This window comes from Sabethes cyaneus, chromosome 3 (assembly GCF_943734655.1).
Source record: "Sabethes cyaneus chromosome 3, idSabCyanKW18_F2, whole genome shotgun sequence".
Classification (NCBI taxonomy): Eukaryota; Metazoa; Arthropoda; class Insecta; order Diptera; family Culicidae; genus Sabethes; species Sabethes cyaneus.
In genome coordinates, this window is record NC_071355.1 from 87,815,726 (window position 1) to 87,931,588 (window position 115,863).

Sequence of the window (115,863 nt, forward strand, 5' to 3'; positions counted from 1 at the left end):
AGTTTCATGTTACTAGATATAGACTAATATATTTGTGACAGCCAGTATAAGTATTGGATAACCTGAATCTAACGTATTAATAACATGAAGTTGCTTATTTGTTGCGTGTTTCAATACTGTAACCGGTGAAGTTTTTTGCAATTTAAACAAGACTAAATAGCAACATGGAAGATGTTGCAAGTGTTGCTTGGGTATCGACACTCATTAAATGGTAACATCCAGTGCTATCATAACGTTTACATGCTGCTCAAATCCGGTAATATTCGACTACAGCTTGGATGGAAAAACCATCAAACGAGTGAGCAGGATGAAGGACTTAGGAGTCAATCTAGACGTAGGATTGACTTTCAACGTTCACGTGAATACGCTGGTTTCCGAGTGTCCTGCACTATTTGCTGTAGTAAGACGATTCACAACAGAACTGGATGACCCGTATACAATCAAATCTATATATATGAGCCTGGTACGATCAAAATTAGAATTCGCAAGTGTGGTGTGGAGGCCAGTGTATGCAACATACATGAACAAATTGGAAACGGTACAGAAAAAATTCGTTAAATTTGCCGTGAGAAATTTGGGATGGAGAGGAAACCTTCCGGAATATAAAGATTTGTGCTGTCTGCTGGATATGGATACTCTGGAAAATAGGTACCAGATTGCGGACGTTAGCTTTTTTCTCAATTTGCAGAGAGGACGATACGACAGCGATTATTTGAAATCCAGGATAACTGCTAACCAGAGTACAGTAGTTCTGAGGATACCAAGGCCATTCACTCTAGACCACCGTCGAGCTAACGCGGAGTCTTTCCACAGGCATGGAAACACGCTTCTATTAAACCAATTCATAAATGCGGCAGTACGAACAACGTTCAAAATTACAGAGGTATCTCAATTCTAAACAGCATCTCAAAAGTTTTTGAGACGATTGTGCACCATTCGTTATACTCAGCTGTCCGCCATGTAATAACTGACTATCAACATGGATTTGTAAGGAACCGATCAACCGTCTCAAACCTGATGAGTTTTGTAACCAATATGTTAAAACGCATAGAGAAACGTCAACAGATAGATGCAATATATTGCGGTTATTTACATAAATTTTCATCCTGTTGCGGCGGTAGTCCGCATCGTCAATCACCGCAACGAGAACAAGGAAAGGTGGCCAAATATTTTTTGGTTTATATGTGCAATTGTTACTGATGCTTTAGCAACTAAAACTACAATAAAAAACTTCTTTTAGCCTCTTACATTCAAGAGTCTGTTTTATATAAATCATAAGGATAAAAATTAGTGTGAACAGTAACAAAATTTAAGAAGTACGGAATGGTGATGCAAATATCTAAACAATAGAAATTGATCTATTTGTATGGACAAAAGCACAACCTTCAATATTTGGCGAGCTCAGCATTGGGCGATAATGTATCGATATAACTGGTATCGACATTTGTGGACGAAATCTCGATAGAGATTTTTTCGAAATATAGTTAATTTCGGCATGCATTTAAATAAATACAACAGCTCTGTAAATGTTAACATGTTATACGAAGTGTTATAAAATAAATGTAAAATGCAGATCGTCACGTGATGCGAGAAATTTTGCTGATTATGCTTTCAACTGAGTATACGTATCGATATGTGAAAAATATCGATATTCAATTAACGAAAATTCGTCAGCTTCGCTCAATACAGAATTATTTTGACAGCTTGCTATGAACTTTCCGAGAATGAAAAGATTTCTTGCAAAGCACAATATGTAGACTTCTCCAAGGCATTCGACAAGGTATCGCATTTATTAGCAATTAAAAAGTTGAAGCGCATTGGCTTACCGGAATGGATAACCAACTGGCTGTTATCTTATTTAATCGGTCGCACTGCTTTCGTGAACATGAATGGAACTAAGTCGTACTGTTTTGATATACCCTCTGGAGTACCACAAGGCAGTATTCTGGGCCCATTGATTTTTGTACTTTTCATTAACGATATCAGTGATGGCCTAGAGTCCGAAAAGTTACTATATGCCGATGATCTTAAAATTTTCCGTACTGTCATCGCGGCACTTTACAACGTGATGTGAATAGCCAAGGGTACGTCGCTGAGAACATTCCGTTCAATTCATTCATAGAAATTTTGTTCAGTCTGTGCATTACTGTGCCGCTGAGGTGCTGATCGTGTGAAACCTGCCAAACTCGCGCCCAGCCAGACTGTTTTGATCGTTTTGACAATAACAAACATTGGCAGGGCTGCCAATTATTAACATTTCAAAATTTAAATGTCAAAAAGGTGGCTCACAGTGTGCCATGAACTGTGAAATGAGTGTACCGCAATTGTAATCAATGAGGTAAGCTGTTCCTTGAATTGAGCCTGCAACAATGTTCTAAGCGACTTACCCTTGTGAATAGCCTTTTACACTGGTGCCTCATAAACAGATTGGAGGTAAATGCATCAAAATGTTCCATCATAACTTTCTCCCGCCTTCGCAACCCTCAACATTTCGAATATCTAATGAACGCACGCGAAATGAAACGTTGTAGCTCTGTCAAAGATCTGGGAGTCATGCTTGACTGCAAGCTAAAGTTCGACGAACACATTAGCATAATATCGTCAAAAGCGCATGCTGTACTCGGCTTCATTCGACGAACCGCTTCGGATTTGAATGATATCGACGCTTTAAAAACGCTTTACTGCACCTTAGTTCAAAGTATTTTAGAATACGCAGCACCGGTGCGGGCACCGTATCACACAGGGAAAATTAATAAAATTGAAAGCGTACAACGTTGTTTTATACGTTTTGCCCCTATACGCCTTCCGGCTTACGAAAATCGTTGTCAGTTGATAAAACTTAGTACGCTTGCCCAAAGAAGACGAACGTCACAGAGATTGCTTGTTAACGATCTGTTAATGGGAATTATCGATAACAGTTATCTCTTAGAAGAAACAAATCTGCACGTGCCTCGTTGAATTCTGCGGAATCGAACGTTTCTCTGGACTCCAGCTCATCGAACCCAATATGGCCAGAAAAATCCTCTACATTATTGCTGTAAATTATTTAACGAGGTAAATCATGTGTTCGATTTTAATGTAAGCAAAACTGGATTTAAAAGTTTGATTGAAAATGTAAATTAGTTTTAAGATACAATTAGTCTGTACTGCCTTGTGCCGAAGCCTGTAGAACAATAAATAGAAATAGAACAAAACCCCCCAAATGCCAAATTTGGTTCCATTTGCTTTAGTAGTTCTCTAGTTATGAGGATATTTGTATTTTATTTGTATGGGAGTTCCCCCCACTATTGAATGCGGAGGGATCATAATTCCCCTCCTAAAGAGGGGAGGAGTTTCAATTCATTATAGAAAAAATTCTTGCCTCCAAAAACACCTACATGCTAAATTTTGTTCCATTTGCTTGATTAGCTCTCGAGTTATGCAGAAATTTGTGTTTCATTTGTATGGGAGCTCCCACTCCTCCGTTTGAGAAAAAATGGAAATCGTAGTCATTCAGTGCATCCTGAAGTGGTCAATACATCATCAATTGGTGCATCGCACGAAATAGCTGGTCCTTCCAACGTTCAAGTGTTGCGTGAGGTGACCGCTCCGGCGCACGTAGAGGCCAGCGTATCGCCTAACGTAACAGGTGAGTCCTATAGAGACCGAAAAGATGTAATGTAGGGTACGGGATCAGTCATCAGACATTAGTTGCTTCGGTTATTGCTTGAACGTTACTGTTTATTACGTTTATACAGGGATACCTCGATATAAGACAACCTCGTTATTAAACAACCTCGATATAAGACAATTCGATATACGACAATTTTTCCCTCGATATAAGACAAATTACTTTGACATAGTTGGTAACGACACCAGAGCTATATAGCTATAAAATTATAATTTTCCATTCCAAAAGCGGCACCATATAGATGTTGAATATTTCAAAATAATCCTAACAATTGTAAAAAACTAATAGCTCAAACAATTATAAATACAGGGATACCTCGATATAAGACAGCCTCGATAGAAGACAATTCGATATAAGACAATTTTTGTCTTATATCGAAACAAATCTCTTTGACATAGCTAGTAACGATACCAGAGCTAATTTTCCATTGTGAAATCGGCGCCATGAAGATGTCCATTATTTCAAAATAACCCCAAAAATAGTAAAAAACTAATAGTTCAAACAATAATAAATAGTTCAAAAATCGTAAACACATAACACAGAGCAAAACTGGCGACTGCTAATGCAATTTTTTTTTGAAAAAACCATGTTTCGATATAAGACAACTTTTTGAAAAAAAAATTGTCTTATATCGAGGTATCCATGTACGTATTTCTCTGTTACTTAATGACTATAATCATAACAGGTCCATCTTGCGATGGAATATGAGATAATTAAAAGCTATTGTAATTATTTTGAAATCCTTAGAGTTGCAGCCACGTAGCCAGGGGGGACTCTGGGGGCCTTGCCCCCCCCGGAATATATTGGCTTACCTTTTTAAAAATAATTTCAATACAGAATAAGAATACACCAAACCACAGAGAACAGACATCCATTCAGGAACAAATTTTTCGGGAATTCTTGGATAAAATTTCAAATTAAAATCACCTAATATGCTAGCGTCACCACCACTATAGTTTTCCAACTAAATGATTCTTTTGATTTGCACACTGACAACCTTTGGCTTCTCTGGCGCTAGTATATATGGACTGTAAGCGTTATGCTAGCGCCACAAGCTAGCTGTTGTGAGTTTAGTGTAGAATTTTATGCGTCTTTAGCGACATCATCACTGTAGTTTCCCAGCTAATTTGATATAAGTTTTATCCAAGTGGGGACCTTTCGCTTGGATGTCTGTTCTCTGTGACCAAACTAAAACTGTAGCATAAGTATATTTTTGATGAGTGCGCCTTTGAATAACAATATAACCGACATCGTTTTCTATCTCTCATAGTCTGTGAAAATTCTCTACTATGTAGCTCTCTGTTACTCGGAACATTCTGCATAGACAAAGGCGACGAAATAAAGACATAGAATGGAGTCTTGGTACCTGGAACTGCAAATCACTAAATTGCGTTGGTGGCGACAAGCTGCTCAATCAGTTAGAGCCCCGAAAGTTTAGCATCGTGGCACTGCAGGAGATCTGTCGCAAAGGCGAGAAGGTGTGGAGGATTCGTGGCGGCAAAGCCCAATTTTTCCAAAGCGGAAGAGTGACTAACGAGCTGGGAACAGGCTCCGTAGTGTTGGGCAAAATGCAGGATCGCGTAATGGACTAGAAAGCGATCTACGAGAGGATGTGTTGAGGATAAAAGATCGTTTCTTTAACTACACCATCATAAACGTAGATTGTCCACACGAAGGTAGATCCGACGACGAGAAGGGAGCGTTCTATGTGCAGCTGGAGGAAACGTACATTACAACAGCTGCTCACGACAGGACATGAAGATCGTCATCGGGGATATGAACGTCCAGGTCGGCAGGGAAGCAATGTATAAGTAGACCGGTGATCGGGCCCTTCTCATTTAAACATTAAACAACCCGCCAGTTGCCGAAAACTATGCGTGCGTACTGGAAAAAGCTCTGCCTTCTTCTGTGGAGCTAGATGCTTCAACCCTCAAAAACGGATGCAGTATGATACACTCGGCCATCAACTAGGCCGCAACCTCAGTGCTAGAAGTGGAAACTTCGAGTGCATAAATAAGTGGTTTGACGGGGAATGCCAACAAGCTATAGAGAGGAAAAAAGAGCTTGGAAAAAATATCTAAGCATATCCACGAGAGAGAATTTGGCCAAGTAACGACGAGCGCGGAATAAGTTGACCATGATCCTGAGGAGGAAAAGGCGCCAGTGGGAGGACAGAGATCGTGAGGAGCTGGAACAACTGTTTCGGGCTTATAGCATGCACCAGTTTTACGAGAAAGTGAACCAAACTCGTGAGGGCTACGCATCTAAACCTGACATGTGTAGGGACGAGAAAGGGGATCTAATCACAAATGAGTGCGAGGTGGTCGACAGGTGGAAGCAGTTTCGATGAGCACCGATATAGCAATAGGAGAAGTAACAGAAGTTGACCTCGAAGTGCCTACAAACGACAACAGCGTGCCGGCTCGCGATCTCGAAGAGATCCGGCGAGAAATTCGTTTGCTAACGAATAGGACTACCGGTCTGATTAGCGCTTTATACATCGTCAGCTTTGTGCGGCGTATACTCCTTGATCAGCGGAGCGTCTTGCGGATGTGAGAGTACCAGAAGCTATGCAGTCTTTAAAAATCCTATAAAACATTCTTCTCAACAGCAAACTAATTAGCCGAAATCATATTGTATGCAAACTTTTGAAAACCATTAGAAAGTTACTCGTGTTACATGAATACTTAGTTAAATAAATAATTTAATTAATTCGAAAAAAAAAAAATTCTGTAATATAAGCATCTTAAACAAATAGTTTTCTGCTTAATAACTTGGCCTCCTTCCAGAGGCGAGTGAACCTCTTAGGTTTAAAACTTCTCTAATACAAAAATGGGTTGTCCCCCCCAAATAAAAATCCTGGCTACATCACTGTAGAGTTGTTTTATATGTTTAAATCAGCAATCTTTCATTATGGTTAAATCTTTGTAGGGATGTTACCATACAGCTTCTATGTTATGTGGTGATCAAAGTCAAATAAGTTTTAGATATATAATTTTCATGCATGTCTCCATTGCCGGAGGGGTAGAATAATTATTCAAATTCACCACCAGAGACAACCAGAGACAATGTGATTCCTGCCCTTCAACCCTTTAAACAAACCAGTATAAATATTCGGACAAGCGACATCAACTCGATGAAATCAGAAATCAGAAAAGATCAGATGTAAGAAAAAGAATGTCATTTAAGATTATACCATACATTACTTTAATTCAGTGTCTAAATAAAAAAAATTAATAATCAGCATTATGTCTGATTTCGACCCAAGTCGACTTCATGCTGTTCAAAAAAAATGGTGAATGTTGTTTTCCTTTTCATCCGGATAAACTGAATCCCACAACTGCGCCCTTTTGCACCGAATTTTTCAGAAATTTGAAGCAAACGAAGTTTCCAATCACATTACTTGGCAGCCATATTTGAAATTTTAAACTGGTCAAAGTTTGACAATGAGATTCCCCTTTTGATGAATGCATATATAGTGTAAATACATTATCTGAACATGTGTGATGTTTACCACGCGCACTGCAGCGACACTGGCATAGATCATTACACGGGAGCTCCTAACCACACTTTTCTGACAGCACTTGGTGGTTTGTTTACATGGTGTTAAATTTTGAATTGAGTTTTCTATCTTTCCGGCAGATGATAAAAATTTATAGTTTTTATTTAAGAGAAAGTGCCGTACATGCATTTTACAAAAACTGATGCAGTAATCCTTCACGAAATTTCAAATCGAAATTGCTGGATGTGACAAAAAACATGTAAACAAACCACCAAGTGGTGTCATTTGACGGAAAAATGACGTCATCGCAAAATGATCTATTCTATATACACCCAATTCTTTTTTTACACGGGGGATGCGTCCCGTGTAAAAAAACCGTGCAAAAATAAACCGTGTTATTTGGAGAAACCGTGTAAAAAAATCGTGTTATTTTTCGAGAAACCGTGCAAAAAAAGTCGTGCAAAAAAAATTCCGCGTACTAGAATCCGTGTAAAAAAAGAATTGGGTGTACAACTGTTGTTGGTGAAATTTTAGAAAAACCGTGTTATTTCGAGAAACCGTGCAAAAAAAATCCGTGTAAAAAAAATCCGTGCAAAAAAAGAATTGGGTGTATATTGATTATTGTACCTGGCAGCAATTTTACAAGTCCTACGCAAATTCGTTTTTTAATAATAATTATCATGTATTTAGTAAATACGTTGAAAATATGCTTGTCAAGCAAGGAGGGGTGCAGTGGGGAGGCAATAACGAAAAACTGATGGTTCAAATTGCTAAATTGCAAACATGTATGGTAAACGCAGAAAATAACCACGCTAATCATTTTCGCGTGGGACTATTAATAGGTGGAAACTCCGCAATATATACTATTGGACCTCAGCAAAAACATAAACGCTAATAGCCCGATAAAAAATCCCCCCTACTTTTCCCCCGATTTAGTCGGCTTGGACCCGATTTGGACCCGACGAATCGGCCGATTGTTGCAACGACGCTTATGGGAGTTTAACAGGGCGATCTACCGATTCGTCGGTATGTTTAATCGATCGACAAAAACCGACTAAATTGGCTGTTTAGTCGGGTGACGAAATAAAGGTGTCTGATGGAACCAAACGAAATAGGTTGATCAATCGGGAGATAAAATTTGTCAATATACCGACGAAATAGGTGGATTAATTGGTGTATGTAGTTAACTTGCCTACCAAAGCCGATCAAATCGGTGGAGGAATCAGATGACGAAATACGTAAATCATACGAAATAGGTGGATTAATCGATGGAGAAAATTTTGTAACCTACGGAACCATACGAAATAGGTCGATTATTTGGGACATAAAATTTATCAATACAGACAAAATAAGTGGATCAATTCGAGCATTATATTGAAGTCTATAAAACCAAACCTAGTTCTAATAAAAATGCTCCTAATAATGCCCTGAAAGTGGCCCTCTTCAACAACTCCTCCTGCCTCAGGAACAGAGATGCCCACTGTGCGGTATCGCTCGACCAGTTTAAAAGCGACTTTCGACTTCTGAGAATTGGCGACCAGCGGCCCAAGACCGAGTTGAACGAAGAAGACTGCTTGAAATAGCACGAGCGACGTCGGCGCGATGACAACCTGTAACGATCAGAAGGTAATTAATTGGAATCGAAAAAAGCTGTTCATTGAAGAAATTTCTCTCTTCTGCGGAACATACACGAACACTTATATTGACTCCTATAGTTTAATTTCACTAACCTGCTCATCCTTCATGAAGCCAATCGATCAATTTCCTCCGCAGAACCAATCCGTTCCCATCGTGACAAAGGAGATGAACTTGTCGCAGGACCTTTTCGATTCCATGCCTCATTGACGGCGACGCAGATCCGGACGGAGTTCCTTTAAGGAAGATATAAACCGAGTCAAGAGCAGCTTGTTACTGGACCTAACCTCTATCTCCGTTGTGTGGCTCCACAATCCGATAGGAAAAAATAGTCGCACGATAATTTTCAGTGCGAAATTCCAACTAAAATAGCGATAATAAGTTACAAATTCAATGCAGCTGTCTTTTTATGTAAAGGATACTTACCTAGCTATTCAAATAAAGAACAAGTGAATTAGAAGTAAACTGGCCTTGTTCAAAAATCAATCAGACTTAGCTGTCAAAACATCATTCTGTACAGAGTAAACCGATCATCATCTGATTTAATCGTTACCCGACGGTAACAGATTAAATATACCAATGCGTCGGGTGACGGAGACAAGCACCCAACGCGATCCGACGAAGTCGGTTGATTAATAGGTTGATTTCTTCGGCATCCTATTTCGTCGATAGATGCGTAAAACAGCATCTGTCAAAATTTTCTATTGGGAGGCAACGTGGATATAGCAGATAGAGATGTCATTGGCTTGGTTTTTAGACAAGCGGCGATCAAAAACTGGCAGCTCTGGTTTTCAAACCTTTTTCTTTGTTTACAGCTTTATTGTTTACGCACTCAGTTTTTGGTTGACAATGAATGACTTGACACTTGACTAAGTAACTTCAAAGTGGAAGGTTGAGAAGGTTAGATTGGATTTTGGATATTTTTATTGGTATTTATTAAAAATAATATTTAAATCGAAACAGTTTTGCACTTCAAAGGGTTTGCTACATCCAAGAAAATGCCGTTTGTTTATTTGGGAGTCCATTTACCGTTTAAATCGTACCGAAAAATTAAATTGGATAATTTTGAAATCGACAGCAAAACAGAACAGCTCCGATTGGAAGCTAGCAAAGCAATTAATGATCTACCAGCTGAGGATTTCGGTTTGTTCCAGATATCTATAATTAAATGTAATTACTGAATAGTTATTTACAGATTTTATTTATTGTGGTGATATACTCAGCGATGGTGATGTGCTCAAAGATAAAGGCGTACAAAATGGGTCAGTGATTCAGTTGATTCAGAAAAAAAGAGAATGTTCTTCAATACCGGAGGTACACAATTTTACCGAAGCGGATGTGCAAGAAGCTCTCGGGATTTGGAAAACAGTGGATTCGTCAAATTTTCAAAAAGTTCGCCATCCAGAATTTATGAAAAATGTACTTGATGCTAATCCTGATATACGGAAAGATTTGTGGGCATTATCAATTTTGAAAGACCCGATACTATTGTCTTCAATGCAGCAACCAGAAACAATTCGTCGTGTTGCGGAAAAACATCATATACTCGTCGAAGCCTCGCGTTCGATTGTACAGCTTCTTAACTCAAAAATGATATCGAAATCTGCAACTTTTTCACCTACAATCGAAAGCGCATTAGATGATGCTCTATCCGATTCATCGTCTAGCGACGACAATACTTCTCCAACTACATCTACTGGCGCTCGTTCAGCACGGCGCATCACTGCTGACCAATTGGCTTCTGCATTGGCTTTCGCTGGGACCTCCTATAATTCGCTTTCAAGTATCTCCCAACGAGACGCTGATAATCGAGAAAGTACGGATCGCACGAATCAACCATCTACATCCGGTAGTAATAACACCTCGAACCGTATAACACCGTCGATGTTTATGAACGCACTATCCGAGGTTATCCAGTCGCAACGGCGAACAAATGAACCAGCAGAACCGATGGATACGTCGCCATCTTCGGTAGTGTCTTCTGGAGTGGTTCCTCCCACAGTAGATAACGACATGGGGTCGCAGACTCAGTCACAGCATTCAACAATGGAAGCTAGTCTCAATCAGTATCGCGCTGAACTGGAGCAAATGAGAGAGATGGGTCTCACTGATACTGAAACGAATATCCAAGCGTTGATCGTTTGCAATGGAAATGTGGAAGCAGCAGTCAATCTTGTCTTCAGTGGAATGACAAATTGAGCTGAACGAGAATACATATATTGAACAAAAAACTAACATTTGTACGACGAGTGAACTATATAGGTGTGCACTAAATAAAACTATTTTAATCCATCTAGTGGTTCAATCTAGTTATTTACCAAGATTTCCCAAGTTTTGTCTTTTTCGTATTGCTAGCTGGCTCCATGTTTTATTTGGCAATACGTTCTGGTGCTTTATTAGTTATCCAGCTCTTTTTTCTAAATGCGCCAATAATCGCAAGCAGTACTCTAATCGGTGCACCGTTACTATGGGATCAGAAAGCTAGACGTCGTTGCGACGTCCACCGATGAGAGAATCGAATTTTGATGCGACCTACAATGGGAGAAAAGGGTTTTCGTCGAACAACTGAAATCCCGAGTCTTGGAGGTGCCGTCTGGCGGAACTGTCAAAGAGCAATGGACCGGCGTCATGAACGTCTTCATCCCGACCAATGACGAAACCCTCGACAAGCCTGCGGGTGGAGGGAGTGGATTTCGTATGAAACTTGGAGTAAGATCGACGAGCGGAGTGAGGTGGAAGTCGGCATTGAGCAAGCGCGAATTAAAGCGGCTAAGCCATCTGGTCGTCTTATGCCGAATTGGAAAGAGGTTGTCAAACGAGCTTGTAGGGGGCAACAGAAATCCTGGATTAACTCTAGAGATGCCAATACCGAGGGGGTATTTCGAAAACCGGTTTTTCGGTATTGATAAATTCAATACCGGTAAAACCGGTAAAAACCGGTAAAAGCCAATACTAGAAAAATAAATTAAAAAATTGTAAAATTTGTAGAAAATGTTTTCATTAATCAATGGTACTCAATTATTTGGAACAGCTAATTGACTAGCTCTCTTAAAAAGTAATAGGTATGGAAAAAGTGTTTATCGTGTCAACTATAAAACGAGACAGGCTTTACTGGGAAACTGCATACAATTTGAGTAATACCAAAATATATGGTCTTGTGGTCCAAATTGACAGCTTATTTTCCTACTAATTTTATTAAAGCCCTGTTCTTGCGGAAACATCTGTGATACGTGGTGCCGGGTAATTGAAATATTTACAGGTTTTTCGAATTATTTTGAGTGACATAGAGCATTAGTGAATTTTGAGACACGCATTTTAAGGCGGAGAATAAATAATTGATCAGGAACTGAACATGGTCGGAAAAAACTGCATTACATAGCTCGTTTCACGCGGCTCGCAGTATGAATGGTTCTTACAAGTCAGTCTACGCTCACAGCGATGCAATCTTTGATAGTGGTTTCAGAAAACAGTCATACTGTCTATCCGTTGAGGATTGCCAACAACGAGTCAATAACCGAACTCCTCTTCCGTGATATGCTATAGCATTTTTTAAAGCAATCCGTAATTTTTCACTGAAGATTTTATGAAGAGCTACAATGTGTATTGCACATTTTTACTGTTGCGCAATATTCTTAATTGTATTCTTAATTCTTAAAGTCACTATCTTTAGATTTAGATAAATATTTTCCGTTTGTTAAAATTATATAATTGAGCTGTTATTTTCAGAACCTCGAATCTTTGAATTGAATTCGCGCTATACGTTAACAATCTGAACGGCAATGGAAGCTTCTTCAGTTATTTTTTCATTAAATTTACCTTGTAAAAAAATACCGAAAATACCGGTTTTTGATCACGTAAAAACCGGTATTTCGGTATTGAAAAATAACACGGTAATACCGGTAAAACCGGTTTCGGTAAAACCGGTAAAGCATCCCTAATTAACTCCCTAGCCAAAGAAGGAGAAATCGCCGCCACTAATGGTGATATCCGTTTGTTGAACGACCTCGCCACCTTACTAGTACTATAGGATAAATATCAAGATGCCGCTAAAGAATAGAGTTGGTCAGTTACTGGCAGACGGTACAGGACAACTTAAACGATGGACTGAGCCTTTTGAACAACTCTTTCGTGTTTCAAATGTCGGAGACCAATAAAACCAGGAGCGCTTGGCGGTAGCACCAATAGTTTGTCGCATTAATCACATCAACTCTGAGGCACCATCACTGGATGAAATTAATTCGAGTGGCAACCAAAAGTATGGAATCCAATAAATCGCCAGGGATAACTTCCATTTCAGTCGAAATGATCAAAGCTGACCCTTCTTTGACAGCCCAGATAAGGCATCAGCTAGTCAGCAATATATGGAATCCCGTTCCGTTAAAAAAGAGCAGCGTCAGCAAGTAAACAAGCAATGCGGTTAGTGTCATACCTTGTTGGGGTGCTTGGAAAGCTCCGAGGCAGCAAAGATATATATTTTTGGATAGAACTAAATGTAAACTCAACTATCTGAATAATTTTAGGTGAAATTAAAGCAAAATTGTAATTGTGTGGTACATACATATTGTACCGGGATGTTGAAACTAAACATACTGTCGATAATTGTAAGCGGTAGGCACCATATAATTGTCCTAGAGCTATCGAAACATCAGCATTCAGTCTAGATTTGAACCCTTTTGAACATCTTTTTAGATAATCTCATTTCTAAATGAGAAATCATTCGATTTCTTATCACAATGACTTAAACCGAGCTCTTGTAAAAAAATGGTCAGCAATTCACAGAGGGATATTTGAAAAATTGTCATTTTATCCCAAACAGATTAACACAGGTCATCAAGATTGTAAATGGTCCTACGAGGTAGTAGTTGAGCGAGAAAGGACATTTGTTTCAACTAATAGTTAACTGTCCGAATACTTTTTTGGCTGCATTTTTGAGGAATTCAAACTGTATGTACCCTATCTTCAAAACGGAAAGCTTTTTCCCGAATTTTTGTTGTGCAAATAAATGTGCTTTAGTTAAACATTGTTTTAAAAAATATGTGTTACCATTCTTTGCAAAAATACTGTGCAAAATTTCTAAAAGAAAATTTTATGCGCTGCTGTCCGAATACTTTTTTGGTTGACTGTATACGACGAGGAACTCTATCGTCGATGTCATCAACGGCCGATAGCAACAGAAATTCTAGAAGGTAGGTGGAAATGGATCGGACACGACATCTGTAGAGACGCGTTCGACTGGAATCCGCAAGGACAACGTAGAAGAGGCAGACCTAGAGGTTCATGGCGACACAGCTTAACCAACGACAGCCTGGTTGTTGGCCATAACTTGTCCTGGCGACAGGCGACAGGCCATGTCGGGTCATTATCGACAGTGAAGATTCATCTTTGATTTTATCGTTTTGTTCTACAGGACCGGCGGACATGAACCAATAAGTAAGTTAGTAATTTTACTTCGTCCCCGTCTACTGTAGTTAATGACGAGAAATTTAAGCTGACTGGTTTTCTAACTGGTTACAAGGCGCCTGCAGTCACGTTACGTCGTTCGTTCGGGTTACGATGTTAGCCGTCATTTTCAACGTTCGTGTTTGGGGTAAACTTGCTACGTGGGACTATCACTTTTTGGGAAGCTGTAAAGTATTCTCACACAAGTCGTTGGCTGTTGTTTCAATGTGTAGGCTGTACTAGTTTGCCGATGATGATCTTGATATCCTAACGCGAGCAACCGACGTAAACATCTTTGCTTTCTCACACTTCACATACAAATGTCTATATTCCTTGAATGGGATAGTTTCGGAAGAAATTTTGCCCTAATATAGAAGTTTCGGTTGATATGATATTTTGTTTTTATTGTAAGATTTAAAATATTGCATAACTAAAATTTGCCATGATACTTCTTACATTATGTACAACAAAAAAGAGTTAAAAGAGGTTGGTTTGAGTGTCCATTGCACATGCATAAATACAATAAAATTCACATTTTCTGCGTTTCGTTTTACTGATTTGATTTTCGATTACGTCAAGAACGTAAAATTTTAGTTACATACAATTATGTAGCGCATGTACGTTTCATATATCGACATTTAAAAGGTAGAATGCGTACTAGTACATTGACAACATTTCGTTTTTTCTACGGAAAAGCAAGAGTTTTTTTTTCTGATATTTACAATCCGAGACTTTAGGTATGTTTTTCCAAACTTTCGATGAGAATATGCTAATTTGAATTTTGTGTACTTGTTTGTTCTGTCTACGACTGAATTTTTTTAACGATGAGTGTTGTTAAGATTCTTTGACTAAGAAATGTGATGGTGTGTCACATCTTGGATGGTGGCAACTGTATTGTCCGGTCGTTACATTCCCGATTCGGCGATGCCTTCGTCATCTGTTGAGATAAAATCCGAAAAGCGTATTAATTGCAAGGAAGAAAGTTTTCAACTCAACACATAGATGAATTATCCAATTCATAATGTTAGCAAACTGCTACACCGGGAAGATAGTTAAAAGAATTATATAGACAACTGAACCACAGTTAGTAGGATTTTATATTGGAAGTAAAATGTTAGATAGTAATATAGGATAATAGATTACCAACCCATTTCTCTAAGCTTTAGGTAAAGCTCATCGCTTACACCACCACCACAGAGATTGCTATCTTCGTCGACGATAACAATGATATCATCGTCCTGCTCATCTTCTTCATCTTCTACAAAATTGTGCTTGTATCGAAAACGTTCACCGCCCGTTTCTGTGCTGAGATTGTTTCTTTCATTTTTGTGCAGTAGCAGCTCCCTCTGCTCGTTGGAATCGTCCTCCTCTTCCTCGTCGGAATCAATTCCAACATCGATTTCCGTTTCATCATCTTTACGATCTTCCGCATCATCGCCGTCAATACGAATGATGTGTGCACTGTTTGCATGACTATCTTCATTGATAGCAATAACAATACTACTTCGACCACTACTCCTGTTATCGCTATCATTTTCTAACTGTCATCTTTCCTCTTTCCAAAGCTTATTTCCAATTGACTGCTGGTCATTGCTACTATTGGTAATACCTTCTGGTTTGCATTCGACAGTTTCTATTAAATGGCCACTGCCAGTTTGGCTCGCATCCTGCTCCTGATCAGTTTTATCATCGACTGTCGGTAGCTGCTCTTTACTATTACTTCTATCGTGTGCTTGTACTTCAACGGCTATCACTTCTGCTTCTTGGCAATGGATTTCATTTGTTTTGGCAATATCAGTCCTGCTATTATTTTGATCTGAATCGACCTGTGCACTGTCGTTCTGTTCGTTGTTGTTATCTGCACTGTTGTCGATCAAGTTCTGGTCGTCATAAACGACACCTTCTTCGTTTCGATCAGCTTCTATTAGTTGCCGATCTTCTGCGACATCTTCTTGTTCACCTGGCTCTGGTGTATTTAATTAGCGAGCAGAACGATAAACGTTTTATGGAAGGCATTTCGTTATTTTTCCCACAGACCAAGTGCAGTTTAGTAAATCGTTTGCAACGGTTTAGTATTACAGTTTATCCAACACCAATGTTTAAAGTTTATATGTGGGTATATTTTCATTGCATTTTTTTCCATATGTGAAGGCATGTGCAAAGAAGCGGTAATTGAAAGAAAAGAAACACGAGTTTTACAATAGAGTGATATTTATTTGTATACTCTCCTGGGTAGTATACATTTAAACATAATTTTATCGGTCATGCTTCGGTAAGTTTTGTCTTAGAATCGCTCAAAATATGACTATCTTCCACTTGGTTTAGTGTGCTTTCATCGAAAACTTAGGAAGAAAAGAAAACAAAACTGCGTTCAGTACATTCACAGTATTGTTCATATGATAGGTACTTGACAAACAGCACAAAGGACACACTGCACGCATATTTTCAGATTATGAGGATATGAGATGTTTATTAGCAGATTATGTACACAATTATTTTGACTGGATGCATTTTTATCCCTGCTGGAAATTTTTGTCTATATTTTTTGGAGTTGCACGGATAATTGTTGAACTTCTTAGTAAAAATCCCGAATTTATCAGAAAATGAGTAAAATCCATTCATTCTATTGGGATAAATAATAGTAAAACTCTTATTATAGATACCGTGAGGTACCCTACTAATACAGTGCACGTGGCATCGCCAATTTAGGTTTCCTAGTGGAACATGCATAATATTTTCAAAAAAGGTTTAGTATACTTTTTTAATTTTCAAACATTTTTGGTTGGAAATTGTTAATCTCATGTCAGGGGCTAAAGTTCCAAAAGTTGGCTGCCCGGAATTGGTACACTCACGGTACATGCATTCGGATTACCATTTGTGTATTGGAAATGCATGCAGCCTCCACCGACGTTCAGTTAATATAGAGTAGGGCGGGGCATTAGGGCGATGTTTGAAGTTGTTATCAATTTTCGTGAGATATAAAGAAGGACAACAACATAATATATTTTATAGTGATGCAGCAACTCAATGTCTTCACGTTAAACTATAAATCATCTGCGGTAATAGTGTTTTGCAAAATAAATTCTTCTTTCTTCTGATCAAGTGCTGATTCGCACTTTTACCCCACTAGCGGGGCAAAAGTGCGAAAACCGCGGGGCAAAAGTTCGAAGCTAAAATCCATGAAATTAGCACAACAGTAGCTAACAAAACCATATTATCTTCAATCTGCGGTATGTTTCGGTAAGGGATATTCTCAATTTGCACCTTTTCTATTTTGCGCTGGTGTATTGCAGCCTCCGTTAGATCGAAACTTTTCAAAACGTTTGTTTTTTGTTTCATCAGTGGAAACACATTGTTTTTCTTCGGCCAACATCTGTAGAGCACACAGTTTTCTGCAGATCTTTCATTTCTAGTATCTGTAATATAGTGCCTAAAGCTGTATATAATTAGCTATACATTTTTGCCTCGTCCATGAATCGTACTTTTGCCCCGTCCGTAAATCGAACTTTTACCCTGCTAGGCGCTTGACGGGGTTAGATTAAATTACGGAAAAGCGGAATATATTTTTTAAATTATTTTCACCGTATTTTCAAAACAAATATTTGAGTGATGTAAAACGTTGCTACAAATTTTCAACAAGTAATATCCTCCTGTTGATATCGTATTTGCCGTATAACAAAAAATTACATCAAAACCGCCCTAAAATAACATTTGCACATAACTCAGCAACTATGCTTCGTAAGCATCCAAAGTTTACGTTAGATTCAAGCTGTCAAAGTAGTCACCCATCCATGCCAATGTAGAAAATTTACTCGGAATCTGCACCGATAAATCACTGAATCGCAATTTTACCCCTCCTTACTCTATATTTTTATTTTCTGAGAAATCCGACATTTAAACGGTGTGCTAAAGCAAATCGTTTTTGAATTGATTTTGGTTGTTTTTTTTTTGTGTTTACTGAATATTAATCCTTTTAATGAGAAAAGGTTTATAATTTAATCAACAGTCAAAAAAAACTAAAAGGGTATAAAGGCTGGTGAAGTACTGTGTTGAACTATGTCTTTGTTAAAAACCAATTAAAATGCCATGTTATTGTTATAAGGAACTACTTTAGATGGAAGACTATTTTCAAATGTTTTACACTTAGTACAAGTCTGTGAAAAGGTACCATGCATCGTCTTCTATTAACATTGGATAAAAAATGTAGTTCATTACTGTTTTCATCGTAGCTACGTAATCAAAGTGTCTGTGAATTTGTCGTCAGCAGCGAAGCACAGTGAACAGGGGGAAATCGAAAGCTGAAGTGCGCAACGATGACAAAAACAGTGGACAAACCTCGTGCTTTTAGTCTTGGCCTTGAAATGCGGTCAGGCATATATCAATTTTTTTTTGAAACGGTGGTTCTACAATTGATGAAGGGACGGTGGGGGAATGTAATGAAGAATTTTTGAATGGAGGGGAAAGAGTGGAAAGGTTACGCCCCTTCCTCACCTTTCCACTGTGTGTTCATGAAAAAAAGTTTGCGGTTATAGAATGTTTCAAACAATAATATTTTTATTGCCATAGGACTACGTCTTACCGCAGGTCGCCAAAAACTGACTTGCACCGCGCGGATAGCACTTGGCGGATTTTGTAAACATAAAAAGGTAGCAATCGGTGGTTGAAAACATTCAGCCAATTTCTAACGAATTTACATTCAATTTTTTCTTATCAAAAAAGGGTCTCGATTTTGGCACGGTTTCGATATTGGCAACATAGGCGACACGCAGTTGTTGCCAAATTCGAAATCCTACTGTACTCGCATCAATCGATACAAAACAAATCTTTGCGTTGAAAAAAAATCCAGAAAATAATAGATATTTCGGGTTATTAACAAGGATTTCAGCTCTTTCAAAATTGATTTAGAATAAAACAGTCGATTTAACTAATTCTTACTTTATGAGATACTAGCTGACCCGACAAACTTCGTAATGCCACAAATTAACCAGTGTTGTACATAAATCATGAATCTCGGATGATCTTTGTCACTATCTCGAGTTTTGCAAGCCCCCCAGTGGGCGGCGCTTCCGACGGCGGGTCACCGGCAACACTCGCGACCGGCTCGTCCTGAATGATCTAGTGTTACTATAGATAGTTTTTGTGGTCTTGTTATTGATTAATGTTTTATGGAAGAGTCTCGAATTTCTCGAGTTGGATTAGTTTTTGAGTTTCGCAAAAATTTCTGTTTTATTTGTATGAGAGTCCATATCCCTCTACCACAGGGGTGAGAGGTCTCTAACTATCATAAAATAAATTCAAGACTCAAAAATCTCCTACATGCTAAATTTGGTTCCATTTGCTTGATTAGTACTCAAATTATAAGGAAATTTGTATTTCATTTGTATGGGAGCCCACCCTCTTAAAAGGGAAAGCGGTCGTAATACACCACAGAAAAAAATTCTGCCATCTAAAACTCTCACATGCCAAATTTGGTTCCATTTGCTTGATTAGTTCTAAAGTTATGAGCAAATTTGTATTTCGTTTGAATGGGAGCCCCCCCCCCTCCTAAAAAGCTAAGAAGTCCTAATTCATAATGGGAAAAATGGTTGCCTCCAAAAACACCCACATGCCAAATATGGTTCCATTTGCTTGATTAGTTCTCGAATTATGAGGAAATTTGTATTTCATTTGTGTAGAAGCCCCCCCTCTTGAAGTGTGGAAGGATCCTAATTCACCGTAGAAAATATTTTTGCCTCCAAAAACCTCCACATGCCGAATTTGGTTCTATTTGCTTGATTAGTTCTCGAGTTATGGGGAAATTTGTATTTCATTTGTATTGGAGCCCCCCCTCCTAATGTGGGAAGAGGTCCTAATTCATCACAGAAAAAATTCTTGCCTCCAAAAACACCTACACGCCAAATTTGGTTCCATTTGCTGGATTAGTTCTCGAGTTATGAGGAAATTTGTATTTCGTTTGTATAGGACCCCCCCTCCTAAAGTGGGGAGGGGTCCCAATTCATCATTGAAAAAAAATTGTCTCCAAAAACACACATGCCAAATTTGGTTCAATTCGCTTGATTAGTTCTCGAGTTATGAGGAAATTTGTATTTCATTTGTACAGGAGCCCCTCCTCTTAAAATGGGGAGGGGTCCTAATTCACCATAGAAAATTTTCTTGCTCTCGAAAACCTTCACATGCCAAATTTGGTTGCATTTGCTTGATTAGTTCTCGAGTTATGAGGAAATTTGTATGGAAGCCCCCCCTCTTAAAGGGGAGAGGAGTTATAATTCCTCTTATAAAGAGGGAAGGGGTCTCAATTCACCATAGAATAAATTCTTGTCACCAAAAAAACACCCACATGCCAAATGTTGTTCTATTTCCTTGATTAGTTCTCGAGTTAGGAGGAAATTTGTATTTCATTTGTACAGGAGCCCCCCCTCTTAGAGTGGGGAGGGGTCCTAATTCACCGTAGAAAATTTTCCTGCCCTCGAAAACCTTCACATGCCAAATTTGGTTCCATTTGCTTGATTAGTTCTCGAGTTATGAGGAAATTTGTATGGAAGCCCCCCCTCTTAAAGGGGAGAGGAGTTACAATTCCCCTTATAAAGAGGGAGGGGTCTCAATTTACCATAGAATAAATTCTTGTCACCGAAAACACCCACATGCCAAATTTGGTTCTATTTGCTTGATTAGTTCTCGAGCTATGAGGAAATTTGTATTTCATTTGTATAGGAGCCCCCCCTCCTAAAGTGGGGAGAGGTTCTTATTCATCATAGAAAAAATTCTTGCCTCCAAAAACACCTACATGCCAAATTTGGTTCCATTTGCTGGATTAGCTCTCGAGTTATAAGGAAATTTGTATTTCGTTTGTATAGGAGCCCCCCCCCCCACTTAAAGTGGGGAGGGGTCCCAATTCATCATAGAAAAAAATTTTGTCTCCAAAAACACACACATGCCAAATTTGGTTCCATTTGCTTGATTAGTTCTCGAGTTATGAGGAAATTGGTATTTCATTTGTACAGGAGCCCCCCCTCTTAAAGTGAGGAGGGGTCCTAATTCAACATAGAAAATTTTCTTGCCCTCGAACACTTTCACATGCCAAATTTGGTTCCATTTGCTTGATTAGTTCTCGAGTTATGAGGAAATTTGTGTGGAAACCCCCCCTCTTAAAGGGGAGAGGAGTTATAATTCCCCTTATAAAGAGGGGAGGGGTCTCAAATTACCCTAGAATAAATTCTTGTCACCGAAAACACCCACATGCCAAATTTGGTTCTATTTGCTTGATTAGTTCTCGAGTTATGCAGAAATTTGTGTTTCATTTGTATGGGAGCCCCCCCTCTTAGTGGGGGGAGGGGTCTCTAACCATCACTAAAACCTTTCCTGGCCCCAAAAACCTCTACATGCAAATTTTCACGCCGATTGGTTCAGTAGTTTTTGATTCTATAAGGAACACAGGACAGACAGACAGACAGACAGACAGACAGACAGACAGACAGACAGACAGACAGAAATCCTTCTTTATAGGTATAGATTTCTTTCGCTTTTCTCGTTATTTCATTCTCTCATCTCTCTCTATATCATTCTCTTACCACTCTCCATATATCTCATTCTCTCACCTGTCTAGTTCATTAGTTGGGTGTTCGCTAGTTGAGCCACGATTCAACTAAAAAGCAGTCGAATGTCTAAATTCTATCGTTTCGAAATTTCTATCAACTGTCAGTCGGTCTAATTAGCGATACCATTTTATTACAATTCTCTCAACTGTGTTACGATGTTTAGTTAGCCGAGACCGTGATAAATCTCTGGCCTGAAATGCACGATATTTTTTTTTAATTTATAATCATAAAAGGTATTGCATAACCAGGTCCTATAACCACATTACGACAACTAGTTCAGTCCTTGATAGTTTTTCATACATTACTGTTTAAGATATTCTTTCGTTTTCAATCAATCCAGCTTTTTCGTCAATTTTAAATCAGAAAATTTGGTTAGTTGCTAAATAAAGGAAAGCACCGCAAATTCGAATAGTGTATCAGCGTTACAGTTTCTGAGATGGTTGGTACAACTGGACCGTCAATCGTCGCAGCGACATTTTCAGAGTTTAATGTGCAATTTCCAAAAAAATCCTTTGAGAAATAATCAAACAATAACTACAAAGGTTAGTCAACACCCGTAATATGATCGAGAAGCCACTAAACCAATCGAAAGCACTGTAATTAGTCTTAGAAACAGCGATTACCAAATGCATTAAATTTACAGTTTATACTAATAATTTGGAAGCCACCGTTATATTAGAAAGGCACTTAATTTCAAATGACCACTTACCTTCGTATCCCTGATTGTCATGGATTTCGCGCTCAGTTCCTTCCTTACCCTCTAATACCACCAGCAAACATTGATGAATGCAAATGTATTGCTGCTCAGTTTGCACCATCCAAACACGCTCTGCCGAAGAGGAATCATATGTCACATCGAAATACGGTAGTGAGTCGGAGGATACTTACCTTTTCGCATTGCCCATACAATGCCAAAGATATCGACAAAATCCGATACCTGTATTTGTTGAAGTATTCTATCGAGTGTAATGAAGGTTCCGGAGCGACCGACTCCAGCACTACAGTGTACTACGATTGGCCGCTGGTCGGGTCCAACACGTTCGCGGAAAGCCCGTACGAAGCGTGCGAGTGTTTGAGGAGGGTTTGGCACACCGAAGTCCGGCCATGTGGTGAAATGGAAGTGACGAATGATGCGCTGCGTGTCACCCTGAAACAAAGCAAAGTAAGAAGGTTATGCCCGGGCTCAAATTGTCGTTAGTTGTCGAGTCAAAAGGAGCTTACTCTAGTCATCATGAACTCTGTGATGACCCAATCGGGATAGTGACTATCATTCAGCAGAGTAACTTTGATATCACCGTAGTACACTGGCACGGTGTCATGCGGCCAATAATGGTCACATTTCTCGCGGCCCTTTTCAAAGGTGCGTGTTAACATAACGATCGCCCGTGAGTTGCTTTCCCAACACATGCGCCAGAAATCGTCTCGTGTTGAGTGCAGGGGCCCTTGTGTAACGATGAACTCTCTAGGAGAGTTATGACCCTACGAAGAAAAAAAAAGAGATATACTCAAGCAAAAGGGTGAGTGGTCAAAAGGGCTTTATTATACCGGAACGTAATTAGCGTTAATGTAGTCAGAACCCTCCTCGTCGTCAACCGGTTGTAATTTAAATCTAGAGTGGTCATATGGTAAAATATTGGTGAAACGGTTCTTAGGTCTATTGCACGGTAAATCGGCAAATGTGCATGGTTGGTCCCGGCCCACATGTTTGAGTTCTTCGAATTCTTCGCTAAATCTGCAACGAACGATAAGAGGTGTATAATAATATAAAACACTTCGATTGCATTCTCTGTCATGCTCGGCTTACCTAAAATCAGAATCGGCTGCCATGAGCCGGTAATGTTCGGCGAAATTCTTCACCAGTACTGGACGGCTTGTTTCCATTGTGCTATCTGGTAGCGACATATTGTCATTTGCTCGTTGCTCGGTGGTTTTCTTGCGCCCCGTATGACGTCGGCGGCGCAAAAACAGCAATGTACCCACCAGCAGAAGGATGATGAAAAGCGGGACAGTTATTGACACGATTAGCGATGTGTTGTCTTGTGCTGAAACAGAAAGTTTTTTTTTGTGATGTATAAAACTACAATGTGGTACTGCTGTATATATGAATAATATTTGTTTGCTTTTCTTGTTCTTCCTTATAAGAGAGTGGACTATTTTTTTGCAAATTGAAAACTTCATAACCTACAATTGGACAGTCAGACTAAACTTTTAATTTAACGAAAACATAAGTACTAATAACCAGTTCAATCTTACCGTCCACTGAAAGTAATCCTAATTTATTTTGGCACAGACATGATACGAATAAAAGTTATTGAAATAGATCACAGTTTAGCTCGATGATGCCGATAGACTTACCTGTTCGAATAGAATAACTGTACGCTGTATCGGTAAACTTGTCAGGCGCTGTAAAAGCTCGAACCTTAACTTTGTATGTTGTGCCGGATTTGAGCGGTCCATTGCAGTATCCCGACTTGCGGGTATCGCAGTTTTCTGTTCCGATCGTAAAATCTTCTACCGAGCTGTTTTTGAAAGGATAATATGGCTCGATAACCTGATAAGGGGGCCACACGCTGTAGGATTGAACATCGTACCAACTAGGCATTTCGAGACCGGATGCATTTTTACTGTCGTCTTCAGCGATGATAATCGTGTAAGTGGTAACTACACCATTTTGATCACTGAAGTAGTGTTTGCGGAATCGAATTTCGATGGTCGAAGCGCTACTACCAACTTCTGTGGGAACGACCTGCGTTTCAGGTTTTGGAGGTGCCAGGATGGGCATTTTCTGTTTCCACATTTGTTCCGGACCGTATCCGATAGCAGTTTTAGCTTGAATACGGAAAATGTATGTTTTTCCTGGTAGTAATGTTTTGATTGTGCCACGCAGTTCGGATGGCTTAAAGTCTTTTGCTTGCGTGTGTTGTGATCCGTCTAATCCGTATGTGATAGTAAATTGTCTAATAATTCCATTCTGTTCATTCGATGGAAGAGACCATTCGAATGTTATTTCGCTGGGTTGAATGTCTACTGGTGCAAACTTATCAACGCGTCCCGGAACAGATTCTTTGGTCTGGAAATTAGCAGAAACTGGAAGACTACTTCGTAATACGTTTGACTCGGTTCCGGAACGGACGACTACCGTAAATGTGTAGTTGCGATGTGGTTTAAGATCGGTGATTGTGATGTGATTATTAACAGTGAGATTCTGCACGTAGTGGGAATCATTCTTGAGGTATTGGATTTCGAATGCATTGTATTCGCCTTTTGGAATATCCCATTTTAAAACTATATCGGTGTCGGTGATGTTACTGGCGTTCAGTTCGGTGATTGGATCTGGGTACATTCGATCTTGTCTTTGAATCGGTTGACTTGCCACTCCACCACTTACCGTCCAAACCGTAATGTTGTAGAGACGTCCCGGTATTAGACCAGTAAACGTTACTTTCCGATCCGTATCGTTGGCAAGCTTTTCCTTGTCAGGAATGTTAACATCACCGAGAGAAAATCGATACAGATCGAATTTCGATGATTGCTGTGGGGTAGGTGTGAAACTCAGCGTAACAGTGTCACGCATCTGCACGTTATTGACGATTAGTACTTCTGATTGTATGAGCGGCATTGTGCGAGTTTGCAATTTGGTGACATCACTCGTTAGACCGTATGATACTGTTTGAATCTTGAAGTTATACATAACACCTGACATTAGGTCTCCTATGAGGATTCGTACGGTAGGTGGTTCTTCGATTAGCTTCTCGTCTTCGTTCAGGCCACTACCTGGATAAGGAAAGACTAGAAATAAAAATGTTTTAAATTGTATATACAGTTTTTTTTTGTTTATAGGTAGTCTCTTACTTGTGTTGATTTCCGATACGTTGTTACTGAACACTTGATCCGGAAACTCCGTAGGCCACCAATGAATGATGTAAGTTTCCACGCGTCCTTCTGGTCGTGGCCATTCGAGGGTAATATTGTTGGAGTCAACCAGTGGAGCAATGTTCGATACAGGATTCGGTCGAACAGTTTGATTGACTTGCTGGGGGTTTGGCGATTCTACACCGTAACTGACGGTGTTTACCTGAATAGTGTACTTTTCACCTGGCGTCATATCTGTTACGTCTGCATCTGTAGTTTTTACCGATGGCAACCTGATCCATTGTTTTTCACTTTCAGTGCGATATCGGATTGAGTACTCAGTAAATTCGGAACGTTCTGGTGCCTTCCAACGTACCAGGACCGAGTTGCTGGTAACCTTTTCGATTGTCATATCACGCGGTGGGTTTGGATCTGCAATCATTTCGATTATGAATGTTTATTTATTGAAAAAAGGGTTTCATTCTTAAGTTCCACTTTAATCGGGAAAACAACGTAGTCTTTTTTCTTGTGTAAATTTTTGCAAGAATAAATGAGCCCTCTAAAATAGCTTTTCAACCAAAGTGCATGAATTTGGCCAAAAACGCGAAATAGGACCAAGTGTTATATACTAAGGGGACATGAACGATTTGAAATGGGGACATGAATTTTTTTTGAAGAAATCATTATTTATATTTATTAATACAGTCTTTTCCGCTTATTTTGATACTAATTTTGTAATGATCCGACCACGACAAGTGGCCGAAAAACGATCATACACATAAGCATTCCAGTGCAGCGTGGAACAACTTCGGCGGAATAAAGCACCGCTCCTGGAAAACCACGATTACTTTATAGGATTCGACGAATTGAGCAATATGTGTGTGTGTGTGTGTGTGTGTGTGTGTGTGTGTGTGTGTGTGTGTGTGTGTGTGTGTGTGTGTGTGTGTGTGTGTGTGTGTGTGTGTGTGTGTGTGTGCGTGTGTGTGTGTGTGTGTGTGTGTGTGTGTGTGTGTGTGTGTGTGTGTGTGTGTGTGTGTGTGTGTGTGTGTGTGTGTGTGTGTGTGTGTGTGTGTGTGTGTGTGTGTGTGTGTGTGTGTGTGTGTCACGTTTCGTTTAAAAGTTATTAGCAAAAATGTGAAAATTACGTGACATGAACCGCTCAACCGATTTTAACAATTTTAGTATCAAATGATAGGTCTTGCTACTGTGTTTTCCTAGGTGTTAATTAGTCAAACGTTTCTCAGAGATGGCCTGGCCGAACTGATTTATGCACTATTAGTTTAGTATCATATATCACTATTGATTTGGGTTTAGATTAGGCTGTCAATTTTAAAGTTACGAACAATCTTGTACAAGTACATTAAAAGCTACAATAATTTGATTTTAGTCAACGTAAATTATGTTACCTATTACAATAATTTTAGAATTAAACAAGGGAGCTGGTCACTGATCGAAAGGTATTTAAAATTCTATTGTAATTTGTAAAAACAGCGAAAACTTCTTTAGAAAACTTAATGATCTATCCGAATCTACAGTAATATTTGAGATTGACGGAAATTTGAGCAATTTATTGAGAAAAAACTATCGCAAGCCTGAAAAAATCTGACAGTAGAACGCAGAATATGCAACTTAGCAGAGATGGTACAGTCAACTTTCGTTCGTTGGGCTATCTTTAACTGGGCTACGTTTTAATCGGGCTCCCGTTAATTGGGCTATAGCCCATCTAAAACGAAGTCAAACGTCATTTCTGACAGCGTATTTTTTCTTCCGAGGGGCTCTTGAATATAGTTCATTCAAGTGTGGAAAATAATTTATATAGAAAATATTAAAATTAATTGAATGGAACACAATTGCATCATATTGTTTGCCGATCCCTTATGAACTTGACTCTCCTATTTTTAGCATCACGGTGAAACAGTTAAAAATGCCAATATATATTAACATTGTAGCATGAAATTCAGTTATTTACTTGTTAAACAGTCTAGAATTAAATTTCAACAATGAAAAGATTAGGTTCCACATTGATTCTGTATCTATACCTATAAAGAAGGATTTCTGTCTGTCTGTCTGTCTGTCTGTCTGTCTGTCTGTCTGTCTGTCTGTCTGTCTGTCTGTCTGTCTGTCTGTCTGTCTGTTTTGTGTTCCTTATAGAATCAAAAACTACTGAACCAATCGGCGTGAAAATTTGCATGTAGAGGTTTTTAGGGCCAGGAAAGGTTTTAGTGATGGTTAGAGACCCCTCCCCCCACTAAGAGGGGGGGCTCCCATACAAATGAAACACAAATTTCTGCATAATTCGAGAACTAATTAAGCAAATAGAACCAAATTTGGCATGTGGGTGTTTTCGGTGACAAGAATTTATTCTAGGGTAATTTGAGACCCCTCCCCTCTTTATAAGGGGAATTATAACTCCTCTCCCCTTTAAGAGGGGGGGTTTCCATACCAATTTCCTCATAACTCGAGAACTAATCAAGCAAATGGAACCAAATTTGGCATGTGAAGGTTTTCGAGGGCAAGAAAATTTTCTATGTTGAATTAGGACCCCTCCTCACTTTAAGAGGGGGGGCTCCTGTACAAATGAAATACCAATTTCCTCATAACTCGAGAACTAATCAAGCAAATGGAACCAAATTTGGCATGTGTGTGTTTTTGAAGACAAAATTTTTTTCTATGATGAATTGAGACCCCTCCCCACTTTAAGAGGGGGGGGGGGGGGCTCCTAAACAAACGAAATACAAATTTCCTTATAACTCGAGAGCTAATCCAGCAAATGGAACCAAATTTGGCATGTAGGTGTTTTTGGAGGCAAGAATGTTTTCTATGATGAATAAGAACCTCTCCCCACTTTAGGAGGGGGGGCTCCTATACAAATGAAATACAAATTTCCTCATAACTCGAGAACTAATCAAGCAAATAGAACCAAATTTGGCATGTGGGTGTTTTCGGTGACAAGAATTTATTCTATGGTAAATTGAGACCCCTCCCTCTTTATAAGAGGAATTGTAACTCCTCTCTCCTTTAAGAGGGGGGGCTGCCATACAAATTTCCTCATAACTCGAGAACTAATCAAGCAAATGGAACCAACTTTGGCATGTGAAGGTTTTCGAGGGCAAGAAAATTTTCTACGGTGAATTAGGACCCCTCCCCACTCTAAGAGGGGGGGCTCCTGTACAAATGAAATACAAATTTCCTCCTAACTCGAGAACTAATCAAGCAAATAGAACAACATTTGGCATGTGGGTGTTTTTTTTGGTGACAAGAATTTATTCTATGGTGAATTGAGACCCCTCCCCTCTTTATAAGAGGAATTATAACTCCTCTCCCCTTTAAGAGGGGGGACTTCCATACAAATTTCCTCATAACTCGAGAACTAATCAAGCAAATGCAACCAAATTTGGCATGTGAAGGTTTTCGAGAGCAAGAAAATTTTCTATGGTGAATTAGGACCCCTCCCCACTTTAAGAGGAGGGGCTCCTGTACAAATGAAATACAAATTTCCTCATAACTCGAGAACTAATCAAGCGAATTGAACCAAATTTGGCATGTGTGTGTTTTTGGAGACAATTTTTTTTTCAATGATGAATTGGGACCCCTCCCCACTTTAGGAGGGGGGGTCCTGTACAAACGAGATACAAATTTCCTCATAACTCGAGAACTAATCCAGCAAATGGAACCAAATTTGGCATGTAGGTGTTTTTGGAGGCAAGAATTTTTTCTGTGATGAATTAGGACCTCTTCCCATATTAGGAGGGGGGGCTCCAATACAAATGAAATACAAATTTCCCCATAACTCGAGAACTAATCAAGCAAATGGAACCAACTTTGGCATGTGAAGGTTTTCGAGGGCAAGAAAATTTTCTACGGTGAATTAGGACCCCTCCCCACTCTAAGAGGGGGGGCTCCTGTACAAATGAAATACAAATTTCCTCCTCACTCGAGAACTAATCAAGCAAATAGAACAACATTTGGCATGTGGGTGTTTTTGGAGGCAACCATTTTTCCCATGATGAATTAGGACTTCTTACCTTTTTAGGAGGGGGGGGGGGCTCCCATTCAAACGAAATACAAATTTGCTCATAACTTTAGAACTAATCAAGTAAATGGAACCAAATTTGGCATGTGAGAGTTTTAGATGGCAGAATTTTTTTTCTGTGGTGTATTACGACCCCTTTCCCTTTTAAGAGGGTGGGCTTCCATACAAATGAAATACAAATTTCCTTATAATTTGAGTACTAATCAAGCAAATGGAACCAAATTTAGCATGTAGGAGATTTTTGAGTCTTGAATTTATTTTATGATAGTTAGAGACCTCTCACCCCTGTGGTAGGGGGATATGGACTCTCATACAAATAAAACAGAAATTTTGGCGAAACTCAAAAACTAATCCAACTCGAGAAATTCGAGACTCTTCCATAAAACATTAATCAATAACAAGACCACAAAAACTATCTATAGTAACACTAGATCATTCAGGACGAGCCGGTCGCGAGTGTTGCCGGTGACCCGCCGTCGGAAGCGCCGCCCACTGGGGGACTTGCAAAACTCGAGAAGTGATAAAGATCATCCGAGATTCATGATTTATGTACAACACAGGTTAATTTGTGGCAATACGAAGTTTGTCGGGTCAGCTAGTTTAATATAAGTGTATATTTTTATAAACCTTTCTGCGACGATTTCGACAAAAACAATCGATATATCCCTCGGTTTTGACATCTCAGCCCAATTAACGAAAGTCTTTCACTAAACGGGCTAAGAGCTTAGTGCAATTAGCGAAAGTTGACTGTAGTTCTAATTACAACGTAAAAACAAACTAAAAAGATAATTTTTTGAGCGAATTTGTCGTATTGTGTCGATAACTTTCAAATTTTTTTTCCAGACTCAGGAATTGTAAACCACTGTCAATATAAGTTATACTTACAAACTGCTTGGAAGTACGAATGCGGCTCGCTGCGCAGTCCATGGCTGACGGCGAAAACTTTAACCTCGTACCCAGCTCCGGGATATAGGTTTGTAAACACTAATCTAGATTCGGTGGTAAGTACTGTTTTTCCATCGTTGGTATCGTTGCGGGTGTATGTAACTTCATACTTTTCCTGACGCGAGTTGACGTCACTCTTCCAGCTGATGTTCAACCCTTCGCGGATCGATTTCAGATCTTCAATTATAGGTGATGATGGTCTTGTGACGACAAATATCACCGTTTCGTTAGATTCCATCTTTTTCGAGATGGCTTGCACAGTAACGGAATAATTACGACCTGGTAGCAGCGATTCCAGCGCAAAGCTTGTTTTGTCCGTGTTCATCGTACTCGCATCTCCATTGTTCGTTTCAAGCTCATGATAGCTAACTCTATATTCATCCTGAGTGCTAGCCTCATCAGGGGCCCATGATATAGTGACAACTCCGGTTTTGCTGTCAGTGAAGGAGTATAGATTCTTCACCGGTAGTGGTCTGAGTGTTACCTCTCCGGATGCTGGCCAGGAGGTTACTTTTCCCGACACAGTTTTAACAACTACTTGATAAGTTTTGCCGGGTTCTAGATTATCTTTGAACTCTAGCCACGCCATACTCTCATTATCATCGCGTGTAACCGATTGCTGGCGCCGAGTTGCGGAAATGGAAACTTGATATTTATCGAATTCACTGATGGTCTTAGGGGCTTCCCACATTACTTTGAAGGAGTTCTCCGTTATTGCCTTTTTGTCGAATGTTACATTCATAGGTCGAAGCGGAACCGTTCGGTATTGTGCGGTTGTAGGCAGTGAGATTTCATCCTCGGACATCGTTTGCACGGATATGTTGTATGCTCGACCGGGCACAAGCCCCTTGAAAGCTGCCTGTGCTGGACCCGGTGGTTCACCTTCCTTCTGAACGTAGAGTACGCTACCGAGCGCATCTGGGGGTTCGATCGATACCTTGTAATGAGTGTAAATCCCGGCAGGATATGGTGGTTGCCACAGCACCAGCAATGTGGTTTCATTACGGAACCATACGATGAACTTTCCCGGAGTATTAGGTTCTGGTAGGAAGATGATAATAACAATCAATGGTAAGAAAAATCATATATCATATTGCAACATCGATTAGGAAGTTTTACTTGTTGAAGATTATACTAGTGTGACTACAAACATATATTAGGACTTCCCAAAAGAACCATCATTATTTAAAAGTGACTTTTTATAATATTGAGCAACTCTATCTACGGTGGAAATATTCGACATTAAATCATCAATAAGTCCTTAGTAATCCTAAAAAATAATTTTCTAATCATGTCTGATTGAACTTTCTGACTTTCATCAAAATTTAGGCCTGTCTACTGTATAATACTTGACATCAATTAACAAGCAACGGTTCTCGAGGGAATATTATTCAATCATGCAAATACTGTCGAGTGTTACCTCGCAGGATTTTTATTTCCAACAGATCCTTATGCCGATAGCGTTCTAACAATCCCAAGTGTGTTAGTTTTGCGGTTAGTTAACATGTGAGTATTGCGAAAGCAGTTATGAGTCAGGAAGAAAAGAAAAAAAAAAACACAGAAATGGCGACTAAGTGATTTTGTTAACCATTGTCCATTTAATTTATGTTGTATACGCATTTATATAGTGTTAATAAATTTGTGCCTATGCTATTCAATTGAAACATCCGCTTGCTGGCTGCTGACTTCCATAAAAGATTTAGTTGACGGCCGCTGGTTCATCTTGTGCGCTGATTGCGCCATCATCTCACGTTCATGTATTTGAAGCGTATGCTGTTATATTTAGCACGAAGGCTTGGTTTGATCTGGTACACTGTATTAGAGCTAAAGTAAAGTTAGTCGAATAAAATCCTTTCACCATGACAAAACTAGGTTAGTTATTGAATTTTAACCTATAGCTTCGAAAAATAAGACTTACTAGTAGTGAAGTTTCGGCTGGTGTACGCAACCGATTCTTTTCCATCGAAAACGGTATAAGCTTGCACCTGATAGGTTGCGCCCGGCGTAAGATCTCGCAGCACATGCTGAAACTGATTGTCCTCGACGGCAATCGTTTGATTGGTGGCAAAATTATCCGACAGTCCAAGGATTTTCAGCTTGAATGCCGAATAGTTGCCCAGTGACGGTGGGCTCCAACTTATGATGGCACTTTTGCCCGAGCGAACCGCCACGGACAGATTCGATGGTGGATCCGGGGCGGTTGTTATCGACACGGTCCACGTGAGCCAATCGTGGTGAGTCGAGTTAGTGTAGTACAACCAAAAGTTGTATCGCGTACCCGGCTGTCCGTTAGAGAATTGTATCTCGTCACCGACGTCTCGCGATGCAATTGTTGCATTTGGCGCTGGGTTACCCACCGGTGGATAGTAATCGAGACGATAGTACGAATCATCTAGGCCGAGATTTCCGGGAATTTCTATCACAAGGTCGGCACCGCTACAAATCTGCAAAAAACGAGAAGATATAAAACAAATATTAGATGAGATTAGCTGTTTGAGGATAATGTTATTAATTTATTTTGATTTGCAAACAATGAATATTTGATATGTAATCATTGCCTATGAAGGTCATCAGTAGTGTTTATTCTCAGGTTTTATATTTTACTCTCATCACACTAGATAGTACCCTATGTGCATATAGTTTGTTAGGCAATCGTTTCTATTAGAGTGAAAGATGGAAAATAGATCAGCGGTGGTCAGTGTTTGTGTGGAAGAAATGAAAGTTCTTCAACGTTCATTTGCAACTCGATATACGATTCATTGATTGGTATATTTTAAAACGGAACTAACTTGATTGATGAAGCGAATTAAATGGTGTCTCAATATAAATTGATCCGAAATTTCCATTAACTGCGTTCAAAGGCGTAACGAGAATATCGGAGTGAAGGAGGCTTGAAAAATTTTCTTTTCAACTAAATGTACGCTACTGACGAAGTCAACTGCGATTTTGCAAGGTAGATAGAAACCCATCATACATTCTTTTGTTATCGTATGTTCTTTCTGTTTGAGATATTTTTTTGGACAAATCTCCAAACCGTCAATCGCAATCAAACGATTATTGTCATAGTTCTATCTTGAATCAGCACAAAAACATGCCATACGGTTCACGAGTTTGACGATGAATTCACATTTTCGTTTAATTTGTTTGTTTATTAGAGACACTTCACACAAGTCAGGTTTTCATTACATTTTTGTAAATGTTGTTTCATAATCGTGTATATACTGAGTAAACGTGTGTATAAAATTTTCAATTCATCGTCATCGCCCTTATAAATATTTATTGAAATTACTACCTAGTACATAGTATACACATATTGTTAATTTAACTGAGTGACAGCTCTGATATCACCCACAACTAAAAATCATCATCCGAGGATTAAAAATTAAAATCTTAAGATCAACTTCAATCAAAATGGGCCCGGTTCGCTTTAAAATTGACTTTCACTAGTATTAGTGAAGCGAGTTTTAATTTATCTTGACGATTATTTTTATTATGTTATTTGTTTCTCCCTCAACTATTGGACAAGGGGCTAGCAGCGTGAATTGAAATGAATGAAAACTGAAAATTTATTACTAATTTTAATTAAACGAGTCAACCGAGGTTTGAAATAATCAGCACCATTTTATTTGATGCGCGTGCTCGTCTAAAAGATTCAGTTGAAAAAAGGAGCAAATTCAGTTGTGTTTGAAACAAATGAGAGAAACACTTTGGGTCCATTTATAGTTTCTACGGTATCGGGTTCGGATTTAAAATGCTCATCATTTGCACCAAATATATTAAACACGTCTTGGCAACAATTCTCATTAAAAAGCATAAGTCTAGTAATCATTTTTAAAAATTTTGCAATAAGAGAAGATACTTGATGCTGTTTTCATTCGCTTTCGCCGTTTCGGAATGATAAATAGCTTCGTTTTGATTTTTATTACTTTGAAGGGAATTTCAGTGTTTTCATTACCACTACAAGGTGTTTATGCCATATCCTTATCCGTTTGATATTTTTATGCTCTCTATATTTCGTTATTATTGATATCCACATGTAGGTATAAAAATGTACTTGTAATTGAGGTGTGAGTTATTTTCGAAATATCATGTGGATAAGTGTACATTCTGATAAGAATGCTGGTCCTAATTGTCCTTCAGTGAGATTAAAAATTTTCATTATTGATACGTCTTGAAATGTGTTTCAAACTAATGTTTTTCACTGAGAAAACGCTACAAGTTTGCTTGTTTGCGGGAAACTAGCAGTCATTAACTTTTCGTCGGAGAGCTCAATTTCAGAAGCAGTTTTTGGGCTCAAAAGCGGAGTTTTCTTTATAGAAATGTATTCACTGTATTCTTCTTGCCAATCTGAACACAGCGAATATATTTTCATGAACAGAATGTTTGTTTCAAACTAAAGAAACTGATTTTGAAATTTGCAGAATCAATGACGACTAGTTTCACCTTAACCCATTATGATCCGGGTATACCTAAATTTGGGCCAAATGAAGTGAAACTGTGTAATCCAACATATTATGGCTCGAATGTGTTGGGAAACTCAAAATCGTCATTTGGAATGGTTTCAAAGCCAAAATATCTCAGGTTTTATATTTCATGCACTCAGTTTCAAACAAACAAATTACAAAGTTGTTTACATATTTCTTATCGAATTTATACTATACTTAACATATAAATACCATTTTACACTGTCCTGTATTCTAACAGCTGGTTGCGAAGTCTGTCGTATAAAAAGAGAAAGTCAAATTTCGATAACGGAATTAGCACCCAGGCTTTGCTTTTACCATTTTACATTTCAGGTAATGTTTCGTCACAAAATGTAGACTTTTTCATGCGTTTTGGAGACAAAGTTTTTTTCGCCAATTTTTCAACTTTTTTCCGCCATTTATCACAAATTTGCACTGTTGAAAATATAGATGAAATGACAAAAACTGACAGATTATCTCACACACACATCAGATTGATGTCTTATCTCTCTTGTAGTGTTATTTTAACAATGCTAACTATTGAAATTCAGCAGTAAACAGGTTTTGAAGACGGAGTATGATATATCATACGGTAGGACATAATGGGACATAAAGTCCTGAGGATTTTTTCAAAAGGATGTATGTACAAACTTAAATAAATCGAATGACTTTATTTTTCTGTGTTTGCCAGAATAACTCTCATTGAACACATATCCGAGAAGTGAACTTTTAACCTTAGATTCGCAGCGCGTAGAAAACTTTCGTGGAGCCACTATGACAGAGAAGGAATATTATAACAAATTGTGTAGACTGATTTCTTCCAGTGTCTAACCATGCAGACAATAGAATGGTCCTATCAGTGGAATTCAAGGTAGGACAGAAGACTTATTTTAACCTATTAGCCGGCAGTCAGAACAATAGTCATGAATTATGTTGAAACGCTATTTATTCAATACAATTTTTCCCAATTGAGTGCGTGTATGGTGCTATATCTCTACCCATTTGCGTTGGAAATAGGAAATCAACTTAGGGACCAACTGCTTCACTTACTTACTAAGGTGTGATTATCTACGTCTTCATTAAAATCGCATAGAATTTGAAATACATAGTTTCGCAATGGTTAATGTTGTTAATTTAATTCTAATCCTTCATGAAGCAAATTACTATTCTCGTTTTTCGTAAATAGTGCGTTAATAGTGTAGTTTTGAAGAGTAGTTTGTATTGTAATTTACAACATTTACATATTATTTGTCTCTGGTAAAGTGCCGAGGTTGGTCGTGGGGGGTAGGTGCCTAGATACGTTACTTGCATGATTTTTGTTGCGAAACGGTAAATTCGCGAAGCAGTAAGGCTTTTAATGTAACGGTTCGTAAACAAATTAGAACGCCTGGTTTTGATGACCGCCTTGATATCGTTATCTTAATTTCATCCTTATCTAACAATACAGATGTAGTATTATCCGCCAAATACAGTGGATTCACGCGGGATTAATTTAAATTTTACTTACAGAGATAGATGTCTAAAGCATAATATTCATATCATCGAATCTCGAATCGAGTTTAGGCCCTAATACGTCGCACGCCCTTTCTAAACGACTATTTATAGATGGTGATCGCGGAAAGCTTTTGTGATGGATGACAAGTAATCGCTGACGCGTGCTTTGTTTCATTGCATCCTATCATCCACCATGATGAACCCTGATCTGTACCTTACTCTACTAACACCAATCCTATCCCGTGATACTTGTGGAGATGCAGTGGTACCCGCGGTCTCTAGCAACAACAAGTACCGGATTAAAATTCCTTTCTTTTACCATGCAGTACAGCCTTTTGGTTGTGGCCGATGTCGTTATTGGTTAATTTTCGAAGTATTGAATCAGTAGAAGTTGCACAATGAAATTGTCATTCTACTCCCAAGTACCATTCAATTGATTCTTTGTGCGATCTTACTGGTCGGTGTTACGTCAAGCCGAACCAAGTGACAAAATTATGATTTCGAGAAAAACGTGTTCAAAGTCGTTTGCTCTGCATGGTTTATTAATCTATTAATCGTCCGAAATCATCTCGTAACTCAGGCTGTTTGCAACATTTGTGTAATCTGATTAAAGTAAAATGTACCTTAGAAAATTCTTAATCATTTGCTGTCATTAACTCATTTTTTTAAATTTTGCGGCTTGGTCCGGTCTGATTTAACACCGGCGACCATCTATTTGTAGAAACCAGAGAAATTACTATGAGCAAACTTCAGTAAAGTTTTATACGTTACTAGCTGACCCGACAAACTTCGTATTGCCACAAATTAACCTGTGTTGTACATAAATCATGAATCTCGGATGATCTTTGTCACTATCTCGAGTTTTGCAAGCCCCCCAGTGGGCGGCGCTTCCGACGGCGGGTCACCGGCAACACTCGCGACCGGCTCGTCCTGAATGATCTAGTGTTACTATAGATAGTTTTTGTGGTCTTGTTATTGATTAATGTTTTATGGAAGAGTCTCGAATTTCTCGAGTTGGATTAGTTTTTGAGTTTCGCAAAAATTTCTGTTTTATTTGTATGAGAGTCCATATCTCCCTACCACAGGGGTGAGAGGTCGGTCTCTAACTATCATAAAATAAATTCAAGACTGAAAAATCTCCTACATGCTAAATTTGGTTCCATTTGCTTGATTAGTACTCAAATTATAAGGAAATTTGTATTTCATTTGTATGGGAGCCCACCCTCTTAAAAGGGAAAGGGGTCGTAATACACCACAGAAAAAAAATTCTGCCATCTAAAACTCTCACATGCCAAATTTGGTTCCATTTGCTTGATTAGTTCTAAAGTTATGAGCAAATTTGTATTTCGTTTGAATGGGAGCCCCCTCCTCCTAAAAAGGTAAGAAGTCCTAATTCATAATGGGAAAAATGGTTGCCTCCAAAAACACCCACATGCCAAATATGGTTCCATTTGCTTGATTAGTTCTCGAATTATGAGGAAATTTGTATGGAAGCCCCCCCCCTCTTAAAGGGGAGAGGAGTTACAATTCCCCTTATAAAGAGGGAGGGGTCTCAATTTAGCATAGAATAAATTCTTGTCACCGAAAACACCCACATGCCAAATTTGGTTCTATTTGCTTGATTAGTTCTCGAGTTATGAGGAAATTTGTATTTCATTTGTATAGGAGCCCCCCCTCCTAAAGTGGGGAGAGGTTCTTATTCATCATAGAAAAAATTCTTGCCTCCAAAAACACCTACATGCCAAATTTGGTTCCATTTGCTGGATTAGCTCTCGAGTTATAAGGAAATTTGTATTTCGTTTGTATAGGAGCCCCCCCACTTAAAGTGGGGAGGGGTCCCAATTCATCATAGAAAAAAATTTTGTCTCCAAAAACACACACATGCCAAATTTGGTTCCATTTGCTTGATTAGTTCTCGAGTTATGAGGAAATTGGTATTTCATTTGTACAGGAGCCCCCCCCCTCTTAAAGTGAGGAGGGGTCCTAATTCAACATAGAAAATTTTCTTGCCCTCGAAAACTTTCACATGCCAAATTTGGTTCCATTTGCTTGATTAGTTCTCGAGTTATGAGGAAATTTGTATGGAAACCCCCCCTCTTAAAGGGGAGAGGAGTTATAATTCCCCTTATAAAGAGGGGAGGGGTCTCAAATTACCCTAGAATAAATTCTTGTCACCGAAAACACCCACATGCCAAATTTGGTTCTAATCAAGCAATAGTTCTCGAGTTATGCAGAAATTTGTGTTTCATTTGTATGGGAGCCCCCCCTCTTAGTGGGGGGAGGGGTCTCTAACCATCACTAAAACCTTTCCTGGCCCCAAAAACCTCTACATGCAAATTTTCACGCCGATTGGTTCAGTAGTTTTTGATTCTATAAGGAACACAGGACAGACAGACAGACAGACAGACAGACAGACAGACAGACAGAAATCCTTCTTTATAGGTATAGATTTGTATTTCATTGGTGTAGAAGCCCCCTCTGTTAAAGTGTGGAAGGGTCCTAATTCACCATAGAAAATGTTTTTGCCTCCAAAAACCTCCACATGCCAAATTTGGTTCTATTTGCTTGATTAGTTCTCGAGTTATGAGGAAATTTGTATTTCATTTGTATAGGAGCCCCCCCTACTAAAGTGAGGAGAGGTCCTAATTCATCATAGAAAAAAATCTTGCCTCCAAAAACACCTACATGCCAAAGTTTGTTCCATTTGCTTGATTAGTTCTCGAGTTATGAGGAAATTTATATTTAGCTTATATAGGAGCTTCCCCCTCCTAAAGTGGGGAGGTGTCCCAATTCATCATAAAAAATATTCTTGTCTTCGAAAACCTTCACATGCCAAATTTGGTTCCATTTGCTTGATTAGTTCTCGAGTTATGAGGAAATTTGTATTTCGCTTGTATAGGAGCCCCCCCTCCTAAAGTAGGGAGGGGTCCCAATTCGTCATAGAAAAAATTTTGGCCTCCAAAAACACACACATGCCAAATTTGGTTCTCTTTGCTTGATTAGTTCTCGAGTTATGAGGAAATTTGTATTTCGTTTGTATAGGAGCCCCCCCTCCTAAAGTGGGGAGGGGTCCCAATTCGTCATAGAAAAAATTTTGGTCTCCAAAAACACACACATGCCAAATTTGGTTCCATTTGCTTGATTAGTTCTCGAGTTATGAGGAAATTTGTATTTCATTTGTACAGGAGCCCCCCCTCTTAAAGTGGGGAGGGGCCTAATTCATCATAGAAAATATTCTTGCCTTCGAAAACCTTCACATGCCAAATTTGGTTCCATTTGCTTGATTAGTTCTCGAGTTATGAGGAAATTTGTATTTCGCTTGTATATGAGCCCCCCCTCCTAAAGTAGGGAGGGGTCCCAATTCATCATAGAAAATATTCTTGCCTTCGAAAACCTTCACATGCCAAATTTGGTTCCATTTGCTTGATTAGTTCTCGAGTTATGAGGAAATTTGTATTTCGCTTGTATAGGAGCCCCCCCTCCTAAAGTGGGGAGGGGTCCCAATTCATCATAGAAAAAATTTTGGTCTCCAAAAACACACACATGCCAAATTTGGTTCCATTTGCTTGATTAGTTCTCGAGTTATGAGGAAATTTGTATGGAAGCCCCCCCTCTTAAAGGGGAGAGGAGTTATAATTCCCCTTATAAAGAGGGGAGGGGTCTCAAATTACCCTAGAATAAATTCTTGTCACCGAAAACACCCACATGCCAAATTTGGTTCTATTTGCTTGATTAGTTCTCGAGTTATGCAGAAATTTGTGTTTCATTTGTATGGGAGCCCCCCCTCTTAGTGGGGGGAGGGGTCTCTAACCATCACTAAAACCTTCCCTGGCCCCAAAAACCTCTACATGCAAATTTTCACGCCGATTGGTTCAGTAGTTTTCGATTCTATAAGGAACAAAATACAGACAGACAGACAGACAGACAGACAGACAGACAGACAGACAGAAATCCTTCTTTATAGGTATAGATAATTTATTAAGCAAAATAATATTATTATTATTATACTATTTGTTTTTTCTCACTTTACGCTATTTTACGCGACACACAGATTAATGTGGTGTAAATTTTTTTCTTCAATTTACAAGGTTTCTTTGCAAAAACCAGCCTAACGTAGTTCTGAGCCAACTACGCGGTCGTGTCTGGAACACAACCTTTCTGATTTTTTAAAATAATCATGATTCAATACAGGACAACTTTTTGAAATGATAAATTGTCTTATATCGAGGTATTCCTGTAGAATTGTTTTTCGATACTGGGATAGGATGGGGCAAGATACCCACTTTATCCCCCCCCTCCCAATGCACCGGAAATAAAGCCCATCTAAAATAATGGGCTATAATAATGAAGCATGCACTACGTAAGTATCCCAAGGAGGCCAAATCTGAGGAAAACATGAAGAAAAAGTGGGTTTCCGTACAGAAGAAGCCACAGCCACATGTTGTACAGAACCTTATGTTATGAGTGGAGATAAGCGTAAGGTGCGAGCATGCGGTTATAGTATTGAAGTTGAATGAAATAAATATGCCAAAAGCTTACATTTTATTCTCATATTATATTGTCTAAAAGTTTGAAATGGATGGGCTCAATAAGTAATTTTCTACAGCGTTTTTTTTTGTGCTGCCCTTTAGCTCATACGCAACGTACCTTTCTCCAGCACCCAAAATAGACCGTTTAAGTCGAAACTGCTGAGCCAATCTCCTCTTCTACAGTCAGGACACCGCCTCTAGTTTCTGATAATAAAGAACAGAAGTTGGCGCTAGTGTTTCATCATGCGCCATGCGTGAGTGTATGCTTGAAACTACCAATGTTTCCCTGTTGAATACAACAGATGTTGTTACTTCGTAGCGCATATTGTACATTTCGGAAGCAGCTCACTTTTGCGCGACAATAAATTTATTCAATGCAGTAACAGTACTCTCTCATGCATCTCAGTTTCTTTTGTGTTTATCGCTAATCGCAATGTAACGTTCGACACCTGAACCAATAAATAGTTGGTAAACATTGTTTTAATTTATCGCGTTCATGTTGCGAAATTTAATTTCTTCGAATTGAAATGTCACAAACATATTCAGCTCCCGGCTCTCGTACGGTATCAAAATCACTTTTCTGGGCTCTCGGACGAATGGTAGTAAAATGCTATAGAGAGGTATAGGAAAAGTTTGTTTTCAAAATTCACAATTAGGCAGAAGTTATGAAAATTAAGTATAACAGAATAACTGTACCACCAATAACATGTGATTATGATTGTTTTTTAGGTGGGTAAGCATAGATAAAAGTGAGAAATCTCGATTTTACTACCGCTAGAAAAGCGCCATCTCTAGAAAAGCAACGGTTCGTGTGGTGTCCTATTCGCGCATATTTGAAATGTTTTCAAAACGTTTGTTTTCGTCAAATCAAAACAATAAGGTTACAGGGTGCACGCCTTGCGCTTATGTGAAAATGAATAGAATTGCTAAATATTCAGATTAAAAAAGAACTTGCCTAATCTTAACAAGGTGTTCTTCAAATTAGCGGGGGCTCACGGTACATGAATACGGATACTTTATTTCTATTACAATGTGTATGAATAATTTTGACCAATTAGGTGGAGGAGTTTATTCAAGATAGATAACGTCTACTGCATGGCTAATAATTTAAAACTCATCAACGAAAGTGAAATTATGTATCACTGGTATCCAGTGAACCAATGATCGACATAACGCAACCATTTTTGCTACTACCTATGCAAATCATTGGAAATCAATAAAAATGGATGCAATATTTTCTCGCTAGAGTGAAAGTGCCCGGGGGAGATTTCGCTGTTTCTCTGTTTTTGTTGCTTTTCGCTCGTGTGGTTATATGTATTTTTTTTGACGGAGGTATCGAAACAAAACAGAAACGAAAATACTCGTATATACTTATAGTAGTAGGTAATACGCATTGTTTCCTTTTCATTCGTCGGTCACCGTAAAGATAAAGATGCAATATCGGGGCTTATCCACTGAGACTTGGTTGAATGGACGTTAGAGTAAAAATGGGCATGGAATGGATGTACAACTGCTGGCGTCAGTGCATGACAACTCGGTCATACTGTGCATTGTTGTGTATTTATCAGAGTACGAAATTTTTAGGACGGTTGTATAAGGTATATGTCGTCTTTTCAGTGCTGATTGACGAACTGCATTGTTGTATGCTGTATGCGATTACAGGTAGGTGGAACATCAGCTTGTTCAAGAAATATAATATATGAGCTAACGAGATGGACACTGCACAATTACGAAACATTAGAGATGGTTGTGCTTAAATTTTACGAGTTTTTGATGAAGATAAGCTGTGGCAATTACACTTGTAGCTTTTATGGTTGGTATGGTTGAATTGATATAGGATCAAAATTGGGTAACACCTGCAAAACGAGGTCAGTTGTTTAATTTATGTTGACATGTTATTTAAAAAGTGTGATTAGTTTTCATTATGGTTGGTTTACTCCAGAAAATGTTCAATAGACGTGAATGTTAATTTATCTTTAGGTAATTGTTGATGACATCTGTTGATTGGAGATAAAAATGTAATACAAATAATATACGTAAATTCATTGTTAGGAGAGAGAACTCAAACATTTTTGTTTGAAGAAAAAAATGAAGAAATTATAACCATAGCTAATGATGATAAAAATGGTTTTCTACGAGAACTCTTCCCGTTTCAAGCAATTTCTAATTAGATATTTAGGTGGTATAAAATCACACAAGAATCAATTCAAGATTTAGTATTTACCACATATTGAAGCAAATTAATGAAGAAGAAATTTAACGTTAAAATTTATAATTGAAAGTTAACATTTTTTACCTTAGCGCAATATGGATCTCATTCAGATGAAGCAAGTAGAGCTGGACTTTTTTTGTTAGATTATAGTCACTTTAACACTTTTAGGACTTACTATCAATACGGAGAATACAAAATATGTATGGGTAAGAGACTCCATGAAAATAAATATCAGCCTTTCACCAAGAATTCGGATTAATGATTTAGTGGATTGCAAGGTGTAGGCAGAACAAACCCTAACACTCAATATTAACCGCCAAAGCCTCCTAACAAAATACAGAATAAAGATAATTTTATTAAAGTGATTAGCACAGTTGTGAAAAATCTTCACAATAGGTAAAAATCGCACAACACATCCGTATATAAAATGGTATAATAACTCTAAAAAGATTGTGAAATAATGTTGCAGCTCCTATTATTTTTCGTCTTCTTCGCACTGAGAATGTTCACTCACTCCGAGACACGATCATTTGTTTGTATTGTGGTTACGTTTTGCACCTATTACCCACTACTCGAGTTGCACTACGGAACCTATGTATCCACCACATATTCTTGAAAAAAAAAAGCGTTCACCATATATCGTAGACATTTACCACAAAGATGATCCACTTCAAATGGATTATATACAAACGGTCAACCATTTCGATTGTCGAATAAATAATAAGGCAGACGTCACAATAACCAATCGCTGCGATGAATCATAAGATTTCAATATGACTTCACAGCTGCTGGAAAGGTTAGGTGAAGCCAAGTGCGTAAGGTAAATGACAATAAAGTGAGTATCGCATGTAGGGTACGGAAGGGTATTTTCAGCAGGTTTTTAAATTCAGCCTATTTGCCTCTTCCTTCGCCAATAAATATACTTTGCCGACATTCAATTTTAATATGGTATAACTTTTCTCTCAAGACTGTAAGTAATCTATTATTTAGAACCAGGTTATAGGCTGAAAAAATAGATGCCATCGCTTAATGGGCTGAAAATACCTTCCCGTACCCTATTTATGTCCCTGGGACAAATATGGTGCAATGCACTTTTTTCAAAAATTCATAACTGTTGAGTCAATCGTCAAAGAACAATATTGATTTAATGAAAATGTTTTTTAGTTTTGAATTGATTCTAGATTATATTTATAACAATATCTTCCTTCTTTCTTTTGTTAGATTATAATCACTTTAACCAGCTTGGATCATTCGTAACTTCTGTGGGGTTGGGATTTGAACCCGGGTCCACGGCGTGAGAGGCGTGAATGCTAACCGCTACGCCGGGACAGACCCCCTATTACAATATAATAAAACATTTAAACTCATAAGAACTCATATTTAGGGTGATTTGAGGAAAAATGATAAAATGATCCCGATATACACCTGTTTTAAAAAATAATAGCAGTGGTGAGTTTACCATTAGAGTTTATAAAAAAATGCTATATTGGAATTTATATATTTAACTAGCTAACCCGGCAAACTTCGTATTGCCACAAACTAAACAGTGCTGTACAAAAAATCGGATCTCGGATGACTTTTGTCACAATCTCGAGTTTTGCAAGTTTCTGAGTTTCTGAGGAACTTTAGATGATTCATTTTGGCAGCTACGTAACTATGAAACTATGATTGGTTTAATATACAAATTGATATTGAATAATTTCAACCCACTCAAATCCCCCACCCCCCCAAGCCAGATAAAATAAAGCGGATGGCATTTAAATATTCGCCGTGATTGTATACCATTTCGCTGAATATCATTTTACGGAAAACCAATTCTCAGCTGATCGTAACACGGAATATAGTGTTTCGCGGAATACCATTTCGCGAAAAACCTTTTGCTGCACAATCTAGGATTGATATTTTTTGAAACGGTGGTTCTACAATTGATGGAGGGACTGTAGGGGAAAGTAATGAAAATTTTTTGGTGTGGAGGGGAAAGAGAGGGAAGGTGAGGGGGGGGGGGTAAATGGTAACTACGCTTAACAAGTAGTCGTTGTGAATCCTACCTTTTGTCCAATGCTGGAAGGTGCATGGGTCTAACCAAGTTATAATCTAAATTTGTGGTTTCAACGACTACTTGTTAAGCGTAGCTACCAATAACCCCCCACCCCCTCACCTTCCCGCTCTTTCCCGTCTACTCCAAAAAAATTTCATTACTGTCCCCTACAGTCCCTCCATCAATTGTTGAACCACCGTTTCAAAAAATGTTAATCCTGGATTGTGCAGCAACCGAAATCCGGAAACCGCAGTGACGACGAAAAGAGTGTCGAGCGCTTTAACCCATTATGTCCTAGCGTATGATATATCATACCCCGTCTTTAAGCCCTGTTTACTGCTGAATTTCAATAGTTAGCATTGTTAATATATCACTACAAGAGTGATAAGACATCAATCTGATGTGTGTGTGAGACAATCTGTCAGTTTTTGTCATTTCATCTGTATTTTCAACAGTGCAAAGCTGTGATAAATGGCGGAAAAAGATGAAAAAATGACGACAAGTACTTTGTCTCCAAAATGCATGAAAAAGTCTACATTTTGTGACGAAACATTACCTGAAAGGTAAAATGGTATTTATGTGTAAAATCATTCACAAAATTCGATAAGAAATATGTAAACAACTTTTTAATTTGTTTGTTTGAAACTGAGCGTTTGAAATATAAAACCTGCGATATTTTGGCCATGAAGTCATTCCAAATGACGATTTTGAGTTTCCCGACACATTCGAGTCATAATATACTGGATTGCACAGTATCACTTCATTTGGTCCAAATTTAGGTATACCCGGGTCATAATGGGTTAAGGTGTAATCTCCACCTCTGACTGAGATATCGCAAACAAGCTGGGAGTGCCATTTTCAAAGGAGCATCGGGGGCCCGTGCTACTACGGATCAAATTTTTACTCTCCAACAAATCCTCCAGAAATGTCGAGAGTACAACGTGTCCACGCATCATATTTTCGTGGATTTCAGGGCAGCATACGATACAGTTGAACGAGAACAGCTACGACAGATAATGCACAAGTACGGTTTTCCGGACAAACTGACGTGGCTGATCAAGGCTACTCTGGAGCGAGTGATGTGCTACGTGCGCGTTTCGGGGATACTCTCGAGTCCTTTCGAATCGCGCAGAGGGTTGCGGCAAGGGGATGGACTGTACTGTATGTTATTCAATATCGCTATTGAAGGTGTGATCCGGCGAGCGGGCATCGAAACAAGAAGAACGATCTTCAACAAGAGTAGCCAACTCCTAGCCTTCGCAGAGGACCTCGACATCAATACTAGAAACCTTGGGACGGCGGAGGCAATCTACGCCACACTAAAAACGGAGGCTAGGAGGATAGGGTTACAAATCAATGTGTCGAAAATCATGGTAGGAAGAGGCTCCAGAGAGTCACGTTTGCCTCCCACGGACAGTGACTTTTGATGGTGATGAACTGGAAGTGGTTGATGAGTTTGTATATTTGGGATCTCTGGTCACCGCCGACAATAATACGAGTAAGAAGATCCAACGATGCATTCAAGCTGGAAATCGAGCCTACCTTTTCCTCCGCAAGATGCTTTGATCTGAGAGCATGCGCCACCGCACAAAGCTGACGATGTACTAACCCAAGTAACAATTCTAAAGCCACTTGGTTTTACTTGAATTTTATAAAGGTTTTATTGCGGTATTAATCATTACCTCTGAGTTTATTGTGGTATTGCGCAATACCAAGAGGATACAAGTCCAAACACACTTATAGCTAGCTAGAAAACCATAATAAAACTTACCATAAGTGTGGCGCAGCAACACAAAATGGCGCACCAATCAAAATTGATCTTATCGCGGTTACTTGTCAAACCGCAATAAATCTATTAGTTTTATAGAGCTATTAAAACGGTAACACCCTAATCAAACAGTTTTTTTGCTGCTATTATGAAAAATACCAAAGTTCAACACCAAAATTATTTTTTTATGCGAAGCCATATTGCCATATTCTAGTATTTTGTTTTAGCTCGCAAACAACAATTCATCAAAGCAAAGTATTTTGCAGAAAGAAGGTTATTATCAATCGGTTTTCCTGTTAGAGGAAGCAACTAAAATGATTTTGCTAGAAATTGAGAATGACTAACTAAATATTTTCAATTTGTTAAAACAACCAGTTTTCGAAAATTGCAAAATTTCAGTGGCGCGCTGATTTTATCGACCTATCATATCAAAATTCACGATGAATTAAATGCGCACATGGTGCAAGCCAACGAAATTACTTAAAATTTAATAAATATTCTATGGGATATTTTATTTTGGTCGCTACAAACCAAATCGTTCAGAATGATCTGTCAGTAAAACTAAAACTTTTCTGCTCACGGATATGTTTTCAAGTTGACAAAGCTAGCGAACTTATCTGGCGAAAAACGAAAAGCAAAAAGCGAAAAGCTTTTTTGAATTATGGCGATGGCTGTCAAGCAGCGAAAGCTTAATCGGTTTTATTGCTGCTTTTAGCAGAGCGTGATACGACTACTTGAGCTTATAACTTAATTCTTACAGCGGTTATGAAAACATTCTGAGGAGTGGGCCACTTGGTCAGAAAGTAGTTTTATAGCGGTCATCAGAAAGTTCTGGTGGAGCTCATAGTTTTATTAGCGGTTTTATGAAATTGGCCATGAAAACCACTATACGAACGTAATAAAACTTGGAATTGTTACTTGGGAAACGCACATCAGAGCGGTAGTCCTCTACGGACTTGTCTCAAGATAGTAACTTTGCTTACGGAGCACATACGTGCACTAGCCGTATTTGAACGAAAGGTATTGCGGACTATTTTTGGCGGAGGACAAACGAAAAGTGGAGAGTGGCGGAGGCGTATGACGAGCTAAACGGCTACGCGAGCTACAGGCACTGCTTGTAGAGATTCTCATCGTACACCTGGCGAAAGTTGGGAGACTACGGTGGGCCGGCCATGTCGCAAGGATGCCGGACGACTGTGCAGTGAAATCCGTTCTCTTCTCTTCTAGAACCCCACCGGCACCAGGAATAGAGGGGCCCAACGTGCTAGATGGTTCGACCAGGTTGAAGCCGACTTGCGTGTGTCGAGACGCGCAACGAATTGGTGACGAGTAGCTCAGGACCGAGTACAATGGAGAGGAATTCTTGATACGGCAAGATCCACCCCGGCTCTCGGCTGCTAAAGTAAGTAAGTAATCGAGCTAAAAAATGAGCCGGGCTGTGACTATAAATTCTGACGTTAAAGAAAACAAGACAGACAAAACGTGATCCCGGAACTGTACTTGATCTGTACTGTACTGTTGTTCTGTACTTTATACTAATTAAATTTCAAAACTTCAAATTACGTAGTCGTGCTAACGTAAGAACTATATTTCATTTCAAAAAGTAAATTTCAAAAAGAAAATTATTTTCATTTTTAAATGGAAAATTTAATCAATTTTATAGACCCAATTTTGATCACAGCATCTTTTAATCGTTAGTCTTTGCGTCTTTCAATCTATGAAAGTTCTTTTGAAGACAAACATTAAAAAAAATCACCATGAAGTCATTAAAAATGTTCATGATTGTGACCATTCGAACCACTGCATTTCGCGACTATGCTAGCCAAAGCCACAGTCACAGGGACCACCGACATTGATTCGGGTTGTGTAAATAAGACAAGAGCTGTTGATCATCATTGAGCTTTTATTTATTCCCTTCAAAATACTCACCATTGGAGCGCCGGTTAGTATGCACCAAAATGCTCCTTACCAGATTTACCTTCACTTAATTATGAAATCTGCTGCACATGCTGAAAGGCAACTTTTTTATCGATATTAATTATCATTAACACAGGAATTGGGTCATGTACCGCGCTAAAATTAACAATTTTACCGACCTTCAAAATGATATTTTAGCTATTTTTAAAACAAATCATTTTTACTACTCTACTATTGTTCAAATTTGTCAAATAATGGGCTAAGGCTTTTATACATATTTCGACCCAAAAAATTTCTAATTCGGCTGTAGGCGAGCACTTTGAGTTGACCTTTAACGTATATGTGTACCAATGACGGCTCGGTTAACGCGATGATATTATCGCCGTATTAGGCATCATCTAATACCAACGAACAGATTCGCTTATTCTGGTATAAGCATAATATGAATACGTTATGCTATTTGCCAAGTACATACGTAGCCCCCTGTGGCGGTATTCATACCTGCATCATGGGTACATAAGCCAGCGTATAATACTAGCACGACCGGTTTTAAATATTGCATCCACTTGCGCCACTATTCGCCAGCGTCCTCCGTAACAGGCAATCAAAAACTACCAACGCGTTATAGTCAGCACAAAAAGTCAAGTGGACGAGATACCGTTGAAGCGAAAACATGTTAGTTCTCATTCCCGCCGGCGCACGATTGTGCCTGAGGGCGGTCCTGTTCGAATATAACCTAGCTTAGGCGGAAACATCTGTGCAGGTCGAGGGTAGACGAATATAAAATGTGTCCGCTAACATAATCTGTTCTAGATTTAGTTTTCCAAACTCCAAACTCGTACGGTCGATAATCCAATTTTGTTCGATGATTTATATCCTTCGATTTTAATTCGCAATATTTTTTCCTAAATCAAGCAGTGTGTTTTACTCCCGCCTCCCCTTAGGAGGAGCACCGGTATTACCTGGAGAAAATAACCGGAAAAATATGACACGAAAGTCATGTGACTAAAGTAGACGTGGGCTTCCCGTTGCATGTTTTTTTATCCATTTGTGAAGTAGAGAATTTCTCGTTTGATGTTTGATGTTATATGATAATTAACTCTGGTGGTACTCATTTAGTGAATTGTTTACACTTAGTTTTGTTATTGATACTACAAAAAATATGTGTCATGATGCTTTTGAAACTCGCTGAGAAACGGTTACAGTGTACTTCGAATAAAGTTGATTTTACATCGATAGTTCAGTACAGTTGGATACAACAATTAGGGGAACGTCGGCGTCATTGGGCCACTTTTTGGCATTTGCCCATAACTTCTGTTTTAAAAGAAATTTCGGCAATATAAATACATCGTTGCAAAGTATTTTTTGAAAAATTTGAAAAAAGCGTAGCACTTTTGCAGGCAAGATTGATCGGATGGAACTGTGCGAGTTCGAATTTCGCGACAGGTGGAACAATTTTGTCAATTTTGGTTTAAATCAGAGAATACCGATTACAATTGCCCAGATTTCCCCGCTCTGTTGTCACTTCACTATACATCGAGAGGCTTCCAAATTATTAAACTTCCAAATTGGTCGCATATGAGTTGCTTCAAATAACCTTAATTTCTTAAAATTTCATTTGACTATTGCGTTTACCAGTGAAAAACTAAGAACGATTCATATAATAGCGGAACACGTTTGTTGAATCAGGGGGGAAAAGTTTGCATTGTCTTGCTTGCAGGTGCTTCTATGCTAACTATAATACGACTCAGCTTATCGCTATATGGTTCGAACGTGCTTACGAACTATTCGAGCGGAAGTGAGCTGATTTAGAATACATATAGCAAACGAAGTGTGAAGGTTACCTCAACAATGTGTGGTTCACTAGATACAGAGCCAAGCGCTAGATACCTGCCTACAGTTTCCATAGTCAATTCGGTTAGGTTCAAGTCCATTGCATGGTTAATTGGCATCAAAAAGGGTAATAATTGCACATTTTTTTCGTTATAATGAGCTGAATTGTGTAAAATAAGGCAAATTATTAACGCGCTGTACCCAACTATGGAAAGTACTCGTTCATTGACCTTTCAACTGTACCGTTACCAGCGCAATATTCAGATAAATGATTTAGATTGTCCAACAGAGTACCGGTTATCGAAGGTTAAATTCTTTATGAAGAAGCGTTCTATTTTAAATTATAATGTTTTGTGATTCTGTGCCAATTGACGTTGAAATAAATTTGCCAAGATAGACTCAGTTTGATCTGGCGGAGTAGCAACGACCATCTCTAGAGCGTAAAAGTAAAGCAAAGCCTAGGTGCTAAGGTGACCAACCTATTTTGGACCCCATCAGTAGCTGTACATGATTTGGACACTTGCAGCAAAATCAAATGGAAGTGTCCAAATTTCGTACAGCTGCTGATGGGGTCCAAAATAGGTTGGTTACCCTACATTCCGTTACCGAAACTTGACTTTCTGTTTTTATACGACAGACTGCGCAGCCAACTGTAAGAGTACAGCACAATTGCGGAGCCAGTGCTACGATCCTATTGATTGTAACAGCCTTTCCCAGCCGAGATTCGAACATACGACGACTGGCTTGGCTTGTTAGACCAGCGTCGTACCCCGGGGCCAACAGGAGGCCGGTCTCTAGAGCGTAAGGAAATAAAACTTTTTCTCTATTTACCGAAAATTTGACTAGATCGGCATAGGAAATATAGATTCGGAAACAAGGCAGTGTTTCCAGGTGGAGCATCTATAGTTTACACCGAAGATGTTAGCTTTAAACTACAAGCGATTAGTGCAAATTGATGAAAAGATTTAAAACGTTGTGCTGTATTAAGCAAGATTTATAAAATTCTTCAAATCCTATTATTAGAACACGGTGTTTGCATCCCGGCCGAGAGAGACTATGTTAGTGTAAATAAGATCAAACAGGCAAAACAAAAAAAGAACTTTGGAAAACTATCGTGGAAGAAAGGACTTGGACAAATACTGCCGAGAACGGGACGCCTCAACAGCAATGTCTTCTGCAATAGAGCCAGAACGGAATTTACTCTAGGAATGCCCGTGGAAGATAATAGTATCCCGGACTAACTGACGCGACAGTTCAAAGCAACTTTGGATCGAATGATGTGTTCCGTATGCTTGTGCTAGCCACTTTTGAGCCTCTTCGAGCGTTGCGTCGAGGGTTCAGCAGACTTCATTCATACTCATAATAGAGTTTCAGGTGCCTATTCTGCGAGGCAAGTGACGTGACAGGTCGAATTTCATTGCATTGCCCTTCGCATTAACTGCCGTGCTATGAGAATCGAGTCAACTTTGGCTTTAGTTTTCAAAAGTTCGCATAATCAACCCTTTTGCATGCATTATGCGACCTTCTGAAAACTAATGCCAGAACTCTCGCGAACGGTTCACCTTGAATATATCGAATAGCAAATACCTACATGAAAAGTAGAGGCCCGAAAGAGACAAACGTGTAATTCCTATGGACGGTAATCGTGGACGGCGCGAACTAGAAGTAGTAAATGAGTTTGTATATTTAGGATCACTGGCTTTTGTGGAAAACAGCATGAGTAGAGCCAAGGGGCATTTATGTAGGAAATCGGGTCTAATCTGCTCTTCGCAAGACGTAGAGTTAACAAGCATACAATGCCGGACGAAATTGATAATATACAAAACTCTTATTAGATACGCAGTTCTTCATGGAAGCTCACAAAGGACATACGCGTAATTACCGTAATCGAGCGGAAGCTTTTGCGGATGATCTTTGGTAAAGTATAAAGTGAAAGCAAAGAATGGTGGAGGTAGGTGAAACATGGGTTACAGGTTCTGCTTGGGGAGAATTCCATCGTACACCTGGCAAAAAACGAAAGCTCTTCAAAAACCACAACGGAACCAGAAACGGAGATGTACGTAATGGCTCGACCAGGTTGATGTCGGCTTGCGAGTTGAATGGGGATAACAATATGCAATAATTACTTCTTATACTCGATACCAGGAAAATAAATAAACCTAGATAGAAGTGATCTCTGCGGGCTACCCCCTCGCAGTGGCCGGCGCTTCCGACGGCGAGTCGCCGGCAACACTCACGGCTTGCGGCCGTCTCGCTCTGAATCATCTAGCATTACAATTGATAGTTTTTGGTAGTCTTATTGACTAATGTTTTATAGAAGAGTCTAAAATTTGTCGAGTTCGATTAGTGTTTGAATTACACAAAAATTACTGTTTTATTTGTATGAGAGTCCTTATCCCCCTACCACAGGGTGAGAGGTCTCAAACCATCATAAAAAAATTCCTGCCGCCAAAACCCCCCATATGCCAAATATGGTTCCATTTGCTTGATTAGTTCTAGAGTTATGAAGAAATTTTTATTTCATTTGTATGGGAGCCACCCTCCCTCTTATAGGGGGGAGGGGTCATAATTCCCGCCCTAAAGAAGGGAGGGGTCTTAATTCCCTATAGAAAAAATTCTTGCTTCCAAAACCCCCTCAAGCCAAATTTGGATCCATTTGATTGATTAGTCCTGGAGTTATGAGGAAATTTGTATTTCATTTGTTCAGGTTGTACAAGCTAGTAAACGGCTGAATAATGCGTACCGTCGGTGCCTTGTGCACGTGTAGGCATAAAATAGACCCTACAGTGGTTCATAGCCTCTTATTCAGCAACTCCTATTCCTACCTCCTCGTGGTACCAGCCGGGATACGAGCAACTTTGGTGGAGATCGGGCAACCAACCCCGGTGGAAGCCAAGGTCGTATGTCGACAGGAAAGGAGGGCTCTTTCGAGCCTCGTTGGCCCTCCGGCAAAACAGGGGGTGGTGTAGCAGGCTTTGCAAGCCGTCACCAGAAAAAATACTAAAACACGAAACGAAGAACTAGGAAATTCTTACTGGAACAATCGGAATAGACCCACGCAACGAAAAAGGACTATGGGTTGGAAACTCGGGAAGCAGCCAGACGTTACCGCAAACTACTCGCATTCACTCGAAGCTGCGCTGCCGGAAGAGGACGACCTGGACGAAGCCCCTCTCGGGGACTGTTGGAACACTATCAAAACAACCATGAGCAGTGTAGCGGAGAGCTCCATCGGGCATGCTGCTTGGAATCAGCGGAACGATTGGTTTGACGATGAATGTAGGAGGGTGATGGATGAGAATGCTGCGCGGGCGGCCAAGATGCGCAGTGCCACACGTCAGAACGTGGAAAGACACAAACAGAAGAAAATACAGCGAAACCAAATCTTTCGGGAGAAAAAGGGCTACCTGAAAGAGCAGGAATATGCAGAGTTGGAGCGGCTGCATCGTTCTCAGGAAACGCGAAAGTTCTACCAGAAACTGAACGGCTCCCGCAAAGGCTTTGTGCCGCGAGCCGAAATGTGTCTGGTATTCTGACGGACGATCGTTAAGCGGCCGATGGGTGGAAGCAGCACTTCGACGAACACCTGGCGTCCAGGCGGAGAACCGTGGCGGCGGGTAAAGCGATTTCGACGGTGCAACAAACGGGGAAGAGGTGCCAGCCCCAACAATAGGCGAAGTTAAGGAGTTAAGTTAAGTTAAGGAGCGCAGCGAGCAGGAGTGTTAGACCAGGGGGAGCGAGATCTGGCGAACAGTACTCGATCTCCGAGTAATTGGAGAGCGGTAGCCATCAACCGAGTTACATGGAGAAACTTTATTCAACACGCTTTGTCTTAGGACGGCAAGCCACCTAAGTAAGTAGTTGTACAGGAGCCCCCTCCTAAAGTGGGAGGGATCCCTCTCTTAGAGGGGGGAGGTTCTCAATTCACCATAGAAAAAATTCTTGTCTCCACCTCTTAAAGAGGCGATGGGTCACAATTCCCCTCCTTTATGTCATTCGTGGCTTCTGCAGAATTGGGATTTGAACCCGTATCCTCAGCGTGAGAGTCGTGAATGCTAACCACTACGCCGGGACTGACCCCATATATATATATATATATATATATATATATATATATATATATATATATATATATATATATATATATATATATATCTATACCTATAAAGAAGGATTTCTGTCTGTCTGTCTGTCTGTCTGTCTGTCTGTCTGTCTGTCCTGTGTTCCTTATAGAATCAAAAACTACTGAACCAATCAGCGTGAAAATTTGCATGTAGAGGTTTTTGGGGCCAGGAAAGGTTTTAGTGATGGTTAGAGACCCCTCCCCCCACTAAGAGGGGGGGCTCCCATACAAATGAAACTCAAATTTCTGCATAACTCGAGAACTAATCAAGCAAATAGAACCAAATTTGGCATATGGGTGTTTTCGGTGACAAGAATTTATTCTAGGGTAATTTGAGACCCCTTCCCTCTTTATAAGGGGAATTATAACTCCTCTCCCCTTTAAGAGGGGGGGTTTCCATACAAATTTCCTCATAACTCGAGAACTAATCAAGCAAATGGAACCAAATTTGGCATGTGAAGGTTTTCGAGGGCAAGAAAATTTTCTATGTTGAATTAGGACCCCTCCTCACTTTAAGAGGGGGGGCTCCTGTACATATGAAATACCAATTTCCTCATAACTCGAGAACTAATCAAGCAAATGGAACCAAATTTGGCATGTGTGTGTTTTTGAAGACAAAATTTTTTTCTATGATGAATTGGGACCCCTCCCCACTTTGAGAGGGGGGGGGCTCCTATACAAACGAAATACAAATTTCCTTATAGCTCGAGAGCTAATCCAGCAAATGGAACCAAATTTGGCATGTAGGTGTTTTTGGAGGCAAGAATGTTTTCTATGATGAATAAGAACCTCTCCCCACTTTAGAAGGGGGGGCTCCTATACAAATGAAATACAAATTTCCTCCTAACTCGAGAACTAATCAAGCAAATAGAACAACATTTGGCATGTGGGTGTTTTTTTTGGTGACAAGAATTTATTCTATGGTGAATTGAGACCCCTCCCCTCTTTATAAGAGGAATTATAACTCCTCTCCCCTTTAAGAGGGGGGACTTCCATACAAATTTCCTCATAACTCGAGAACTAATCAAGCAAATGCAACCAAATTTGGCATGTGAAGGTTTTCGAGAGCAAGAAAATTTTCTATGGTGAATTAGGACCCCTCCCCACTTTAAGAGGAGGGGCTCCTGTACAAATGAAATACAAATTTCCTCATAACTCGAGAACTAATCAAGCGAATTGAACCAAATTTGGCATGTGTGTGTTTTTGGAGACATTTTTTTTTCAATGATGAATTGGGACCCCTCCCCACTTTAGGAGGGGGGGTCCTATACAAACGAAATACAAATTTCCTCATAACTCGAGAACTAATCCAGCAAATGGAACCAAATTTGGCGTGTAGGTGTTTTTGGAGGCAAGAATTTTTTCTGTGATGAATTAGGACCTCTTCCCACATTAGGAGGGGGGGCTCCAATACAAATGAAATACAATTTTCCCCATAACTCGAGAACTAATCAAGCAAATAGAACCAAATTCGGCATGTGGAGGTTTTAGGAGGCAAAAATATTTTCTACGGTGAATTAGGATCCTTCCACACTTCAAGAGGGGGGGCTTCTACACAAATGAAATACAAATTTCCTCATAATTCGAGAACTAATCAAGCAAATGGAACCATATTTGGCATGTGGGTGTTTTTGGAGGCAACCATTTTTCCCATTATGAATTGGGACTTCTTACCTTTTTAGGAGGGGGGGGGCTCCCATTCAAACGAAATACAAATTTGCTCATAACTTTAGAACTAATCAAGCAAATGGAACCAAATTTGGCATGTGAGAGTTTTAGATGGCAGAATTTTTTTTCTGTGGTGTATTACGACCCCTTTCCCTTTTAAGAGGGTGGGCTCCCATACAAATGAAATACAAATTTCCTTATAATTTGAGTACTAATCAAGCAAATGGAACCAAATTTAGCATGTAGGAGATTTTTGAGTCTTGAATTTATTTTATGATAGTTAGAGACCTCTCACCCCTGTGGTAGGGGGATATGGACTCTCATACAAATAAAACAGAAATTTTTGCGAAACTCAAAAACTAATCCAACTCGAGAAATTCGAGACTCTTCCATAAAACATTAATCAATAACAAGACCACAAAAACTATCATTCATTCAGGACGAGCCGGTCGCGAGTGTTGCCGGTGACCCGCCGTCGGAAGCGCCGCCCACTGGGGGGCTTGCAAAACTCGAGAAGTGACAAAGATCATCCGAGATTCATGATTTATGTACAACACAGGTTAATTTGTGGCAATACGAAGTTTGTCGGGTCAGCTAGTATATATATAAAGAAGGATTTCTGTCTGTCTGTCTGTCTGTCTGTCTGTCTGTCTGTCTGTCTGTCTGTCTGTCTGTCTGTCTGTCTGTCTGTCTGTCCTGTGTTCTTTATAGAATCAAAAACTACTGAACCAATCGGCTTGAAAATTTGCATGTAGAGGTTTTTGGGGCCAGGAAAGGTTTTAGTGATGGTTAGAGACCCCTCCCCCCACTAAGAGGGGGGGCTCCCATACAAATGAAACACAAATTTCTGCATAACTCGAGAACTAATCAAGCAAATAGAACCAAATTTGGCATGTGGGTGTTTTCGGTGACAAGAATTTATTCTAGGGTAATTTGAGACCCCTCCCCTCTTTATAAGGGGAATTATAACTCCTCTCCCCTTTAAGAGGGGGGGTTTCCACACAAATTTCCTCATAACTCGAGAACTAATCAAGCAAATGCAATCAAATTTGGCATGTGAAGGTTTTCGAGAGCAAGAAAATTTTCTATGGTGAATTAGGACCCCTCCCCACTTTAAGAAGAGGGGCTCCTGTACAAATGAAATACAAATTTCCTCATAACTCGAGAACTAATCAAGCGAATTGAACCAAATTTGGCATGTGTGTGTTTTTGGAGACAATTTTTTTTCAATGATGAATTGGGACCCCTCCCCACTTTAGGAGGGGGGTCCTATACAAACGAAATACAAATTTCCTTATAATTTGAGTACTAATCAAGCAAATGGAACCAAATTTGGCATGTAGGAGATTTTTGAGTCTTGAATTTATTTTATGATAGTTAGAGACCTCTCACCCCTGTGGTAGGGGGATATGGACTCTCATACAAATAAAACAGAATTTTTTGCGAAACTCAAAAACTAATCCAACTCGAGAAATTCGAGACTCTTCCATAAAACATTAATCAATAACAAGACCACAAAAACTATCTATAGTAACACTAGATCATTCAGGACGAGCCGGTCGCGAGTGTTGCCGGTGACCCGCCGTCGGAAGCGCCGCCCACTGGGGGGCTTGCAAAACTCGAGAAGTGACAAAGATCATCCGAGATTCATGATTTATGTACAACACAGGTTAATTTGTGGCAATACGAAGTTTGTCGGGTCAGCTAGTATATATATATATATATCTACTTGTTTTTATGCATTTGCTTATGATGTGTATTCGAATGCTGCGTTTTGAATTCCGTCTCATTTTTTGTCAAATTATATTTATTCTTTCAATTTTAGTTCTTTTGACTCTTATATTTGTTGTAAACTTTTTGCTTAATACTCATTAATAATTATTTGTTTATTTGTACATTTTGAAATGTATTTTCGTTTAAATCGTGTTTAACATTATAAATTTTTTTTTCACCCGGATAATAGAGTCCGACCTGTATTTTTAAAAAGATTTAAGGTTTTGTTTCCATCTTAGCTCGACATTTCTTAAGTAACTTTGAAAGCAAGAACGACTCAGGCGTTTGTATCTCGTGTTGATCGACAGGTAGTGGTTGCGGAGAAGTAGGATCCTGTACCTCGAAATTTTCGTTAGTGCAGCTTTCCTTTTGGATTTGAGACGACGTAGCCTAGTGTTTAACCAAGCTATCTGGTTCAGAGTGGGAGTAGTTCTTTGGGGAATCAATGTGGAGATCGATAACGTAGTTCAAAATATTAGAGAAGGTCGTGGCGGCAGTGTTTATATGTCAACATCTAAAACCAGGCTTCATTCTCGATTTTTCGCTCAGTAGATGCTCATTTGACTGCAGCGCCTCAACTAAACAGAATTCGAAAAAGTAGTGCAAACGGCAATTGTAGAGCTAATTATTATCTACATCATTGTTGAAGAAAGTATAGTATAGACGTGATAATAAATCAATTGTCTGTGATAATACCCACATGTCAAAATGAAGTGGAACTGGTGTACTGTGTACAAATCTTTTTCATCAACGATAAATATTTTTTATGAATTTTCGCCTCCTGGTCAGGTCACATGTGATACATATATGTATATTTTCCGTTCAAGTTGCTTATAATCACCGATTGTATCAAAACTTAAGCATTCAACGCTCACTCGAATGGCCAAAATAAGCCGGAGCTCATTCAACTCGGTTTGGTCGAGTTCAAGTGTAGATTTTAGACAAACCGCCACTGCCGCCTGCATTGCCTGTTTGTATTTACTACAAGATATGGAAGATGCAACACTAGGTTTGTTTTATTCCATCGTTCGCCGCCGTTCGATTTTGCCTTTCCTTCTTTTTTTTACTGGTAATTATTGGAAACGAAAAACAGCACTCAGACTGTTGAGTTTAATTGGTTGCGTAAATTATGTAATTGTAGGCAGGGCAGCATAAAAACAAATTCAGACTTGAAGTAGAAGCACACCTTTACGTACTCCAGCTGAATTATTTTATCTCGTGCCATTAGAGTGTGGGATGAGTTTTCAAATATGAGAGTCACTATAAATATGCACTGATTTATGCTGGATTGAAAGGTGATGAGCTATGGCCATGGCAGGTGAATTTCCTGCCGGAGCGGCCATTGCATAATATGTTGATTTGTTTTTCTATAAGTTAGGTTCACCTGTACACCTGTATTTACATTTGACAAAAAAAAAATAATGAGATGTACACTTTAATAATTTAAGGTCTCCTATTTTCCCAGGAAACTTTAGGGAAAAATTTACGATTTTCTCGGACATTACTCACTATTTAAAAATTCAGGGGAACCCTAATGAGAAATGCTTGTTTTGCTTTATTATTTAGTATATGATTTAATATTAATCAATATGCCCAGCTTGCGATGGTTTAACATACCTCATTTCAAATGTGTAAATACATATAAATATATACACTCAAGTCTTTTTTTACACGGGGGATACGTGCCGTGTAAAAAAAAACCGTTTAAAAAAAACCGCGTTAATTCAAAAATTGTTGTAAAAAAAACCGTGTTAAATCGAAAATTGTTGTAAAAAAACCGTGTTAATTCAAAAATTGTTGTAAAAAAAACCGTGTTAATTCCAAAATCGTCGTAAAAATGTAAAATCTTGTATCAGTACCATGAAGCATAAAATGTACGAATTCCTTTCGTTGTTTTCTGCCACGAAATAGTTTCGTACAGTCTTAAATGAATTTACGTGTAATTAGATGCGAAGTTTTGTGTTCCTACTATCAAAAAAGTGGTAGTAGGAACACAAAACTGTGTTATTTGTCACAGTTGCATAATGCATAATTCAATTATTGGTAGCAAATAACCAAAATTAATTAAAATTTCTACTCTATATCTGTAAAAAAAACAAGTGAAAAACTCCAACCCGAAAAATCACTTCTGCTCGATTGATAATCGAACTCGGTTGTTTGGGACTCCTGTCGATGCCGCTAACCAAAGAGCCACAAAAAGTACATACCCAAGACGTTATAATTCAGCAAGGATACATTCCCTTCTTTAGAATCGCTGCAGCTTGAGTGCGATGATTACCGTCACATGTTCTTGGGCAAAATGCTTTACGAATGTGCTGTGATCGTAGCGCCAGCGTGCCTCGCTTGATTTCGTGTCAGTATTTTGTGTATGCGACTGATCTGTAAGGAATCTCTATAAGTAAACAACACAAAGCGAAGTAGCGAAACTCCGTATTGCCCGGTATGCCAAAACGATGACGTTCGCTGCACACCTAATAAATCGACACTGGCGTTGAACAAAAGACCTCTGATCTGCAGTTTTATATTAGAGTTTTCTTCTGTTCACTCACGTGTGTAGTTTTTGTGCTGGAAGATTTTGTGGTTGTTTTGCGAAGATTACCGCCTTCTGGAAGTTTAACTTTTGAAAGTTTTCTGACTGAAACCTGGAACTAAAGGACTAGTTGTCTTCTGTGGCTATTGCTGTTCGTCATCGTCGCTCTAGGAGCCCGATCGCTGCCACCGTTGCGAAAAATTGTAATTAACAGGATCTGGTTATTACGGTTAGAATTTTGGACATTGTTACTGTTTTTTGTTGATTAAAATTGATAGTTTTTTGTTGATTGAACACTATTTTTTATTATTAATTATGTGAGTGTGTTTTAGGGGGTCCGTAATATCCATTCCCTCTGACCTACGTTGTTCTGCGCTATTCTATTCTGGGAATGTACGTATTAGACGTAGCAGGTCTTGGTACTTCATATACTGGCTTTTCTTAGAAAATTTCCGAACGATATACAAACATTATAATTTAAAAACCATCGAAACAATACTGTGTAAATTCAGAAGACATAAATATCGCGCTGATTCAAAAAACCGTGTTAATTCAAAAAATCGTTTAAAAAAAACCGTGTTAATTCAAAAAACCGTTTAAAAAAAAACCGCGTTAATTCAAAAAATATCATAAAAAAAACCGTGTTAATTCAAAAATCGTAAAAAAAAAACGTGTAAAAAGAGACTTGAGTGTATAAGTAAAAGTCTATTGTCACTGTTAGCTTCAGTTAGTATTATAGAATGCAAGTGCTAGGGATAAATTAACAACATCGTCTAAATTCTATGTTACTTAACTCTCAGGAGACCGAAACTAGGTTTATTTTATATGAAAACCCAATTTTTGGATCTAAAAAACATCTAAAAAAGTTCAACTTTCTAGGCATATCAATTGCAGAAATACTTGAAACACAACTTAGAGTGTATTATATACTGCAGCTGGGGCATATTGCGCGCATAGATGAGAAACCTAAAATTTCAACGCCGTTTTGAAATCATTCCTAGCATTTCTATTCTACAATATTAGAGGAAGTAGATAGTTGCGATTGATTTTCAGCTCAAACACTAACATATATTCGTACGTTAAACTTGGGAAGCCCGATTGAGATATATCCATTTGCTCTTAAGTGGGGGCATATTATACTACATACATTACCTTATAACTCTTGACGAGTATGAAATAGGGAGAGCTATCTGTTAGCACCGTCAAATATAGGTCTGGCTCTTCCAAGCCCTTACCTAACACCTTCTCGAAGATCTAAGTCAAACGATGGCGATCGATGGCCGTGCCTGGAAATGTTTTACGATAGAAAATCAACTAGGTCCCACTTTATCAAGCTTTACGAGTTGGTGCTAACTGGGCTTGTTCCTCTGCCCCGGCAAGGGGCAGCTCAAACGGTAGGTGTCTCGGAGCGAGTAGCTGAATATGAAATGCTGTATCCCGCAAAGTATACAGAAGATGGCAGATCTATCAGCGGGATGTAAGTATCGCGACACCGATAGGGTAGTATACCGAAACTATCATTTACCACGGACAACGAAATGGCGATACGGAACGGATCAATCGGTATAGGATATGGCAAACAACATGGAAATAATAAATGGATAACGATTGGAAACTTGGTGCCTGGAATGTCCGAATTCCCCATGGACTGGCAGGAACTAGCTTGCTTGCTCGAAAGCTACATCGACTCGGAGTGAAGATTGCTGCTATTCAGGAAGTTCGGAGACTAATTTTCGGATAAAGGGCGGTTTCGTGCAGTAGATCCTATTGCAGACACTTCTTTCAAGTACCACATTTACTACAGTGGCGGTAGAATGGCAAAATGTGGAATCGGTTTCGTAATCTTGAGAAAACAAAAGCAACGAGTTGTCCGGTGGAGGCCCGTTGATGACCATATATATGTGTTGAGAATTCTTCAACTACAGTCTAATCTGATGATGCTAACGACGAGTTCTACGACAGACTCGAGAACACGTATGGAGAGTGCATAAAACATGACCTGAAAATCATCATCGGAGTAAATGTGCAAATCGGAAGGGAGCAATTCTTCCGTCTAGTCATTGAAAGACATAGCCTTCACCTGTCGCCCAATGATAATGGTCAGAGACGCATAACTCTTATCGCGGCCAGAGGAATGGCCATCTGTAGCACCTGCTTTCCACGTCTGAATATTCGGAAATACACTAGGAGGCATCGAAATGGAGATTTTAGCTCTCAGATCAATCGTTTCCTGATTTACGGTAGACACTTTTCGGATATCATCGATGTACGGTCTTTTCCGTAAATATCGACACTGACTACTACCTCGTCATGTGTGTAAGATTCGTTCAAGGTTGTCGTGAGAACGCGTTTCAAGAACCAGTGATTAACGGCGGATGATCAATTTCACCTCGTACTTATTTTTTCACTGTTTTGGTTTAATACGCAAGTTTTTTACGATGTTTATTCTTCAACGACTGCCTTTGCTCACATTATTACTACTTTTAGCACTATCTAGCACAGGAACATATTCTTTGCTTGGGCGGGTTTCATTAATGACCCATTCGACTTGAGTGTAAAAACTATCGAAGCATTACATTGCTAAATTCTGCCTATAAGGTACTCTCCCGCATCTTGTTCTGCAAACTAAGACCATTAGAGGAGTCCTTTGTCGGCGAGTACCAAACTGGTTTTCGTGAGGATCGCTCCACGACGGGTCAGATGATTATCCTGCGTCAGCTACTAGACAAGTTTCGGGACTACAACTTGCAGACTCGTTACGTGTTTGTGGACTTTAAGGCGGCGTACGATTCAGTCATTTGGCTGATGAGGTGTGGCAGATAATGCTAGAACATTGTTTTCTGACGAAACCAGTTACGCTGATTCGTGCGACGATGGATGGGTCAAAATCCTGAGTCAGATTAGCGGGTAAGATCTCAGCTGCTTTCGTGACGTTGGATGGACTGAAGCAAGGGGATGCACTCTCTAGCCTGCTTTTCAACATTGCTTTGGAAAGTGCACTACAAAGAGCAAACGCAGCAAAGAGCAAAGAAAGGAACGGGACTATTATCACGAAATCTTACATGCTACTTGGTTTTGCGGATAACGTCGATACCATTGGAATCAACCGTAAAGCAGTAGAAGAGGCCTTTAGGCTTATAAATGGGAAACAGTGAGATTGGGACTTACCAATAACAGCGCGAAACCGAAGTACGTGGTTGCTCGTGACATGTAACAATGATGTAAGTAAGCAGCAAAGTGAAACGGCGAATTGCAGTTACGAGTCGGGCGTTCTATGGATTCAACCCAGTTCGTTTGAACTGGATCGGCTGATGTAAATATAAATTGTACCGTAGCTATATATTTTTGTGTTCGGTTAACACCAAAAAGCAAACGCTATTTCAAAAATGATCATTGTCGTGACATACTCCTGCTGAAAGTATGTGCATTCAAAAAAAAATGTACAGTTGCTACACTCGAAACTCTGTTTTATTCTATTCTGTTCTATTTGTTATCGGAATAACATGTTTCCAGGTAATCGAGTAGCACGTTCAATTGTAGTTTATTGTCTGCCCCGAAGAATGCTGATCACATGACTACACAGGAATGCAATGAATGATTGCGGATTCTCTATCACACTCCCCTCTGAAATGTAAACCGGCTGAATCAACAATTCGTGTTTTGATCGAGAGAAAAGTAACGATACCCTGACGTGGGAGGGGGAGTCCCCTCCCTTAGGGCTCCCCTGAGGGGGAGATTAGGTATAATATAATATATTTGAACTTCAAAATGTTAATTGGCAATAAATTATAATTTTAATACTGAATACTGAGGAAAAGAAATTTCATAACTAACAGGAAATGTAGGTAATATGAGTAAATATGCGTAAAATTATACTTAAGGTACTTTCAAATCAATTTAAATTGATTCCGAAGTAAGCAAATTTGTTTAGTGTTTAATTGAATTAAATATTAGTAGCCAGTAATGGTAGAGCTAAAGGTGCAAAAAAGAACCATTTCTCACATACTTTAAAATCGATTTCAACTTGAGACTGTCGATCTCTGATAGACCTAGGTCTCAGTGGTGAACTAAAGTGTGGTATTACCGGCCTGCGTTATAACATTGCAGTGATTTTCTAAAGTCTAAACACTATATTTTAACCGCAACGAAATGAACTTTTGTTTGAACAACTTAGAAAAATCTAAAATTTCTTAAAGTGGCCAGAACCAAAAATGATCCCCCAAAACAGTTAATAGTATACATGCGAACCCCCTTCAAGTTTACGTCTGTTTCAGCCTCTCTCACTTGTCCGTCTCGACGGCGATGCATTTGAAGTGTGCCTATTATGCTTACACAACGATATTGTTCCTTCAAAAAACAACAGCGTCGGCAGCGTTTATCACGAAGACGCGTACACACGTTTTCCACTTTCCACCGAGCTTCGTAGATATTTGTACCATCATAATAAAGCAGTCAAGTACTGAAACATGTCTGGCGTTCGTGTTTTCACATACCTACCAGTGCCAGTCAAAAGATGCACCTATACGGTGATTAAACAAAACACATCTTTCATTCTGCACCGCACTCTTCTCCTCGTGCAAGCGCAGAAACAAAACATATAGCCTATACATGCGGAGCTGTAGCAAGGGGGAGTGCAACACAAAATCAAACGTTGTACTTTGTTTCCCAATATTTGGTATTGTACCGGCGCTTGGGATTCCTAAATCATGCCGAACATGGCTTTTCCCACATTACGTCACTCTGACTACACCTTTGTGAAATACACATGTAGGTAGAGCTAAAGTGAACGAGCCGAGCCGTGCTGGGTACAGATTTTTTTCTGAATGAAAAGTGGAGGGAAAGCCTCACCCTTAGTCGGCCTATTGTGCCCTGTACATCATGTAGTGGTGTAGCAGTTTTCCCGTTGCACACAGCCATAGCTCAAATATGTCGATCCAGTATAAATGATCTATGAGGTATACAGTATTTTATTTGGTAGAGCAATGCATAATTAAATGATATTATCGTTGTTTTGCTGTTTTCACTATAGCAGTTGCTTAGAGGATGAAATTTATTGCTTGTCCCCAAGTAGCGGAAAACAATGGAACGCGAAATTTCCAGTGTTGATCTATTTTCACATAATTAAATAGTATCTATGACGGGTTGAGCCTGACCGGTACCAGAAAGTACTGAGTTGAACAAATTGTTACACAGCCATTTGCTGTCGAAGCGTCACTGACGACGGGAAAATGAAAAGCAGAGGAAAATAATGATGAGCTCATATTTGAATCAGCATCGACAATTTGGTGCCTTCAGAGGGAAAATGTTATGGAGCCGTCGTTTGCTGGCATATTGCATTTGTACAAAAGACAGGTTATGCATGGAAACTGACAGACAGCGATGACAGCATTGCACGAAGATGCTGAGAATTCCAAACTGCCCTTGAAACCATTGCTGCTGTACGTTGCCTAATGAATAGAATTTCGAATTACCATTTGCTGAAGTTATGTAAGAATTTTCATATGGTCAGTGTGTCGAATTCGTGCTGAAATTCAGTTATTTCAGTTTACACTCTATTGAAGAAATGAATTACTAAGATTACAGAAATTACTGTCTTAGTTAGTCTTAGTATTTTGCAATTGAAAATTAGGTATGCTTACCTGTATCTGAAAGCCCAATCCTTTGAAATTTTTTAAAAAGGTGATTCTAGATTAGAGCAGTTCCACGTGACATAGGTAAATGACAAAGTTTGAACCTTTATGATTTGGATGAAACTTTACCAAAGTGTTTGATAGGAGGAAACATGCACCATTTTGATTCAAGACTCATTTTTAAACATGGGAGAATTTATTTTCACGTGTATTATATGGTCGGTGTCAAATCAGACCGGACCAAGTCGCCAAATTTTAAAAAATGAGTTAATGATAGCAAACGATCAAGAATTTTCTAAGTCACATTTTACTCTAATCAGTCTACATAAATGTTACAAACAGCCAGAATTATGAGATTACTTCGAACGATTGATAGCTTTACAGAGCAGCAAACTTTGAACGCGTTTTTCTCGAAATCAGAATTTTGTCCTTGGTTCGGTTTGACTTTACGCCGACCATATTTGAAAGATTGCATCTCGAAAACTATCGATTGCTAAAAAAGCAAAACCATGGATATAAACGTTCTTAAGAACTTGGCCCTTCTTTATCGATAGACTTCGCAGCCGGTTATTAGAGTACAGGAAAATTGCACAGCTAGTGCAAAGATCCTATTGACGCTATAGCAGCACCTCCCAGTCGAGTTAGCTCGACTGGCTTGTTAGACCAGCATCGTACCCAGGAGCTAAATAGACGGGCCGATTGCTAAAAAATTATGTTTAAAGAAAAGTTGCAGAAAATTGATTTCTAAAAAAAATATTCTGGAAAAAATATGCACTGAAAAAAATCGTTTGCCAGTCAAATTTTGCTCAGATACTGTTAAATAAATCAAAATTGAGTCAAAGTGATCGCACCATCCCTGCTCTCAACGTTAATGATTTTCATAAAAATACAAATCGTCTTAGTTTTTAATTTTGTAAACGTTTTTAATTTTGTGTTTTTAATATTTCAGCCAAATTGGAAGATTTTTACGAATACAAATGATCTTTTAGAATTAGAGCTGAATTAAATTAACCGTCTAAACCGAATGACACCGCCCAGACACTTAAATTTTCGAAATCATCCGATTACAGGTAGGCACGGCGAAGGTAACTGTGCGCGAAACTGGTCTGTAGTGTAGCTTCTTGTTGAACGGTGCGAAAAATTAAGCAGCCTTTCAGCTAGTGATGGATTCAATTCGGACAAACGATCTACGCTGTGTGCAAAACAATTTCTGCGCTTTGGCTGTGGCTTTCGATTTCTTGTGCAGGTGGATGCTATGTTGAGTGAATAAATATATAGAGTGGGCTCAACAGCAACATCTGAGAACCTCTACCTCTCACTTTCTTTTGGCGTGATGTTTTAATTAAAATTACCGCTTGAATGCCTTGTGCGCAGATTAAAGAGAAACATTATGTTTTGGGGTTGTTTCACTTAAAGGCAACAAATATCTGAATGGTGTTTAGCTTTTAAATATAGCTCAAGTTTAGTCAACTCGGCGTGATAAGATGCATAGTTTTAGTCGTCTAAATATCTAAATTTTTCTTAATAATCCGATGCAACACACCTCAATTATAAAGACTATAATAATACTTTTACTGAATGAATGATTGATTGAATCACAGTGCATAATGAATGAAATTACAGTGTTTATGAAGAGTGTGTAGTTGTCATTATGCAACTTTTTCGGTTCACCAATTATGTTGATTGTTCATGTGCTCTGCTGGGGATTAAGGAGGCAATAAATGCTGATACGATACATTTGCATGTTGTGTTGGTATTATACGAAAACAATCTTTGACGCACTTCGAAAATAAAAAATGATTCGATTATAATTATAACACCACTCGCCCATAGTCTGTCTTTGTCGTCATCATATCTTTTATACAACGTTCTACATTTTGCACTAATATTATCATTTGATAATTTTCATGAAAAATGTATGAAAGTATGATTGAAACTTATTTATTGAACGACATATTTTTGTTAAGTAACAAATCACATTATGTGATTAATCGAAAATCTCGAGGGCTTTGAAGAGAGCAAACAGAACCGTCATTATGACTTTGACATAAATATATAGACTTGGCGTGCAAATGGTCTGTTAAACCAGCTGTTAAACCTTTCAACATAAGACTTAGCCCGTAGCCGTGATGTTTTCAGCTGCATAACATCGCAAAAACTGATATATGTTCATCAGAACCAAAAATAAAAAAAACAGCCCTACATGCTTATTGCGTGAAAGCCGAATACAAGCTTGGTAAAACACGTGTGCAACAAGCTGGTGTATTTATATTTCATATATGTTCTAGGACGCAGCACGAATTGTTGAACCGGATTCATGTCTAGCGTTAGACCTAGCTTGCAGACAGAAAAAACAAAGCTATAATCAGTACACGATTGGTAGCGTAAACGTTCTTTTCAATAAAGTATAAAATTATTTTATATTTCCAGCTTTATTTAGGTATGTGAAAACATACTAAATTTCTCTAGCTCGCTCGGAACTTGAATAATGCATATTTTATTTACTTTCACTGCGGTATAAAAACCAGAAGACCTGATGGCATAAAGATAGGTGATTGATAATAAACTGACAGTAACTGAAACCTGCTTTGCTGCCGTCGGTTATCAGTATTTTGTGCAAAAGTTTACCTTTAAATCGTGACACCGAGCTAAAACTCTATTCCACACGTTTCACTGACTACTAGCGAACGTTATCAGCAGTACGATTCTGCCAACAGAAGCGATAAGGGTTTGCTGTTTAGCGGCTTTATTGGCCCTTTTTATGGATGAGGTTCTACTGAATTATCTAACAGGTGCATCGAATATCAATAAATTAGCTTATTGTCAGTGAGTAGATTTGTGCAAACAAATCAAACGTTCCGTTGGAATTTACTCCTAGGTATCACAATTATGTTAATGTTTATCAACAATCATTTCAACAATTTTACGAACGAGAAGAGAAAATATTTTGTCTTATTGGACCTCATGCTTATACCAAGATGTTTGGACTGCAAACTCATGCATAAAGCTCTGATGTTGACTCTTTTAGTTGGACTAGGCTAATCAAATATCGATAACCAGCATTTGAAAAAACAACTCTTTATGTTAAAATCAATGTTATATTTGGTTATTTCGTACTTTTCTTATGCGGTATGCTGCATTCAAAAGATGTATATTATGGATCTTGATTTGAAATTAATTAGTTAAAATCTATATTACCGTGAGGTGCTCTAATTCCGCGCGGCGCCTATTTCCGCGCACTTAAACTAAAACTGACGGTCTCCTAGTGGACCACATTGTGTTATTGACTTCCCTAGGGGTTCCGGGAGTCCCCCAAATATGTCCGGATATGACCAAACCTAACCCTAGATAACAGATTTGGCTTCCATTGATCTGGTTATTGAATTCTAGTGTGATTCAAGGTGTCGCACGATAAGTTTTTGTTCATGGACAAAACTGGCCACTTGTCCGGGGGTTCCCGGAAGTCCCCGGAACTTGTCTAGATATAACCAACATGGTGACAGGTAGTTGATCTGACTTCGATTGATCTAGTTTTTAATACTGGCGTTGTTTGAGGTTTCCCGTGATTAGTATTTGTTCATGTTCGATACTCGTCTGTGGTCATTTCCAACAGCAATAACTTAATCCAGAACATTTCTGGCTAGTCCCAATCAGTGGCGACTCGTCCGCATGTTCAACCTGTTCATAGGACAGGCAACAAAATTCAACCAGACAAAATTTTTTTTCATCACTAGTTCATGATTTCGTTTGAACCGACGCACATGCAATACGAATAATTCGGTAAATTATTAGTTTAGTTTACGAAGCTGCTGAGCAAACCGTTCAACACGACGTTTGAACGTTGCTTTGATCTCAATGCACAAGCATATAAGTACCAACACATTATTCCTGGTGTTGATTCTGGGTACGAAAGAGATAAAAAGAGAATGTGAAACAGCTTTTACTCGAAGGCGCGGGCGCATTATTGTCTCATTACTCGTTCATCTTTAGCATTGAACAACTTACGCATATTGCTTGTGGTGCGTGTGGTGGTTATTCTTGAATTTGGTTCAATAGGTAAATTGAACGGAAAGTCTTAGGTTCGTAGTTAAAATTCAGAGACGGGTTTGCTGATAAAGTAAACCGCCGTATTCCGTTGTTATTTAAATAATAGGGGTATTCCCGTAGCGCTTGTTATGTTGCGTATACGGAGTATTGCGTATTTATACTGCCGCTACTCTGCCGCTTCCATAGAAACCGGAACTGCTATGCGAATTGCGGCAGCATATACACGAAATACACCGTTTACGCAACATAGCAAGCGCTACGTGCATACACCTAATGTTTGTTTTATGAATAAAATATAGAATTTCGATAATAAAAAAAGCTGCGTATTAATTTGTATTTTTCGCTGGTTGAACAGGTAAGCTAAACCACCACGAGTCGCCACTGGTCCCAATACAGCGTAAAACTCCTAAAACAATCGCCAATGGGCATATAATGCATAAAAAATCAATAACGACTTTGATTTACGTTAATTTTGGAAGTGTCACTGACGATTTTGATTTACTTTACATGAGCAATCTGCCCTTTAAAACTTCAAAAGGGCGTAACTCAAAAATTCGTCGATCGATTTTTTTAAAAATTGGCTCAGAGGTGAGTAGGATGACAATACAACCTGTCATTTGCCGTTTAAATGGCCTATTTTATTTTTTAATAACGGTATTTTGAACACCGTGTGGTCCATTGAGGTTTTATTATTTTTATTTGGTCTTGTAAATGTACTACATACAATAAAAATGATAATAATGTTGATTTTAATTCAAAAATTGAAAAATATAAAAATCTAGCTCGATTATCCGGAAGATTCGATTAACCGGACTAAAATTTTTATTAACATTCCGGATAATCGAGTCCGTCCTGTACGTGTAAAAAAGCGCAAATTACTAAATTCGCGTAAAAACAGCGAAAACAGGGTGTCGGTTTCATCCATATTTTCCTTAAATAGTTTTTTCATAAATAGGCGTTGATTTCGATTACTACTTACAATCTTCCTGCTTTGATGAAAAATCGTCAAAATGAATCAAACGCAAGATAGTGAAATATATTTTCGGATTATTTATTTCGTTACGGAACGAAATTAAGGTGATTATAAGGAGAAAATGTGGTATAAGTTACATAAGAATATTATGCTATTATGTTATATTTAGCCATTTAGACTTTAAAGCAACAAAGTGTCACCTAACTTTGAGTATCTCAAAATAAGCACATTTATTTAGGCATAGCTTTATCAAACATATTCCCAGTTTTACGTGTTCTACTTACTATATGTGGAACATGAGAGGGCTGGCATTGCACTGTAAATCAGCTGTGTATTTCAATCTTCTATGTTCTATTTACGTTTTGCTCTGCTATTCAAATTAAAGCGGTGGAGTACAGAGCATAGTGCTCAGTAAACACATTTCGAACGCAGCAAATATATTTGGGCGATTTAAACTTAGTTGAATCAAGTACCAGACCGGCACGCACGCCCTGAAATAGTAGGACTTGCACCGCATCGAAATCACTAAAAGTTTTTAATCAATAATTTAAAAGAAACCCATGCAATTGGGTGAATAAAAAGTCGAAACTGACACATAAACTAAATTCTCATAAACTAAACTAAACTATTTTGTGCAAGAGCCAATTTGCTTAACAAAAAATCAGAGAGGTTGTGTACAAGACACGACGTGGTGACGCAGGTTGTGTACAAGACAGGTGACGCAGGACTATGTAAGTCTCTTTATGGCGATAGTAGCATATATCCATGCATGTAAAAATACGATTCTTCATGTATACATGCTACATGAAGTATATATAGGGTTTGTTGGGACTGCAGGTTGAGAATATTCAATTATTTTCGAATGAATGTTAATAGCGCCCCAAATCTTACTTTAACATTAAACACTATTTAGTTAGACATATACGTATTTATGTATTTGATTTGAGATATCAAAAAATTGTTATGTTAAAATACTTTTGTTGTGCTGCAGGTTGAGAAATCAAAATTTTTGCAAGTCGATAACTTTTTACAGTGTTTTATTTATTCTCATGATTAAAAGCTATAAAATAAGTATAAGTTGTTTGTAAAATGTATTGTACTTTACTACTGAGTTGACAGTCAAATAAACATTAGCATCACTACGGGTTCCTCCTACCTTGTCTTGTCCATCATTTTCGAAAGAAATTAATCTAAATGTAATGCTTGACTATATGGAAACTGTAAAGAATTGCCAGCAACTAACTGTTGCAAAGCAGCAAATGAAACATTCAAAACTATTCTCGGATAACAGAGTCGCTTATTTTCCTCGCTTTGAGAATTCTGCGTCATGTCACAGGCACAAATGCAAGACAACAGTTTCGAACAAATTCTTGCAGTACCTATATGGATACAATCTGGCAAAAGGAAAGGATGACCGTTCACTTTTCGATGACGTTTCACCTTCAAGACATCAATTTGGACTAATTTCAATCTTAAATGTTAAAGGCGGTTCAAGAAAAGGGGTGGTTTTATATTTTAAGAAAATTGTTTACTTTCAGGACATCACAATCTGTGCTGAAACGATAACATCGGTTGAAGAATAGGGGTGGTTATGCACTCTGAGGTACTTTCCAAGCACAGATATCAAATTGGTATAGATTTAAGCGCCGTAAAGAATCTTCGACCTATTGGGACGAGGAGTTTCTGTCACTTTTTTGCAAAAAACAAGTGCAAACCATGAGGACGTCTTTCCTTCGACCAATCAGAATGCGAGGATTTCTAGTTGGACAATGCTTCATTATTTTCAGGTTTCCAATAGTGTACACTTACGAAATAATAGCGTTCTCCATTTGAGCCAATTCTTAGATGTTCCGATCGATTGGTGCAAAAATATTGAAAATCGATCGGGAAACTGCTAAGCTATTAGCGTTCAAAATCTGACCACTTTTCGAGAGATTTTTTAGAATGACACCCTACCCAGCCAAACCTTGCCGTAAGACGTAGTCCTACATCAAAAGTTTAAAAAACTTTACGAATTTTATTGTAAAACATTTGTACAATCACATATCAGCAACTCGGCTACCTGCTAAGTGATTATTAATGTTATTCTCTATCGTAAAAACGATTGCTTCAAAATGTTGTGCTGCATCTATCGTGATATTTCTATCAGTCAAACGGTATCATATAAGTAGAAAATATAATCAGCTATACTCAAATTAAAATTCAATCGCAGCCACGTTCTGTGAATGTAAATGACGACAGACCAACCGGACTTCGGGCCTTCACTAGTGCATTGTAGTATGTGTAAAAAGTGAACAAAAAAAATCGCACTAAGTATAATGGAACCGAAATACTTTACCTGTATCAAAGTTGAAATCAATGCTAGCGTGAGCGAGATGCATGATATTTTATATCCAAATATGGCAGCAGCAGAATACATGTTTATAAGTTTCTATATATAGATGACTGTATAGATGTGTGTATAAGCGGTGGAATGATTTTTCTCCTTTTTGTTTTCTATACTTCCACTTTCCTTCCCATCTATGACTTCTGTGATCATAAAATACAGATTTCGGAGAATGGTCGTAAAGAATACGGTGCTATACACCTTGTAGCACTTGCATAGCGATATGCTTATGGCAAATAGGGGAAAACTTGTGCTTATACAAATGACACACAAAAAGGGATTCACTATTTACGTCGAAGATTTTAGCTAGCTGCACACAATTTGCTCGCAAATATGATCAAGTTTACCAATTGCATTTAAAATATTTTCACTTTTCTTCATTTTGCTAGTGATTGTAGTGCTCATTGTTTCACTTAACTCTCTTTTCTCACTCACTTCCTTTTTGCACACTGCTGTGCCATCACTATGCTAAGTATACAAGCTACAGCTTGAAATTCGATATTTCATTCATTTTCATGTGTTTCAATTTGCTGCTTATATCCGTCACCCATTTGCATCGTCGCTGTCGCCACGCAGAACCAACTAACTCAAACTATCTATCATCTTTCGCAATCTTCAAAACCCAATGACGATAAAGCTGCGTTGCGGTCGAATATCACAAAATCATTGATAATTACAATCACACGAAACGACCGGACACATGAAGTGCAAATTTCAAATCTTCGAAAACTAACTTTTGCAACTTAAAACGACACGATACAAGTTTTCATTTCGCGGACATTGTTGAAATAAAGAATAACGTTTGTGTGTGCAAAACTCCACCTTGCGCCCACACGGACGAACAGACTTTTCTGCGACCACGGACAGACGGAACGCGGATTAAACTCAGCTCGGTTCTCTTGTTTCTCTCAGACTGGCGCAAATGTTTGACAGAGCTCGAATTAAACGTCAAGTGTAAAAAAACTACACGCTTAAAAAATTCACACACAAGTGAATCAGATTAACGCAGAAATGAGTGAGTTTCAACTCAAAAAGGAGTAAGATCCGACCCACTTTCACAAAAAGTGGAATAGGCGTTTTTGACAAGCTATCGCCCGCTTAGAGGCGCTGCATAAAAAAAGTGATGAAAAGTAAAATCGCTGTCAAACTCCATACATTTTTGAAAAAAACTGAAATAAAATGCAGTTTTTGATTAACCCTTTCAATTGTCAGGATTTTAGATAGCGAAATATTGGTAGAAATTTGTTTATCTACGTTAAGGTAAGTGAAAATATTCGAATTAATTAACTTTATGGCAGAAAAATGTTAATGTTTGATTTTGTACCGCATGAAACAAAAGTACATAGAGTCAGCTGTAAAGTTTACATATCCTGGATAGAGAATCACCAATTATTTTCAGTCTTCAGCGTTTTCGAATGTGTTTTCAAATGCTAACGGATTTATTTTCTTGATTAGCATCATCTGCGCCAAGAACCAAACATATAACCTAACAGCACAGACAAACAGACATAACTCTTGGAAGAAAAATCAACAAAAATTATCGTACCTCACATTTAGCCTGAACACTAGCACCATCTATGATCGACATTCCCAAATATCAAATAGCAATATGGGTGTCCCTCGAAGTAGCAAGTATTTTTTATGGGGAATTCCCCTTCTTTCGTCAAAAAGCGCCACTTTGACCAAAACGGAGACATTCCCAACTAAGCCCAAATTTGAAATGACGGTTTTATCGGTACGATGAATGGAAAACGAGTGTTATGTCTGTTTATCTGTGCTAACAGTTCGTAACCATATAAATACACTTGCGAAGCTCTAATAATCTCCCGAAGCAGAAACAATATATATCAAATGAAAGGTAATGTTTTTTCTTACCTTTATTATCCGTTTTCACCATTCCCACTGTTGGTAATTCAATAAAATATTACATTTAAAGTCGAGTTCCATATAGGTGCCAGCAAGCATTTTGGGAATTGCACTTTTTTTGTAGTTCCAATAATCACAACCAGGTAGCGAACGGTTGCTCTTAGTTTTGCTCGAATTCGCCTATAGGTGAACAAAAGCTTCATTCGACAAGTAGTTGGCGCCGCGGTAAAAATGATGATATTTTTATTTCGAGCTGTCAAAACACATAGAAAACTAAAATCATAAGAAGCGAATAGGCGAATTCGAGCAAAACTAATAGCAACCGTTCGCTACCTGGTTGTGATTATTGGAACTACAAAAAAAGTGCAATTCCCAAAATGCTTGCTGGTACTTATATGGAGCTCAACTTTAAAAGTAATATTTTACCGAATTAACAACAGTGGGAATGATGAAAATGAATAATAAAGGTAAGAAAATGCATTTTCTTTCATTTGATGTATATTGTTTCTGATTCCGGAGATTATTAGAGCTTCGCAAGTGTATTTATGACTACGAACTGATAGGTTATATGTTTGGCTCTTGGCGCAGGTGGTGCTAATCACGAAAATAAATCCGTTAGCATTTGAAAACACATTGGAATGCACTGAAGACTGAAAATAATTGGTGATTCTCTATCCAGGATATGTAAACTTTGCAGCTGACTCTATGTACTTTTGTTTCATGCGGTACAAAATCAAACATTAACATTTTTCGGCCGTAAAGTTAATTAATTCGAATATTTTCACTTACTTTAACGTAGATAAACAAATTTCTTCCAATATTTCGCTATCTAAAATCCTGACAATTGAAAGGGTTAATCAAAAAATGCATTTTATTTCAGCATTTTTCTAAAAAGTGTGGAGTTTGACAGCGATTTTACTTTTCATCACTTTTTTTATGCAGAGCCTCCAAGCGGGCGATAGCATGTCAAAAACGCCTATTTGAATTTTTTTTAAAAATGCGCGCTTTGGAATCAATCAAATGTTATGGTTGGGTTAGAAAATAACATATATACTTACTATAAGTTTTATTTGCCTGCATTTTATTTAAAACCATTTATAATTTTATTACATAATAAATACTAAACAATAAGGACATTGATTCAACATGCCTTGTATGAAATATTGTTATAATTTTGCTTAAAATCATTGAAATTACCTTAAACAATATATAGAACACTTTCATGAATATATCTGGATCTAAATTTTTCGGTCCGGAACCTATAAACATAACCACACACACCTAAACTAAATCCGGATCTCAATTTACTTGTCCTAAGTACACATTTCATTTGCAACCACCAGTGCGCTAGCTGGTAAATAAGATTTCTAACCCGCTGCAGAAAATTCAATGTTCGCAATATTCATTTTGCTGAGATTTAAATGAAAAATGTTTTGATTTGTATATCCGTCCAGCAAAAATTTGTAACTGATCATCATTTTCCTAGTTCGTACAGCCAAATGTAGGAGTCGCATGGGCTTCATTAGTTTTGCGTTTATTCGCCTATAGCCCAAAAATTTGAGTAATTTGGCAATTCTAGATAGAATTAACAAAAGGGCGAATGTCGCAAATGTAAACAAAACGGGTGAGAGAAATTTTTTGCTGGACCAGCATAGCAAAATCAACCCTCACTCGGTTTGTTTACGCTTGCGATATTCGCCCTTTTGTTAATTCTATCTTCAATTTTCTTAGTTTCATGTAGAGTGACTATATATCGACCAACATTTGAAAGGGGCGGATAAGCCAACTGTCAAACAGAACGAGTGAGAGTTATTTTTTGCTGGAGCAGCATAGGAAAATGAACTCTCACTCGTTCTGTTTGACAGTTGGCTTATCCGCCCCTTTCTAATGTTAGTCGACATATACAGAGTGGCGATATGTCATCCCAAAAGTATGGAATGTTTTTTTTCTCTCTCTTTCCTGCAAACGCGTTGGATTGGTCGTCTGCTCGATTGGAATGACACTGACAGATAATAGAGCTTGCTAATCTGCAGTTGTGTTGGTGGTTTGTTTTCCCCAAGTTTGAAAAACGTCATGGAAAACCCAACAGCAGCAGCAACAAATCGCGTGTACGTATACGCGGCACAGTGTGCGTACGGTAGCTGTCAGCAATCTCATCTATCATTCCAATTTTGACATTGTCGCCAGTCTATATATAGTCACACTAGTTTCATGTAAAGTAGCTGATTAAAGAAATATAGAGCTTTCTGACAACTCAAACACCCACACTAGCTAGAGTGACTATATACAGAGTGGCGACATGTCATCCCAAAAGTATGCAATGCTCTAGCATAGCTTATTTTCTTTCTCTTTCCTGCATACGCGTTGGATTGGTCGTCTGTTCGATTGGAATGACACTGACAGATTATTATCATTTCAATTTTGACATTGTCGCCACTCTATATATAGTCACTCTAACACTAGCGAACACGAAATACGCGTGTATACCCAAGTAACCAATAAGCATTACCATAAGCAGTAAATCAATCGCTTATTAGCATATCTGGCGTTTTATACAGCACGCTGTTGTAAACTAGCATGCAAAATTCTGTTTTAAATCTTCTTGTCGGTAATCAGCTGGTAACAAGCATTGTCAGCATTATAAGAGGGTTAGCAGTAAAGTAGCTGTATATTTTGCCAAAGTAGCATTTTAGTAGCAATTAAGGAGACTTAAATGCTTATTTGCTTGCATGAAAATTGCATTGGTAATGCCTATTGGTTACCTGGGTATACATGTTGTTTGCCTCATGTTGGGAAAGAGCTGATGCTGGAGTAACAAACCGAAAAATAGCGATTATTAGTTGTGTTGCTTCGTGTGGTACCCGGCAGAGCACATATTTTGGTCAAATTTATCATCCTGTTTCCAATTCAAGCACACATTTTGAAAATTTGCTGGCATTTAAGCCAGCGGAAGACGAAAATTATCCTGTACCTTGGTGACAAAGGAATGCATCTCTTTTGTTTACTATGGTTGTTTGCCTCATTTTCAAGCACCAACATACACAAAACTGGAAAGCTCTGTTGGAGCTCAGTCCTAAGTCACTCACCACTACCTGTCATAATTGGGTTTTAAAGCCCTATCTCGTTTTTGGCTTGAATCGATGATGTTTGGGTTAAGAAAATATATTCCGTTATTCAATTTTATATTTTTAGCCTGTTGCCGTTAAAAATCTTTTTTTGTTTTCTATTGCGGCGCTTATAATAAATACTCCTGCTGCGGCGGTGGTAACGCGCTCAGGAGATAACCGCGATACAACCGCAAAATTAAAATTTAGGTTTTCTGGTTTGTGGCTCGACAAAGTATCGTTTTGTAGTGTGTTTGTGGTGGAAAATAATCGATTTGGTAAATTTTCAAATACTAAATTACTATAATAAATCATGCGGTTATCTTTTGGTGGTTTGGTTCAGCTGTCAAGATAACCGCAATGTGAGGTTTTTTCTTGCAATCTGCAATATAATAAATTTTAAAATAAAACATTTGGACAACCTTATACAGACAAACTATAGTTGTGCATAATTGTGTTGAGACAACATGCACTATCCACCTTTTCGCGCGCGTATTGGCGGCAGTAAAGACGGAAACTGTGGGAAAGACGGACACTTGTCATATTTCATAAACAATAATTTTTTGAAGCCAACCAATGATGGGAAATGTTTCTATAGACTGAATGAACACTTTTGAATTAAACTACTGATTTTTAGCAGCGCAGCTGTCAAATTTATAAGCAAAACAAAGAAAAAATGCGTAGATACACTAACCGATGTAATTTTGTGTGTGAAGAAAGTAGCTGGTAAATCGTCAGTTTGACCCTTTACTAAATGTCCGTTGGAAATCTGATGAATTTTTGAATATTCAGTAAAAAGTTATTAAAGTTTGAAAAAATGGTTGAACCCGGGGAAAGACGGACATCCGAAGGTAGGGAAAGACGGACATAAAGATTTAGAATTCATTTTGCCTAACAACGAATAAAATTGCAAATACTTACATATTATATATTTAAAAGTATCCAGAAGTCATTTAACAGTTGGAATAGGCCAACTTTTAGAAACGATTAATTCATCACCAATTAAAATATTGAAGAATATAACAGGAAACCATTTTATTTCCTCGCTCAAAGGGGGGATCGGGAAGGGGGGTTTCTCAAGCCAATTCTTTTCCAAATACATGATGAAATATGTTAATTTTTCTTAATACTGATAATTCGTCGATGCGTGACATCTTTTCGTGAGTGTCCGTCTTTCCCATATCAAGTGTCCGTCTTTCCCGCCTATGCACAGAAACTCTGATTTACACATAATGTTATTATTGTCAATTGCAAGGAAAATTGTACCAACCAAAGTGCGATATCGCTCAGAAAAGTGCTATTTTGCATTAAATCGTTTCGGTATCTTCGGCGCACTTTTTCGTTATCTTCCAAGCAATAGGTGCGCCGAAGATACCGAAACGATTTAATGCAAAATAGCACTTTTATGAGCGATATCGCACTTTGGATGGTACAATTTTCCTTGCAATTGACAATAATATCAAAAAAGTATAACTTTTGGAAGAAATTTTCAAGCACACGTTGTAACTATATTAGACAGAGACTTAAAGCACAGACAAACAGACATAACTCTTGGAAGAAAAATCAACAAAAATTATCGTACCTCACATTTAGCCTGAACACTAGCACCATCTATGATCGACATTCCCAAATATCAAATAGCAATATGGGTGTCCCTCGAAGTAGCAAGTATTTTTTATGGGGAATTCCCCTTCTTTCGTCAAAAAGCGCCACTTTGACCAAAACGGAGACATTCCCAACTAAGCCCAAATTTGAAATGACGGTTTTATCGGTACGATGAATGGAAAACGAGTGTTATGTCTGTTTATCTGTGCTTAAAGGTTCAATACAGTTACATTTGAGTACATATTGGGTCTTAACCTTAGGGTGTCTATCTTTACCGCCCTTCCCCTATAGCACAGCCAAACAGGCATAACACTCGTTTTCCTTCGTACCGATTAAACCGTCATTTCAAATTTGTTCTTAGTTGGGAATGTCTCCGTTTTGGTCAAAGTGGCGCTTTTTTACGAAAGAAGGGGAATTCCCCATAAAAAAATACTTGCTACTTCGAGGGTTTTTTTTAGCAAGCATGAGTTTACATCATAAATTAACATCCTAAATTTAGATATTAAAAATCTATAAACATTTGAAGATGTGATTGAACTTTAAAATGTTCATTGATTTTTAATATCCAAAAATAAGATAAACTGCTACGGGCAAGACTCGATTATCTGGGGATTCGATTATCCGGGGACTCGATTATCCGGGTTTTTAAACTCGATTATCCGGATAAAAAAAATATTTTTTTTGATGATTTATTTTAAACCACAGACAAACAGATATAACTCTTGGAAGAAAAATCAACAAAAATTATCGTACTCACATTTAGCCTTAACACTAGCACCATCTATGATCGACATTCCCAAATATCAAATAGCAACATGGGTATCCCTCGAAGTAGCAAGTATTTTTTATGGGGAATTCTCCTTCTTTCGTCAAAAAGCGCCACTTTGACCAAAACGGAGACATTCCCAACTAAGCCCAAATTTGAAATGACGGTTTAATCGGTACGAAGAATGTAAAACGAGTGTTATGTCTGTTTGTCTGTGTTTAAACCTTAATGTTATAGTTTTCATGCTATATAATGATTCTTACTTGATCAATACTTGATTCACCTCCCTAAAGCTACAAAATTCCTTTTTTATATCCCTTTTATCAGCGGACGAAACAAAAATAAATCCTGTGATATTGAAATCAATTTTGTTACTTAAAAATCATCATCATCATCATGATCACCATCATCATCATCGTAATCATTAATTTAAAAAATTGAATTTTCTGACTTTTGGGAAGATAGATCAATAATAAATAAAACATTTATGATATTTAAAAGTCAAAAAACTTGACATACCAAAAAAATTTTGTTCCAAAAACAATGATTCGATTATCCGGGCTGAAAATAAAAATGAACACCCGGATAATCGAGCCCGGGCTGTATTTCATAAATACGCAGTACAGCAGTCATGCATTTGTTTGCATCTTTGGCAACATTGCTGATTTTTGAAAGCTTTTACGGACGTCTAAACTTAATAGTTTAGGCTTTAAAAAGCTTTTGCCTCATAGCTTTTGCTCGGTAAAAATTGAACAGCCTTAGTATGTTTTATAACCACAACAGCTTTCTGTTGGCGCAGGTATGGATGATCCAAACATTCATGAGCGCCAAAAGCCCGCAGCAGTAATTTTGTCTTCTCATGAAAGTTGTACGCAACATTGTATGCTTCATAGAGTGTGTAAAGTAAAGGAGTAGAAGTGAGAAAGTTCCCAAATACTGCTTGGCACGATAAAAGGGCTGTATGCAATTTGGGTGTTAATGTTGTTTGATGTAGGGGAGATAGCTGTAGGTTGAGACCAATTTTGGTTTCGGTCCATACAGGGATGGTTCGATCACTTTGACTCAATTTTGATTCATTTGACATTGCCGTTTCAGCCGTGCAAAATTTGACAAAGTTATGTATGGAACATTTGCAGAACTCGTTATTATCTACAATTTTGCTGAATAAAATGTTGCTGTAACTTTTTTAGTTACGGCGCTACAATGCTAGTACCTCTTTAGTAACTAAATGAACGTTCATTTAGTTACTAATAAGGTACTAGCATTTTAGCACTGTAACTACAAAAGATACATCTATACTTTATTCAGCAAAATTGTAGATAATAACTAGTTCTACAAATGTCCCATACATAACTTTGTCAAATTTTGCACGGCTGAGACGGTACTGTCAAATGAATAAAAATTGAGTCAAAGTGATCGAACCACCCGTGGTCCATAAAACTTCATCAGAATGTTTTAATTATGAGTGTTATACATTATTGGAAAGGTATTTCTACTGTCTATACAGAAAAAAAATGCCAAATACTTGATTTTAGAAAAATAAAGAAATTATGGTCATTTCTGTGAAGGTCCTTAAAATTCGCGAAAAAAATTGTGGCTGCAGGTTGAGACATTTTTCGTTTTTACAATAATGAAAACCAAATTCATTTTATTTGTTCATATGGTATTTTTCGAGCATCAAGCATTAAATTTAGACCATTTTTTTCGAAAATTATGGGCAAGATAAGACAAGACCGACTGGTAGGGACGCCAATGTTTATTTGACCATCAAGTCAGTATAAAGCATTAAAATACACACAACTTATTGCAAACAAGTTTAACTAGCTTAAATAGCAGTTTTCAAATATAAAAAATGGATAAAATGTTGGAAAAAATATTTCGCCTAGCAAAAATTTCAATTTCTTAACCTGCAGCACAGCCAAGCCATTCTAACATAACCATTTTTTATATCATCACATTACATATATATGTAAATAGTCTGTGTTGTTGAAGAGCACTTCAATACGTATCAAATATATAAAAAGTCTTAACCATTTAAAAATAATTGAATTTTCTCAACCTGCAGCTAGTCTCAACCTGCAGCAGTCTACTCTACATATGCATATGCCATATAGTTATAGACATATAAACAATTATATATAGGTTATTCCACGGGAAATTTACAGTAAATTTTTTTTCCACCGAATATTTGTTCTATGATCTCAAAAAAAAATCAACTAGTATTTTTCATTTGTTATTGCTGGAAATCTTCATCATCCTAATCATTACAGGTACGGAATACAAATACGTGGAGAACACAAAAAAGCTGATGATAAATTTAATTGAATTGCAAAGCATGGAGAACGATAACCCGTTAATATTATGAAAAAATCAAATGAACAAAAGATGATAATTTTACAAGATAATTTTATAAGCATTTAAACAAAAAAGAAGCAAGTGAATTGCTTGAACCGTTCTTGAGATATTTATGGTACCGACTGTGAAGACCTGGTTTCGAAGAAAAACGGCGTTGAAGTGATTATTCGCCGTGTAATCACGTGCAATCGTTCCAGACATGCGCGGTACAAATATCTGTAAATTTTTCGAATTCATCTAAACGGTTGCAAACACATATGCTCAAAATAATAATCTTTCGGTATAAACAATAAAAATAATCGATTTTTAGAATTGAAAAAGTACTATGCCCCTTAAAACACGGAGTCAGTATATGATTCACCAAAACTAGACATCTTCGAGTATCCAGTGTTTCCGGTATTGTTGGTGTATGTCTAACAAAAATAAAAAAAAATATAGTATAACAAAGGTAAAAAACAAAACTAACGAAACTACGTCATAATTTCAAATGACAGAAATAGCTATTTTCTTTTGTATAGGGTAGTTGATCCAGTAGTTGTGGTACTACCAATAGTTGCGCTACTATTCATTACTAATGCATATTTTCGTCACCGTAGCATTTTAGATAAAACAATTACATTCATTATATAAAACAGGTTTTTAGAAGTATTGGTAGTTAGACTACACCATTTAAAATTAAAGCATTATTTGCTAAAATCCAATTTTCCAAAATCTAACGCGCAGTTGGAGCGCACAACTATAGGCGCTCATCTACAGTTTTGCTACGATGTTTTTTCACTTAGCAACCTAGCAATGTATATGGAATAACACAATTAAAGGAACATCAAACTTAATTAAGGAAACATTAGCGCAACTGTTGGTACAATATAATTGAATCGGAAAATTCATTTTTTCTTTATAAAGCTTCTCGTACAACGAAAGCAATTGTCTTGCCTTGTGACAAATACCTTGTATTTGATACATTTATATCCCACAAGCATTGATTGAAGCATATACCTCAATAAACGAGCAAAATGAGGGTATATTGTGCTTAGTGGCGCAACTAATGGATCATCTACCCTAGATTTTTATTGTCTAATTTTCATAAAAGCAAATACTGCGAGACACAGTATCACCAAATTTGTTTGTGATACGTATTGATTTTATTTAAACTTACACAATAAGATGAAATGATCACCTGCATCTTAATTGCGATGGTTATTTAATGAGTGCCATAAAATGAGCTCCGGTTGTAAAAAGTAAATAGACCTCCTTTTTCCTGATTATTTAACTTGAACGCACTATTCATTGTGGCCGGCAATGATTTTATTTCTGAAGCTACGAATTGCTGTTAATGCTAATGGTCGCTAAGTTTTTTGCAATCATTTGTCCAACATACATGTCTCTCCCGACTGTTCATTTTGACGAGCATTGATGCCGATTGCAACGCCCGATAGAATAGCGATTTAAAACGCCCAGTAGCATAAATCACTCATGTGTGAATCTGCAGTAGTGACGACATACAAACGCTCAAATTACAAATTGCGTTGTTGGCGGTATGAAATGACAAGTATATGTGAAGCGCAGTGTGTGTGCAAGTTTTATTTTTTGCAATCATTAACCTAAGAAATTGCGCGTGCTGACAAATGTGATCAACGTGAAGTAACAACGTCTGGTAGAAGCAATAAAATGCCAGTTTACAGATTATTATGTTTGGGCGGACACGAGTTGAAGTTTAGCGTGCGATTTCTATAGAAAGCGTTTTTTTGGAAGATGTTTGGAAAATATTTAATCACAGGTTTAATCCATGCTTATTACAAATAAATTTTGTTTTTTTGAGAGCCCTTTGCCTCCCTCCTGTCAAGAGAACTATTTTTTTAAAAAATATGACCGATTCTGCTCTTTGACATTTCGTTACACCATAATCTAATTACATACTATAAATACTGCCAAAATTCTAATCTATTGAGACTGTAGTCTAACTTTTCACAAAAAAAATATTATAAAAATAAGTTACTGAGCGGTATAATTCTGGAATGTATTTTACTAAGATTTCTGGGAACTGGGGAAAATCCTAGAATAAAAAAATGAATATGTCAGCATCGTCAGGGAATAAGTTTTTAACTTGATACTTTATACGCTGTTACCATGATAGATCCGAAAAAGAGAAATGCTCAGCTCCCACAAAAATACGTAGCTAATGATCGATTGAATATCCAAGTTGGACACGAGGTACAACAGTGGCCTAAAAAGCTAATCGTCTTATGTTCGAATCTTGACTGGAAGAGTCTGTAACAATCAACAGGACTACCCCCAATTGTCCTGTATTCTACCAGCTGACTGTGAAGTCTGTCGAATAAAAAACAGAAGTTCACAACCTTAATAGCTTAGCCAATTGTCATTGCTTTAAAATTTTCAATTTGAGAAGCAATGCTGACCCAGCATAGTCCTCATAATTTAACTTAAAGATTTCGCATAATGTTTTTTGACCAGAATACTGTCTATAAGAAAGAGTGTTATACCCAACAAACATTTTAATTTTATAGTAATTTATTAGGCGCTTTTTTAACGGGTATTAACTAATTAAAGCTACTAGTCTAATAAAGTGTTTGTTGGCTCTGCTCTTTACCTACTAAATAGAATTATTATAGTTTTTAAAAATGCTTTCATATTTCCCGTTTAACAGACATATTTTCATTAGAATGAATCAAACTACCAAGTGCCTCAGGAAATCGCCGTAAGCAACGGAGAATTTTCAAATTTTGTTACAAAACAGCTGGTAATGCAGATCAGAGCAGAAATAAATAAATTCCAGTAATGTAAACAAATTCACAGTATTTCTCGCGTAACTTTTCAAAAGGACCTAAGTTATTTATATTTTTTGGGTTGACCAGAAAGTGAAAAACAAAAATTATGCGAGCAATGTACCTGCACAAGCAAATTAGAACGGCCATCGTTCGTACATGACCGTGCGTAATGGCTGGCCTAGTCCGTCGGAGATAAAAGACATTATAAGCAAACCTATGGCTTGAGTAACGACCAGTTTTCGTGAGAACTCAGTTCAATGATTGATATAACTAGCAGCATATTAAAACGCAGAGTTGACCTGAGGTGAAATATTCCAAAAACCTTAGCGTGGCCTTGATCACTTACACTTATGAAAGAGGCAACAATCGAGTGGTTTAACGCAAATTTCAAACGATTTATTTGGTCTACTTTATTTGCGAAAACATCTGAATCAGTGTTAGCTTGGCTGGCCGGGGCTTTAATAATTTGGCATAAAATTGCCGTAAGTGGCTCAAATGAATTGATTTGATTTGCCTCATCAAAACGAGCGATGATCACGGTAGACACTCGTGAGTCGTGTTACGATTAACTCTGCCCAATTTTTAGCACTACTTTCAAGAAATTAAGGTGGTAGGTACTGATAACTCTCACATGAAAACCCATACTTAGTTACATACAAGGTTATGTGTTATTTATAGTTAGCGATCACAATTTTTAGCCAGTGAAGTTTACCTTTCCTCTAATACTTTTACAAAATCTTCTATTCATAGTCTTGATATTTAATAGTCACCTTACTAACAACTAGGACGTTCATTTAAGGTCGGGTTTGATTAAAAAAAAACGAAACCATTAGAAACTTTATAAAGAACTCATCACCGTCTTTATCGCATAAAAATTTTGAAAGCTAATAAAAATTGTTCATGCGTTTTGTTCATTTATGGGTTTTGGAATTCCATCCGCAATTTGCTGCGCCAAGGTTTATCATGTCCCTCCGATAATGAGATAAGGACATGTTTCCAATCCGTTTAGGGTTCGTTTTTAATATATTTTCAATATGAATTTTTCACTGAGTGTCTAATGGGACTGCATGGCGAACAGTTAGGTTTTGTTACCGCGTATGTTGTAGATACTTTTTCGGTGTGTTGCAACGCGAGTGGAAGTGATTGCTAGTGTGCCAAATGAAGAATAGTGATCAATTTCATCGTAGAGAATGAAGAATGCCATATACTCCTATTGAATTGTAATATAGTTTTTGGTTTATGTTTGCCGGTCATCGAGTCAACGAGGGATAAGTATTAGTATTATTTCATACAGGGTTACAAATTAATTCAGCACTAAATGCATCAAGTTACATTCAAACATGTATCCATTTTCATATTTCATATAATTATTTTAAACATACTAACTTAAATGCAAACATTAAATTCTTTCTTAGTGATAACCAGGGGGGATCTATCGGTAAGGAATTGTGAAACTCACATGTGAAGGGGCAGGCAGGTGACCATAATTTTCAATGCCGCTCTTGCTACTTTTTTTCTTACCGATTTGCTGCTCTTACCTGTATATGTAGCTTCCGAAAAGTTTCTTAGTTACATTACGCTAAAAAGCAAATAAATGCATTATCGGAATCAAAACAATACAAACACAAATTGCGCTGCGTGTTTGGGTTTGAGTTTCTGTCAACTGCAGCAGACAAAAATAGAGTTGCGAGTCCCTAGGCTCGAAATTAATCACACAGCGTTTGGTCCATGACAGTACAAACGTCATGGACCAAACACCATCTGCGGTAACGCACACATGTATGAAATTTGACAGCAATAGATCCCCCCTGGTGATAACAGTTATTGAAATCATACTAATTACAAGCTTTTCGATATCAATACATCTGCAGCCCCCTCGCGAAGCAAGTGCTGCACCGCACCGATCCATTACCGTTTATCCCACAGAGAGATTCTTATTAGAACTAATTACCTCTCTCTCCTTCTCTTCTCATATTTGCACTTGCAACTGTAAAATACCTCTCTTTTTCTGATATAGTGTCACGTTTTTTTGGTGAAGCAGATATGGTGTGAAGCGTGGGAGGATATTGTCATTTTTGATTTTATTCGTCATGTTTGCTATCCGCGTGCGCATGTCGTTGAACACCATTGACTGATTTTTGTTTCGTAAATGCGGTTACATGAGCTCACTGTGCTTCCTGGTCGAGCCTTATATTGCGGGACGGTAAATCGGCATTGTGCAGATTTCATAAAAGTGTTTAACCCTTGGTTTGGACTTTCAATTAATTGAAGGTGCGGTGGGTAAGGATGCGTTTTTTTCGCCTTTGGACATTAGCTTGGCTTTGAATCCTTTGAATAGATTCTTTTGATGGTTGTTTGGAACTTGGAAGATCTGTGAATTCTCAGCTGTGAATAGGTTTTTTTTCCTTGTTGGGGACCTTGGACCACTGCGACCAGTTCTTTGATCTATTGTGGTGTGTGAATAGGTTTAGTGCAAATGTGTTTTAAGCAAATTTGGATAATTTGACATTTTCTCAGTCAACTGGAAACTATGTATTGTCTGTTGTTTCGTTTTTTATGTTGTTCAGAGCTCTAGATATATGGAATTTCGCCTGTTTGGGGACGCGATAGGTAACTTTTTCGACACGTACAGAGTGGTCGTGCGGTTCTGAGTACACTTAGGTATCAGGCTTTCACTTTAATCTGTAGACTTCGTAAGCAGTTTTTGCCGCCACACCGCATCAACTATTAGAAGCATATGATTTCCTACAATATATTTCTTATATCGCGTGATAAAGATAATAATAAATACTAGTTTAAAATTGTAAAAAATTGTAATAAGTAGCCAGTTTGATCCATGTTACCGAGAGTTATGAATGAAGCGAAATATTAACTTATTTTACCCCACCACTATCTTTCGCTTAGTAGTATTTATGTTTAAACGTACTATTCGTACTATACTATGAAATACACCATCTACAGGGATGAGACATTGTCGCGGTTATGCACGATTCAGCAACACTCCCTACAGCCGGCTGTCTGGAGTTTAAATTGCTATAAATACTTTTACCTAATATATAACTCTCTGCTTAGACTTAGTAATAGTGTACTCATTCAAAATTTTCATTGGAACAAATATATTCTCAAAACTATAATAAATGAAAAAATTAAATACGATCGAATGAATAATGAATAGATGAAAAACATACCTAAAATTCTACATTTTATAAAAAAAACAAAAAAGCGACGATCGCATCACTTATCAAGGTGAATCCTGATCCAACAAACCCAACCTTACTAGCAAAACTCCTTCCTGTAATCTTTGTAGGGATGCAGAGGTTAACACGGTCCCTAGAACAGCAAAGATTACACTAACATTCCTTCCCCGTTCCCACCTGATTGCAAGGACGTGGCCGGCGCAGTTATTGATCATTACTATGTCGAATCACTGAATTTTGCACTATGAGAATGATCGGTAAATCCCAACCACATTCATTTGATTCGTTGTGCAATTTCACTGGTTCTGGTCAATCACTGAGTGCAACCATTGATATGTGCAATCAGTCTAAGCTAAGCTAAGCTATTTTCAATATGAATTTTTCACTCTTTTCTTACTAAAGTCTTAGGGCTTTTGCTATACACACATGAAAGACGTCTGTTAGGCACACATTGCATGTTTTCCTATTCGATGCAGCAAAAACGCGTTGGATAAAATGATCATTTTTTTCTGAAACTATTTATCCACTCAAAACAATTAATGTTAAAAGCAACCAAGAAATGTACCCCGAAATATATGTTTACATTCAGCAACTAATATTTCAGTGAATTAATGTTAAATCGGTGACTTAAAAATATGGCTTTCGAATGCAGAATGCCGCATAGGCCAAGATCGAAATAGCTGAATTTAGCACACATGTCAGGCTGAGGTGTGTAGTCCTTACGAGTACACAAAATGATTGGTTTGATGTGGAATGCCAACAAGCGGTGGAGGGGAAAAACTGCTTGGAAAAATTATCTAAGTATTGCCACTAGAGAGAACCTGACCAAATACCGACGAGCTAGGAACCAGTTGGCCACGAACCTGAGGAGGAAAATGCGCCAAAAGGAGGACAGAGATCGTGAAGAATTAAAGCAACTATTCCGAGCTAATGACACGCTCAAGTTTTATGAGATGGTGAACCAAACTCGGAAGGGCTACACACCGAAATCTAACATGTGTAGGGACGGGGGAGGGAACCTAATCACAAACGAGCGCGAGGCGATCGACAGATGGAAGCAGTTCTTCGATGAACACCTCAAAGGCCAAGTCGCAGAAGGAGGCGGAACGGAAATTAACCTAGGAGCGCCCATGGAAGATAGTAATGGCAGAGCTTCATAAACATGGCGGAGAAACGCTAGCAAAGGCTCTACACTGGGTTATTTCGCGGATTTGAGAGGAGGAAAAGCTACCGGAGGAATGGATAGAAGGAGTGGTTTGTGGGTGATCGACTAGACTGCTGCAACTATCGCGGTATTACGCTGGTAAACGCCGCCTACAAGATACTCTCCCAGATCCCGTTACGCCGGTTGTCACCGATAGCACAAGGTTTCGTAGGGAATTATCAGGCGGGTTTCATGGGGGCTCGCGCAACTATGGACCAAATTTTTAATATCTGACAGATCTTGCAGAAATGTCGGGAGTACAACGTGCCCACGCATCACATCTTTATTGATTTCAAAGCAGCATATGATACAGTCGCTCGAGACAAGGTATGGCAGATAATGCACGAACACGGTTTTCCGGACAAACTGACGCGACTAATCAGAGCTACATTGGATCGAGTGATGTGTTTCGTACGCATCTCTGGGACACTCTCGAGTCTCTTCGAGACGCGGCGAGAGTTGAGACAAGGTGACGGTTTATCCTGCATGCTGTTCAACATCGCTCTTGAGGGGGTAATACGACGAGCGGGCATCGAAACGAGAGGCACGATTTTTACCAAGGGTAGCCAACTTTTAGACCTTGCAGATGACTTTGGTATCATAGCCAGGAATTTTGCGACGGCGGAGGTAATCTACGCCAGACTGAAAGCGGAGTCTAGGAGAATTGGGCTAAAAATAAATGCGTCAAAGACCAAATACATGAAAAGAAGAGGCTCAAAGGAAACAAACGCGCGTCTCCCACGGACGGTAACCGTTGACGGCGACGAACTAGAAGTGGTAGAGGAGTTCGTGTATTTGGGATCGCTGGTGACCGCGGACAACAACACTAGTAAGAAGATCCAGCGGCGAATCGGGCCTACTTTGCCCTTCGTAAAACGCAACGATCAGGAAGCGTACGCCGACGCACGAAGCTAACAATGTAGAAAACCCTTATTAGACAGGTAGTTCTTTATGGACTTGGCCGTGACGCTGCTCACGGAGCACTTACGCGCCCTTGCCGTGTTCGAGCGGAAACTGCTGCGGACGATATTTGGCGGAGTACAAACTGAAGGCGGAGAGTAGCGGAGGCGTATGAATCACGAGCTACAGGCATTGCTTGAATATTTCATTAGCTGCTTTTGGAAACAATATATTGAACTGTAGTAAATTGTATTTAGGTTTTATAAATCACTAGCTGACCCGACAAACTTCGTATTGCCACAAATTAACCTGTGCTGTACATAAATCATGAATCTCGGATGATCTTTGTCACTTCTCGAGTTTTGCAAGCCCCCCAGTGGGCGGCGCTTCCGACGGCGGGTCACCGGCAACACTCGCGACCGGCTCGTCCTGAATTATCTAGTGTTACTATAGATAGTTTTTGTGGTCTTGTTATTGATTAATGTTTTATGGAAGAGTCTCGAATTTCTCGAGTTGGATTAGTTTTTGAGTTTCGCAAAAATTTCTGTTTTATTTGTATGAGAGTCCATATCCCCCTACCACAGGGGTGAGAGGTCTCTAACTATCATAAAATAAATTCAAGACTCAAAAATCTCCTACATGCTAAATTTGGTTCCATTTGCTTGATTAGTACTCAAATTATAAGGAAATTTGTATTTCATTTGTATGGGAGCCCACCCTCTTAAAAGGGAAAGGGGTCGTAATACACCACAGAAAAAAAATTCTGCCATCTAAAACTCTCACATGCCAAATTTTGTTCCATTTGCTTGATTAGTTCTAAAGTTATGAGCAAATTTGTATTTCGTTTGAATGGGAGCCCCCCCCCCTCCTAAAAAGGTAAGAAGTCCTAATTCATCATGGGAAAAATGGTTGCCTCCAAAAACACCCACATGCCAAATATTCCATTTGCTTGATTAGTTCTCGAGTTATGGGGAAATTTGTATTTCATTTGTATTGGAGCCCCCCCTCCTAATGTGGGAAGAGGTCCTAATTCATCACAGAAAAAATTCTTGCCTCCAAAAACACCTACACGCCAAATTTGGTTCCATTTGCTGGATTAGTTCTCGAGTTATGAGGAAATTTGTATTTCGTTTGTATAGGACCCCCCCTCCTAAAGTGGGGAGGGGTCCCAATTCATCATTGAAAAAAAAATTGTCTCCAAAAACACACACATGCCAAATTTGGTTCAATTCGCTTGATTAGTTCTCGAGTTATGAGGAAATTTGTATTTCATTTGTACAGGAGCCCCTCCTCTTAAAGTGGGGAGGGGTCCTAATTCACCATAGAAAATTTTCTTGCTCTCGAAAACCTTCACATGCCAAATTTGGTTGCATTTGCTTGATTAGTTCTCGAGTTAGGAGGAAATTTGTATTTCATTTGTACAGGAGCCTCCCCTCTTAGAGTGGGGAGGGGTCCTAATTCACCGTAGAAAATTTTCTTGCCCTCGAAAACCTTCACATGCCAAAGTTGGTTCCATTTGCTTGATTAGTTCTCGAGTTATGAGGAAATTTGTATGGAAGCCCCCCCTCTTAAAGGGGAGAGGAGTTACAATTCCCCTTATAAAGAGGGAGGGGTCTCAATTTACCATAGAATAAATTCTTGTCACCGAAAACACCCACATGCCAAATTTGGTTCTATTTGCTTGATTAGTTCTCGAGTTATGAGGAAATTTGTATTTCATTTGTATAGGAGCCCCCCCTCCTAAAGTGGGGAGAGGTTCTTATTCATCATAGAAAACATTCTTGCCTCCAAAAACACCTACATGCCAAATTTGGTTCCATTTGCTGGATTAGCTCTCGAGTTATAAGGAAATTTGTATTTCGTTTGTATAGGAGCCCCCCCCCCCCCCCCTCTTAAAGTGGGGAGGGGTCCTAATTCATCATAGAAAAAAATTTTGTCTTCAAAAACACACACATGCCAAATTTGGTTCCATTTGCTTGATTAGTTCTCGAGTTATGAGGAAATTGGTATTTCATTTGTACAGGAGCCCCCCCTTTTAAAGTGAGGAGGGGTCCTAATTCAACATAGAAAATTTTCTTGCCCTCGAAAACCTTCACATGCCAAATTTGGTTCCATTTGCTTGATTAGTTCTCGAGTTATGAGGAAATTTGTATGGAAACCCCCCCTCTTAAAGGGGATAGGAGTTATAATTCCCCTTATAAAGAGGGGAGGGGTCTCAAATTACCCTAGAATAAATTCTTGTCATCGAAAACACCCACATGCCAAATTTGGTTCTATTTGCTTGATTAGTTCTCGAGTTATGCAGAAATTTGTGTTTCATTTGTATGGGAGCCCCCCCTCTTAGTGGGGGGAGGGGTCTCTAACCATCACTAAAACCTTTCCTGGCCCCAAAAACCTCTACATGCAAATTTTCACGCCGATTGGTTCAGTAGTTTTTGATTCTATAAGGAACACAGGACAGACAGACAGACAGACAGACAGACAGACAGACAGACAGACAGACAGAAATCCTTCTTTATAGGTATAGATAAGTTCTATGTATTATACAAGCTGTTCTTTTCAACCTGTTCGTCTTACCCACAGTTCCCCTATGATGTTGAAGTTTTATCATTTCCCAGGTAACCTATAAGCATTTGCAATGCAATTTAAATACAAGCCAATAAGCATTTAAATTGCTTTCAATGCTACTTAAATGCAAATGTTGAAGTTTTATCATTTCCCAGGTAACCTATAAGCATTTGCAATGCAATTTAAATACAAGCCAATAAGCATTTAAATTGCTTTCAATGCTACTTAAATGCAATTTTGGCAAAATATGCGGCTACTTTACTGCTAGTCCTCTTATAGTGCTGACAATGCTTATTTGCAGCTAGTTACCGACAAGAAGAATTTAAATAGAATTGTGGATGCCAATTTACAACAATTATGCAGTCAAAAGGCTAATAAACAGCAACCCGCAGTTTAAAACGCCAGGGATGCTAATAAACGATTGATTTACTGCTTATACCATGCGGTATCGAAATCCGTACAGCTTCGAAATCCGTACACCTAATACAATTTGCTTGATTATATGTATTTAAAAGTCTAAATGCAAAATATTAATAATAGACCTTGACCCGTGGTTTATTAGCATTAGGTCAATGTCAAAATATAGGTAGTAGGCCATGAAATACAAGTAATAAAAATTAAAACGTTAATGCCTATCAGATTTCCTTCTAAATTGGCTGTGTTGTTAGCAATTTGCTAAGAAAATAACTTCCAATAAAATGAAGTGTAAAGCGTACTTGAAGTAATTTTCCTATTTCAAATCCCGAAAATCAATTTGAACTAAAGCTGCTTATCGTTCTACAGCTTAATTTCATTCATTATGGCATTGAAATAATATTTATTCATCATAATTAGTACTGTACGGATTTTGATTCAGTTTAACTAGTTGAATCTAAATCCGTACACCTGTGCAGTATCCTTAGCGATCCAACTCTATTCTATGTTTTGCCAAACAAAATAGAAATAACTAAAGCTAAATATATGTCGATAAACTGGAAGATGGCAATTACGATAATATATGGTGGATAATCCTTTAATAGAGCATCGAGATAGTTTAAGTTCCGGTCACTACGATAAGAGCTACTATATTGAATTGGTACTCTCGAAATACCGGAGTCTCTTCTGCAATTTTTCAGCTTTCCGTGTAATTTGCAACAAAAACCAAGAAAAAATGTTATATATTGTTTATAAGAGAAGTTAATTTACTCTAGAATGTTAAAAAAGTTTGTTTCTAAGCCTAATATTTCCTGAGGCATAAGGAAAAGAATGTAAGAACATTTAACACAAACGAGGTTTTGTTACAGGTGGAATGGATAGAGGCAATAATTAATCAGTACCAAACCTGATATTTTAACTTTCCGACCGAAAATGAACAATTACCCATAATTTGGCTTAAAAACAAAAAGATTGATTCCTTGTAGTGTTCCTACTGTGCGTGTGAACTACTCTTAGATGAGCAGGACTAAAATACAATGCGTCAATTATCGAGAAAAGTATATTTTATAAAGCAATTAGTCAAATAAAGAAAAACAACTTAGTCACAAACTTTAAACTCATTTCGATCAAGCTTACACGGATTTAGACTCAAAATTATGCGGACTTTGATTTATTTTTAACATGGTGTACGGATTTTGAGTCACAGGTGTACGGATTTTGAATCAGGCATAAAAAAGTGTACGGATTTTGAATCAAGAGCTGCACATTTTGATCTCAATTTTTTATAACTAGGATTAATTTTAGCTTCCTGTTATTCCAAATAACGTTAAAATAAGCATTATACTGTCAAAAGAAAACATGACGAATTGCTTATTACAATATCATAATTTTACATTGACCATTTAAAATTGTCTAGCTCTTAGGTGTACGGATTTCGATACGGCACGGTACTAATGCTTATTGGTTACCTGGGTTGGCAAGCAATCTGCGAGGAGAGCCTTCATAAAACGTCGCTACCTGTTCTGGAGCCGCATAAGGTGGGTTCCCCTTTTAGGTTCTTCTTCGTGCGGTAGTTATAGATAGAAATTTTATAAGCAATTTGTTATTTTCTGCAAACAAAACGAGTATGAGATAACGCAAACCTACTTGATTTATTCATAAACGGTAATTATTTATTTGAGGCAGCGTCATTTCCTATAATAAACACAGAGCTTACGTCCAGTTGTGAAGAGCTATATCGTTTTGTGAACGAAATGGTAGCAGGTATGTGGGAAGATACTTGTTGTCGTGTCACTTATTGTTGTCGTTGATTAAATGGTCACTGTCAAAGCAATCCAATGGTAACTTCGACTATATAACACCATAAGGTGATTTTAGTTTTCCTTTGCTTCGTCCATCTATTGTTCACTCTCAGACGCATTCGAAGACAAAAAGTCTGTCAGCTGACGATTTGTCAAATCGTGGAGGCTGGGAACCGCGGAGGCTCAATTGTGCTTTTGCTAGCAGTACGTTGTCGTAATTATATCTAGTGAACAATGCTCAGATGTTGCAAAATTAATTCATATCAGCCGCATAAAATCTGGCTGAGGTCGAGTAAGCACTATGGTCTTAGTGCCTGGAAGACCAAAAGCTGCGGAAAATGGTTTAGTGATTACGACAGCCGTTTGACCTTGACCGCTTGCATGATACTGGAAGCGGTTCTCGTTGAATATAAATCAGAGCAATAAAGCGCATTGTTTGTTTATGCTTCTTTAAGCTTGTTTGTGGGTACCCGATGGGAAGTGGACTGTGTAGATCATTCAAAATTGAAACATGTGTTTGATCACGTTGTGCTGAAAATCGTTACGTTCTAGGAGATTTCAAATGGTACTTGTGATATTTGGTTCCGAAGTCTTTATTTGTAAAAGCTCTCGTAACGGGCGAACAATATGATGTCTGTTTGATTTTTATACGATAGTTTTGGAAACATTTATTATATGACCGATTGCAGTGAATTGCATTTTCCCGCTTGCTCACGAGTAGACAATGCTGCTGGTAACCGCAGATGTTTTCCGAACCTATGCGAAAATTTATTTCAGTTTTGGTCATCACAGCCATTAACTTCTTCTTTGGTCTTTGATCTCTCAATTACGACTCAAACAACCAACAATGTTCAGGCTTCAGTCAGCGGTTCAACTAAAACCATAAGCATTATTTTGGTCGGTCTCTACCATGATAGGGTTTAATCGGACCGTAGGCAATTTAGTTTACGCTCGCATCCGTCTCTGAAAAGGTCAAAAGTACTTTCATTTTTATGTTTTTCACATCAACCGAGGTTACCTTCATTGCAATACTTCTGAAATATAAAAAAAATATTAATGGTAATAGTGATGATGATGATGATAATAATGATAATAATGACTGTCGTTATAAATTATTGTAATATACAATTCAATTATAATCACAAACCAACTAAGAAAATTATACATTTCCGTATTGTATTGTTGTGTTTATAGCCTCTTTTGTAGATAATGTAGAGTATGTTGCCATATTATTATATTAACGCTGCAAATCTATGTTTGTAAGATTGTTAATATTTTTATTGAGAATATAGTTTTATTATATATGTGATTAGTTCTGGAGTTTAGAAGCTGTGGGAAACTTTTTTATTGGTTGGTAGCATTGATTATATTGGCATACTACTGGTAACCCTATTTACTGTGTAAGGTCGTGTAACCTTAAAAACAAAATTCAAGGCTTAGCCTTATGCGACCATTTTTCGAGGTAAAACAGACTACTGAACTTTTCAGCCCTGTTAGGTAAGCTCTTTGAGAATAAATACACCCTATAGAAGTGTAAATTAAAAATTATAATTTTTTCGCACAATTTCTTTTGAATGTAATAATGTATTGCTTCTTATGTAATTTACTTTATTTTTGACGCGTTCTTTGGAGGAGCAAATAACTTTTAAGGTAAGGCCTTAATTACTTTGAGCGGGATTGCTGGCTGCTAGTTAGCGAGTATGCAGATTGATTATAAACTCGGCCAGTGTCACTCGTTAACTAGCTAACTAGTGAATATGCTAGCTACCCGCTAGTGAACACTAGCGACAATCAACTCGCATTACTAGCGTGCCCCGACAGAAACGAAAGGTAGGGTACCTATCCGTTCAAAAATGTTTTGGCCTGGAAAATCGAGTAATCGTAGGAAAACAGTCGTGGCAAATCTATCTCCGGACTCCGGATGCAATTGAATTTAAAACCAAAGTTGAAATTGGATTATAAATTAGATTTGAATTATACTGGAACCGGACTAGAATTAGAATTTGAATTGGATTTGAAAACGGACTTGACATGACGCATTAAATTAGACTTGAAACTTTTTTTCAAATTTAACCGAGAACTGGGCTTAAAATTGGATTTTAAATTGAACTTGAATTTGGAGCAATTAGGACTGGAAGCTTTATTTAGAATTACAAATTAAATCGGACTTAAAAGAAAATTTCAAGTTGTTATTTGAGTTTTGGACTTGAAATTGGAATTGAATAATTCTAATTATTAGATTTGGAATTTGAATTTGAATTAGATTTCAAATTATAGTTGAAATTGAACATGAAATTGGATTTGAACTTTTGGTCGAAATTGAACGTAAAATTCAAATTGAAATTGGATCTAAATTAGTCTTGAGATTTGACTTGGAATTACATTTGAAATTAGACTTAAAATTGGAATTCAAATTTTAGTAGAAATTAGACTTAAAATAAGAGTTTGATGTACAGTTGCAATTAAATTAGTCTTGAAATTGGTCTCAAATCGGACATGAAATTTGGCTTGAAGTTGAACTTGACAGTGGAGATTAAATGTGGACAGGGACATGAAATTAGTCACGATGTTTTACTTGAAATTAGGATTGACATATTTCGTCTTACTCTCTCACACGTTTGAACTATTTTCTGTTCCTTTTTTCTCTTTTATAGTCCTCATTTTCCACTTTTCCCGTTTTTTCTATTTTTTCAATCGTTTTCTTGGTTTCTGCTCTTACTTTTCTTCTATTTCCTTCTGTATTTTTCTTTTTTTGACTCGTGTTTTCTATTTAAATGTTACTTTTTTTATCCTGTTCCAGTTCTGCTTATTTTCAACGCTGTTGTTTTTCACTCATTTTTTGTAATTTTCTTTCCAGTTTTCCTTTTTCGTTTCGTTTCCCTTTTCTTTTTTCGTTTTAAAGTTTGGTCTACTTCTAACTCTCCTTCTTCTTGTTTTTCGTTTTCGTCTGTTCCGGTTTTCCTCTTTAAGATTTCCCGTCTTTTCTTCTTTTCTGTCATGTTTATTCTGTTCAGGCTCTACCCATGTAACCAATAAGCATTAGTATAAGCAGTAAATCAGTCGTTTATGAGCGTTCCTGGCGTTTTATACTGCGGGTTTTTTTTATAATAATTGATTAGCCTTTTGACTGCATAATTGTTGTAATTGTAATTGTAATTGGCATCCACAATTCTATTTAAATTCTTCTTGTCGGTAACTAGCTGCAAATAAGCATTGTCAGCACTATAAAAGGGCTAGCATATTTTGCTAAAATAGCATTTAAGTAGCATTTAAGGTAACTTGAATGCTTATTGGCTTGCATTTAAATTACATTGGAAATGCTTATTGGTTACCTGGGTATTTTCCCTTTGCTCTCCGATTTTCTCCTTTTATGCTCCATTTTTCATTTTTTTTCCTCCAATTTTATGTTTTCTGACGTGGTTTTCTTTCCTTTTCTGTCTCGTCTGTCTCTGTTGGTCTCGTTTTTCCTCCTTTCCTCTCTCATTTTCTGTTCGCTGTTTCCTCTTTGTCTTCCTTTGTCTTTTCTTTTCTGTTCCGTTTTTCGTAGTCTTTTCCATTTTTACCTAGCACGCGAACGCCTCTTATTGAACCTTGATGTGATGAACTAGCTTATCTGGAACTCCTCTACACCTAAGTGCGTACCAGATGTTTTCGTGGTTGAGTCGGTCAATCTTCTCCTGGATCTCCTTCATGTTCATGTTACTTCATGTCTTCATAGGTCTCCTTTTTAGGAGCTTAGCCAATATGCCCTGCATCCAGCCCACCGCAAAAGTTGCGGTTTTCCATATATTGTTGAAAAAATGATAGGTTTTTTTTTCTAATTCCCGTCGTACTAAGTAAAGCCATTCTAATTTTCATCATTCGTTGGATGGATTTAATGAATACTCCAAAAGTTCTTGTGCTGATTTGACTAAAAAACACTTACCTTCCGATCCGTGAACTTTGAAATCACTGAAAAGCGACTATGAAAGCATATTACTGAAATTACGCAACTAACTTTATTTCTAAAATTCGTCGTACCGTTTTAAAATCCGTCCATTTAAATTTTTCATCGTCCGAACTAAAAATCACAACAATGTTTACGAAGCTAACGCGCATGTATTTGTGTAGGACGGCATGACAAATGTTATTCTGCAAAATTTCTGCAGGTCAGGCAAGTTTCCTGGCTGTAGAATAAAGACAATGTCTTGCGTGAGTTATTTTCATTTATGAATGACGGAAATTAAAACGTTTAGTCGACATTGTCTTCTTGGTCGCACGAAAAAACGTAGGAAATTTGGTTGGTAGGACTTCTTTAATGATAAAAAGCATTTAAATAGATCTCAGCTCACTTTGATTGATCGCGTATGATAGACAAGTAACTAAAATATTAGGGAATAACTAGTTTTGCATTGTGTGTCATAAAAATGCTGATATTTTTAATAATTTGTGTTGGATAGGACGGGAATAGGCAACTAAGACGATGTAGCAACATACCCTATCATATGTCGCTTAAGCTGGAAGCAAAGTTAGCAAAACATCAGTGGCACCATCAGTTGATTGATGCTCAATTGATACTAATTAATGCTCCTAACGGCGAATTTAATGCTCCATTGTTTCATAGGAAAAAACATTGATGTTCTGCTAACTTTGTACTTGCAGCTTAAGGGACATATGCATTAGCTGGGCTGACGAAGATGGGTCAGTTTTGAGCATCAACGGCTGAAATGCAGTCTATACCTGGCGCTTCTCTATGGGCAAAAACGAACCAAAAAAACAGACGCAATTGAGAAACGGCCGAAGTCCCGTTTGGTATGGTCGGTTTGATAACGGGAACCAAAAAAAAAATTAATGTGCTCTAAACCAAAGAGGTAAACCCTATTTGATTCTGCGGACTTTTTTACACAAAATTATTAGGTTTTTATGTTTTGTTTTCTCAAAATCTTGCTTGGTATAGGCGAAAAAATGTAAAAATATGGTAAAATAGGGGAAAATGAGCAAAATTGGGCACTTCTCGATGACAAACAAAGGGGTGGGCACCACGTGATTCTCCGGAAATTTTTACATAAGATCACCTATTTTTTATCAGCCTGTAGGCCGTATCTTTATTGCGTCTGTTTTTTGGTTCGTTTTTGCCCACAGTGCGCTCTGTTGGATTTCATACTTTTGACACTACATTTGACGTTAGAACGCTGCGTAAAAATCTATTGGGTACCATGTTATTGAAGACTATAAATTTCAGTAGCAAACTGTTGATTCAACAGTGCCAGTGGTGGCGACAACGGAAAATTGAATGAACTGTATTATAATTCTGCCTCAACTACACTGTCGTGCCCTACACAATTACCTTATAAAGTATCTTTAGATGCATGCTATATCAAATCATTTTATTTTCATCCAAAATTGATTTCATTAAGCAGTGTAATGTGATAGGCATTCAAATAAAGCGGCATTTTTTCCTACACGCTAGTTGGTTACAATATTTCAACTTGTAAGTTTGTAAAAATATCAGAATCAGTAGTTTGTTATTAAATAATCATTATGATTATCATATCTAAGAGGTTTTACTAATCAACAACAAAATAATGAGTAAATTATATTGGGAGCTTAAAAAGCACTAAGCATTTTAAGCCCAATAAAAAATGTGAGTAGGGTATGTTGCTAATTCGTTGTTATTTCCTATTCTCGTCACAATGCAAAATTAGTTATTCCGCAATATTTTAGTTTGTTGTCTATCATACACGATCTGATCGATCTGAAATCTATTTAAATGCTTTTTTCGTTAAAGAATTCCTAGCAGTCAAATTTCCTACGTTTTTTCGTGCGACGAAGAAGAAAATGTCGACTAATCGTTTCAATTTTCGTCATTCATGAAATCAAAATAACTCACGCAATGCATTGTCGTTATTCTGCAGCCGGAAAAACTTACATGTCCAACCGAAATTTTTGCAGAATAACCTTTGTCATGTCGTCCTACACAAATACGTGTGCGCTAGTTTCGTAAACATTGTTGTGTTTTTTAGTTCGGATGATGAAAAATTTTGATGGACGAATTTTAAAACGGAACGACGAATTTAAGAAATAAAGCCAGTTACTTAATTTCAATAAAACGCTTTAATAATCGTTTTTTAGTGAATTCAAAGCGCATGGATCGGAAGGTAAGTGTGTTTGGGTCAAATCAGGACAAGAACTTTTGGAGTATTCATCAAATCCACCCAAAAACTAATGAAAATCAGAGTGGCTTTAGTTACTACGACGGGAATTAGAATTAAACCCTATAGTTGAAAGACGTTTCCCGGCATTATATTTTGGTTGTAGTAGTAGTTGTTGTTAAACCATGCTTCTTCTTTTATTTCGAGCTACATAATTGCATATATAGTCAATAAAAGTGGCAATATGTAGACACGAATGTAGTATAAACGAAGGGTTTTATCTTCAAGTCCAGCTGACAAATACAATTGATATATCGGTTTCTTTGCCGAAAATACTCGAACGCGACTGGCTGGAAGGTTACACGAATGTGCTAAAATTGTTTAACTTTATGCGAAAATTCCAGCAGTTAGCTATAAAATCCAATCTCTTTTTATAAAAATCATACAATAGATACATCTATTATATATCGATTGGTATGCAAATCATCAAAATCTATTCAGAATTGACTAAACAATTAGCGTTCAAAATCTGCCATGTTTTCGTGTCACTATCATATTTGTTTCCGTAGCTTGTCACCCTATTATAATAAGGAATGCTAGTACCGGATGATCTATGATTCGAATAATGCAATCCGAATAACAAAAGAAAGCACTTACAGCGCAATAGTTGGTGTTGTTTTTAATCAGCTTCTCACAGAGCAACAAAAATCAACGATCTGGAATTTAATGGTTAAAGCCATCGTAATATAGTATGGATGGACCGATCTGGCTTCCACGTTGAGTAGGTACAATGTTGTCGTCGGTTGTTTGCTGCTGTACGGCCTCGATACGTTATGAAATCCGATCTGCGATGGGGAAGCTTGAGCTGCACCGGAGACTGTAATAAGTAAACACGGTGCACAATGAGTGACGTAGCAATGGCCATTGAGTGTGGTCAAGAAAATATTTCATAATTTTGCGCTCCATCGTGTCTTGGGGAAGCTATAGCTTATGTTTATGGATGCCGATTTGAACGGCGACTGAAAGAGAAAAAAAAATGTATGGCACATTGTTAATCTCTGCGTTGCGTTATGTTCCTTTACTACAAAAGAAGATAGCAATAAAATATGTCAAATGATTACTTAAAGAAGAGAAAATGAAACAATAAAAGAAAAAGGAAACGCAAGAAATTTTGTAATGTGGGGTAGTTTATTCTAGCCGTAGTTCTACTAAACTGAATATGCATAATCGACACCGACGACAATTAGAATAATAGGACAAGTAAGATCTCTCCTCCTTAGTCAGCCTAGAAAACTAGACATCTATTTATCTACAGGCTCTAATCTGATCGAGTCAAATATAGGGTAAAGAACTAGTTTTAAGCAGTCTAAGCGGGTCACTGATTGTTTTACCTTATTACAAGCGATGGGTTGACTAAGTGGGGGATATCAGCATACCAATCTTCTTGCTATCTTTAGTTCTTCAAGCTGTTACCATTGGAAGACACTATTGTTGAGCTAAACTTTTGATTTTTCGCTTTAAAAGTTGCAGCGGTGGAACTAATTTTGAACAGACCGAACCCATTTTCACCCGCAAGGTGCTTTTTTAAGCAATCCTGAAATCTGAATTTTTTTACGTCCCCTTAAAAAATCCCTCGAACTTTTCCCCCTATTCAGTAAGTTCGCGTTCCTATCCGCGACCTACTAATCGGCATCTGATGCGTAATCGGCATAGTGTATCGGCATAGATGCGTAAAATGCCATCTGTCTAAATTGTTTATCGGGGCATACACTCACCGCACCGTTCGGCAAACGGTATTCGTCGTCTCTTTTATTCTCTGGTGTTCTTATGGGAAACTGCGAGTTTGACGTCTCACTCGCTGTTCATAAGGATGGTGGGAGAACAAAAGAGGTAAACATATAGCAGTACAAATGACCCGACTCAGAACAGTCTTGCCAAAGCAAATAACATTGAAACACATCGTTGCTTTATTAAATCACTGAGAAAATCTTCGAAAATTATTGAAAAAGCTGTCTTTTGTGTTGTTTTTAATAAAGAAAAATTAATTATGAACATACATTTCTCTTGAAAGTATTGAACCACGTTTTCACCATAGGAGGTTTCAGTTAATTTCAAACTTAAAATTCTTATTTCCAGAACCGAAGCAGTGTCTTGGCAACACGATAGTTCATCAGTTGTGCTGCAGCTGCTGCTACTGGTTAACAGGTTCCGTCAATTCAGAATTTGTTTTCAGTTTTTTTAGAAAATAATAAAACTTTCGGCTAGTGATAAAGCCTTAGATAATAGAAAAAAGAGAGTGAATAATATGGTATGTGACAATTGAGTGCTGGACTTTTAGAGTGGTTAGATGTGGTATATATGGGTAAAAAATAGAACAATCTCACCAGCAGTCCTTCGAATGGAATAGAGTTGCGTCCTTTTAGTTTCCATAAGTGCTTCTAATAATTAATTTATTTTTTTCTTCTGGTATCCAATATCCATGTGCCGTATTAACACTCGTATTAACCAAAGTTTTCACTATATAGCAGGAAACGCTTCATAAGCTAAAACGAAAAAAATAATTAAAATAACTTATACTATGATTACCTATTACCAAGATCGTGTGGCTCCGCCGTCTGACCAAAACCTCGATTATGAGATCAGGCAGCCGGGAACCACCCAGTATCGCACCTCCTAGCTTGGCTACTCAATAGTGCATTACCGGATATGGCCACGTGGAGGCGCTAGGTTGGGACTTGGGATAGCTAGAGCTATATTGGACGCTTCTCATTTGTCTTCCCTATTTCATACACCAAGTTGGATGAACTGGAAAATTTTCGACCAAAAATATATTGGGTGGTGCAATAGCGGGTGTGATTTCAAGCCACAGTCGTTTGGTTGGTACCCGAAGGCTTTTTGCGTTAAGCTACCGCCGTTCCCACTTATACTAGATACAATCCAATATCCAATTTGGAGCACAAAATACGAAGTACAAAATAATTTGACCAGTATTTGTTATTTGTTACTTATTCGTACAATTTATCGGACAATTTGGGTCTAAACGAACACTTAAAAATTACATAATTAGTATTTACATTGCCAAGTGTAAGAATTCGTTGGCGATAAATGTGTGATGGTTCGTCAAAATTAAAATGGCCAGTAAAGCATTTGAATTGCCTAGTCATGCAAGCGACGGGAGAGTTGGCAGTATATTGCGTTGAATAGAAGTTTTCCTGTAGCATCATTCTGGATCGTAAAACTCTCGAAGGCGCGTAGCCGTAGAGTCCGATTAGCGATAGGATGTCCGGTGCATTATATTCGCCAGTTAAAAGTTTGCAGACAAATAAAGATTGCGAAACCTGTCTACGTGGACTTAGTGTGCTTAAACCCAACACACGATAGCGGTCTTCATGTGGTGTTAAATGTTACTGAACCTTCCAAACAAATTTTAGCTGCACGCTTGCTAGTCTGGCGGATCGAATAGACCCGTGCGGGTTTGGCTGGTAAACGGCTGAATAATGCGTACCGTCGGTGCCTTGTGCACGTGTAGGCATAAAATAGACCATACAGTGGTTCATAGCCTCTTATTCAGCAACTCCCATTCCTACCTCCTCGTGGTACCAGCCGGGATACGAGCAACTTTGGTGGAGATCGGGTAACCAACCCCGGTGGAAGCCAAGGTCGTATGCTGACAGGAAAGGAGGACTCTTTCGAGCTTCGTTGGCCCTCCGGCGAAACAGGGGGTGGTGTAGCAGACTTTGCAAGCCGTCACCACGAAAAATACTAAAGCACGGAATGAAGAACAAATAAATTCTTATTGGAACAATCGGAATAGACCCACGCGACGAAAAAGGGCTATGGGTTGGAAACTCGGGACGTGGAACTGCCGATCTCTCAACTTCCAAGGGAGCACTTGAGTGCTCTCCGACGTATTGAAGAGCCGCAAGCTCGACGTCGTAGCGCTGCAGGAGGTGTGCTGGAAGAGCTCAACGGTACGTACTTTCAGAGATGGACATACCATCTACCAGAGCTGCGGCAACAAACACGAGCTGGGTACAGCTTTCATAGTGATGGGCGAGATGCGGAAATGGGTGATTGGGTGGTGGCCAATCAATCCTCGAATGTGCAGGTTGAGAATCAAGGGCCGATTCTTCAATATAAGCATCATCAACGTGCACGGCCCTCACCTCAGAAGTACCGATGACGACAAGGATGAATTCTACGCGCAGTTGGAGAGTGAATACGACCGCTGCCCAAAACATGATATCATGATCGTCATCGGGGATTTCAACGCTCAGGTCGGCCAGGAGGAGGAATACAAACCGGTGATTGGAAGGTTCAGTGCACTCCAGCGAACCAATGAAATGGGCCTAAGACTTATCGACTTTGCCGCCTCCAAGAATATGGCCGTACGTAGTACCTTTTTCCAGCATAAAATCCATCACAAGTACACCTGGAGGTCATCAAATCAGACAGAATCACAGAGCGACCACGTTTTGATCGACTGTCGGCACTTCTCAGATATTATCGACGTCAGATCCTATCGAAGCGCTAACGTTGACTCGGACCACTACCTAGTGATGGTTAAGATGCGCCCAAGACTCTCCGTTGTGAACAACATTCGGTACCGACGCCAGCCTCGGTCAGATCTCGCGCGGCTGAAGCAGCCAGACGTCGCCGCAAACTACGCGCATTCACTCGAAGCTGCGCTGCCGGAAGAGGACGAGCTGGACGAAGCCCCTCTCGAGGACTGTTGGAACACTATCAAAACAGCCATCAGCAGTGTAGCGGAGAGCTCCATCGGGCATGTGGCCTGGAATCAGCGGAACGATTGGTTTGACGATGAATGTAGCAGGGTGATTGATGAGGAGAACGCTGCGCGGGCGGCCAAGTTGCGCAGTGCCACACGTCAGAACGTGGAAAGACACAAACAGAAGAAGATGCAGCGAAACCAAATCTTTCGGGAGAAAAAGCGCAACCTGGAAGAGCAGGAATATGCAGAGTTGGAGCGGCTGCATCGTTCTCAGAAAACGCGGAAGTTCTACCAGAAACTGAACGGATCCCACAAAGGCTTTGTGCCGCGAGCCGAAATGTGTCGGGATAAGTCTGGCAGTATTCTGACGGACGATCGTGAGGTGACCGATAGGTGGAAGCAGCACTTCGCCGAACACCTGAATAGCGCCCAGGCGGAAAACTATGGCGGCGGGGAAAGCGATTTCGACGGTGCAGCAAACGGGGAAGAGGTGCCAACCCCAACGATAGGCGAAATTAAGGAGGCCATCATGCAGCTAAAAAACAACAAGTCAGCTGGAAAAGATGGCATCGGAGCGGAGCTTATTAAAATAGGACCAGAAAAGCTGGTCGTTTGTCTGCACCGACTAATTGTTAGAATTTGGGATACGGAACAGCTACCGGAGGAGTGGAAAGATGGGGTTATCTGCCCGATCTACAAAAAGGGCGACAAGCTGGACTGTGAGAACTATCGAGCGATCACCGTTCTCAATGCCACTTATAAAGTGCTGTCCCAAATCATTTTCCGCCGTCTATCACCAATTGCGAATAGATTTGTGGGAACTTATCAAGCCGGCTTCGTCGAAGGTCGGTCTACAACGGATCAAAATATTTACACTGCGGCAAATCCTCCAAAAGGACCGTGAATACAGAGTTCCCACGCATCATTTATTCGTTGACTTCAAAGCCGCATATGATACCATCGACCGGAAAGAGCTATGGAAAATCATGGACGAGAACAGCTTCCCCAGGAAGCTTATCAAACTGATTAAAACTACGATGGATGGTACCCAAGTAGCACACGTTGTCACAATTGAGTCGCAGCGGCTGATATGCGACAAATTTAAATGTAAAACTTCGGTTACAGTAACCTAAAATATAACAGTTGTGTAACCGAAATAGCGCAACTTATGTAACTAAATATGGTTACATTAACAGTTACTCAATAACCAATATGTAACATGTATAGTTACAAAATGGTTACTATTGAAGTTACACATAAACTGTAAATTGACTTTCAATTGATGGCAAATTAGTTATCTTGAAACTTTTATTGCATAGGGAAAACAATGCAGCAGGTTTATTATTTCAATCTATGGCTGTCAACGTCAAGCAGTAAATTTAACTGTTGAATATAGAAGAGTGTATAAATTTCGCTTGTTATTTCAACACAAATTTTAATGCAGTTTCAAATTTATGGTGAAATGCATGATTCTAGCTTTGAAAAAATTACGCGCTCTTATTTAATCTAGCTTCTCGTTACTTACTTCTTTGAAAAATTGATTTTTTGTAAAACAAATATGTACAAATATAAAAATTTTAATTTTAATTTTCTGATTTTTAAATTTATTTTTAGCAATAATGAATTAGTGGAGCATTCACCTAGAAATCATTAAAAACAAATTGTTTTCGCTATCACTTAGTAAAATCCATAGCCATTTTGCCTTTGGTTTTAACTACTACACCATCGTCCTTGAAGTTTTGTATCGTTTTCGGCATATTGCATGAAATGATTTTAAGCGGACACTGTTCATAGATATCGGGAAAAGGTGTTTTTTAGTGATTCTTGTGAAAAGAAAGTGTTAATTTAATATCAAAGAATAGTTTCACTTTGAATAAAACAGTTTACCAGCAGTGTTTATCATAGAAGGTTACAATTCAGTTACATTCTAGTTGCACGTAATCTTAGCCTTCGACCTGGTTACGCTATCGGTTACGGTAACCAATATGAAATCTGTTGTGGTCACTTATTTCTTATGTCGTCATTTCTAAGTTACATTGTAACCTATTTTCATTGCCGATTTCGTTTCGATGTAACTTGATCGTTTTGACGTTTGAGAATAATCAAAATTTGTTTATTTAATATCAATGTCTGTGCGGAGAAGATTCCAAGTACCATCAATTAAGTAAATAAACGCATTTACAAGAGCATTTTACAATCCGTGTACCAATTGTTTATCTTTACCATAAGTAAAATTCTTGAGATCTAGTTTTTGCTTAATCCGTTGTGTTTACAAGGAACAGTGAACAAGTTGTTGCGAAAATGTTACTAGCCGACTATTTTTGACTTCGTAACTACTCGTAACGGAAAATTAACCGTTTTGCGACCGGCAAGTTGATGACAAACTTGGAAAAAGGTTTCATTTCTGTCACTTGATAACTAGTTGGTAACTCGTAACTGAAATGTGACTGTTTTGCGACGACCAAGTTGTTGGCAGTTCGAAAAAAAGGTTTCAATTTGGTCATTTGGTAACTACCTGGTAACTTTTTGCGAATTTGTCACTATAAAACTAAAAAGTAACTATTTTTAATTTTATGTAACCTAACTCGTTACAAGTATCCTAAATGTAACTGCTGTGCAACCTTTTTGTATTTTTTTATTTTTATGATTAGTTACAAGTGCTACTTGGGTACACCGTGCTGTGTTCGGATTTCGGGTAGATTGTCAAGTTCATTCGAATCACACAGAGGGCTTCGTCAAGGTGATGGTCTTTCATGCCTGCTGTTCAACATAGCGCTACAAGGTGTTATGAACTGAGCGGATATCAACACGCGGGGCACGATATTCAACAAATCTAGTCAATTCGTCTGCTTTGCCGATGACATGGATATTATCGGCAGAACATCTGTGGCGGTGGCTGAACAGTACACCAGACTAAAGCGCGAAGCAGAAAAGATTGGGTTAAAGGTAAATACGTCTAAAACAAAGTACATGCTGGCCAGCGGAACCGAGGCCGAACGACACCGCTTGGGCAGTAGTATATTGATCGACGGCGATGAGTTTGAGGTAGTCGATGAATTTGTCTACCTTGGCTCACTGGTAACGGCGGACAATGATACCAGCCGTGAGATTCGGAGGCGTATTATCAGGGGAAGTCGTGCTTACTATGGGCTCCACAAGCAATTGCGGTCGAGCAGACTAAGTCCCCGTACAAAGTGCACCCTTTACACGACGCTTATTAGATTAGACTAAGTAATACTTCAAGATCCTTCACCTGTTCTACCCTATTCAGTTTGGCTTCGGAAATTTCGTAATAAAACTCTATTGCGCTTCTAGTGCGATGAAAACTGATGATGCAACATTTCTCCACACTCAATAACAATTGATTCCTTACGCATTAGTCACTAAACAAGTCCAAAAGCTTCTGTAACATTCTGAAGTCTGATCACAATATAGATTTTCAAATCATCAGCGAAGCATAAGTCGATATCAAAAGGATAAGAAGTTGTTAAGCGTTTTACTCAAAATTAAGTCATGAAAACGATATTATACACATTTCATATACACGTTATTATTTTTCATGTGAAAACCTACCAAAAAAGAGACAAAATCGAAGGAAACAGATTTTTAACTTCTTGGTGATTACATTGTTAGAACTTCCACTTCTGTTTCGTGCTGCAAGCGTTAACACTTATTTTCTGAGTTCTTAGGCTATGGAGCCCAGGGCAAATTGATTTTATACAAAAAAATTGACCTCATGTGCAAAAACTTGTTTGCCCCCCGAATTTTAAAATCAATTTTAAAGGGGAGGGGGAAGTAAAAAAAACTTTAGAAATAATTTGCAATATTCTGAATAACAAGATTATGTCAATAAAAAAAATTCAATGATTTTTTAATATAATTCGACAAAGTTTTCACCGTAATGATACCTATCTGAAAATAATAAAAAAAACGAACGTGAAATGTGGTGAAATTGAGCAAGATTGGAATTTTCAACACTCGTTATTTTTGGGATAGCCTCTTAGTTGACCTCAAGTTACAACACTGTTCTAACAAGCGAGCGGTCGTAGGTTCGACTCTCGACTCGAGTCAATAGGATCGTAGCACCAGTTCCAGATCAACAACGAATCAAATGTTTACACTGCGGCAGATTCTCCAAAAGGGTTGTGAGCACACAGTTTCCACGCATCATTTATACGTTGAGTTCAAAGCCGCATATGATACCATCGACCGATAAGAGCTATTAAAAATCATAGACGAGAACTGCTCCCCCAGGAAGCTCATCAAATGGATTCAATCCACCCACGATGGATGGTGCACAGTGCTGGATTCGAATTTCGGGTGGATTGCCGAGTTCATTCGAATCACACAGAGGACATCCCATCGTCGAGGTGATGGTCTCTCATGCCTGTTGTTCAACATAGCGGAACACATGTTATTTGTTTATTTCAAAGTGTATCCTGTAACAATACGCCTATTATACCGCTTGTTCTCTACGGGCATGAACGTGTACAATGCTCGGAGGAAGACCTGCGAGTGCTCGGAGTTTTCAAAAGACGAGTGCGAAAAACGATGTTCGGCGACGTACAGGAGAACAGAGTATGGAAGCGGAGGAAGAATCATGAACTCGCATAGCTCTACGGCGAACCCAGTATTCAAAAGCTGGCTGTGCTGGACGGATACGGACGAATGTTACAAGAATGCCGGATAACTAACCTGTTAAGATGAAGTTCGTTTCGAATCCGGTAGGAACAAGAAGACGACCAGGGCACAGCGAGCAACATGGTTAAACCAGGTGAAGCAAGATTTGCTGGTGGACCAAGGGAGAGTGCCCAAGGAACCCAGTAAATTGGAGAAACTTTGTTCTTTAGGTTTTATCTTAGGACTGTAAGCCAACTAAGCGCTAGTCCTAATTATTCTGTACTCTAACAAACTCCAACAGAGTTGCAAACACTCCCCCTAAAGTAGGCCGTGTTCCTATATCCGAGATTCAAGCTCCATCGCGCCGTACTTCAAGAACAGAGAGTTTTATTGCGGATCTTTCGTAGAGTCCGGGACTTGTCTGCACTGTAGCAGAGTGCAGTAATCTATCCTTTGTAGGTCCCACATCAATTACTCCAATTATTCGGCTGTTTGGGCAGACTACCAGACGATGATAACGATATCTCCTATTTCGAGTGGCTTCGTGGGGATAAACCATTTAGTACGTCTTGCAATAACTTGTAGATATTCCCGCTCCCAAGCTAGGATCTAAGCTAGGCTCTTCTTAGTGCAATGTTCGTATCATATTGTGCTATGCTTGGTTTACTTTCTTTGGACAAACAAATCAAGAAGTGGTTGAATGTTGGGTGTGATGTCTGGTACTGGTGATGATTCGTAATTAGCTACTTATAGTGTTCTCGACTATAATCATTGTGTTTCGAAGTACTTCATCACTTAGAAATTTAATCGTAAACAGGATGCCCTGATTTTGTTTTGTTGTTCTGTTCATTTCCCCACCAATGCGGAGGAAAAGGAAGACTAGTGGTTTGAAAAACTATTCTGTCTCACTAGAAACAAATTTGCCTGCCAAACCGTCAAAGTCAATAGCTCAAATCTCTTTTTCCAGTTCCTTGCTTGCACCTTGGCTGTTGGATCCGCGATCACTAATGTTTCAATCAGAGTTCCTCATTTAGCAATAAATTTTTTATAGCAAATATACACGATTCCGTCTTCACCGAGAAACATATCTCGATGTGAATAGCTACAATGGTTGGGTACGTTATTAGCACTGGATCGAAAAAGTCGATACCAACGTATAAGCGTCTCGACATCCATAAGTTGGCAACAACCTGTACCTGTACAATGTAGTACGTTGGGCCCCTCTATCCCTGTTGCAGGTGGAGTTCTGCTTCTGCTGCAGAATCTTCCGGTTTCCTTATTCATTAAAATACACTTCATTTCCGTGCTTTAAAGAATGAAACTACCGTGAATGTACCATATTCTGCATAGTTAAGGCATTTTCCTGATTCTCCCGCTATTACAAGTATTCCAGATTTTTATTAACAACGTTGATGGCAGCAACATGTAGTGCTACGGTCTATAATATCTGCTGAAAATATGAGTATTAAAAGGCGACCAACAATTGAGTATATTTATTCTTTTGTAAACTTATCCACGGTGCCTAATTCTACTCACTTTCTTGGGCATGTTCCTAATTCTGCGCAAGTTTGTTCCTAATTCTGCCCACTTAAAAAGTAACAATAAATACTTATGTCATGTTGTTTATGCCTTTAAACGCTGAAAGCACACCAAACATCCGGAATTAGTCATTACCATAATTAAATCCATGATCTGGCCTTCTTGTGCTATTCAGGTGGTGTAGGAATATTGTTACCATTTTGTTTGGCTCGTTTTAAATAGGTCCATGAAGTTTGTCATTCAAAAAAATCAGAACATATGGTTCCATGGATTGACGCTCGTAGGTTTCGACCCCGAAATGCTACATAGGATTCCAATCAATGCAAGCTAAAGGTTTTACTTGAATTCTTATGTCTCTATGCTGTTGCCATTTGCCATTCTTCCCAGGATACATTATTGCGCATAATTTGGAACATGAATAAAAAATCAGTGCCTAAATCTGCGCAATACTGCTTCGCATTTCTCCAAGGAAAGCACTGCATGCAATCACTCTTTTCGTCTAAAACATGACTAAAACTAATTATCCTTTCTAATTATGGTATGGCAATTTGATCATTGCAATAAATTTCGATCATAAATTTGTTAATTTTCTAGAAGGACAGACTTAGCGTTGGTGTTAACGACGATGTTTTCTGACATATAAAATGCTTTCAGTTTCACTTTAAATTATTTCGCTGTCAAATATTATGGCCCTTTTCTGAATAATGGCGTAATATTCAAAAGACATTTATAAAAATAACACAAGGATCATACTTATGCACAATGTTAAAAAATACATTTATAACGAAAAATGCGCAGAAATAGAAGATGCGCAAAATTTGGAGCGGTCACGATACCTCAATTAATCAAAACTACGTTTTATGTTAATGCTAAGCTTAAGAAATCAATTTCCTTTGTAATAATAAGTTTTCAAAACTGTAAGGTTGTAAAGCACTACTTTTTGGTAATCTGGAATAGACTTGAAAAAACACTGTTTGACTGCAACGTTACGTTTATGTTCATTTAAACTATTTCGCGCAGCCTTCTTAATCATCGGTCATGTTTAAACGAAGCTAGATATATTTGAAAAGTTATCTACATAATTATACCTCATAAATTGCATATAGGTATTACTACCTAATTGACATAAATTAGTGGAGGGGTCCGGATATTGGTACCGTCCGCATTTTAATGAAGCATGGTATAGGGTTATAGGATATTAGGTTGCTAGGTGGCAGGAACTCTTATGCTGCTGCGAAAATGTCGGTAATAACTTTAAAGCTAACATTTTTTCCCACATTCAATGTGCATATATTTACGACGATAATATATGTGTGCCATTGTGACACAAAAGTGATGTCATAAATGAACATCAATTGCCATACTTAATTACGTATGGAAAAGCACACGTGTTTATCTAATAACATACATAGATCTAATTATGTCATACAACCGTACACTGTGCATGCGCATGGGAGAAATTAACAAAATCATATGCTGCGTCGCCCACGGTTGTTTGAAAATGAGGGAAAGAATGTAATAAACTGGTGGCAAGAAACGTGAGAGTAACGAAAGAAAACATTTTGTCGAAAATAAGCAGAAACAAAAGCAATATGACGATGTACAGACAGACCTTGCATTCCGCTGTACACCTTTCTAGTATAAATTTTAATATATATTTTCTTAAAGTAGATTATTTTTCTTCCTCCCCCTTTTAGCGCCTGACATAATAGCTTACTTCTTAGAGCAGGGGGTTGCTCCTTAATGAGCATAACCGAAACTTGGTCGATCTGCAGCTAAATGGCGTTGCTAGGCGTTATATTGTTTCGATTGGTGAAGAAGAATTCGCAGACAGAAGCCACTATTGCAGCACGATACAATATGCAATTAACGATTACATAGGTGAATTCGGGAATGTTAATTCAGTGGAAAAATCATTTATAAAACTTACTACAGACTTCGACTTCGAGAAAATTGCTATGCTAATTTAATTTAATATAATGAAAAATAAAAACTAAAAAATGCGGTATTCATATGGTTTCACACTATACCCCGTACACCCTGTGAACGGCACGGTCCGCGCATTTGCGTGCATTATGAACTGAACATCACAGTCATGATCGAACAGAAGGCAATGAGAGAGGCAAATAAATGCTGCTGCATTGGTGATGATATAATATTAAAAAGTGTATCAAATTCAATAGAAAATATGTAAAAGCCAAAGAAATTCGCCACGACCA

At 38.3% G+C, this 115,863-nt stretch overlaps 2 protein-coding genes and 1 long non-coding RNA gene across 5 annotated transcripts; 1 reads left to right on the forward strand and 2 right to left on the reverse strand.

Annotated features, from left to right (window-relative positions):
• Positions 1-8,638: 8,638 nt before the first annotated feature.
• On the reverse strand, positions 8,639-9,391 carry LOC128743872 (uncharacterized). The gene is made up of 3 exons (XR_008412327.1): positions 9,234-9,391; positions 8,903-9,170; positions 8,639-8,782 (listed from the first exon to the last, which is right to left on the reverse strand). It is a non-coding gene; the product is annotated as an uncharacterized LOC128743872 (long non-coding RNA).
• A 271-nt stretch (positions 9,392-9,662) lies between these two features.
• LOC128743092 (ubiquitin-like protein 7) lies at positions 9,663-11,071 on the forward strand. The gene is made up of 3 exons (XM_053839612.1): positions 9,663-9,707; positions 9,771-9,950; positions 10,003-11,071. Exons 2-3 carry the CDS (start codon positions 9,806-9,808, stop codon positions 11,004-11,006), a joined length of 1,149 nt encoding a protein of 382 aa, XP_053695587.1. The 5' UTR covers positions 9,663-9,707; positions 9,771-9,805; the 3' UTR covers positions 11,007-11,071.
• Positions 11,072-14,632: 3,561 nt separating this feature from the next.
• On the reverse strand, positions 14,633-74,950 carry LOC128744422 (tyrosine-protein phosphatase 10D). Of its 3 annotated transcripts, XM_053841434.1 has the most exons (12): positions 74,008-74,950; positions 32,590-33,115; positions 30,612-31,712; positions 25,694-26,125; positions 24,197-25,630; positions 23,646-23,883; positions 23,387-23,573; positions 23,063-23,320; positions 22,730-22,988; positions 22,551-22,670; positions 15,394-16,212; positions 14,633-15,183 (listed from the first exon to the last, which is right to left on the reverse strand). In XM_053841434.1, exons 1-11 carry the CDS (start codon positions 74,086-74,088, stop codon positions 15,791-15,793), a joined length of 5,058 nt encoding a protein of 1,685 aa, XP_053697409.1. In that variant the 5' UTR covers positions 74,089-74,950; the 3' UTR covers positions 14,633-15,183; positions 15,394-15,790. The 3 variants fall into 3 exon arrangements, with proteins under 3 accessions (XP_053697409.1, XP_053697412.1, XP_053697410.1); XM_053841437.1 differs by lacking the exon at positions 15,394-16,212; XM_053841435.1 differs by lacking the exons at positions 14,633-15,183; positions 15,394-16,212 and adding an exon at positions 16,257-16,588.
• Between the last annotated feature and the right edge of the window lie 40,913 nt (positions 74,951-115,863).

Excerpts from the sequence above, each read along its gene's own strand:
- LOC128743092 (XM_053839612.1), top strand. The coding sequence starts at position 9,806 with ATGCCGTTTGTTTATTTGGGAGTCCATTTACCGTTTAAATCGTACCGA. Across the intron at positions 9,951-10,002 it reads TCTACCAGCTGAGGATTTCG|ATTTTATTTATTGTGGTGAT; the intron begins GTTTGTTCCAGA and ends AGTTATTTACAG.
- LOC128744422 (XM_053841434.1), bottom strand. The coding sequence starts at position 74,088 with ATGTATTCTGCTGCTGCCATATTTGGATATAAAATATCATGCATCTCG. Across the intron at positions 23,884-24,196 it reads CAGTTATTCTATTCGAACAG|CACAAGACAACACATCGCTA; the intron begins GTAAGTCTATCG and ends TTTCTGTTTCAG. Across the intron at positions 22,989-23,062 it reads CAGAGTTCATGATGACTAGA|GGTGACACGCAGCGCATCAT; the intron begins GTAAGCTCCTTT and ends GCTTTGTTTCAG.